Raw genomic sequence first — 127,166 nt, 5'->3', positions numbered from 1 at the left:
CTAAGTTCTAGGGGACTGATGACCACGGCAGTTAAGTCCCATAGTGCTCAGAGCCATTTGAACCACTTGAACTGAAATTGCACGTCAGGAAGTACAGCAAATAACTAAATTTTACTTACACAGAGGGGTAAAAATCGCAACACCAAGAAGGAGTTGTGCGACATAAACGAAAGTTGCTAGACGTGTTTCTACATCTGAAAGATGCTGTCTATTCAAAATTTCGCACCAGTCACATAAGAGTGGCCCGAGTAGCGCCATTATGAGAATGCAAATCAGCTTTGCTTTAAATATAAGCTGTAACGGTAATGAGCTTTAGTTACCTTTGAGACTGAACGTGGCGAGTTGATGTTATTCAAGAACGTCTTTAAGGCGTCAAAGACATCATTATCAACACCTCACTGACTTTTAATGGGATCGTGTAATATGGCTACAAGAAGCCGGAAGTTCCTTCTGTGATACTGCAGAAAGATTTGGCAGAAATGTAACCACTGTACTTGACTGCTGGTAGCCGTGGTCACGAGAATGTAGCCGTCGGAAGAAGACCGGATTCCTGACTGCCCCGTGGCACTGCGAAGAGGGAAGACCATAGTGTTCGGCCTATGGCTCTGGCGCATCGTATTGCATTTGCAGCAGCAATCTGAGCAGCAGTTGGCACCACAGTAACACAACGAACTGTTAGAAATCCGCTGCTTCAAGGACAGATCCGAGCCAGACGCCCTGTGGCATACATCCCACTGACACCAAACCACCGCTATTTGCGACCTCGGTGGTTCAGTCGAGGGCTCATTGGAGGGCAAGGTCGAGGTCTGTTGCGTTTTCTGATGAAAGCTGGCTCCACTCGGTGCCAATGTTGGTCGCTAGAAGGAGACCTTTGAGGGCCTGCAACCAATCTGTATCCATGCTAGACACACTGGACCTATACATCTACAAATGGGTTCAAATGGCTCTGAGCACTATGTGACTTAGCTTCTGAGGTCATCAGTCGCCTAGAACATAGAACTAATTAAACCTAACTAACCTAAGGACATCACACACAGCCATGCCCGAGGCAGGATTCGAACCTGCGACCGGAGCGGTCGCTCGGCTCCAGACTGTAGCGCCTAGAACCGCACCGCCACTCCGGCCGGCTATACATCTACATCTACATCTACATGGATACTCCGCAAGTCACATATAAGTGCCTGGCAGAGGGTTCATCGAACTACCTTCACAATTCTCTATTATTCCAATTTCGTATAGCGTACGGAAAGAATGAACACCTATATCTTTCCGTACGAGCTCTTATTTCCCTTATCTTATCGTGATGATCGTTCCTAGCTATGTAGGTCGGACTCAACAAAATATTTTCGCATTTGGAGGGGAAAGTTGGTGATTGGAATTTCGTGAGAAGGTTCCGTCGCAATGAAAAACGTCTTTCTCTTAACGATTTCCAGCCCACATTCTGTATCATTCCTGTGACACTCTCTCCCATATTTTGCGATAATACAAAAAGGGGTTCCTTGCTTTGAACTTCTTCGATATACTCCGTCAGTCCTATCTGGTAAGGATCCCACACCGCGCAGCAGTATTCTAAAAGAGGACGGACAAGCGTAGTGTAGGCAGTCTCCTTAGTAAGTCTGTTACATTTTCTTAGTGTCCTGCCAATAAAACGCAGTCTTTGGTTGGCCTTCCCCACAACATTTTCTATGCGTTCCTTCCAATTTAATTTGCTCGTAATTGTAATACCTAGGTATTTAGTTGAATTTACGGTTTTTAGATTTGACTGATTTATTGTGTGACCTAAGTTTAATGAGTTCCTTTTAGCACTCATGTGGATGACCTCACACTTTTCGTTATTCAGGGTCAACTGTCACCTTTTGCACCGTTCAGATATTTTTTCTAAATCGCTTTGCAGTTTGTTTTGATCTTCTGATGACTTTATTAGTCTATAAACGAGAGCGCCATCTGCAAACAACCGAAGACGACTGCTCAGATTGTTTCCCAAATCGTTTATATAGCTAATGAACAGCAAAGGGCCTGTAACACTACCTTGGGGAACGCCTGAAATCAGTTCTGTTTTACACGATGACTTTCCGTCAATCACTCCGAACTGTGACCTCTCTGACACGAAATCACAAATCCAATCACATAACTGAGACAATATTCTATAAGCACGCAATTTCAATACGAGCCTCTTGTGTGGTACAGTGTCAAAAGCTTGCCGGAATTCAGAAATACGGAATCGATCTGAAATCCCTTGCCAATAGCACTCAACACTTCATGTGAAGAAAGAGCTAGTTGTGTTTCACAAGAATGATGTTTTCTAAACCCACGTTGACTGTGTATCAATAGACAGTTTTCTTCGAGGTAATTCATAATGTTCGAACACAATATATGTTCCAAAATCTTGGAGTTATGATCTGGGGTGCGATTTTGTATAAGAACACGAGCACTCTCGTGGTTATCCCACGCACGCTGACTCCGCAATTGTACGTCAGTCTGGTGATTCGACCTGTTATGCTGCCATTCATGAACAGCATTCCAGGGGTGTCTTCCAACAGGATAATGCTCGCCCTCATACCGCAGTTGTTACCCAGCATGCTCTACATAGTGTCGGCTTGTCCCCTTGGCCTGCTCTATCAGAAGGAGAAGAGTAGTGTCTAGCGTCCCGTCGACAACAAGTTTATATAAGACAGAGCACAAGCTCGGATTAAAGAAGGGATCTGGAAGGAAACCGGACGAGCCCTTTGAAAGGAATCATCCCGGCATTTACGTGAAGCGATTTAGGGAAATCACGGAAAACCTGAATCAGGATGGTCGGACGTGGGTTTGAATTATCCTCTTCACGAATGCGAGTCTAATGTGATAACGACTGCCCCACCGCGCTCGGTGCTTGCTCGATCACCATATTTCTCCAATTGAGCACATGCGGGACGTAATCTAACGACAATTTCAGCGTCATCCACAAACAGCGTTAACCGTCACAATATTGACAGACTGAGTGCAACAGGTATAAAACTCCATTCCACAAACCGACATCTTGACTTGCACAACACATTACATGCACGTTTACGTGCTTGCATTCAATATTCTGAAAGCTCCACCGGTTATTAACGCACCAGAATTTCACATTTGCAATGGCTTATTCCGTGCTTCCACTAACCTGTGATCTTGCAATGTTAATCACTTAAATTATTATCCAGACAAATATATTCCCGAAATTTCTGTACTTTACATTAATTATTTTTTAGTGTTGAGATTTTTTTTTCGTCAGTGCACTATGTGTACACAGTGTAGTAGAAAGAACTGAATTTGATTCAGGGGTTATGCAGTATAAGAGGAGGAGCTGAATTTGTATGTGATTTGAGTGTTGTACTTGGTAGGAAATTTAGTATACAGAGCTTCCATCATCGGCAGCAACAGTGACTCATTGCGCGCTGAGCATCGACCCGAAATGGCCTTGAATGAGATTTTAACTCTGCAGCGGAATGTGCACTGAGATGAAACTACCTGGCAGATTAAAACTGTACCGGGCCGAGTATCGAACTCGAGACCTTTGTCTTTCGCAGGCAAGTGCTCTACCAACTGAGCTACCCAGGCACGACTCACGCCCCGTCCTCACAGCCTTACTTCTGCCAGTACCTCGTCTCCTACCTTCCAAACTTTACAGAAGCAAAGGCAAAGGTCCCGAGTTCGAGTCTCGGCCCGGCACACAGTTTTAATCTGCCATGAAGTTTCATATCAGCGCACACTCCGCTGCAGAGTGAAAATCTCATTCTGGAAACATCCCCCAGGCTGTGGCTAAGCCATGTCTCCGCAATATCCTTTCTTTCAGGAGCGCTATTTCTGCAAGGTTCGCAGGAGAGCTTCTGTAAAGTTTGGAAGGTAGGAGACGAGGTACTGGCAGAAGTAAGGCTGTGAGGACGGGGCGTCAGTCGTTCTTGGGTAGCTCAGTTGGTAGAGCACTCGGCCGCGTAAGGCAACGGTCCCGAGTTCGAGTCTCGACCCGGCACACAGTTTTAATCTACCTGGAAGTTTCGAAATGATCTTAGTTGACACATATGGGTACATCTTTCCATACTGCTTCAACTCTATGCCAGAAATCATCAATCGTAGAAGGTAACGAGAGGCAAAGTGCAAGTCTCTCGGTAACCTATCATCAGACTGGAAGTTCTTGCCCTTTTGATAAGAAAACCAACTTTTAGTAATATAGGGCGAACAAGTCCAATGTTCGTTTCTGTCACAAGATAGCGTGTAAAACCAAATTGTTCTGATGCAAAACGAACGAGTACAACGTTCGTTACTTTCACAAAATTGTACCTAAATTATCCTTGTAGTTGGCCAGTGTGCACAAGGACAACTCCAACACAGTGAAGTGCAACTACAGGTTATACACTTTTTAATGGATCTCCTAACCACAACAACTTGTAGGACTAGTCAAAGGATTTTGAAATGCAAGTCAATACTGAGATTAACTGTTATTTCTTTACTCTAATAACTGACGTTAATCTCAATGAAATTGACATAGAACAATGCAAATTAGAAAATGGCGACAACGCCCTGAGGAGGTACCAAAAAGTGTGGAAGATTGTAAGGTTTAAGCACAACAAGATCTGCTTACGTGGGCAGCTCCAGAAATCAGTCAACTCTAAAAGAAGAAGCCATAAATTATAATTACTTTAAGCAATACGAGCTCAAAGTACAGTGCGTAAGTAACGATCAAGGAATATGGATCACATTACGGCAGTTGAAGCACTTACAGTCCGCTAAACAGTTTTCATGCGCCAATCAACACCATATGGTGGCCCGAGATGAGTCTGTCTCTGCGATGGCCCAGACCAGAAACCGCAGAATCTACGTTCACAGCCCTCAATCCTCTATTTAAAAAAGAAAATACCAGTACATGGCGAGGACGACTCCACGCTGTTTCCAACGTCATAGTTGATAATTGTTGCTATATTCGTGAATAAGCGGGGAAAAGCACACGTAACTTAGTTCCTTTCACATACATATTGGTACTGAGACGATCAGTGTCTTCGTGATTGTTCAACCTTAAGCTCGAAGTACACTGTCCAGAGTGATGCAGTAATATTGGCTGAACCAAATTTTTGGAGTGAACACAAGTGACTCCCCTAAACTGTACGGAGGGTGCCGTGGCGTCTGGCTCTTTGACGTATACACAGAAGGGAAAAACATTCGTGCTCAATTATTCTCTAGGTGCTCTGCCAACAATAGAGGCGATAGAGACGTTTGGTGATACACAATCCCCGCTAGCGAAGGCTGTCTTTTTCAGTTAACTCGCCTAAGTCACTACGAAATAACCGCAGAAAATGAATTAGTACCTCACAGCAATTGAGATAGAACATCAGATTGTTAAGAGTTATGAGACAAGGTGTTTTCAGTGAGTGAGAGACCTGGAGAAAGCACTGGCCAGTGCAACTTAGAACACTGTGTATATCAAAGTAGTTCAGAATAGCACATGCAAAATGGAGTTTTGCGTTCTCTTGTTGAAAGACAACGTCAACGAGATCTCGAAGATAAAGTTCATTCATCAGCCTCAACATGTCCGAAATGTAACGTCTAATGTCCAAATGACAGCTAGGCGAACCAGAGTGTCGTGTTGTGTACCCAGTGGTGCCCCACACCACCAAGCCAGTCGCTGGCTCCTCATAACGATGACGAATGCAATCTAACAATGCTCGTTCTCCATACAGCCTTCACACTGAGATGCACTCGTCTGGAAGGACGGTGTTCAGTGCTGTCTTAGGGCGCGCAGATGTCAGTGGACCTCTCTCTGTGTGGCTGCCTCGAGGGAAACCTCAACACTACTCGCCATGCTGGCAGTCTACTGTTAGTCCTTTGGATAATTTAGGTTAAGCAGTGTGTAAGCTTAGGGACTGATGACCTTAGCAGTTAAGTCCCATAAGATTTCACACACATTTGAACATTTGGCAAATCGTATGATTATCGTGACAAATACAGGGATTAGCGACCACAAGGCAGTAGCTGCTAGGCTGAATACCGTACCTCCTACAACCATCAAAAAGAAAATAAAAGTATATCTATTTAAAAAAAAAGCTGATGAAAATTCTCTTAACGCCTGTTTAAGAGACAGTCTGCACTCCTTCCGATCTGGCCATGTAAGCGTAGAAAAGTTGTGTAATAGTTTCAGAGAGATAGTATCGACAGCACTTTAGAGATATTTACCACATAAATTAATAAGTGATGGTACTGATCCCCCATGGAACACAAAACGGGTCAGAGCGCTGCTGCAGAAGCAGCGAAGAAACGCATGCCAGATTTCAAAGAACGCAAAATCCCCAAGACTGGCAAAGTCATGCAGAATTTCGAAATATAGCGCGTATATCAATGCGAGATGCTTTCAATAATTTCCACAACGAAACTGTCTCGAAATCTGGCAGAAAACCCAAAGAGATTCTGGTCATACATAAAGCACACCAGTGGCAACAAGAAATCAATACCTTCACTGCGCGATAACAACGTTGAAGTCATTGATGACAGTACCACTAAAGCAGAGTTATTAAACACGATTTTCCGAAACTCCAGCCCCAAAGAAGACGAAGTAAATATTATTGAATTCCAATCAAGAACAACTGCCAAGATTAGAAACATAGAAGTAGATATCCTCGGTGTAGCAAAACTTAAATCACTTAATAAAAGCAAGGTTTCCGGTCCAGATTGTATACCAGTCAGGTTCCTCTCAGATTATGCTGATACAATAGCTCCATATTTAGCAATTATATACCACCGCTCACTCACAGAAAGATCCGCACCTAAAGTCGGGAAAATTGCTCAAGTCACGCCAATACCCAAAAAGGGAAGTAGGAGTGATCTGTTTAATTATAGGCCCATATCACTAATGTCGATTTGCAGTAGGGTTTTGGAACATACACTGTATTCGAACATTATGAGGTACCCGAAGAAAACGATTTATTGAGACGTAGTCAGCACGGATTCAGAAAATTTTGTTCTTGCGAAACACAACTAGCTCTTTATACTCATGAAGTAAAGAATTCTATCTACAGGGGATGTAAAATTGATTACATATTTTTAGATTTCCAGAAGCCTTTCGACACCGTTCTTCACAAGCGTCTTCTAACCAAACTGCGTGCCTATGGAATATCGCCTCAGTTGTGCGACTGGATTCGTGATTTCCTGTCAGAAAGGTCACAGTTCGACGTAATAGACGGAAAGTCATCGAGTAAAACAGAAATAATATCCGGCGTTTCCCAAGGAAGTGTTACAGGCCCACTATTGTTCCTGATCTACACTCCTGGAAATTGAAATAAGAACACCGTGAATTCGTTGTCCCAGGAAGGGGAAACTTTATTGACACATTCCTGGGGTCAGATACATCACATGATCACACTGACAGAACCACAGGCACATAGACACAGGCAACAGAGCATGCACAATGTCGGCACTAGTACAGTGTATATCCACCTTTCGCAGCAATGCACGCTGCTATTCTCCCATGGAGACGATCGTAGAGATGCTGGATGTAGCCCTGTGGAACGGCTTGCCATGCCATTTCCACCTGGCGCCTCAGTTGGACCAGCGTTCGTGCTGGACGTGCAGACTGCGTGAGACGACGCTTCATCCAGTCCCAAACATGCTCAATGGGGGACAGATCCGGAGATCTAGCTGGCCAGGGTAGTTGACTTACACCTTCTAGAGCACGTTGGGTGGCACGGGATACATGCGGACGTGCATTGTCCTGTTGGAACAGCAAGTTCCCTTGCCGGTCTAGGAATCGTAGAACGATGGGTTTGATGACGGTTTGGATGTACCGTGCACTATTCAGTGTCCCCTCGACGATCACCAGAGGTGTACGGCCAATGTAGGAGATCGCTCCCCACACCATGATGCCGGGTGTTGGCCCTGTGTGCCTCGGTCGTATGCAGTCCTGATTGTAGCGCTCATCTGCACGGCGCCAAACACGCATACGACCATCATTGGCACCAAGGCAGAAGCGACTCTCATCGCTGAAGACGACACGTCTCCATTCGTCCCTCCATTCACGCCTGTCACGACACCACTGGAGGCGGGCTGCACGATGTTGGGGCGTGAGTGGAAGACGGCCTAACGGTGTGCGGGACCGTAGCCCAGCTTCATGGAGACGGTTGCGAATGGTCCTCGCCGATACCTCAGGAGCAACAGTGTCCCCAATTTGTTGGGAAGTGGCGGTGCGGTCCCCTACGGCACTGCGTAGGATCCTACGGTCTTGGCGTGCATCCGTGCGTCGCTGCGGTCCGGTCCCAGGTCGACGGGCACGTGCACCTTCCGCCGACCACTGGCGACAACATCGATGTACTGTGGAGACCTCACGCCCCACGTGTTGAGCAATTCGGCGGTACGTCCACCCGGCCTCCCGCGTGCCCACTATACGCCCTCGCTCAAAGTTCGTCAACTGCACATACGGTTCACGTCCACGCTGTCGCGGCATGCTACCAGTGTTAAAGACTGCGATGGAGCTCCGTATGCCACGGCAAACTGGCTGACACTGACGGCGGCGGTGCACAAATGCTGCGCAGCTAGCGCCATTCGACGGCCAACACCGCGGTTCCTGGTGTGTCCGCTGTGCCGTGCGTGTGATCATTGCTTGTACAGCCCTCTCGCAGTGTCCGGAGCAAGTATGGTGGGTCTGACACACCGGTGTCAATGTGTTCTTTTTTCCATTTCCAGGAGTGTATATTAACGACATAGGAAACAATCTCAGTAGCCGTCTTAGATTGTTTGCAGATGATGCTGTCATTTAGCGTCTCGTAAAATCATTAGACGACCAAAACGGATTGCAAAATGATTTAGATAAGATATCTGTATCTAGCAAACAGTGGCAATTGACCCTGATTAAAGAAAAGTGTGAAGTTATTCACATCAGTACTAAAATAAATAAGCTAAATTTCGATTACGCTTTAAGTGACACAAACCTGAAGGCTCTAAATTCAACTAAATACTTAATGGTTACAATTACAAATACCCTAAATTGGAACAGTCACATAGATAATGTTGTGGGTAGAGCAAACCAACGACTGCGATTCATTGGCGGAACACTTAGAAGGTGCAACAGGTCTACTAAAGAGACTGCTTACACCACGCTTGTCCGCCCTATTCTGGAGTATTGCTGTGCGGTGTGGGATCCGCATCAGATGGGACTGACGGATGACATCGAAAAAGTACAAAGAAGGGCAGCTCGTTTTGTACGATCGCGAAGTAGGGGAGATAGTGCCACAGACATGATACGTGAATTGGAGTGACAGTTATTAAAACTCAGGCGTTTTTCGTTGCGACGGGATCTTCTCATGGAATTTCAGTCTCCAGTATTATCCTCCGAATGCTAAAACATTCTGTTGGCACCCACCTACATAGGGAGAAATGATCATCACGATAAAATAAGAGAAATCAGGGTTCGCCCAGAAAAATGTAAGTGCTCGCTTTTACCGTGCGCCGTTCGAGAGTGGAACAGTACAGACAGCTTGAAGGTGGTTCATTGAACCCTCTGCCAGGCACTTTATTGTAAACAGCAGAGCAATCACGTAGATGTAGATGTAGAACAAGTGCAATGATGGTAACACCATTATTTATTCAAATAAACAGCTGAAAATTAATTTAAACAAACACATGGAGAAAGTGCGCGGAATTGAAGTATGGAAGGGCGAACTAAATAGAGAACAATTCTCGAATGTACAGCCAAATATCGGCGTTCAATCCGCACAATGTTGGAAAATGACCACGTCACCTTCAACAACTGTGCAGATTACCCAATAGAGTTCGTCTCTTACAGAGTTTCACAGCGGCAACAGAGTGGCTAAGTCTGAGGATGCTAATCATGGCCGATAGAAAGCTCGCAAGATGATGAATTTGATTGAATAAATGAAGACTCTCTTGTTGTCTCTGCCAGTCCTTATAAGGCATCACGCTTTTGCTTCGTTGATAAGAATACCTCTCCGCAACAATGTCATGTGGCGTTACATTTCATGAACAATTACTACGCTATATATGAGGTCGTTGTCCCCGGGTGTAGTGACGGGTGGCTCCTCAACTGCCATGTTCCTCTAAAGCAAAATCTTCTGACTAATTACGTTGTATCGTATTCCTTTCCAAAACCTTCTTCGATGATCGAAGTTTCGACCCTTCTGTTAAGATTTTCTTCATGAGTCGTTTGGTGTTCCCATCAACATCAAGATCGTTAGTGAATGGAGGAAACTGGCCTAAACTTGTGCAGGTGGTTTCATACGGCTCGCAAGTATTTAACAAAAATCATATTCCAAAGCTGACAAAAGCTGCTTATAAACTAATTATTTATTGATTAGTGGTTTCAGTTATGTGAAGTATCTCCAGGTATAATAAAATAATCTGCGCAACATTTCGAATCTTTCCATGCAGACTGAAGGTAGTGGGAAGATAGAAACCAGTAGTAAATGAATAATTATTTTATCAGCTGCTCTTTGAAAGTTTGAATTTTGACATTTTTCAAATAATTGGAGTTTGTTGAAAGAACTACCCAGTATTTGGATGAAGTAACCTTGGAAAAATAAAGAAGCGTCAAACATGGATGTCACGGAAGTTTATAAGACCAGCGTATACGTGTTTGTCGAATATCTATACTGGGTGGAGGAAAAGGGCAAGTGCCGATTTTACTTCTCTTTTTCGATACGTTGGACAAGTATGGATTGGTAGCGATGGCTGAAAGCTGAATTTAGTTTCATTGGTAGTGAAAAGAAAGTTTCGCTCGGAAATGTATTACATTTAAGGTGAGTACAATTTTAGAGTCCTTTTAGCCAAAACCAGGCGAGCAGGTAGTTTGTCTGGGGAATCACAATTGGGTATATTTGAGAGGGATTTTCAGTTCGGAAACTTCCCATAAACGTTGCTCAGAGAATTTTTGATTTATCTGTGAGATATTATGAAGATCTATAACATGGTCAGGTATCTGTGCATGTATGTAACTCAGTGAAATAGATGACTCGTTCGACTTGTGACGTCCACCTACCATTCACTTCTGAGAGAGCAAAACAGACTCTGTTTCTTTCTTTAACTGCCATTTACATTCCCCTCTATAGGTGGCTCTTCGGCATTACGATTTCATATTTTTAAAATTTAAAAGAAAATAATAAAAAGGTATAAATGGTTTAAATGGCTCTGAGCACTATGGGACTCAACTGCTGTGGTCATTAGTCCCCTAGAACTTAGAGCTACTTAAACCTAACTAACCTAAGGACATAACACACATCCATGCCCGAGGCAGGATTCGAACCTGCGACCGTAGCAGTCGCACGGTTCCGGACAGCGCTCCTAGAACCGCGAGACCACCGCGTCCGGCGATAAAAAGGTTAAAGTAGGCGACAAGGTTCATGATAAGGGAAGGGATGTGCAATCTTTTCATTATGAGTATGAAATGGTAGAATCTGCTGGATGGAATTATGATGTAAAAGATAGTGGAGAGAATGATACGAAAAAGAATGGGGATTATGGCTGAAAGAAGCGGTAGGTGGGATGTATGTGTTAGGAGATAAGTGGGTCGACAACTGGGCAAGGAAACGGTGGATTGGAATCTTCATATTGGATGGATGGGGCAGGTTATGGGTGGAAGAATGGAGAATTCATGGTCTGGGAGGGAAAGATAATAGAAATTATGTTGAGCTCTTTTTTATGTAATCGTTATTTCATCCCCCTCGCCCCACATGGGCCGCGGGTGAACTATCAGCGGATACAATTTGCCACTCTTCAACCACATGAGAGTAAAAATTTTAAAATGATAGGATAAAAACTAGACACACCGGTTGGAAAAAAAATATATTTAGGACATAAAAAAGACTGATCGTCAGTTGCATAACTTGTAATAGAAAGGTTGATTTATTGATTAATTAAAATATAGACACAGATAAATGGAAAATGAGTGTTGCACACGAATATATAAATGCAGGTAGATAGGTGCATAAGATAAAACGTATAAGGTCACTGTGCTGACTGATTAAAATGGATGTAAACTATCAGTGATAAGGGACCTTATCATTCAAGGATAGTGCGTAGGAGTTTGTTTTTGAGTGGCTGGATGTCTGGAGTTGGATTTTTGAAAGGTTGGGGAGGGATGCGTTTCTGAACCAAGACTTAGGAGTCTGGTGGAGACGAGTGAGGGGAAGCGTCCCCTGATTAAGAGGAAGATGGAAGGGGTCTCCTAGATCTGGTATGATGGGTATACATCAAGCTGTATTTCAAGGTCGGGTAAGGTAAGGCGATTAAAGTTTCTTTGGGAGATGACATGGAGAGTGTGGAGGTGTAGTGTTGGGGGAATGTGATGGTCGAGGTGCAGCAGAATATCAGGATCAGTGAGCAGAGGGGACCTAGGGGATGAGTAGTATCGAGTTTATAGGTAATGTAGAATATTCAGAGATGTTCAAGATGGAAGAAGAGGGTGGAGAATTTTATAAGTTGGTAGAGGATATGGGTGAATGAGGGTAAGGAATCGAAAGGCTAGGTGGAGTGCATAATGTTAAAGGATTTGTAAGGTTTGACAAAAGGAGAGAGGAGAGGAAGTTCATGGCACATTTACATAGTAGGGGATGGGTCAGATTGGGGTATTGTAGGTGTGGAGGACTGTGGAAGGATACAATCCCCATGTTCATTCAGTTAATAGTTTTAGTAATTTTAGTCTATTGTGGGCTTTCTGTTGAATGTTAGTCAGCGATCAGGTGTTTTAGTGTGTTAGTTAACTGGATAGGACGGTCGTAGAAGAGAGAGGACAGAGCCTTGGGACACACCTGCTGTGGGATGGAAGATACAGGAATTAGTGTTGTCGATGGCGACATATGACTGACGGTTAGAGAGAAAGGATGCAGTGAAGCGGACATGTTCATGGGAAGTGCGTTGGTCTAGAGCTTCAAGAGAAGTTCGGAATGCCACACAGGCTCATATGCTTTCTCAAGGGGGAGAAAAATGGGGGATTTGTGGACGTTCATAGATGGACAGGAATGTTTGGTTCTGTTGTTGGCCTTTATGGATACGTCGGGATAGAATGGACACAAAAACATTGCTGCACACAGAGGAGAGGCTGATGGGACGCTAGAAAGGAGGTGTCAGGAGAGGTTTTTCACGGCTCAGGATAGAAATCGGTTGTTGTTGTTGTTGTGGTCTTCAGTCCTGAGACTGGTTTGATGCAGCTCTCCATGCTACTCTATCCTGTGCAAGCTTCTTCATCTCCCAGTACGTACTCAGCCTACATCCTTCTGAATCTGAAGAAGTGTGTTCATCTCTTGGTCTCCCTCTACGGTTTTACCCTCCACGTTGCCCTCAAATACTAAATTGAAGTAGTGTATTCATCTGTTGGTCTCCCTCTACGGTTTTACCCCCCACGTTGCCCTCAAATTCTAAATTGGTGATCCCTTGTTGCCTCAGAACATGTCCTACCAACCTTCCCTTCTTCTAGTCAAGTTGCGCCACAAACTTCTCCCCAATCCTATTCAATACCTCCTCATTAGTTATGTGATCTACCCATCTAATCTTCACCATTCTTCTGTAACACCACATTTCTAAAGCTTCTATTCTCTTCTTGTCCAAACTATTTATCGTCCATGTTTCACTTCCATACATGGCTACACTCCATACGAATGCTTTCAGAAACGACTTCCTGACACTTAAATCTATACTCGATGTTAACAAATTTCTCTTCTTCAGAAACGCTTTCCTTGCCATTGCCAGTCTACATATTATATCCTCTCTACTACGACCATCATCAGTTATTTTACTCCCCAAATAGCAAAACTCCTTTACTACTTTAAGTGTCTCATTTCCTAATCTAATTCCCTCAGCATCACCCGATTTAATTCGACTACATTCCATTATCCTCGTTTTGCTTTTGTTGATGTTCATCTTATATCCTCCCTTCAAGACACTATCCATTCCGTTCAACTGCTCTTCCAAGTCCTTTGCTGTCTCTGACAGAATTACAATGTCATCGACGAACCTCAATTTTTTTATTTCTTCTCTATGGATTTTAATACTTACTCCGAATTTTTCTTTTGTTTCCTTCACTGCTTTCTCAATATACAGATTGAATAACATCGGGGAGAGGCTACAACCCTGTCTCACTCCCTTCCCAACATCTGCTTCCCTTTCATGCCCCTCAACTCTTATAACTGCCATTTGGTTTCTATACAAATTGTAAATAGCCTTTCGCTCCCTATATTTTACCCCTGCCACCTTCAGAATTTGAAAGAGAGTATTCCAGTCAACATTGTCAAAAGCTTTCTGTAAGTCGACAAATGCTAGAAACGTAGCTTTGCCTTTCCTTAACCTAGCTTCTAAGATAAGCCGTAGGGTCAGTATTGCCTCACGTGTTCCTATATGTCTACGGAATCCAAACTGATCTTCCCTAAGGTCGGCTCCGCAAGTGCATCGCCCTTTGTATAGACTCTCTATATACTCCTTCCACCTTTCTGCTTTCCCTTCTTTGCTTAGAACTGGGTTTCTATCTGAGCTCTTGATATTCATACAAGTGGTTCTCTTTTCTCCAAAGGTCTCTTTGATTTTCCTGTAGACAGTATCTATCTTACCCCTAGTGAGATAGGCCGCTACATCCTTACATTTATCCTCTAGCCATCTCTGCTTAGCCATTTTGCAGATACTGTCGATCTCATTTTTGAGACGTTTGTATTCCTTTTTGCCTGCTTCATTTACTTCATTTTTACATCTTCTCTTTTCATCAATTAAATTCACTAATTCTTCTGTTACCCAACGATTTCTATTAGCCCTCGTCTTTTTACCTACTTGATCCTCTCCTGCCTTCACTACTTCATCCCTCAAAGCTACCCATTCTTCTTCTACTGTACTTCTTTCCCCCATTCCTGCCATTTGTTCCCTTACGCTCTCCCTGAATCTCTGTACAACCTCTGGTTTAGTCAGAGTATCCAGGTCCCATCTCCTTAAATTCCCACCTTTTTGCAGTTTCTTCAGTTTTAATCTACAGTTCATAACCAGTAGATTGTGGTCAGAGTCCTGATCTGCCCCTGGAAATGTCTTACAATTTAAAACCTGGTTCCTAAATCTCTGTCTTACCATTATATAATCTATCTGAAACCTGTCAGTATCTCCAGGCTTCTTCCATGTATACAGCCTTTTTTGTTATTCTTGAACCAATTGTTAGCTATGATTAAGTTGTGCTCTGTGCAAAATTCTACCAGGCGGCTTCCTCTTTCATTTCTTAGCCCCAATCCATATTCACCTACTACGTTTCCTTCTCTCTCTTTTCCTACTACCGAATTCCAGTCACCCATGACTATTAAATTTTCGTCTCCCTTCACTATCTGAATAATTTCTTTTATTTCATCATACATTTCTTCAATTTCTTCGTCATCTGCAGAGCTAGTTGCCATATAAACTTGTACTACTGTAGTAGGCGTGGGCTTCGTGTCTATCTTGGCCACAATAATGCGTTCACTATGCTGTTTGTAGTAGCTTACCCCGCATTCCTATTTTTTTATTCATTATTAAACCTACTCCTGCATTACCCCTATTTGACTTTGTATTTATAACCCTGTATTCGCCTGACCAAAAGTCTTATTCCTCCTGCCACCGAACTTCACTAATTCCTACTATATCTAACTTTAACCTATCCATTTCCCTTTTTAAATTTTCTAACCTAGCTGCCCGATTAAGCGATCTGACATTCCACGCTCCGATCCGTAGAACGCCAGTTTTCTTTCTCCTGATAACGACGTCCTCCTGAGTAGCCCCGCCCGGAGATTCGAATGGGGGACTAGTTTACCTCCGGAATATTTTACCCAAGAGGACGCCATCATCATTAACCATACAGTAAAGCTGCATGCCCTCGAGAAAACTATGGCTGTAGTTTCTCCTGCTTTCAACTGTTCGCAGTACCAGGACAGCAAGGCCGTTTTGGTTAGTGTTACAAGGCCAGATCCTGTCAATCATCCAGACTGTTGCCCCAGCAACTACTGAAAAGGCTGCTGCACCTCTTCAGGAACCACGCGTTTGTCTGGCCTCTCAACAGATACCCCTCCGTTGTTGTTGCACCTACGGTACGGGCAATCTGTATCGCTGAGGCACGCAAGCCTCCCCACCAACGGCAAGATCCATGGTTCATGGGGGGGGGGGGGGGGGGGGGGAGAGAGAAATCGGTATGAAGGATTGTATTATAAAAGGTGGCCAGGATTTCTAGGAAGGAAGGGTCATTCTTTCAGGTGTCTATAGGTCATGCAGTCGTGACTGGGAGCGGTGTTGCGTTTGTTATGGGCTTTCTGTTGAATGTCTTGTGTTGTTATTGGATTCAGTCTGTGGGTTGTTGCCGAGGTACTGGAAGCTAGGAGCCATGAGTGGAAGAGAGGTAGCGATAGTCCCGTGGACTATAGGGAATAAGGAGAATCTGGGATGATGAAGGTTTCAGGGAGATAGGATGCCAAGTGGTTGGTTTTGCTTAGGAAGTCGGGGACGAGGTGATTACCGTCCAGGAGGGGTAGGAGGAAGTAGGGGTATTGCCAGTGAGACGGTGAAATGCCTTACAGTAACTGGAAGACTTTATGGGTAGTGTATCTTTGCGGTTTGTGCATGTTTGGAGCCAAACGCGATGTTTCTCTGCGATCAGCAGATTTCGGATGTGTCGTTGTAGTTGTCAGTAGCTTGGAAGTGCGTCTCGATCGTGGGTGTGCAGGAAGGATCAGTAAAGGCGACGGATCCACGGAGGAGTAGAAGAGCACGTGGGGGGAGTATGGAACAGTGCGTATAGATGGGCTTCGTCGGAATGTGGTGAGTTTGTTGTATCAAGGTGGCAATATGTTGGATGTCATTGCAGTACTGGTAGGATAAAGGATGGCTCCCGACTTGGATAGCAACGAATTCCTTGTAGGCACCCCGATTGGTATGGGAGTAGCATGTGCTCTGGAGAGGCAGAGGGAGTCGGTGCACAGGTTGGATACGTGTTGCAGGGGATGATGAGTAGGACAGGGTGATGGTCGCTTCCAGTGGATGGAGTTTAGGAGAGGTGAGGATAACGTCAGGAGTGGAATTGCTTTCAGGGCGAGTATGCAGAGGGAGAGGGACTATATCATCGTAGAGGGCGCCAGTAAACCAACACTACGGATTTTATATGCATGTTAAGGTCAGCAGCAATAATATAGGTCGAAGAAGTATGGTCCATGTGGGCAAGGAAGTCATATGGAAAGGGATGTTGTGGTTGAATAAGGAGTTCAGTAGGAGTACTGTAGAAGAGTTGTGGCTGAAGAGATACGTTTTTGTGGTGGTCAATAGCGACTCTGCCTCAAGGCATGGGGATTGTTTTATCTGTCTGGTGGAGGATGTATGGCGAAATGTAGATAGTATGATGAGATTGAGGGAAAGTTTCATTCAGGAGGAAAGCATCAATAAGATGTTGGGATAGGGTTTGCGTGAAGGGGTGTTCGTTGGTTCAAAAGGAGCGGATATAGTGGAATAGATATTATACTTCTTTTACGCCTTGGTTTAGGGGAAGAAGGGATGGTGTGGATAGGTGGATGCGGTTGATTTAAACTAAGGCATAGAGATGGGTGAAAAGAAAGTGGATCTGGTTTTGACAATAGGTGGATTGTGTGTTGAAGTGGAAGACAGAGTGGGCAGGAAGGGAAATATGGTGTAAGGCGAGTGGCCTCTACAAAGGGTGGACGCTTTGAAGAACTATGGTCATAAAATGGATGATGTTTTCAACTGTGGGAGATGGGCGGCCGGAGTTGTTGGCGTAGGGAGTGTTGTTGATAACTACCAACACAGGTTTGGAAGGTGGAGGTTAATCCTCGCACTTACAACAATAGGTAGGGTTGGGCTGCTTAAGGCATTACGAGAGGTTGGGAAAGCGAGGTCAGGATATTGTTTGAGGAAAGGGTGGGATTTACAATTGGGGGCCGGTGGGAGAATTTTTGCAGTCACTGGTTTTGTGGTCGTTATACAGAGTGTCTGGGCCAAATATCTCACGATATAAGTCAAACGAAAAAACTACAAGGAACGAAACTTCTATAACTTGAAGTGGGAAACAAGATGGAGCTATGGTTGACCCTCTAGATGGTGCTGCCATAGGTCAAACGGATATCAACTGCGTTTTTTATAATAGGAACCCCCCTTTCTTATTACATATTCGTGTATTACGTAAAGAAATATGAATGTTTTAGTTGGACCACTTTTTTTGCTTTGTGACAGGTGGCGCTGTAATAGTCACAAACATATGGCTCACAATATTAGACGAACAGTTGGTAACAGGTAGGCTTTTTAAATTAAAATACAAAACGTAGGTACGTTTGAACATTTTATTTCGGTTGTTCCACTGTGATACATGTACCTTTGTGAACTTATCATTTCTGAGAACGCATGCTGTTACAGCGTGATTACCTGTAAATACCACATTAATGCAATAAATGCTCAAAATGATGTCCGTCAACGTCAATGCATTTGGCAGTACGTGTAACGACATTCCTCTCAACAGCGAGTAGTTCGCATCCCGTAATGTTCCCACATACATTGACAATGCGCTGACGCACGTTGTCAGGCATTGTCGGTGGATCACGATAGCAAATATCTTTCAACTTTCCCCACAGAAAGAAATCCGAGGACGTCAGATCCGGTGACAGTGCGGGCCATGGTATTGTGCTTCGACGACCAATCCACCTGTCATGAAATATGCTATTCAATACCGCTTCAACCGAACGCGAGCTATGTGCCGGACATCCATCATGTTGAAAGTACATCGCCATTCTGTCATGCAGTGAAACATCTTGTAGTACCATCGGTAGAACATTACGTAGGAAATCAGCAAATATTGCAGCATTTAGATTGCCTTCGATAAAATGGGGGCCAATTGTCCTTCTTCCCATAATGCCGCACCATACATTAACCTGTCAAGGTCGCTGATGTCCCACTTGTCGCAGCCATCGTGGATTTTCCGTTGCCCAGTAGTGGATATTATGCGTTACCGCTGTTGATGAATGACGCTTCGTCGCTAAATAGAACGCGTGCAAATAGTCTGTCATCGTCCCGTAATTTCTCTTGTACCCAGTGGCAGAACTGCACACGACGTTCAAAGACATCGCAATGCAATTCCTGGTGCATAGAAATATGGTACGGGTGCAATCGTTGTTGATGTAGCATTCTCAACACCGACGTTTTTGAGATTCCCGATTCTCGCGCAATTTGTGTGCTAATGAAGTGCGGATTAGCAGCGACAGCAGCTAAAACACGTACTTGGGCATCATCATTAGTTGCATGTCGTGGTTGACGTTTCAGATGTGGCTGAACACTTCTTGCTTCCTGAAATAACGTAACTGTCCGGCGAACGATCCTCACACTTGGATGATGTAGTTCGGTATACCGAGCGGCATATACAGCATTGGGCATTTTGATCACAATAGCCATACTTCAACACGATATCGACCTTTTCCGCAATTGGTAAACAGTCCATTTTAACACGGGTAGTGTATCACGAAGCAAATATCGTCCGCACTGGCTGAATGTCACGTGATACCACGTGCTTATACGTTTTTGACCATTACAGCGCCATCTATCACAAAGCGAAAAAGTGGTGCAACTAACACATTCGTATTTCTTTACGTACTACACGGATATGTTCAAATGGCTCTGAGCACTATGAGACTTAACTTCTGAGGTCATCATAAAAAATGGGGGTTCCTATTTTTAAAAATAACGCAGTTGATATCCGTTAGACCTATGGCAGCGCCATCTAGCGGGCCAACCATAGTGCCGTCTGGTTTCCCCCTTCAAGCTAGACGAGTTTCGTTCTTTGTAGTTTTTTCCTTTGATGCTTATTTCGTGAGATATTTGGCCCGGTCACTATCAATGGACCACTCTGTATATTAGGCATCTTTGGTAGTTGTTCGATTGATGGCAGGATTTGGTGGTTCAATGGTGTGTCGTCATTTGTTGGTCGGAGCTCCATTGTGGAGAAGGTAGTCGATTGTGGATGGAAAATGGTTCAAATGGCTGTAAGCACTATGGGACTTAACATCTGAGGTCATCAGTCCCCTAGACTTAGAACTACTTAAACGTAACTAACCTAAGGACATAACACACATCCATGCCCGAGGGAGGATTCGAACCTGTGACCGTAGCAGCCGCGTGGTTCCGGACTGAAGCGCCTAGAACGGCTCGGCCACAGAGGGCGGCTTTGTGGGTGGAGATTCAGTGAAGATGTACACCAAGGTTGAGCCAGAGTCGTCGATTGGACTGTAGGCTGACGCATTTTGTAGTGATAGGTGTAAGGATGTACAGCTGCTCCCAGATGTCCCTCCTCCTTACTCCGTCTACGAAGTGTAGCAGGAGTGATGTCATATACACGAACAGTCTTTTGCAAGCTGTTTGCGCGACAAGGCGACCGCTCCTGCGGCGAGTGTTGACAGGCGGCGCGCCCTCCTTTTTGCTGGCCCGGCGGCGCGTGCAGAGCGGCACAGCGACGGCTCCGCGCCGCAGGAGGTCGCCGCGGGGTGACGTCAGGCGCGTCGGCTGCAGCGGCCATAAAGAGCGCCGGGCAGGCGCGGGTCTGCACAGTGACCGGCAGACCGCGGCAGTCGTCACCACAACGTCCGCCCATGGGATAGGCCACCGCCGACCGCACCTCCGTGACCGACCCGGCTTCTGGCCGGTACCTGCCGCATGCTCTCCAGGTGAACGTCGCTCCAGGGCGCTGAATCTGCAGCAGCTGGACCTCACCGTTACTTGGCTGGCTCAAGTGGCGAACCTAGCGGTACCAGTATTCCGAGAGGCTGGAGACGGGACACGTGACTCTGACTGCGTTTGTTTACCGTTTATTCTTGCGTTGCTACACAAGTTATGTGGTGCTGACAGTGAATTCCGGACCCTTTTTAGCGAGCTTTTAGCATCTGTCTTGTCGCAGAGGGGTTACAGTGTCGCCCGAAACGCGGCAGCGGTTGGCGTTCGTCGTTCGTATAGCACTTTTTTTTCGACTTTTGAGCGGTAGCGGTCGTCAGCCCGCAGCGCAGGAAGAGAGAAGACGCCCGCGATGCGGCTGCTGAGATACTGTGCGCTGGCGTGCGCGCTGCACCTGGCCTCGACCGCGGCTGCCAACGAGACGGCGACGGGGGCGGTGCGCCAGCAGAAGGCGCTCCAGCTGCGCAAGCAGATGCGCCGGCTGCGGAAGCACGAGGGCGCCGTCAGGCTCGTCAACGGCGACGACGAGCACGAAGGTAATCTGCTGCTGCAAAGCGCGCGAGACGCTAAGACATGTTTTAAGCCTGAACATCTCTACGTTCCTGGAGGAGAAATCCAGATTCAGCAGACATCAGGCGTAAAGGTATGCGTTGCTCCTAGACCTCCGTTAGGCATACCACATTCTCCACTAAGGTCCGATCGCAGACAGTATATTCAACTAGGTAGGTTGAGGAGGGTGAAGGGTGCTATGGAATGGGAGCTGACATATGGCAAGAAGGCAGTGAGGGGGAGGAGGTATTCATACAGTTATACTTTGCGTACACACAACAATACTTTTTGACTAATAGAATCTATTATGTCCAATAGAAACAGAAAAGACAGTGTGTTTGTCACAAGGCACTGTAATAGGACCAAGGATCTATAGAGTGAATGGCACAGAGTGCAGCTGACCCTAATGTTCGCAAACCAAATTCGTATGGTGTTGTCCCAGACAAATGGATCCGTTCAGTAGGAGAGCTTCTTCGAAGTCTGGAAGGTAGGAAATGAGACACTGGAGAGAGTAAAGCTGTGAGAATGGGTCGTCAGTCGTAGTTGGGTAGCTCAGTCGATAGAGCACCTGCCCATGGAAGGAAAAGAATTCTAGTCCCAGCTTCGGTCCGGCAGACAATTTTAATCTCCCAGGAAGTCTCATATCAGCACCCACTTCGCTGCAGAGTGAAAATTTCGTTCTAGTTCGGCATAAGTTTTAAGAACGCCAAAATTTGTAATAAATATTGACTACTATCAAGTGCACCCAGGACCATTAGTTGTGCAATCTCAAAACTATTTCGTCATTCAGAATGAAAGTACAGTAGCCGCCCCCCCCCCCACCCCCCACCCTTGAGTAGGACAACAAATGCTCCCAGCATATACCAATAATTTATCAGGTAGCATCAGCCACACTATCAGAGTGTTCGTCGACAGCACTTTCATCATCTACTGGAGAAAATTTTTGCTTGGTTTAATGAAAAGAAACTCTCTTAAATATGGACAAATGGTAGATTATGCACATATCAAAGAGAAACGACCCGATATCACTCAGTTCCAAGATCAGGGGTAAAGGTTTCGAACCTGTCTCATTGTTTTAATACTTGGTGTAATTTTAAAAAGAGATAAAAAGTTTCGGCGTCTACATAAATACTCTCCAAATCAGAGTGAAGTGCAAGGCACTTTTGGAAACATTCGCTCGCTGTGTTTTTTAGAGTTTCCTCTGCGTTGAAGTCGTTTAGTAAATTTCGTGCTTTAGTTTTCAACTGAAGTTTCTTATTGTTTCTATTGAAATATTTCAGTAAAATTTTCATTCACTGTTTTAACTTCATTGAGTATTCCAGTCGCCGCTTGAATTTTTGGTTTTAGCTAATTATTTTGTGAAGTTTTCTTGGTATTGGTTTTAGTCGAGGTTTAGTAATATTAATAAAAGTTGTTGCCTTCTTAGTAGAGAGCGAAATTCGAGACCGCTATTGTTAGTGCTAGAAATAGTTCTACTGGTGTAACTGAACTTAGGTAGCGTAGACGTATAGTTCTTTTTCAGTAACTGTAAAATTTCACCATGAGTGAGAAGTGTGGGCTCTGCCGTAGGTTTGTGAGTAGTGGGTTGCAGTGTAGCATTTGTTCAAAGTATTTTCATTGAGGTTGAATGCAGTGGGGAAGCCAGTGGGCACTGTAGCGAGATCCTCTCCTGGGAATGCAGAATCTCTAGTACAAATAAGTTGATAGAGGAGCAGGAGCGTAAGATCTGTGCCCTTCAGGTGCACTTACAACACCCAAACGATTAAGTAGATAGGTTGTGGAGGGTGAAGGGTGCTGGGGAATGGGAACTGGCATTTGGCAAGAAGGCAGCGAGGAGGAGGAGATACTCAGACAGTTATACTTTGCGTACATACAACAGATTTGACCAACTGTCAGAGTTGGGTGGAGAGGAGCCTCTTGTAGCTGTAGGTGTAGAAAACCTGCAGCAGTCCTCAGCAGTTAGGAGGCCTAGGTCCCTTGCAAAGTCTAACAGAAAGAAGAAGGTTCTGGTGCTAGGTAGTTCGCACGGTAGAGGTGTGCGCCAGCAGTTGCCGGAAGGAATGTGAAGCCTAGTGCAGGGTTGGCTCAGGTGACTGACAGCCTAAAAGAGTTATATATGAATTTTACGAAGGAGGGTCAGGTAGTGATAGTGGGTGGAGCAGGGAGCAGTCTTGATAAGGACAGGGAATATGAGGTAGGTGGTGACCTGGTGAAAATAGCTACTCAAACTGGTGGCACTAATGTGCATTTCATGCAACTGCTTCAACGTCATGATCGGCTTCATCTTAAAGCTTCTGTTAGGCGCGTTAACATAGTGTTGGAGAAGGTGCTGATGGCACAGGTCATGGGTCACATTGCAGTGCTGCCAGTTGAGTCTATCAGTAGATAGGCTTTCACTAGGCATGGCCTGCACCTCAATAGTATGGGAAGAGGAGGCTGGCAAAGTTTATAGGTGGCAGCGTAGCGGGTGGTGGTAGAATCACCCATGGAAAAATTCCTGTAGCAGTTGGTGTTAGAGTTGCACCTTTTTTTTTTAGATAAAGTCAGCTGATAGGTATGCCTGCTTAAAGTAAGTCCCCCTGACTGAGAGCTCACCTTCAGAGGACGTCATGTTTCCAAGTAGAGAATGAATTAGTATATTTCATCAAAATATAAGAGGTATTAGAGATAAAGTTAGCGAACTGCTTATAGATGTTGACTCTGAAATTATTGGTATATTGGAACACGACTTAAATAATTTGACAATTCAGAGGCTTCCTTTACCTGGATACAGATTAGCTTGCCGTTTCTCAAGGAGTTCCTTGCGCGGTGGGCGAGTGGCCATGTACGTAAAAAAAAAAAAAAAAAAAAAAAAAAAAAAAAAAAAAAAAAAAAATTCATTTGAGTCCATAGACATCACAGCAATGCGCTGGACAGATATTTGAATGTTGTGCAGGGGCATTTGAATTGTGAAACTAAACTTCTAATTTTTGTTGTTTATAGGTCCCCTAACTCTGACTTTAGAGCATTTCTGCTCAAGCTAGAGAGGGTTTTTGATTCGCTTTATAGGAAGTACCAGAAATTAGTTATATGTGGCGATTTCAATATTAATTTTGTATATGATGGTGCAGGAAAAAGGATGTTGGTAGATCTCCTAAATTCATGTGATATGATGCAGACTGTGTATTTTCCAACTAGGGAGCAGGGGAACAGTAGCACACCCACAGACAATATTTTTATTCATTTTTTATTATTAGATGGGCATTCTGTTAGTAAAAGTATGATTGGCCTTTCAGACCATGATGCACAAATTTTAACACTAAGAGGCTTTTGTGCTCAAATAAAAATCACATATAATTACAAACTATGTAGGAAAAATTAATCCAACAGCAATAGAGAGTTTTTTAAACCTTGTCATTAGCACACGAGTGGCAGTATGTTTACAGTGCCAATAACAGAGATGATAAATATAATGCTTTCCTTAATGCATTTCTCATGCTCTTTGAGAGTTTCTTTCCATTAGAACGTTCCAAATGGGGTACTAGCAGTAAAAGGCAGCCTGTGTGGCTGACTAGTGGGATAAGGATACCATGTAGAACAAAGCAGGAATTATATCAAAATGTTAGAAGTAGTCACAATCAAGCTACAGTAACCCATTACAAACAGTACTCTAAAGTGCTTAAAAATTTTATTAGGAAGGTAAAAATTATGTGTTACGCAAATAGAATAGCTTATTCACAGGATAAAGTTAAAACCATATGATCAGTTGTGAAGCAAGTCTCTGGTCAGCAGCACAAGGTCGACGACTTTAAGTCAGTTCGTAGTAAAAATATTTTTGTTACTGATAAATCATACATATGTACAGTATTTAACAATCATTTTCTGAGCATTTCCGGTGAATAAAATAAAAATTTAGTTTCAACAGAGAATCATGTAATTCTCTTGGCAAATGCTGTTCCGAGATTGATGTCCGAAATACTCCTCTGTGATACAGACAAGGGGGAGAATAAGTCAATAATTAAATCACTGAAGACTAAGGACTCTCATGAATATGATGGAGTGTCTAGCAGATATTAAAGTACTGTGCTTCACATGTTACCCTGTATTTAGCCATATTTGTAATTTTTCCTTTATGAATGGTCAGTTTCGTGAACGATTAAAGTACTCAATAGTATAGCCGCTTTAAAAAGAGGGAGAGAGGGATAACGTAGACAATTTTAGACCTATCTCCATGCCATCAATATTTGCTAAAGTTATTGAAAAGGCTGTGTATGTAAGGACAATTGATCATTCTATACCACACGATTTGCCTTCAATTGTAAAATTCGGCTTTAGAAGTCTTTTAACACTTGAAAATGCTTTATTCTCTTTTCTCTGTGATGCAATGGATGGGTTAAACAAAAGGTTTCGAACACAAGGCATAGTTTTGATTTAACTAAGGCATTTGATTGTGTTAATGACAAAATATTGCTCCATAAGTTGGACCATTACAGTATACAGGTACTAGCTTACAATTGTTTCACCTTATACTTTAGCAACAAATAGCAAAAAGTCGTTATTCACAGTTTTGTGAATGGCTGTGATGCGGGCTCTGAGTAGAGACAGTCAAATGTGGGGTGCCCCAGGGATCAGTGATGGGGCCACTCCTGGTGCTTATTTATATAAATGATATGCCATCTAGTATTACAGGCAATTATAAAATATTTCTGCTTGCTGATGACGCTAGCTTGGTAGTAAAGGATGTTGTGTGCAACATTGGCTCGGTTTCAAATAGTGCAGCTCATGACATAAGTTCATAGCTTGTAGAAAATTAACTAACGCTAAATCGTAGTAGGACTCAGCTTTTACAGTTTCTAACACACAATTCAACAAAACCTGACGTTTTAATTTCACAGAATGGGTATATGACTAGTTATACTGAACAGTTCAAATGTCTGGGTGTTCAGGTAGATAGTAAACTGTCGTGGAAAGCCCTTGTTCAGGATTTTGTTCAAAGGCTTAATGCTGCTATTTTTACTATTCGAACGGTATTTTACTATTCCACACGAAAATCAATCTACTTTGCTTATTTTCATTCTGTTATGTCGTATGGTATTATATTTTGGGGTAACTCTTCCCATTCTAAAAGGATATTGTTGGCTCAGAAACGGGCGGTTCGGGCAATAAGTGGTGTAAGTTCACGAACCTCTTGTCGACCACTGTTCATGAGTCAGGGTATTTTGACGTTGGCCTCTCAATATATATATTCGTTGCTGTCATTTCTTTTAACAATGTCAGCTTATTCCCAAGAATAAGCAGGTTTCACTCAGTTAATACCCAGCAGAAATCAAACCTGCATTTGGATCGGACTTCCTTAACTCTTGTGCAGAAAGGTGTACAATATACTGCTACATCCATTTTCAATAAGCTACCACAAGAATTCAAAAAACTTAGCAGTAATTCACGCGCTTTCAAATCGAAACTGAAGAGTTTCCTCATGGAGTTCCTTGAAAAATTAAGCTGATTCCTGTTGTATTGTTGATTGCGTTTACTTAAATTTGTAGCTTGACATTTTCGGGTTCACAAACATTTTATTTTTATTTGATATTACTTTTATGTTGTAATTTCATGTACTGACACGTTCCATGACCTTCGAGATTTGCTCCTCAGTTTGGTCCTATGGAACTTGACGTGTAAATAAATAAACAAATAAACAGAGTACTTAGCATAGCATCACATGTGGTGCTTTCTTTTCGTTCCAGTCGCGTATGGGGCGTGGGAAGAATGACTACTGCCCACATGCGTCATGCCTACTGTAATAGTCTAACCCTGTCTTCACGGTTGCTGTGGGAAAGCTGATGAATATCTCTGGAGTCTTCACTTAATGCTGGTTCCTGATTTTTTTGCGTGAGCTTTCGAGGGATAACTGGCATCTACATTCAATGGTCTGCCAAGTCATCTGTTTTGACATCTCCGTGACTCACTCTCGTGAGTCAGACAAACCAGTATGAACTAGAGCTGGCCTTCAGTTATGCCTTCATTATGCTCTTTTGGTCCTATTTACCGTGGGTTACCCACAAATGATCAATAATTCTCCTTTGTGGACTACTATATTTTCCCAATATACTGCCAATGAACCAAAATCTACCGTTTGCTTCATCTACGACCGAGCGTATGTGAAGTTTCTGTTTCTTATTCATACAAGTTGTTAGACACAGATATTTTTAAGAGTTGAATGATTCCAGCTGCAGCTCAATGACGTTATGTTCATAGAACAGTAACTGTCCGCGTTTTGTGAAGCGTACGGTTGAACTCTTATCAATATTTAAGCAAGTGCCAAACTTTGCATGATTTTGAAATCTTACCAATATGTAATTCGAAACTTGTAAAGGTTTTGTCAGACAGTACTTCACTGAAAGTCATGGCATCATCTGCAAAATGTCTGAGGTTGGTATTAATTTTGTTTGTTATGTTATTAATGCATAAGAATAACAAGAATAACGTATTTACTTTATCAGTGAATAATGTGAAGTAACAAGTTCGCAGGAACGTCTGTGTAGGGTGATGCCTGCATTTTTAACTTCAGTTTTTCACAATACGCATGACGCCGTTGTGTATGCCTCCTATTTTATTAAGAATAGGACAACACTTTCGCATCTACAAATCATAAATCGCAAGATCATCTTAACATTGTGTGTTTCATTACACCCTCCCGTGTCATAAAGATGTCTTTAATATTGAACGACGTATTGTAGGTATTAAACTGGCTCTGAAAACTATGGGACTTAACATCTGTGGTCATCAGTCCCCTAGAACTTAGAACTACTTAAACCTAACTAACCTAAGGACATCACACACACCCATGCCCGAGGCAGGATTCGAACCTGCGACCGTAGCGGTCGCGCGGTTTCGGACTGAGCGCCTAGAACCGCTAGACCACCGCGGTCGGCATATTAAACTGGTTCCTTGTTGCCTTGAAGATCGCTAAAACAGCAGTGCACACTTTCATTTCTACTAGTTAGTCGTGTTTCATCTCCGAATTTTCAAACGACCATCTCATTAGACATTCTTTCGCAGTTCTGGCGTATCTGTCAGTTTCTATTGAAGAACAGCCGCACACAGCTTGCAGAGAATGGTCGCAGTTCGCTCGCAAATGCAAACGTCCTACTCAACAGCCTCCTAAATGTTGCAAATAAGATTGTACGTGGGAACAGCGCAACCGAACTACGGAACATAATCGTACATCGTTCAACGACATCAGCGCGAGACTGTTCAAGAACGACAGAACGGTGCATTAACTTTCCGAACCTTCAAGTGTTCATTAAGACTTTTTCAGGAAAATTAAGAGTTCTGCATTATCTGCCAGTATTTCCATGCATAGATGATGCTTGTAGTACCGGTGATCCTGTTTAGGACCTCATAATCGTTCTCTTTAGGCGCCACTACCAACCCGAACAACACGAAGGAATCACAACGCCCTGTAGTCTGCCATTAGCATGTAACGTGAGGTAGTCTGCGTCCTCAGATCAGGTTGTCGCGCTTGTTGCGTTCCATGATTTCTGAAACCAATGGCGGCGATTCCACACCCGTGTTAATGTTTGACAATGTACGGTACTCACGTATGACGATGATTTCTTTCACCCATAACAGAGAAACGGTTGTGAATGTTAGGATGGTCCACCTGTTAACCAGCACTGATCGGCAAAGTGATATCATGCTCTGTGATCCGCCTATCCGCTGTTGCAAGCCACGGCTTGCTGCCTTTCCTGGCAACTGGGTAGCGTCTTCTCAACCTGGAACCTCACTGATCGAAGTGCAGTCGTCTTCAGTGACGAATACCGTTCGAATTGAGCCCCGATGAGCAGTGAAGATGTGTCTGAAGACACCGTGGGGTACAAACCTGACTAATGTCCGGGATACAGCCAGACAAGGGGCGATGGTCTGGCATCCCACTCCTTTTCATAACAAGACCCCTTTGATTGTCGTTCGCGACATGCTAATAAGACAGTGGTACGTCAACTATATTCTACGCCTCGTCTTGCTGCCCGTCATGGCACGCCATCCTGGGCTTATGTTTCATCAAGATAACCCCGTCCGCACATGAGAGTATCCACTTCTTCTCTTCGTACTTGCCAAACCCTACCTTGGCTAGCAATATCGCCGGATGTCTCCCCAATTAAGAACGTTTGTTGCATTGTAGGCAGGACGGTCGAACTATCTCGGGATTTTGACGATCTAACGCGCCAATTGGTCAGAATTTGGCACGCCATCCCCCAGCACATTTAGAGACTCTGTTAATCAGTGGCAAGCCGAATAACTGCTTGCATAAGGCCAGAGGTGGACCAACGTGTTATTGACTTGGGCAATTAATGAAGCTCTTTCTCTTGAATAAATCGTCCATTTTTTTCTGAAATTGTAATCATTTGTTTGTCTGTACATGTACATCTAATCTACCGATTTCCGTCCCATTCGGATAATTCTTTCGTGCTGAGTCATTTTTTTCTTAGAGTGCACGTTCAGTTCCTTAAAAGACGTGACGAAGACTTCCAAAAGAACTAATTACCTACTAGAGTGATTAGCTTACCAAGAGCTGGGAACAAAAAAAATTAATAACTGACGGCCACTCTGTTCTCTAAACTTTGATAACCACGTAGTGCTGTTATAGTTAGTGTCATGGCAGGCGTGCAATCACTGATGCCTAGTGTGGTGACACTATGTTTAAGGCAGTTCGCAATCGTGAGGAGAGCGGTCGAGATCCTCATGAATTTTAGTGTTCACAGTATTTAAGAGATAACTAAAGCGAATTCCTGTATCTTTCTTGTAAACCTGCAGACTTCTTTTTTACATGAACGCTGAATTGTATCTCATTCACGTAGCAGGCAGTGCTCTATGCTATGGGTACTCTGTTTCTGAATTTCATTCCATTTGGAACGTGGAAGTGCTCATCGATTGTGCTTACTTCAGTTGGTGAAAGAAGGTGCAACAGTTAGCCGCAATTTGTGTTTACTCTAGCAGATGTACAGTAGATTTCGCTCACTGAATGACTATCATCAGTGCAGCATATAAAGTTGACACATTTCCGTCGTTACTTGGCTTAGTCCCTCTTGGACAATAAATGTCAAGAGTTCGAATTGTACTCAACAATTCAAACTGCAATTGCATTTCCAACTCTTGATGTACATAGTTCAAGAGGTACTATGCCCAATAACGACTGAAGTTTTTAACTTTATCTGCGGCACTGAAGATGGTCAATCAATGACTGAAATCTAGGTTTGCTACAGTAAACACAAGTCGCAACTAATTGCCATATCTTATTCCCCAAATTGGCTGCATGTTTCTAAAAAATCATTTGAACATTCTTTTTCCCGTTCTCTAGTAAGCATACCATATAAATGAAAACAGAGACATCGTTCTTTAACAAATATGGCGGCATAAACATAAGAACTTTGTTTAGCTTTCTGTGAACTTGACGTTAATTTATTAGAAGTGAGGACAAATGCGAAAATAATGTAAGTTCATAAATAAACATCGTTCTCAAAAAGCAGGTATCTACATACCCATGCTGAGTAGATAGGTACACACTGTTTGTAGCTCTTTTCTCCCAATAAAGAGTCGTTAGTGTGATTCGGTGGCTTACTGCCTTACTATGGAACCAAATCATGGGGGTTCAATACACGGTCAATTCAACAATTTTTGTCTGTCACTTATCAGTTCTTTCACTTCGGGCAATGTCTGTCATCGTGATAAATGCTGAGTGGCACCTTGCTTCAGAGTTTCCCTGGAGCTGGCTTGGTAAGTCATTTCGGAAGTCGGAGAAAGGCAATAGGAGCTGCAATAGGGCCATGTTGTATAAAGCACTGTGGCTTTCCAACCACCCTTCGAGTTGATGACAGCTTTGCTTTTAGGAATCATTATGATGAGATTATGTGGAGTAGAATCATAAAGAAGTAGATTATCAGTACTAAAATCCATGTCCAAATCTGCGTGATGTAAGGTTTGGATTTAATTTGTTGTTAAGCTGTCGATTGTATTTTACCGTCCATTGGAATAATACGCCGCTCACACTGCCTTGCTCCTCCTGCTTAACCATCCCATTAATGTGCATGTTTCATCTGATTATGTATAAACTGTCTAAGAACCGGCGGTAGACAGATTTATATAACGACTCAAATTTTGACATTTATCAAGCAAAATCTGGTGTCGCCACGAAACTATGCCGAACTTGCTTGCTTACGATTATCGCCGTTCTGTGGCCTGCCAGAGTGGAATATCACGAGTCTACATTCATGGACAGTTATCGGCCCTCCGCGGAATAGTGCCGAAAGGTCAAGTTAGTGTCCTAGAAAATGAACATCCTGCCCTACTTGCTTAATCTTTCTACGCGCTGTGACGGTTTTCAACATGTCAAGGATACACACAGTTGTCACATCACTATGGCCGCCTCCTGAATGATACGTCCAATAATTTCATGTGTGAAGCGCCGACTAAATATGTACATAAAGTTAGCGGCAGGCTGTCCTCACGTACTTGTATTTCGCGCGGAGAATGCAATTTCTCAGACTGAAAACAGGAATTATAGGTTTTTGGGTCAAGGACAGCAAAATTTCTGTAACTGTGAACTTCATGAAGACTTCTTGTGCCTTTATGTTGAAAATGTGTAGCGAATGGACTAACGGTATTACCTTGGAAATTGCAGAATTCCGTGTATCAGTGAGGTCCAGACTGAGCGTAAAATATGAATGCTCGGGAGGTCTGCACGACATGGTACTGAGTAATACGTCCCAATATAAATTAGCAAATAATGACACTAGTATATATCACCCACATCAATCCAGCTCATATATCACTGTGTATGAGTCTCCAAAGCGTCCGGAATTATAATTTCTGCACCCCATGTCAAAGACAGTTAACTGATTCGCTAAATGCAGATTTCCCAGACAAGTCACGATCCCTGTATTATAAAACTTCGACATGTCTGGTGACAAACAGAGGATAAGTAACACTCCAAACGTTGCTGGGAGAGTAAGATGGAGTGAGAACAGCTGAGGAATGTTCTCGTGAAACTCCAAGCAACAATTAAATCATGTAGAACGCAGCGTTGGCCGACCTGGCTGTAAATCCATGACGTCCGCTACACATGATAACTGTCGTTTTGGACAGGATAGGGCCTTTGAATGCTGAAGTGGCTACAAGTATCCAGATATGGCTGGAAGAGCTTGACGAGCACTTCAGAGTGATTTACTAGCCCCTAAATTTCTCTTTTCTTCATCTACACTGTCGGAAATGGCGAATATTACACTACGCTAGACTAATATTTATCGAACTTTGTGGGCATGTTCATCACATACCGGGTATTAAATTATTAAACTTCCATTCCATTCAGAGTTATGCTCCATCATCGACAGCAGCGTAAAGTATGACCACCAAAGACACAGGTGCAAGAAAGCAGAGAGCCACTGAAACGCATTTTGAGGAATTTCTTGCCACGCCTGAAACATATACTATGTCAGTTCACGAAGACTACTGGTTGGAGGCTGGTATGAGAGTCTAAGTCTTCCGATCTCATCGCATACAAACTCTGTGGGCGGCAAATCTGAGCATCGGGCAGGCCAGTTAAGGATCTGTATATTCCTAAAGGCGTCTGTGGTGTGAACCTGAGAGCAGGGTTTTATATTGGCCTGCTGGAATATGCTACTTGGTACCCCGATCATGAAGGATATGGCAACAAGGTTTAGCATGCTTGGTGCATATTGGTGGGCACTCAGCCTTCCTTCAACAACCACCGAATCAATCCTTTTATCACCATCGACAGCTATCCACACCATGATTCCAGGAGTTGGAAGGGAATGTGACTCAAAAATCGTTGTTTCCAGTGATCTTTCACCAGGTTGTCTATTGACAGTTTGGGCTTCAATCTAACCACCACAAACCGAATCGTGACTCTGTAAACACCACATAATGCCATTTAATGTTCCAGAAAACTCTAGCCGGCCGTTGTGACCGAGCGGTTCTAGGGGCTTCAATTCGGAACCGCGCTGCTGCTACGGCCGCAGGTTCGAATCCTGCCTCGGGCATGGATGTGTGTGATGTCCTTAGGTTAGTGAGGTTTAAGTAGTTCTAGGTCTAGGGGACTGATGACCTCAGATGTTAAGTCCCATAGTGCTCAGAGCCATTTGAACCATTTGAGAAAACTCTGGCTCTAGTGGTATGGTGTCAGCACTAAACGATGAGTGGCAACCCGTAAACCTTGGGCGGATACCAGCTATTGACATTGGTCTATCTGTCACAGTCGTACAATCTTCTGGTAGTGCAGTCCCTATGAAAGGATGCAGGCTACTCTTTTTGCCACACAACTGCCTTGAGTTCATCTCACCACTACTCGTTCTGCTCACTGCACTGCAGCCAACTGCCAGTACGATCGGTCGGTGGAATGCCCTCAAGTTCCTCATATCTAAAACAATTCGATCTTTGTCAAAGATTTTGACGAGCTTCACATGAAACCCGCCAGTCCAGAAAGCCTGGAGACTGGAGTAATAAAAAATAGTGGTTTTAACCTTTCAGGTGTCCTACATAATCCCCCCCCCCCCCCCCCCACCAGTTGAATACTCGTACAGAAGTTCATACAACCACGCGAAACTGTCAGAAAGGTCCTTCTTTTGAATGTTGTTCCGTTCGCGCCTCATGTTGGCTTGAATGTTTCCTGTGTCATCAAAGCCTTGACCCTTCAGGTGAATTTCTGGACTATGACATTTTTGTGGTAGGTTCGTATTCGTTGAGAATAAGTCCTTGCAGCCAAGATGGTTCATTCCAGAAAGAAATGTCCACGTTTTTCATTTCAGTCAGTTCAGGGCAGACGTCCACGTGTTGCTGTTTCTGTTCGGGAGTCGAAGTGTATGGGAAAAATTTTGCACAAATTTTTCTGTTTTTCATTTTTCTTGGGAATGCCTACAACACTTGATTTAAAAATGTTGTTCGACACATCAGCGTTGAAACACTACGGCCGCACGTCCACTACTTAACACGTCTGCTCGCAACTGACTGGTCGAATGCACATCTGTTGTTTACAGGAGTTAGTTCAAGCTGCCACCGTAGTTACTGCGCTGGCGTCGCTCGTACTCCAGGAATAAAATCAGTCTCGAAACGTTTTGGACAGACAGTGCAAGTCCTCTGGCCACACTGCGTTGCGCCTCCATCTAAGAAGTTCCAGTAACGTTATACATACCCAGTAGACATATAATGTAATCATATCATTTTTCATTTGTAGGAATAGATTTTCTGTTCTGAAAATTTTTAAAACAAGTTAGCATGATGATGAAATTAAAAGAGGTGTGCTGTTTTGTGAAACTCGGTATTCGTATGCATTGTCAAGTAAAAGCGGTCCCTACTCTCAAGAAAAAATCTTTACATCGGAGGAGGGGACGCTAAGAATGGGGGCATGGTTCTGTAACTACGTAACGTAAGTTGGTGTAGTTCTTCACAACACCTCTTTCGCGATATGACATGGTTTTTTGCTTAATCATTGCGATTTCTAACATAATCGTCGCTCACTTTGTGTGCAATGCCTACAGAACGTGGTTAGTTTATAGATTGGACCCTGGTGAAATTATTGACACAAAGAGTTTGGCGTGAAAATGAGTGTGAAAACTTATGGGACTTAACTGCTATGGTCATCAGTCCCTAAACTTATACACTACTTAACCTAAATTATCCTAAAGACAAACACACACACCCATGCCCGAGGGAGGATTTCAACCTCCACCGGGACCAGCCGTTTAATCCATGACTGCAGCGCCTTGGCTAATCCCGCGCGGCGTTTGACGTGAAACGGATAAACTCTCTTATCTCTGTACAACTACACAGTGGAGGTCGTTTCTTGGCGCATTTATAATTCGTAAGTGAACTCAGTACTGTTTAGAAATTGGCCTGCCAGAAAAGCTTTTGGGGATTATTCAGCACTAAGTAATGAGAGTGCGCAGACTATAAATGAAAGCAGAATGCATGAGGGAATTAGATTAACTGATATGGTAAAGGTGGATATTTATTACAATTAAATTCCACAACCACACACGACACAGTGAATATATCCTGAACAACTATAGATTTTACACGGTCGCTCATACAACTATAAAAGACATTTCCACGCCTTACCAATCTGATGAACAGCAGAGTCCTCTTGGGAAGTAATTAGGATACGACGCATGGAAATCGTTGAACAATGACTAATTCCTAATGGCACCTATCAATCAATCATACAGAGGAGAAAGCAAATGTAACGACTGCATGCTACACCATTACATTGAGAGTCTCCTTCTTACAACGCATCAGATACGCCTGGCACACGCATCCATTACTCCCGATAAAATAAAGAAAGCAAATGTAACGACTGCATGCTACACCATTACAAGGAGAGTCTCCTTCTTACAACGCATCAGATACGCCTGGCACACGCATCCATTACTCCTGATAAAATAAAAATAATCTGCTAAACTCGACATGTGGAAATATTACCAAACATAGAGAGGTTCATCCACTCCGTAACGTCAACATCATGCAATTGAAGAAAGTGATTAGGGACAAACAACAGGATCAGAACCAAAACGCAAATTTACAATAATTTCGATAAAATTTAGCAATTTAAACTGTTAACAACTGTATAGGAGTTTGTTTTAAGTAGTGAACTGAGGATCTCTTTTTAACAGTAAAACTTCTTAAACGCAAATCACCGATTAGCAAAGTATTACACAATGATCAAGTTAGACGTAACGAATATGTGGTATTAGGAACATAGTAAATCGATGCAAATCCGATTGGATGAATATGGAGAGATCACTGAGGGTGATTAAATGATGGAGTGATTGGTAAAATATAGGTTACTGGGAATTGACACATGGGTCTGTCACTCACGAATTCTAAGATCCGTTACACCTGATCAAACTGACTTAATTAAACTGCACACTGAAATGATCGAGTACTCCACAAGCCGCATGCATCAGTTAATGAGGCCTGGGGAAACTGTATTAAACCAAAGCGACCGTGCCGATGGCACGTGGTCTCACTTTAAGGACAAAGCACAATCACCGTTTCACTCAGAACACGGAAATTTAACCGTAAACAAAACACTATTTCACCAAAGGACCAATGATTACTGATGTTGAATGTAAACACGTTGGTTGTTAGGTATCTGCCTGTAATCTAGCACACACAACGCAGACTGAACATTCAACAGATTGCGTTCCGAACGACGACAAACATACGCACAAGTCGACGACACCCGCAAGAATGTCTTAAAAAAGAAGCCTCCAGATGGCCGTTGGAGCCTCTGTTTTTAATGGACAGAGAGAATGTAGTTAAGCGGACTTATCCAATAGGGCAGGCCGAAAAAATGAGAAAAGTTCTGAATTAGCAGCATGCTATGTCGCTGGACATCTATGGCATGGATCCAGGGAAACTGGTGTTGCTAGACTCTGAGGGGAAGAACTTTTGTACCTCCACCACCACGTTTAGAAAAATTTACCCTCGCCTGTACCCTATACAGAAATTGTTCAGAGCTTGGCAACTGGAAGGTAAAGGTTGCTGATCTTAAAAGAAATACGGCAGTAGCACTCTGTCGCATACTTTTCCCAAGGACCGATAAATGCTCGACGGGAAAGCCACGACAAACTTTCTTAAGACACTAGTAAAGCTTGAAAAAGAAGGAACATGAAAGGGGGCAAAAAACATACCCCTATCCAATTTTTAAGAAATATATCCCACAGGCATGGCGAGACTGCAGTTCGGTAGCTTTCGATAAAGGTGTTGGTATGATACTTTCTATTTTTGTCAGTGTATTTCACAGTCTGTTCGCCCATGGTGTTGGCTGCGTTAACCCTCCGATATGGATCCTTCAAGAGCTGCGAGAAACACTGCAGATAGTATATTTTAAATCCACCTGTAAGTATACACACTGAGGTGACAGAAGTAATGTGATAACGATATGCACATATACAGAGGACGGTAGTACGACGTACACAAGGCATAAAAGGAAAGTGCATTGTGGAGCTGTCATTACTACTCAAGTGATTCATGTGAAACGGTTCCCAGTACGAGTATGGCCTCACGACGGGAATTAACACTCTGCACGCGGAATGGTAATTGGAGCTAGACGCATGGCACATTCCATTTCACAAAGCGTTAGGGAATTCAATATTCCGAGATCCAATGTGTCATTAGTGTGCTCAGTATACCAAATTTCAGGCATTACTTCTCACCACGGACAACGAAGAGCCCGACAGCCCTCACTTAACGACCAAGGGCAGCAGCGTTCATGTGGAGTAATCAGTGATAACAGACAAGCAACGCTTAATGAAACAACTGCATAAATAAACGTAGGGGGTACGACGAACGTATCCATTAGGACAGTGTGGCGAAATTTAGAGTTAATGAGTTATGACAGCAGACGACCTGCACGAGTGCCTTTGATAACAGCACATTACTTGCACCGCAACTCCTGGGCTCATGACTCTAGAACACTGGAAAACCGTGGCTTGGTCAGGTGAGTCCGATTTCAGTCGGTAAGAGCTGATGGTAGGGTTCGAGTGTGGTGTAGACTTCACCGAGCCCTGAACTCAAGTTGTCAACAAGACACTGTGCAAGCTGGTGGTGGCTCCAAAATAGTTTGGGCTGTAGATGCAGCATGACTCAGTATTTTTACAGGGAACTTCCGACTTGTTGAGTCCATGCATCTTCGAGTTGCTGCACTACGTCGGAAAAATGGAAGTCCGACACGATATTAGGAGGCATCCCATGACTTTTGTCACTTCAGTGCATTTCCTGAAATACACTGTTGTATCTATTTTTCGGCAATGAATTAAAAATAGCTCAAATGGCTATGAGCACTATGGACTTAACATCTGAGGTCATCAGTCCCCTAGAACTTAGAACCACTTAAACCTAAGGACATCACACACATCCATGCCCGAGGCAGGATTCGAACCTGCGACCATAGCAATCGCACTGTTCCGGACTGAAGCGCCTAGAACGGCTCGGCCACCGCGGCCAGTAATAAATTAAACTAAAAGCTAAAGGCTTCTGGTTATAGTTACATTAACGTACATCGAGCCACAAGGAAATAGTAACCAACAGCACTCCTCCTACACAACGCATGTCTTTTTGATTTTCATCCGACGGAAAGCTAGTCAGGCGTACATATACAAGCTAGCACACTGTGTTTCGCCAAGTTTTAACACTCCCACTAGCGGACATGAGTGACAGCGGATACGAGGCACTACAGTTAGACTCAGTCAGGTGCCACCAGAGGCGCGACCGCCGAGACAGTTCACAAGGCCTCGGCCGATAGCAGCTCTGTGTTGGGCAAGTTGCCTTGGTCCAGTATAGTATAATGCCTCACATGAGCTCACTTCAATCCTATTCGGATTTCGACCCTGCTTTGGACCTTGACTTTCTGGCTCATTGGTGATTATGCAGTGCTCCATTCACAAAAACCTTGGATTTGCTCAAAGATCACTCGTCACAGTTTACCTGTCATATGATGTTTGACTTCTTTATTAGCCTGTGAAATTTTGGTATCCACTTGACTCCTGTAATGTGACGTACGGTAGATAAAGTACAGCCCTTCTTCCTTTGCAATACTCCATTATGTAACCAAATAGTGAAGGTTCCGATGTCGCTGGTAAAGAATGGAAAAGTTCGGTGGCCTCTAAGATGCTGTTGAAAGGACTTAGGCCATGAGCGTAGAATTTAATCCTGCTCTCGTATCTCATCGTCATGAAGAAAACAAACACGAGACGCAGCCGTCACAATGGCTGAACTAAACAGTTAAATGGCACACGCTTAATTGAGGGAAGTATTAATGCACACGAAAAAATAAACCCTTTTTAATTAGGTGGCTGAAGCAGTCCTTTTGGGTGTAACATAGACTGTTTCCTAGAGCTTTACTTTCTAATTGCGCTATTATCATCCCACAATATACTTGAATGTAATAACAATAATAATAACTATAATGATCACAATAAATACAATTCATAGGACTCACAGGGTCTAAATAATAATAAATATACTACTTGTTGCGGTCTTCAGTCCAGAGACTGGTTTGATGCAGCTCTCTATGCTACTCTATCCTGTGCAAGCCTAATCATCTCTGAATAACTGCTGCAACCTACATCCATCTGAATCTGCTTAGCGTATTCATCTCTTGGTCTCCCTCTACGATTTTTACCCTCCACACTTCCGTCTAGTGCTGAATTGGTGATCCCTTAAGGCCTCAGAACGTGTCCTACCAACCGATCCCTTCTTCTAGTCAAGTTGTGCCACAAATTCCTCTTCTCCCCAATTCCATTCAGTACCTCCTCACTAGTTACGTGATCTGCCCATCTAATCTTCAGCATTCTTCTGGAGCATCACATTTCGAAAGCTTCTATTTTCTTCTTGACTAAACTGTTTATCGTCCATGTTTCACTTCCATGCATGAGTACACTTCATGCAAATACTTTCAGAAAAGACTTCTTGATACTTAAGTCTATACTCCCTGTCAACAAATTTCTCTCCTCCAGAAACGCTTTCCTGCCATCGCCAGACTACATTTTATATCCTCTCTACTTCGACCACCATCAGTTATTTTGCTCCCCAAATAGTAAAACCCATTTACTAATTTAAGTGTCTCATTTCCTAATTTAATACCCTCAGCATCATCCGATTTAATTCGGCTACATACCATTATCCTCGTTCTGCTTTTGTTGATGCTCATTTTACATCCTCCTTTCATGACACTATCCATTCCGTTCATCTGCTCTTCAATGTCCTTTGCTGTCTCTGACAGAATTACAATGTCGTCGGTCAACCTCAAAGTTTTTATTTCTTATCCATGGATTTTAGTGCCTACTCCAGATTTTTCTTTTGTTTCCTTTACTGCTAACTCAATGTACAGATTGAATAACATCGGGGATAGGTTATAACCCTGTCTCACTCCCTTCTCAACCACTGCTTCCCTTTCATGCCCCTCGACTCGATAACTGCCACCTGATTTCTGTACAATTTGTAAATAGCTTTTCGCTCCTTGTATTTTACCTCTGCCATCTTCAGAATTTCAAAGAGAGTAGTCCAGTCAAGATTGCCAAAAGCTTTTCTGACTGTACAAATGCTAGACACGCAGGTTTGCCTTTCCATAATCTAACTTCTAAGATAAGTCGTGTTCCAACATTTCTACGGAATCCAAACTGGTCTTCCCCGAGGTCGGCTTCTACCAGTTTTTCCATTCGTCTGTAAAGAATTCGTGTTAGTATTTTGCAACCGTAACTTATTAAACTGGTAGTTCGGTAAATTTCACAGCTGTCAACAACTGCATTCTTTGGGGCTGGAAGTATTATACTCTTCTTGAAGTCTGAAGGTATTTCGCCTGTCTCATGCATCTTGCCCACCAGACGGAAGAATTTTGCCACAGCTGACACCCCCAAGGCCGTCAGTAGTTCCAATGGAATGTTGTCTACTCCGGGGGCCTTGTTTCGTCTTAGGTCTTTCAATGTTCTGTCAAATTCTTCAGTCAGTATCATATCTCCAATTTGATCTTCATCTGTGTCCTCTTCCATTTCTATAATATTGTCCTTATTGTCCTCAAAACATCGTCCTTGTATAGACCCTCTGTATTGTCCTTCCACCTTTCTGCTTTCCTTTCTTTGCTTAGGACCGGATTTCCATCTGAGCTCTTGACATTCATATAGATTGTTCTCTTTTCTCCATAGGTCTCATCAATTTTCATGTAGACAGTATCTATCTTACCCCTAGTGAAACATGCTTCTACATCCTTAAATTTGTCCTCTATCCATCCCTGCTTATTTTGTACTTCCTGTCGATCTCATTTTTGAAACGTTTGTATTCCATTTCGACTGCTTTATTTATTGCATTTTATATTTTTTTTTCCTTTCATCAGTTAAAATCAGGATCTCTTCTGTTACCCAAGGATTTCTACTAGCCCTTGTCATTCTATCTACTTGATCATTTGCTGCCTTCACTATTTCATCTCTCAAAGCTACCCATTCTCCTTCTTTTGTATTTCTTTCCTTTGTTCTTGTCAATCGTGCCCTAAAACTCTTCCTGAAACTCTCTACAGGCTATAGTTCTTTCAGTTTATTCAGGTCCCATGTCCTTAAATTCCTACCTTTTTGTAGTTTCTTCAGTTTCAATCTACAGTTGATAGCCAATAAATTGTGGTCAGAGTCCACATCTGCCCCTGGAAATGTCTTACAATTTAAAACCTGGTTCATAATCTCTGTCTTACCACTATACACTCCTGGAAATTGAAATAAGAACACCGTGAATTCATTGTCCCAGGAAGGGGAAACTTTATTGACACATTCCTGGGGTCAGATACATCACATGATCAAACTGACAGAACCACAGGCACATCGACACAGGCAACAGAGCATGCACAATGTCGGCACTAGTACAGTGTATATGCACCTTTCGCAGCAATGTAGGCTGCTATTCTCCCATGGAGACGATCGTAGAGATGCTGGATGTAGTCCTGTGGAACGGCTTGCCATGCCATTTCCACCTGGCGCCTCAGTTGGACCAGCGTTCGTGCTGGACGTGCAGACCGCGTGAGACGACGCTTCATCCAGTCCCAAACATGCTCAATGGGGGAGAGATCCGGAGATCTTGCTCGCCAGAGTAATTGACAAACACCTTCTAGAGCACGTTGGGTGGCACGGGATACATGCGGACGTGCATTGTCCTGTTGGAACAGCAAGTTCCCTTGCCGGTCTAGGAATGGTAGAACGATGGGTTCGATGACGGTTTGGATGTACCGTGCACTATTCAGTGTCCCCTCGACGATCACCAGAGGTGTACGGCCAGTGTAGGAGATCGCTCCCCACACCATGATGCCGGGTGTTGGCCCTGTGTGCCTCGGTCGTATGCAGTCCTGATTGTGGCGCTCACCTGCACGGCGCCAAACACGCATACGACCATCATTGGCACCAAGGCAGAAGCGACTCTCATCGCTGAAGACGACACGTCTCCATTCGTACCTCCATTCACGCCTGTCGCGACACCACTGGAGGCGGGCTGCACGATGTTGGGGCGTGAGCGGAAGACGGCCTAACGGTGTGCGGGACCGTAGCCCAGCTTCATGGAGACGGTTGCGAATGGTCATCGCCGATACCCCAGGAGCAACAGTGTCCCTAATTTGCTGGGAAGTGGCGGTGCGGTCCCCTACGGCACTGCGTAGGATCCTACGGTCTTGGCGTGCATCCGTGCGTCGCTGCGGTCCGGTCCCAGGTCGACGGGCACGTGCACCTTCCGCCGACCACTGGCGACAACATCGATGTACTGTGGAGTCCTCACGCCCCACGTGTTGAGCAATTCGGCGGTACGTCCACCCGGCCTCCCGCATGCCCACTATACGCCCTCGCTCAAAGTCCGTCAGCTGCACATACGGTTCACGTCCTCGCTGTCGCGGCATGCTACCAGTGTTAAAGACTGCGATGGAGCTCCGTATGCCACGGCAAACTGGCTGACACTGACGGCGGCGGTGCACAAATGCTGCGCAGCTAGCGCCATTCGGCGGCCAACACCGCGGTTCCTGGAGTGTCCACTGTACCGTGTGTGTGATCATTGCTTGTACAGCCCTCTCGCAGTGTCCGGAGCAAGTATGGTGGGTCTGACACACCGGTGTCAATGTGTTCTTTTTCCATTTCCAGGAGTGTATAATCTATCTTAAACCCTCCAGTGTCTCCAGGCCTCCTCCATGCATACACATTGCCTCATGATTCTTAAACCAAGTATTAGCTATGATAAAATTATGGTCTGTGGAAAATTCTACCAGGCGGCTTCCCCTTTCATTCCTTAAACCCCAGTCCATTTTCACCTACTACTTTTCCTTCGCGAATTGCGTGCTATGTCAGAATACTAGAAGAATATCAGTGCTTGTTAACTGAGATAGTTACTATGGGATGTATTTCAGGTCCCTTCGTGCAGAATCTCCTTGGTTCGAAGGCTCTACTGCTAGTGCAACCGATTTGCTATAGACGGTTGGTGAACTGTAGACATACTCACCCTGCATAAATCAGAGCCATGTGCTCCACAAAAAGCAATAAATAGGTATCACATGACTACAATGTCAGTATCAAGTTGAAATCAGTCGCTAATGTACATCATCTGGGTGTAAATATTTATGATTTGTAAGGATATGAAATAGAATCATCATACAAGCTCTGTCATAGGTAAAGTAGGTGATAGAAGTTCGTTGGTAGGATACTGGAAAAATGCTCTACTTATGAGACTGCATACAAAACACTCGTGCGGTCCATCCTAGACTATTGCTCAATGTATGGAACATGAATCAAATAATGTGCAGAATTATTTTTAAATTGAAGGCCGACTAGATAGTTCAGCAATAACAACAAACAACAGGATTAGCGTTGCCACAACTTATAAAATAGCCTCTGGTTCCCTAATGTTACATCACTGCCCGTTCCCAACTGGCCATAATTGATTGGCTAATGGAGATGGGTGCCTTCTATAACTGGTTACACAGCATTACTAATTTACGTAATTCATTAGTAATAGTTCACCAAAAACAACAAGTCTTAAAACACTTCATAAAAGACTGATTTAATAACTGTTCCTTTGGGTAATAAATTCTCAACTAATAACAGTAGCAAACAACATCACTTCCAAATATAAACTTAAAGAATCGTAATGGTAGAAAGGTACCTTTCATATTTCAAAATTAACTTTTATGTAACACTCAGATATAGAAACATATACAAAACTCACAGTTAGCAGATATGGTAAATTCCAGTATTTATAAACCGCTGAACTACAGCGCAGAACTGAATTTTAAGTCTATCCAATGAGTAATCCTGATAATATTATGTTCACAAATAAGAAATATAATAACTTTATGACATCGCCCATCCGGCATTGGCCACACTTCTACACACTCGTCAATTCCTTTGAAAAGTGACAGTTACTGCTCAATCTCCACACAGTTAAGCAAACTAACACCGCAGAAGTCACTGAAGGTCAATACACGTACCGTTTTCCACTACGTTCTTCTCCCAACATCATGACATCCTTATCGTGGGCGAACATGCTACAGCACTGCGTGTTCAGGTTGGGCCCACGCTGTCTTGTTTATCTGCCGTGGTCGAACACCCACAAACGACATCGGTCACAGCTCGCCGTAGTTGCGTCCATACAATTGCAGAGCCCACGGCTTATCGTTCTACAGCCGCGTTGAATTCCCAAGCTCTCGGTTTCACCATCAGTCCACAACCACAGAGAGCCAAAATTATTAAATGCACAATTCGGACCATCCGGACCCCAACACTCTGCCGTTCTGTCCTTCTCGCTGGGTACTGTCTAATCCTCCACTCCTCGTCGCCAGAGGACCACTGGCCGCCAACTCGGCGCCCCAGTATTTCTGGCGAGGCCAATATCGACCTTAACACTCGCGGCCAGAACACAATGGTGCCCAAAATCGGCTCGATAGGTCTAACAGGGAATGCTGAACGTGTACAAAGAAGTGCAGCACAAATGGTCACAGATTTCAGTCAAAAAAATTCTTACGGCTATTTGCAACAGTGACCGAAACGTAGGAGAATTTTACACATTGAAAATGCGGTCACGTACCCAGAAGAATAACTGATAGCAACAACGACCGTGGAAGCCTACACTTACACGGTCACCGGTTTGTTTGACCGTGAGGAGAGCGTCACGGAGATGCTGGAAAACTCGCACTACTCGAGAGCCTGCTTTCAGTGTTTCAATAACCAGTGTTGCCTGATGAGTCTAGGGATATGCTGGAATCGCCTACGTGTCGATACTGCAGGAACTGAGAAATTAAATGAGGCTAATTACAAATGGTACAGAAGCTTTCAAACAATCATTCTTCCCGCTCTCAATGCGCTAGTGCAACGAGAAGAATCCCTAGTATATGCCGGACGCGGTGGCCAAGCGGTTCTAGGCGCGGCAGTCCGGAACCGCGCGACTGCTACGGTCGCAGGTTCGAATCCTACCTCGGGCACGGATGTGAGTGATGTCCTTGGGGTATTTAGGTTTAAGTAGTTCTAAGTTATAGGGGACTGATGACCTTAGATGTTAAGTCCCATGGTTCTCAGAGCCATTTGAACCATTTAAACCCTAGTATATGGCACAGAAGGAAGTACCCTCCGTCATGATCTTCGCAATGGTTTGCAGAGTATAGAAGTAGGAAAAGTCAGTTCGGCACTTCGAAAACGTTAGGACTCTGTAAGCAGATTTTTCGAATATGCAGTAGAAGCAGCGACACCAAGCAGCCTCGAGGGCAGCGCCGGCGCTGGCGGCCTCGGGTTCAGTGACCTGTGGCGGGGGCGCCACTGGCTTATCGGGCGGCCGACGCCTGCCATCCCGCCGCGGCCAGCCTGCACCACGTCACTGCTCGCTGCACCACTGGGACGCTGGCCGCTGACATCAGCCTCCATCCACTCTTATCGTGTTGGTTTGGCAGTTATGTAATGTCCACGTCGGCTCTGCAAAGTGCTTAACGTTAGCTCGGGTCAATGGTTACGCACGACAGATGTCTGCTCCTGACACGTTTCCCTGTCCTTCTCATCGAATAGAATTTCAGCTGATAAACCCATTGCTTCCGCTTTACATAACACACATTAATGGCAGTAACTGTGTGTAACTTCGTTTCACGGCTTGGTCACGGTTAATAAAAGAAAACTTGGCCCATAGTATGCTGTAATGCAAACGAACTTCATTTAAATCATGCGATTATCTAATTTAGATGAATTTTACGTATGACATATACATGCTATATTTTTCACTACACGTGAAACGTAGGAATTACAAGATGTAGTACATAATATTTTATAAATGCTTGAAAGTGACCAGTCGTCGAAATTGACTTATCGCACGATGTAAGTATAGGCCGTACACCTCACAGCCTACTATGGATTATGTTTTCTCTTATTAGACATTTAGAGGCTGCGCAACCTCTCAAAAGAAAAAGTTTAGTCCCGATTGTTGATTCTCTGTTGTATTAAGATGACTTTTATTTCCTGACAAAATCATATTCATCATTATTATTATTATCCTCGTTTAGACCCTACTGGTACCACTTGTCGTACAACAAAAAGAACTTCAGGCTTTTCTTTTAGCCGTCCTTCACGTTCTTATCAGTATCATTCTCTCGGAATGATCTCTTTTTCCTATTCTAAGACGAAGTGGTTCTAGTATTCTTTGTCACAGCAGTGACTTTTCTGCCTTCATACGATAAAAGGGTCAAATGGTTCAAATGGCTCTGAGCACTATGGGACTCAACTGCTGTGGTCATTAGTCCTCTAGAACTTAGAACTACTTAAACCTAACTAACCTAAGGACATCACACACATCCATGCCCGAGGCAGGATTCGAACCTGCGACCGTAGCAGTCGCACGGTTCCGGACTGCGCGCCTAGAACCGCGAGACCACCGCGGCCGGCGATAAAAGGGTCGTTCTCTGTATTAATGTCAGGCAAAATGAAGGGATTGTACTAATACCTTTATATTTACCACAAGAAAACTTACACAGAGTAACACAAACAAGCCCACCCGGTTAGCCGTGAGGTTCTAACGTACTGCTTGCCGGGCGGGAATGGTTCCCTGTCACCGGCACAAATCCGCCCGGTGGATCAGTGCGAGGTCCGGTGCGCCGGTCATCCTGTGGACGGCTTTTAAAGCGGTTTTCCATCTACCTCGGCCAATGCAGGCTGGTTCCGCTTTTTCCGCCTCAGTTACACTGTGTCGGCGATTGCTGCGCAAACACTTTCTCCACGTACGCGTACTCCATAATTACCCTACCACGCAAACATTTGCGGTTACACTCGTGTGGTGTGAGACTGGGGGCCGAACCGCACAATAACCCCGAGTTCAGTGTGCGGTGTAGGGCGGCGGTGGGGTGAGTGGACTGCTGTAGCCTGTTGTGGGGTTGTGAACCACTGCGGGCTACGGCGGGGACGAAGCCCCTCCGTCGTCTCTAGCACCCCAGTTCCATACAATACAATACAATACAAACAAATAATTCAGTAGCTACAACTTGACGGAATAACTGAATTCCCAATATAGGTAACCCGAAAATTTTGTGTTCACTCCAAATTAAGAAAGACGATAAACAGTCAGGACTAGTGGGCACGAAAAATTTCTTCCGTTTCGTCCGTCGCGTCTGCGGCAAGAATCCACGCACTTTTAGCGATGTGCGACGTGCCGGGCAAATTACTCCTACTCCACGCATTGCTCCGCAAATGTGCTCATAAATGGTATTAGTGAACCGGAATTAATCCTGTGCTCTGCGACACTCCTAAAGTAGTCTAAATAAGGGACGCTAGCCCCTCTCTGGGCCGCAGTAAAAGGTCAAAACTGTCTTTACTTCTATGCCACTAATAAATGTCCTGTATTTATCCAGTTACCGTCAGCAAGACTTCCGCATCCGACCACCACAAAGGAAAACGTACCCTGTCACTGCACTGTCTCTCCAGCTGGTTTCCCCCCAACTTACACCGAGAACCTCCTACAAAAACCAAACAGGATTAAGTTCAAAGTCAAAACGATATCATAAAAATAAAAACGTTACTATTTCTGTAGTAAATGCGCTAACAAATGGCATTTACTGTAGTTTATTAAGCCTCACCAAGATTGTCTCTTTTGTTAAACAGCTCCTCCACCTAGCCAGTGACTCCACGCTCCACTAGTAGCCAGGTCCTACCACGACGTCCTCACTCACTAAACTGCATCATTCACATAGAAAACCAGCAGATTATGCTTTATTCCAAGCCAGCACTCGGGAATGCAGAAGCAAACAGTAAGAATAATATGTGGTGTTCATCTGCGGTCGTCATGTTGGTATGTCTTCAAAGGAATACTCATTTCAACTGTACCATCACGTTACCTACAAGGTGCTCACAAACAATCTGGAAAGTTTGTGAGGATAATGCAGGGTGAGTTGCGCTGAGAACTAATTGATAAGAAAAAAATTCGATACTCTTCACCGTATCCGCATTAACTAGCAGTGAATGTAGCTAATGAGGCCTCTGCGTGTCCCCATTTCAAACAGCCCCCATACACAATTAGCGTCAATTGTTCTCACAGCGTAGATGATAGCACGCTAGACTGCTCAGGGTTTGGTTTGGGTTCGATCCTTACTGCTGCTCCTGGTTCAAGTTTTGAATCAGGAAACCAAACGAAGAACACGTTGGGTGACGACACCATCTCTGGCGGGGCGTTTGAAATTGCGCGCGCAACGGCCTGATTGGCTAACTTCAACATTATCTAACTCGGGAACAGCACAACTTATCGAATTTTTTGCTTAACAATTATTTCTCGACCCAAGCTACCCTGCAACGCCCTTACAAGCTTTCCAGACTGTCTGTGACCACCTTGTATATTTACTAATGAAACTCAAAATTACTTAGACAAAATGTCTATTTGGTGTGATGAACGGCAGATTGCTCTAAATCTAGAAAAATGCCATGTAATTTAGATGAGTAGGAATGCCGAATACGGCATTAGCTTGACACAATCACGTCGATCAAACATCTAGGCGTAACCTCGTAAACTGATATGAAATGGAACGAGCATGTAAGGATTATACTAGGGAAGGCGCATTGTCGACTTCGGTTAACTGGGAAAATTTAGGAAATTGTGGTTAATCTGTAAAAGAGATCGCACATAGTACATCAGTGCGTCCTATTCTTGGTTACTGCACTAGATTTTGGAACCCCCACCAGGTTGGATTAAAGGAAAACATCCAAGTAGTTCAGAGGCGGGCTGCTAGATTTGTTATCGGTATGTTCGAACAACACACAGCTATTATGGAGTCATTTTGGGGAGCCAAAGGGACTGCGTGGAGAGACGGCGACGTTCTTTTCGAGGAACGCTGTTGAGAAATTTAGAGATCCGGCATTTGAAGCTGACTGCAGAGCATTTCCCCTGCCGCCAACGTTTATCTCATGTAAGGACCACAAAGATAAAATAAATTAGGGCTCGTACAGTGGCCTATAGATAGTGATTTGTGCCTCGCTCTGTCTGCGAGTAAAACAGAAAACAAAACGACTAGTAGTGTTTCAGTGTGCCCTTCGCCACGCATCGTGCAGTAGTATGTGTGTAGATGTTCACTACTGGCCATTAAAATTGCTACACCTCAAAGATGACATGCTACAGACGCGAAATTTAACCGACGGGAAGAAGATGCTGCGATATGCAAATGATTGGCTTTTCAGAGCATTCTCATAAGGTTGACGCCGGTGCCGACACCTAAAAAGTGCTGACACGAGGAAAGTTTCCAGCCGATTTCTCGTACACAAACAGCAGTTGACCGGCGTTTCCTGCCGAAACGCTGTTGTGATGCCTCGTGTAAGGAGGACAAATGAGTACCATCACGTTTCCGACTTTGATAAAGGTCGGATTATAGCCCATCGCGATTGCTGTTTATCGTATCGCGACATTACTGCTCCCGTTAGCCGAGATCCAATGACTGTTAGCACAATATGGAATCGGTGGGTTCAGGAGGGTAATACGGAACGCCATGCTGGATCCCAACGGCCTCGTATCACTAGCAGTCCAGATGACAGGCATCTTATCCGCATGGCTGTAAGGGATCGTGCAGCCACGTCTCGATCCCTGAGTCAACAGATGAGGACGTTTGCAAGACAACAACCACCTGCACGAACAGTTTGACGACGTTTGCAGCCGCATGTACTATCAGCTCGGAGACCATGGCTGCGGTTACCCCTGACGCTGCATCACAGACAGTAGCGCCTGCGATGGTGTACTCAACGAAGAACCTGGAAGCACGAATGGCAAAACGTCATTTTTTCGGATGAATCCAGGTCCTGTTTACAGCATAATGATGGTCACATCTGTGTTTGGCGACATCGCGACGAACGCACATTGGAAGCGTGTATTCGTCATTACCGTACTGGCGTATCACAAAGTGTAATGGTATGGGGTGCCATTGGTTACACGTCTTGGTCACCTCTTGTTTGCTCTGATGGTAATTTGAACAGTGGACGTTACATTTCAGATGTGTTATGACCCGTGGCTCTACCCTTCATTCGACGCCTGCGAAACCCTACATTTCAGCAGGATAATGCAAGACCGCACGTTGCAGGTCCTGTACGGGCCTGTTCGACTGCTGCCCTGGCCAGCACATTCTCCAGATCTCTCACCAACTGAAAACGTCTATTCAATAGTGGCCGAGCAACTGGCTCATCACAATACGCCAGTCACTACTCTTGATGAACTGTGGTATCGTGTTGAAGCTGCACGGGCAGCTGTACCTGTACACGCCATGCAAGCTCTTTTTGAATCAATGCCCAGGCGTATCAAGGCCGTTAATATGGCTAGAGGTGGTTGTTCTGGGTACTGATTTCTCAGGATCTATGCACCCAACTTGCGTGAAACTGTAATCGCATGTCAGTTCTAGTATAATATATATTTCCAATGAATACCCGTTTATCAAATGCATTTCTTCTTGGTGTAGCAATTTTATTGGACAGTAGTGTAGTTGTAAACTGTGCGGCAATCACTTTCCGCTCGTGTGTATGCACAACGAAAATGATGCAGTATTCTGGTTTGAGATTCATCAGTGAAGAACACATTCCACTTTCGATGTCACTGAAATCACGCTCCCGTCAGTTGGATCGGACACCACCTGGGGTCTGGCTAGCAGAAGGGCACCTCTGAGCATCCGACACACAGTGTCGATGAACTGCGAAACCAAAGGCAGCTGTAGGCTGTTTACCAAAAGGCTGCCCTCCCACCACATCAAAAAAGCAAACACGAGTAAGATATCATGGGCCTAATACATTGCTTCTTATTTTCTTTTTACCATGCATCTAGTCGAAGCATGGAGCACACTTCTCATACACAGATGGTCTGACCTTCCCGTTCGTCTGTCTACAAGACAATAGCTGAACAGGAGGGAAAAATTATGGGCTATAAGTAGCGTAATGACTAATGAGCATATGGGGGAGGGAGGTTGAGTGTTTATGTGTAATATGTAAGCTAAGGATAAATATCAAAAATCAGTTAAAAATTACGAATATCGCTGCACGTCAGAGATGCAATAGTTAAAGAATTGGGACATATATCATCGTTGAGACAAACTACAACGTAACGAGGCTGAAGTTACCTTATATTACGTTCCTTAGCGTCCTGCGGTGGGTTAGCTCTACGGCAAAAGACCACCAGCCGTTGTGGCCGAGTGGTTCTAGCCGCTTCAATCCGGAATCGCGCTGCTGCTGCAGTCGCAGGTTCGAATCCTGCCTCGGGAATGGATGTGTGTGATGTTCTTAGGTTAGTTAGGTATAAGTAGTTCCAAGTGTGGGGGACTGATGACCTCAGATGTTAATTCCCATAGTGCTTATAGCCATTTGAACCATTTGAACACTTTTAAGCACCAATTCGAGAACTTCATGTAAGTCCTCAATATTAGTGGAGATAACCTAGTACATACCACTGACTTGTGATTTTTGTTAGTAACGTACGATCTTTCGAAAGGAATCATTCGTTCAATGAAGTAAAAAAGATAATAATCTACAGATCTTTAACCGTACAAGAGGTGTTTCACAGAAACATGTCTGATGCTCTGCAGGTTCAGTTTTCAATAGACTTACAACATAAATTAAACATTTTAGTGAGAAAATTCATATGATTTGTGAGGTTTACTTTCCTGGCAAACTGCCTCTGTTCTGTCCAGCATCTCCTCTCAGTATAATAGTATTTGCATGTATAAACTGCGATAAATCCTGTTGTTCTTTATCAGTATGATACGACGTGCCAGACAGTAGTGCCTCTCGTAATCCTCACTAAAATCCTGTGAAAAATAATGTGTTGCCACTTATGTGTCTGGTTTAGATCACACAAAACTCTACTTTTATTAGGTGAGGTATAAGTGTGACTCATTTTAAGACCACATAGCTTTACCCCAGACGATCCCGTGGAACCAGTGTAAATAAACTGATTAATTTAAAAGACTTTATCTGCACATCAGTCATTTGACATCCAGGGTCGCATAAACGATTTCTGAAGAATAATCCGTTCGTTACGACATTCAGTTACACGTATTTTCATAATCTGACCTACTCATCTTCCATTAAGTCGTCTTATTAGGCTTTTGTTATCTGTTGGAACAAAGTAAAGACGTTCCTTTGCATTTACCATTCATTTCATTTTCATTATAATCACAATTACGTCTTTCACTCCAGTCTTTTCGCTGATCCATTTAATCCGAAAATTCTTTTTAGTTTACCCAAAGCACTACAGGCTAATTTTTGGTCTTCTGTTCTTTATTTTGCTGTTGATCCAGGCATTGTTTCTGTCTTATCTACGGAGAAGAGCAGTCACAGGGTACTGGTACATAATATTTAACTAACAAACATGGACCCCGGAAACTAGGAGCTTTTTTTAAGTCTTGTACACATATTAAATGAAATATCGTAATTACACTGAAGATTATTGCTATAATAGTCGGAAATTTATTTTCTTCCTTTTTTCACCGTGTGTGTGTGTGTGTGTGTGTGTGTGTGTATGTGTGTGTGTGTGTGTGTGTAATATTAGAGCTTTTGACGTTAATAGAATACATATTTACACTTAGCGAATCAAAAGTTGGTCTTCGGAAATCAGAACCAGATGTAAAGCCCTATGCAGCGCTAACACGAATCAAATGCAAGATGCCCATTTTTCTAACTATAATGGGAACACGCGAAACATCGTGTCAGTATTCTACACATAATCCAAAAAGATACAAATACACTACTGGAAATTGAAATAAGAACACCATGAATTCATTGTCCCAGGAAGGGGAAACTTTATTGACACATTCCTGGGGTCAGATACATCACATGATCACACTGACAGAACCACAGGCACATAGACACAGGCAACAGGGCATGCACAATGTCGGCACTAGTACAGTGTATATCCACCTTTCGCAGCAATGTAGGCTGCTATTCTCCCATGGAGACGGTCGTAGAGATGCTGGATGTAGTCCTGTGGAACGGCTTGCCATGCCATTTCCACCTGGCGCCTCAGTTGGACCAGCGTTCGTGTTGGACGTGCAGACCGCGTGAGACGACGCTTCATCCAGTCCCAAACATGCTCAATGGGGGAGAGATCCGGAGATCTTGCTCGCCAGAGTAGTTGACATACACCTTCTAGAGCACGTTGGGTGGCACGGGATACATGCGGACGTGCATTGTCCTGTTGGAACAGCAAGTTCCCTTGCCGGTCTAGGAATGGTAGAACGATGGGTTCGATGACGGTTTGGATGTACCCTGCACTATTCAGTGTCCCCTCAACGATCACCAGAGGTGTACGGCCAGTGTAGGAGATCGCTCCCCACTCCATGATGCCGGGTGTTTGCCCTGTGTGCCTCGGTCGTATGCAGTCCTGATTGTGGCGCTCACCTGCACGGCGCCAAACACGCATACGACCATCATTGGCACCAAGGCAGAAGCGACTCTCATCGCTGAAGACGACACGTCTCCATTCGTCCCTCCATTCACGCATGTCGCGACACCACTGGAGGCGGGCTGCACGATGTTGGGGCGTGAGCGGAAGACGGCCTAACGGTGTGCGAGACCGTAGCCCAGCTTCATGGAGACGGTTGCGAATGGTCTTCGCCGATACCCCAGGAGCAACAGTGTCCCTAATTTGCTGGGAAGTGGCGGTGCGGTCCCCTACGGCACTGCGTAGGATCCTACGGTCTTGGCGTGCATCCGTACGTCGCTGCGGTCCGGTCCCAGGTCGACGGGCACGTGCACCTTCCGCCGACCACTGGCGACAACATCGATGTACTGTGGAGACCTCACGCCCCACGTGTTGAGCAATTCGGCGGTACGTCCACCCGGCCTCCCGCATGCCCACTATACGCCCTCGCTCAAAGTCCGTCAACTGCACAAACGGTTCACGTCCACGCTGTCGCGGCATGCTACCAGTGTTAAAGACTGCGATGGAGCTCCGTATGCCTCGGCAAACTGGCTGACACTGACGGCGGCGGTGCACAAATGCTGCGCAGCTTGCGCCATTCGACGGCCAACACCGTGGTTCCTGTTGTGTCCGCTGCGCCGTGCGTGTGATCATTGCTTGTACAGCCCTCTCGCAGTGTCCAGAGCAAGTATGGGGGGTCTGACACACCGGTGTCAATGTGTTCTTTTTTCCATTTCCAGGAGTGTACTTTTCACCAAATCTGAATGCTTATATTATCTATAGTTACAACACATTGTAACAGGAAATGTTCCATCGTTGACCTTTGTGCGTACAACGTGCTCACAGTGCATTTCTGTGAGGAGCTGACATGCACCAGCCTTGCCGATTCCATCCGGCGACTGTTCTCAAATCCCCGACACCAATGAACGTCGCTTCTTGTGTCGGGACCAGATCTTCATTTGGAACTCTACACGAAAAAAATCTGATCATCATCACCAGGACAGCACTTCACGCAGGTCACGACATCGCATTCGTTACAGATGAAAGAGAAACTACAAAAAATGAAATAAAAGATTGCCACGCACGTTAGCATACTCGCCCCAGGTGGTATTTGAAGGAGTTGCGGGTTGCATAAAACCAACCGGCAAGGTCAACTCAGTCACTCCGAATAATAATACAGTGAACGAAATTTTTGACGAGTTCAGTTACTCCATAAAGTGTCAAATTTTTGAACGTCGTGGACAATTAAGCTAATATCTGTGTGTCAATATAAAATTCGATTGCTACGCGTCGAGGCGGCTGGTGGAGACTTGCGGCACGTTCGCGCTTGGTTGCAGGCAACGTGGAGGTGTTCCACTTCGGGCGGTGGGGCAGCGTCTGCGACGACGAGTGGGACGAGCGCGACGCGGCCGTCGTCTGCCGGCAGCTGGGCGCGGCGGGCGCGGCGCGCGCCACGCACAACTCGCACTTCGGACAGGCCAGGCGTGAGTAACAGTGTCACAATGTCTGCGCTGTAACAGCTGCTCCCCGACCACATTTGAGCAACCTACAAGCCCACAGAGGTAAGTGCAGCTTCTGTGTCAAGGGGCTGACTGCGTTACTGAATGAGGCTGTGTGAGTGTCATCTGTTGAGGTCTCAAGGGACATAAGCCGAGAGTCGAGCAGGTGCTGAGATCTAGTGGCAGATATAACAACTAGATCCGAGCAGGTTTCCAGGTAGCCCGTTTTTGGCGGGAATATCCAAATTTATGTTAGAAACCCGACTCTCGATTAAATGTTTCGGAATTATCACAAATTCTAATCACACCAAAGTAGCCAATATTTCACACAACATAGTCTGTTTATTAAACTAGTGTTTAAACTAACAAGGGAACCTCCCCATCGTACCCCCCTCAGATTTAGTACAAGTTGGCACAGTGGATAGGCCTTGAAAAACTGAACACAGATCAATCGAGAAAACAGGAAGAAGTTCTGTGGAACTATGAACAATTAAGCAAAATATACAAACTGAGTAGTCCATGCGGAAATATGCAACATCAAGGATAGTGTGAGCTCAGGAGCGCCGTGGTCCCGTGGTTAGCGTGAGCAGCTGATGAACTAGAGATCCTTGGTTCACGTCTTCCCTCGAATGAGAAGTGTGCCTTCTTTATTTTCGCAAAGTTATGATCTCTCCGTTCGTTCATTGACGTCTCTGTTCACTGTGATAAGTTTAGTGTCTGTGTTTTGCTACCGCATCGCAAAACCGTGCGATTAGTAGACGAAAGGACGTGCCTCTCCAATGGGAACCGAAAACATTTGACCGCAAGGTCATAAGTCAACCGATTCCTCCACAGGAAAACGCATCTGATATATTCTATACGACACTGGTGACGGCATGTGCATCACATGACAGGAATATGTTGTCGACCCACCTAACTTGTACACTTGGCGAATGGGTAAAAAGAGTGTTCTACCATGCCCGATTTAGGTTTTCTTGTGGGCATGATAATCATTCCCAAAAAAGTGATGAAAACATAAGAGTTTGTCACATAATCTAAAAATAAAAAATTAATCTTTTCACTCGAGGGAAGACTTGAACTTGGACCTCTCGTTTCGCAGCTGCTCACGCTAACCACGGGACCATTGCGCTCCTCAGCTCATAATATCCTTGATGTTGCCTGTCTTGTTCATGGACTACTCAGTTTGTATATTTTGCTTATATTTTCATAGTTCCACACAACGTCTTCCTGTTTTCTCGATTGATCTGTGTTCAGTTTTTCAAAGCTTATCCACTGTGCCAACTTATAACTAAATCTGACTGGGATGTGATGGGGAGGTTCCCTTGTAAGTAAGTCGCTATTTTGTAAATGTAATTGAAATTAAAAATTAATCTTTTAGTCGAAGACAGATATATTGGCAAAACTGCATTCAACGGCTATTACGGCAAACTTACTCGCATTCAGCAGCGAGGCAGAAGTCACTGTGCGTTTTACACTTAGCGAAACATTCTTTGCAAATGGACTAGTCGTCAGATAGAGAAAGTAATGAAACGCCAGTGCCGACAACACATCAAAAGTTGAGACTGAAAATCAAATTTGATAATGAATGGTGTAAAGTTTGCAGGTGACCTAACAATGGTAAAGATTATTGTAATGTCCGTTGTACTATCGGCCCCCTATATTTCGGTACATCTCACTCAGGCGTTAAAACATCATTTAAAAAAATGGCGACTTTGTTAGTATTAGAAGTGACAGATTCGTTAAAAAAAATCCTGATTTCTTTTATAAAAAACAACCCTGATTTCAAATGTACGCTCCGATACAAAAAAGATGCACCACGAAGAAATTATCCGAATGGGACCGAAATCTGTAGATGTTGTTGTTGTTGTTGTCTTCAGTCCTGAGACTGGTTTGATGCAGCTCTCCATGCTACTCTATCCTGTGCAAGCTTCTTCATCTCCCAGTACCTACTGCAATCTACATCCTTCTGAATCTGCTTAGTGTACTCATCTCTCGGTCTCCCTCTACGATTTTTACCCTCCACGCTGCCCTCCAACGCTAAATTTGTGATCCCTTGATGCCTCAAAACATGTCCTACCAACCGATCCCTTCTTCTAGTCAAGTTGTGCCACAAACTTCTCTTCTCCCCAATCCTATTCAATACCTCCTCATTAGTTACGTGATCTATCCACCTTATCTTCAGTATTCTTCTGTAGCACCACATTTCGAAAGCTTCTATTCTCTTCTTGTCCAAACTAGTTATCGTCCATGTTTCACTTCCATACATGGCTACACTCCAAACAAATACTTTCAGAAACGACTTCCTGATACATAAATCTATATTCGATGTTAACAAATTTCTCTTCTTCAGAAACGCTTTCCTTGCCATTGCCAGTCTACATTTTATATCCTCTCTACTTCGACCATCATCAGTTATTTTACTTCCTAAATAGCAAAACTCCTTTACTACTTGAAGTGTCTCATTTCCTAATCTAATTCCCTCAGCATCACCCGATTTAATTTGACTACATTCCATTATCCTCGTTTTGCTTTTGTTGATGTTCATCTTATATCCTCCTTTCAAGACACTGTCCATTCCGTTCAACTGCTCTTCCAAGTCCTTTGCCGTCTCTGACAGAATTACAATGTCATCGGAGAACCTCAAAGTGTTTACTTCGTCTCCATGAGTTTTAATACCTACTCCAAATTTTTCTTTTGTTTCCTTTAATGCTTGCTCAATATACAGATTGAATAACATCGGGGAGAGGCTACAACCCTGTCTCACTCCTTTCCCAACCACTGCTTCCCTTTCATGCCCCTCGACTTTTATGACTGCCATCTGGTTTCTGTACAAATTGCAAATAGCCTTTCGCTCCCTGTATTTTACCCCTGCCACCTTTAGAATTTGAAAAAGAGTATTCCAGTCAACATTGTCAAAAGCTTTCTCTAAGTCTACAAATGCTAGAAACGTAGGTTTGCCTTTCCTTAATCTTTCTTCTAAGAGAAGTCGTAAGGTCAGTATTGCCTCACGTGTTCCAACATTTCGACGGAATCCAAACTGATCCTCCCCGAGGTCCGCATCTACCAGTTTTTCCATTCGTCTGTAAAGAATTCGCGTTAGTATTTTGCAGCTGTGACTTATTAAACTGATAGTTCGGTAATTTTCACATCTGTCAGCACCTGCTTTCTTTGGGATTGGAATTATTATATTCTTCTTGAAGTCTGAGGGTATTTCGAATGTCTCATACATCTTGCTCACCAGCTGGTAGAGTTTTGTCATGACTGGCTCTCCCAAGGCTGTCAGTAGTTCTAATGGAATGTTGTCTACTCCTGGGGCCTTGTTTCGACTCAGGTCTTTCAGTGCTCAGTCAAACTATTCACGCAGTATCGTATCTCCCATTTCGTCTTCATCTACATCCTCTTCCATTTCCATAATATTGTCCTCAAGTACATCACCCTAGTATAAACCTTCTATATACTCCTTCCACCTTTCTGCCTTCCCTTCTTTGCTTAGAACTGGGTTGCCATCTGAGCTCTTGATATTCATACACGTGGTTCTCTTCTCTCCGAAGGTCTCTTTAATTTTTCTGTAGGCAGTATCTATCTTACCCCTAGTGAGATAAGCTGCTACATCCTTACATTTGTCCTCTAGCCATCCCTGTTTAGCCATTTTGCACTTCCTGTCGATCTCATTTTTGAGACGTCTGTATTCCTTTTTGCCTGCTTCATTTACTGCATTTTTATATTTTCTCCTTTCATCAATTAAATTCAATATTTCTTCTGTTACCCAAGGATTTCTAGCAGCCCTCGTCTTTTTACCTACTTTATCCTCTGCTGCCTTCACTACTTCATCCCTCAGAGCTACCCATTCTTCTTCTACTGTATTTCTTTCCCCTATTCCTGTCAATTGTCCCCTTATGCTCTCCCTGAAACTCTGTACAACCTCTGGTTCTTTCAGTTTATCCAGGTCCCATCTCCTTAATTTCCCACATTTTTGCAGTTTCTTCAGTTTTAATCTACAGGTCATAACCAATAGATTGTGGTCAGAGTCCACATCTGCCCCTGGAAATGTCTTACAACTTAAAACCTGGTTCCTAAATCTCTGTCTTACCATTATATAATCTATTTGATACCTTTTAGTATCTCCAGGGTTCTTCCATGTATACAACCTTCTTTCATGATTCTTAAACCAAGTGTTAGCTATGATTAAGTTGTGCTCTGTGCAAAATTCTACTAGGCGGCTTCCTCTTTCATTTCTTAGCCCCAATCCATATTCACCTACTATGTTTCCTTCTCTCCCTTTTCCTACACTCGAATTCCAGTCACCCATTATTATTAAATTTTCGTCTCCCTTCACTATCTGAACAATTTCTTTTATTTCATCGTACATTTCTTCAATTTCTTCTTCATCTGCAGAGCTAGTTGGCATATAAACTTGTACTACTGTAGTAGCTGTGGGCTTCGTATCTATCTTGGCCACAATAATGCGTTCACTATGCTGTTTGTAGTAGCTTACCCGCATTCCTATTTTCGTATTCATTATTAAACCTACTCCTGCATTACCCCTATTTGATTTTGTGTTTATAACCCTGTAGTCACCTGACCAGAAGTCTTGTTGCTCCTGCCACCGACCTTCACTAATTCCCACTATATCTAACTTTAACCTATCCATTTCCCTTTTTAAATTTTCTAACCTACCTGCCCGATTAAGGGATCTGACATTCCACGCTCCGATCCGTAGAACGCCAGTTTTCTTCCTCCTGATAACGACATCCTCCTGAGTAGTCCCCGCCCGGAGATCCGAATGGGGGACTATTTTACCTCCGGAATATTTTACCCAAGAGGATGCCATCATCATTTAATCATACAGTAAAGCTGCATGTCCTCGGGAAAAATTACGGCTGTAGTTTGCCCTTGCTTTCAGCCGTTCGCAGTACCAGCACAGCAAGGCCGTTTTGGTTAATGTTGCAAGGCCAGATCAGTCAATCATCCAGACTGTTGCCCCTGCAACTACTGAAAAGGCTGCTGCCCCTCTTCAGGAACCACACGTTTGTCTGGCCTCTCAACAGATACCCCTCCGTTGTGGTTGCACCTACGGTACGGCCATCTGTATCGCTGAGGCACGCAAGCCTCCCCACCAACGGCAAGGTCCATGGTTCATGGGGGGGGGGGGGGGGAGGGGGGGAATCTGTAGATGTGGTGGTCAGATTCAGACAAACAAATGGTAACAATTTTAGAATCTTTGGATGATTTATTCAAGAGAAAGAGGTCACAAACTTCGCAAGTCAATAACTCTGGCTCTTATGCAAGCAGTATTGGCATTGATTGATAGAGTTGTTGGATATCTTCCTGAGGGATATGGTGCCGGATTCTGTCCAATTGGCGCGTTTCATCGTCAGAAACCCGAGCTGGATGAAGGGGCCTGCCTATAATACTCCAGATGTTCTCAGTTGGGGACAAATCGGAAACCTCGCTGGCCGAGGCAGAGTTTGGCCAACACGAAGAAAGCGTCAGAAACTGTCGCCGTTTTAGGACGCGCATTATCTTGACGAAATGTAACCCCAGGATAGCTTGCCATGAATAGCAACAAAACTGGGCGTATAATGTCATCGACGAACTGCTGTGATGTAAGATTGTCGCAGGTGGCAACCAAAGGCGTCGTGCTATCAACAGAAATGGCACCCAAGACCATCATTCCTGGTTATCGAGCAGTATGGCAAGCGATATTAAGGTCGTTATCCCTCCTCTGTCCGGGACTTCTCCAGAGACGTCTTCACTGCTCCTCGGGCCTCATGTCGAAGTGGAACTCATCACTAAACACAATTCTACTCCAGCCAATGAGATTCCAGACCAAAAACGAATCTGGAGACGTCCCGGACAGAGGTGCGATACCAACCTACATTCGCCCGCCATACACCCTGATAATCTGCAATTATGATCCGGGTGCCACCTCTTTTCATAGCAGGACCAATTTGGTTGTCATCCGCGGTACCCTTATTGCAAATAAAAAATATTCGCCGCCCTCTGCCAACGCATCCGCCGTCTTTCCGCGCTCCTTTTTTGCTTCTTTTCCCCCCACTTTCTGCCCCACAACCACAACCACCTGACGGTGCGCCCATTGGCGTTCTAGTCCTTACACGTTCCACCAAACAGCGTTCGCCTCTCTGCCCACCCGTACACTACTACCTCTTCCCCGTCCCCTGCCAGATTGGTGCTTGCATCGCACGTGATAGTTGCATTCCGGCCCAAGATGTTCGAGCTGGACGTCGTGTGTGCCGGAGTTGTGCTTGCTTGTGGGTATAAATGGTGTGTGTGTCTCTTTTACTGATGAAGGCTGTGGCCGAAAGCTTCATGTAAGTGTCTTTTAATTGTGCCTGTCTGGAACTTAATGTGTTTTCTTTGCGGTAAGTAGCAATTTGTCTTTTCCTACATTATTAAATAGTACCTCTCACGCAAAATTATTCCAAATGCTACTTTTCTCCGTAGTAATTTCATTAATAAATCATTCTTTGCAGCAAAATTTCTTCAAACGTATACTCCGTTTGTGGTTCATGGTTAACATTCCAAATATTATCTTCCTACATTTTCTAGACGTGATCTCGGCTCTTGTGCTCTCTTCCTCTCCGACTGTTACGGAATTCCCAGACCTGTAAACCGCAAACTGACATTTGTTAAGGATATTACTAGCGCAAAAATCACTATTTTTTTAATAATTTTCCGTGATATGTACTATTCTGTACGATAAAACCGAAAAAAAAAGTACATGGGCAGGATTTGAACCCCTACCGTCAATATGGTAGTTGTGGACCTTAGCCACTGACTGCACTACGTTCGCTTAGTCAAATCACTACCTGTGTTACAGGTATAGAAGATATGTATAAAACTTCAACATCGCTTTTCTCGGCAACTATGGGCCGTCACAGGGAAAGCTACTAGCCAAGTACTCGATATGAACCCCTCTACAAAACACCTAAGACTCATCAAAATGAGTGATAACAGTTCTCATAGTCCCCTTTCAGACAGTTCTGTTTGTTTGATTCAGAGGTGATGAATACGGATGCTGATAGGGACTCTAAAGTTGAAAACGTGTTAGGAGGTAAGATTTTCAAGTATAATTTAGTGAGGAAATCACAGACAAATTGGTTCAGGCAACGGGGATTAAGAGCATGAATCACCTTTATGAAGTTGCCAAGTGATACATTATACACTCCTGGAAATTGAAATAAGAACACCGTGAATTCATTGTCCCAGGAAGGGGAAACTTTATTGAAACATTCCTCGGGTCAGATATATCACATGATCACACTGACAGAACCACAGGCACATAGACACAGCCAAAAGAGCATGCACAATGTCGGGACTAGTACAGTGTATATCCACCTGCTATTCTCCCATGGAGACGATCGTAGAGATGCTGGATGTAGTCCTGTGGAACGGCTTGCCATGCCATTTCCACCTGGCGCCTCAGTTGGACCAGCGTTCGTGCTGGACGTGCAGACCGCGTGAGACGACGCTTCATCCAGTCCCAAACATGCTCAATGGGGGACAGATCCGGAGATCTTGCTGGCCAGGGTAGTTGACTTACACCTTCTAGAGCACGTTGGGTGGCACGGGATACATGCGGACGTGCATTGTCCTGTTGGAACAGCAAGTTCCCTTGCCGGTCTAGGAATGGTAGAACGATGGGTTCGATGATGGTTTGGATGTACCGTGCACTATTCAGTGCCCCTCGACGATCACCAGAGGTGTACGGCCAGTGTAGGAGATCCCTCCCCACACCATGATGCCGGGTGTTGGCCCTGTGTGCCTTGCTCGTATGCAGTCCTGATTGTGGCGCTCACCTGCACGGCGCCAAACACGCATACGACCATCATTGGCACCAAGGCAGAAGCGACTCTCAACGCTGAAGACGACACGTCTCCATTCGTCCCTCCATTCACGCCTGTCGCGACTCCACTGGAGGCGGGCTGCACAATGTTGGGGCGTGAGCGGAAGACGGCCTAACGGTGTGCGGGACCGTAGCCCAGCTTCATGGAGACGGTTGCGAATGGTCCTCGCCGATACCCCAGGAGCAACAGTGTCCCTAATTTGCTGGGAAGTGGCGGTGCGGTCCCCTACGGCACTGCGTAGGATCCTACGGTCTTGGCGTGCATCCGTGCGTCGCTGCGGTCCGGTCCCAGGTCGACGGGCACGTGCACCTTCCGCCAACCACTGACGACGACATCGATGTACTGTGGAGACCTCACGCCCCACGTGTTGAGCAATTCGGCGGTACGTCCACCCGGCCTCCCGCATGCCCACTATACGCCCTCGCTCAAAGTCCGTCAACTGCACATACGGTTCACGTCCACGCTGTCGCGGCATGCTACCAGTGTTAAAGACTGCGATGGAGCTCCGTATGCCAGGGCAAACTGGCTGACACTGACGGCGGCGGTGCACAAATGCTGAGCAGCTAGCGCCATTCGACGGCCAACACCGCGGTTCCTGGTGTGTCCGCTGTGCCGTGCGTGTGATCATTGCTTGTACAGCCCTCTCGCAGTGTCCGGAGCAAGTATGGTGGGTCTGACACACCGGTGTCAATGTGATCATTTTTCCATTTACAGGAGTGTAGCTTACTGAAGTTCCTGTGAGCATAACCTCCTGGTGTGAGGCACGTTGATGCCTTTGGTGACAACCATGATGAACAATACTGTGGATGAAACAGTTACTCATGCATTTAACAATTGAACCCTGAAAATGGTACACGAAGAACACAGCGGAAGGTATACACAGCGGCCTTTCAGGAAAGGGTAACTAACAAAACTATTTTATAAGCAGTCAATGAACGATTTTCAGAAAGTAGATTTTTGTTCATACGTACTGTGGTAAATAAGCTCTAATCGCAAAGCAACCCGCTCGAAGTCCAGCTTAGAATAAAACACCTACAAACTTGCATTAATGCATGGTCTCGCCGCGATATGAATTTATAAAATCTTCTCGGGCTTTCAGCCGCGTCGGGTGGTTAGAATCTCTCCAGCTCTCGACTGAGCTCTCCTCTGCCATTGTCAAATGGTGACTGACTGCCGAGTCGCCGTGGGCTAACCGTTATATAGCCGCGCTAATGTGTGACACCACTGGTGCTCTCTTCCTCGCGTCCTGGCGCCCGGTTCAGCCTCGCGATGGCCGCGTTCCAGGCAGTGGTGAGCTGCAAACCGGCGTCCTTACGACGAAAGTGGATCGTTATGTCCATCAGATCAAGGATATCGACGATTTTAAAAACGTAATTAAACATCTACGTCTTAGGAAAGGTGAAGTTGTAGGATTGTTTAAGCACATGCTGATATTATCGTATTCATTATATAACGGCTAGTATTTCGACCAGTTGGACGAGCCGGCCGGAGTGGCTGAGCGGTTCTAGGCGCTACAGTCAGGAACCGCGCGACCCCTGCGGTCGCAGGTTCGAATGCTGCCTCGGTCATGGATGTGTATGATGTCCTTAGGTTACTTAGGTTTAAGTAGTTCTCAGTTCTAGGGGACTGATGACCTCAAAAGTTAAGTCCCATAGTGCTCAGAGCCATTTGAACCAACTAGTTGGACGGAGTGGCGATGGGAAGTCCTTTAGCTCAAGCCACAGCAAAACTTTTTTATGGAGAAATCTGAAGATGTCGCTTTGGACACGGATCCAGATAAGCCAAGTTGCTTTTATTGATCCGTCGACGACGAATATGGCTCTGAGCACTATGGGACTTAACATCTGAGGTCATCAGTCCCCTAGAACTTAGAGCTACTTAAACCTAACTAACCTAAGGACATCACACACACCCATGCCCGAGGCAGGATTCGAACCTGCGACCGTAGCGGTCGCGCGGTTCCTGACTGAAGCGCCTAGAACCGCTCGGCCTCAACGGCCGTTCCGTCGACGACGCTTTTATCATCTGGCCCTACCGACGTGAAAAACTGGGAGAATCCTAAACACACGGAGCGGTATCTGCACGCTCTTAGACACCACCATCAAGCACAAAAATGTGGCGTTCTGAACACCCTCGTCCATCGTGCTAAAGTCATCTGAGGCGCTGAAAATCGCCGCTAGAACAAAGCCACTTCCGGAACATCTTCCACGGAAACGGCTACAATCACTGCCAGGTATCGCAAGCTATTTCTGGTGAGTCACGCAGGAGAAACACCAGCGAAGAAGAGAACAAGACACTTGCGTTTTTGCCTTTCCGTGGCACAAGGCTTAAAGCGCCTAGAGCGTACAAAAAAATGCTATGACAGTGTGATAGCTACTACGTCAGCTAAACAGTACGCCGGACGGAACACGAGAAGTGCTTATGCCCACAAAACCCTGAAAAATCAGCTATGGCAGAACACGCTTTAAAAACTCGACACCGAATTCTATTCGACGAAACATCTATCATTATGAGGACGAAGAGCTTTTGTAATAGCGTCGTAAAAGAAGCGGTAGAAATAAAAATATTTGAAAACACTATCGTCAAGGACGGCGATTTGCAGCTCAGCACAGCCTGGGACTCGGCCATCGCGAAGTCGAAGCGGGCGCGACAGACGAGGGACGAAACCATTGCCACAGTTGGTGAGGAAGAGAACACGAGGCCAGGCTGCGGCCTGTCTTTCTCGTGGGCCTCGAGAGAGCACCAGTGACGTCACAGCCAGCAGCGGCTACATAACGACGAGGCTACGGAGACACGGCAGTCAATCATCACTTCACAATGGCCGAGGAGAGCTCGGTCGAAAGCTGGTGGGATTTTAACCACGTGACGCAGTTGCAAGTCCATAAACTTGCTTCTTGTTGTGCTACATCCCATTAGTGTAGCATCCAATTTCAGTAAATCTGCTTGAAGAAGAGGAGAACCGAAACGCTAATCACAGACGACTGCAGTGCTAGCAAGCGGAACCAGATGGACAGTCGTGTATGGCTTTTGAGACTGACTCTGTACCTACTTACTTCATTTTCATTGCCCAGTTATCACTACGAATACAGAAATCAAAATTGATAAGTGCAACATCGTATTTTAGCGGTTTCCTGAACATCGGCAGAGTGAGTCGCTGGTATGAATAGGAAATGTACAGGTGAACTGGAAACTGCATTACCCATCAGTTTAAATATAACAAAGAGACTGTCACTAGCTCAACTTTGTGCTTTATATTCTCAAAAAGCGCTAAAGAGCAGTTTTGGGAGCCTCGTATGTAAGCAATGTGTAGCATGAAGGAGAAAAAGTGAATCTGTAAAGGATGTGCGGTCTATTGTTAGGACTCAACCGAACTTATTTGCAATTTTTTGAATCAAGAGATGGATGATATTGTGCAATAAGATATTTATGAATTTCCGATGTTTATAAAATGCTTATTCTGAGCACTTTGTGTTGAGCCTGAAGATCAGTTCATGTGTTATCAGTTTTGTGGCTACTGCCACAAGTGGAGGGACTTTGCCAGAAACATTGTGTGATTGCAGATATAGCTGAAATGTAATCGACATGATATACATTGCTAACGAATACATAGACATCCAGAGAAGAGGATCGTTGCCTTTAAATGGCCTTCATAACGCTAGTTAAAACAACTGATTCCGTTAAAACAGAGTTGTTTTGGAGGATATTAGATTTAGTAAGATGCGTCTGATAATACATCCAGATTATCCGTCTGCTATGCAGTACTGTTCCGTCAAAAAACGGGCATGAGTAAAACTATTCAAAAACGGGGGTGAAAATGGAGTCTAACTCCTACCATTTTGTTCAGATATTTGCTAGACCTATACCACTCTCTGCGGCATCAACAGCCCGACACTACACACGCTGACGACTAAACGTTAATGTACGAGGGGCGTTGCAACATATTCTTTGCTGGAAGCAGGTTACTTTTATTCGGGATTCCAATACACCATATTATCCCCCTTTCTTTTGGCTCGAAACCCTGTTTTTCAACATTGCTTCCGTTCAGAGCTGCGGCCTTACTAAACGTTACTGGGAGTGCCTGTATGCCCACGTGATATCAATCGACTGGTCAACGTAGGAGACAACATGTTGCTGCATCAGTAAGCTCCCCATCATCCACCTAGTTGTTCCCGCAAAGTGCATACTTCATTGGGCCAAACAGATGGAAGTCGAAAGGTGCGAGATCCGAGATTTACGGTGGATGAGAAATAACAGTCTAATGAAGTCTTGTGAGGTCCTCTCGGGTGTGCAGACTCGTGTGTGGTCTTGTCATAATGAAGGAGAAGTTCGTTTGCTTTTTTGTGGCGAGAAACACGCTGTAGTCGTTTTCTTCAATTTCCTAAGGGTAGCACAATACACTTCAGAATTGATCGGCGCATCGTGAGGGAGGACATCAAACAGAATAAGTCCTTCAGAGTCCCAGAAGACCGTCTTCATGAATTTATCAGCTGAGGGTGTGGCTCTGAAATTTTCCTTTGGAGGAGAGGTGGAGTGTCGCCACACCATGGATTCCCGTTTTGTTTCCGGTTCGAAGTGGTGAACCCATGTTTCTTCACCTGTGACGATATTCGACAAAAATTACCAGCATCAGCCTCGTAACACGAAAGCAGTTCCTCACATTTGGTTCTTCGTTGTTCTCTATGGCGTTCAGTTAACAAGCGAGAAACCCAGCGGGCACACCCATTTGAGCGCCCCAACTGGTGGACGAGTGTCTCAGCATTAGCAACGGGGACGTCCAACTGAGCAGCGAGGTGTTTGATTGTGATCCGTCGATCACCTCCAATGAGAATGTCCACACGTTCCAACACTGTTGGAGTCACAACTACGTCAGGCCAGCCGGCACACGGGAGCGGTGTACTGTAGGTCTCTAGAAGAGCGTAGCGTTCCAAAAGAATGGAAAAGGGCCCAGCTCATCCCCGTTTTCAAGAAGGGACGTCGAACAGATGTGCAGAACTAGAGACCTATATCTCTGACGTCGACCAGTTGTAGAATTTTGGAACACGTATTATGTTGGACTACAATGACTTTTCTGGAAACTAGAAATCTAGCCTGTAGGAATCAGCATGGATTTCGAAAAAGACTGTCGTATGAAACCCAGCTCGCGCTATTCGTCCACGAGACTCAGAGGGCCATAGACACGGGTTCACAGATAGATGCCGAGTTTCTTGACTTCCGCAAGGCGTTCGATACAGTTCCCCACAGTCGTTTAATGAACAAAGTAAGAGCATATGGACTATCAGATCAATTGTGCGATTGGATTGAAGAGTTCCAGATAACAGAACGCAGCATGTCATTCTCAATGGAGAGAAGTCTTCCGACGTAAGAGTGATTTCAGGTGTGCCGCAGGGGAATGTCGTAGGACCGTTTCTATTCACAATATACATAAATGACCTTGTGGATGACATCGGAAGTTCACTGAGGCTTTTTGTGGATGATGCTGTGGTATATCGAGAGGTTGTAACAATGGAAAATTGTACTGAAATGCAAGAGGATCTGTAGCGAACTGACGCATGGTGCAGGGAATGGCAATTGAATCTCAATGTAGACAAGTGTAATGTGCTGCGAATACGTAGAAAGATAGAACCCTTATCATTTAGCTACAAAATAGCAGGTCAGCAACTGGAAGCAGTTAATTCCATAAATTATCTGGGAGTACGCATTAGGAGTGATTTAAAATGGAATGATCATATAAAGTTGATCGTCGGTAAAGCAGATGCCAGACTGAGATTCATTGGAAGAATCCTAAGGAAATGCAATCCGAAAACAAAGCAAGTAGGTTACAGTACGCTTGTTCGCCCACTGTTTGAATACTGCTCAGCAGTGTGGGATCCGTACCAGATAGGGTTGATAGAAGAGATAGAGACGATCCTACGGGGAGCAGCGCGCTTCATTTAGTAATCGCGAAAGCGCTACGGAGATGACAGATAAACTCCAGTGGAAGACTTTGCAAGAGAGACGCTGAGTAGCTCGGTACGGGCTTTTGTTGAAGATTCGAGAGAATACCTTGTCCGAGGAGTCAAGCAGTATATTGCTCCCTCCTATGTATATCTCGCGAAGAGACCATGAGGATAAAATCATATTAGAGCCCACACAGAGGCATGCCGACAATCCTTCTTTCCACGAACAATACGAGACTGGAATAGAAGGGGGAACCGATCGAGATACTCAAAGTACCCTCCGCCACACACCGTCAGGTGGCTTGCGGAGTATGGATGTAGATGTAGATGTAGATCGGACAGATTTGCGCGACATTGTTGCGATGATGACAGACGCCTCGCCTAACGACTCACCGTACTTTCGTTCACTGCCGGGTGTCTGCAAGAGCCTACGAATATCTGCGATGCCCTGATTCCCCGCTGAAACAAACTCAATGACGGCTCTCTTCTTGGAACGCACCTCCGTTGCAGGCGCCATATTGAAGGCTATGTGCAGCGCCGTCACCTATGGGAACCTCGTGAAACAGTAGGGGCTCAAACGAGAACATTCCACGAAGTCCTACAACAATTTCCACTTCTTTTTTTTTAAATTAAATTGGCCGAGAAAAAAAAACAGTGCTGCGTTAGTTCTTGAAGCCGCTCATACAAAGCGCCTTCGCAGCCAATAATTTACATCTGTACGTTACACGCAGAGGAGCGCTTCTGGATGGACAACCTGTACTGCACGGGGGAGGAGAGCCTGCTGTCGCAGTGCCGCTTCGACGGCTGGGGCAGCAGCGACTGCACCGTCGCGGAGTCGGCCGGCGTCGTCTGCCTCGGCGGCGCCGCCAGCTCCACCACCAACACCACCAGCAGCAGCGCCGCGGCCGCCACGCCGCCGCCCGCAGACTCGCCGCGCCTCAAGATAAAGGTCAGTCTCCGGCGCACTCTCTGTGCCGGCGCTGCGGGATACTATTTGATGCAGGATGTTATCTGCGTGGACGTGGTGGCTTTGAGGCTCTAATCGACATACGCTTACGAACTTAAATCGACATACCGGTCACCTTGGAGCGCTGTAGATCTGACCCCCACCGCAAGTGGTGACGATGTGACAATCAGTTGTACGGAAACAGTGCAGTAGTATGAGTCGATGTGCAGACGTGACATAATAGCAGATAGGAGTTATCGTCAAAATACAAAGGAATTAAAGGCACTAGCAAGCTAAAAATTTGTGCCAGACCGGGATTCAAACCCAGGTCTCCAGCTTACTAGGCAGTCGCGCTGACCACTACGCCATCCGGACACAGTGGGCATCACGACCACACGGACTATCCTATCACACCTACCGTCAGATCCAAAGTATACAGTATACTTATATGGATATGGTGTCTGTTCCTTCGGACACCATTGATGACCAGCAACGGTCTAGAACGAAATTAGAATTATATTAATACCTTCAGCTGCTAACGGGCGTTGATATATGTCAACGGGGACAGGTGAAAATGTGTGCCCCGACCGGGACTCCTGCTTACATGGCAGACGCTCTATCCATCTGAGCCATCGAAGGCACAGAGGATAGAGCGAGTCCAGGAACTATCTCGCGCATGCCTCCCGTGAGACCCACATTCTCACCTAATATACACACATATTACCCGAACTCTTGCGGGACTTGGTAAGAATGTCTTCCACGCGTAATGAGTGTTTTGGGGTGGGACACTACGAATGTAGTGTGTGGACATAACATGCGCGAGATAGTCCCTGCGGTCGCGCTATCCTCTCTGCCCTCGGTGGCTCAGATGTATAGAACATCTGGCATGTAAGCAGGAGATCCCGGGTTCGAGTCCCGGTCGGGGCACACATTTTCACCTGTCCCCGTACATATATACCAACGCCCGTAACCCGCTGAAGGTATGAATATAATTCTAATTTTGAATTATACAGGGTGAACATTGGTAAAACCGTCAAACTGCAAGGACGGAATTCCGACTGCAAGTGGGGAAAAAAGATCCTATTAACTTATGTCAGCCGACCGCTGTGGTCGAGCGGTTCTAAGCGCTTGATTCCGGAACCGCGCTGCTGCTACGGTCGCACGTTCGAATCCTGCCTCGGGCATGGATGTGTGTGATGTCCTTAGGTTAGTTAGGTTTGAGTAGTTCTAACTCTAGGCAACTGATGACCTCAGATGTGAAGTCCCATAGTGCTTAGAGCCATTTTTGAACATATGTCAGGAAATGCCACTTTACCATGGTAGATGGCGCTGACGAATGACAATTCCTCTGACCACGTGCCGTGTGTTCCTTGTGTGTTGCAGGCTGTGTGACTGACGCAAGGTACTGTAAGCAGCAGCATGGTCCGGTAACCATCTCAGGGACACGTCGAGATAGTGTTTGTGTACGGCCAAGGAGGTGGAAAGGTCGGGAGGCAGCACGGCTATAACAAACTAGGTACCTTTACAGCCACCAAATACATCACACAACATTTCAAGCCCTTTTTGAGGGTTTGTGTCTTTTCATACAGACGAACGTGTTGGCGGGCCACTTACCTGGAGCTCGTACTAGGGTTCGTCTCAGTGTCCTGCAGCACCCGTTTATCCGAATCTGGCGTACGTTCAGTCCGCCGCCTCCGTGCAAAGGCAGACATTCGGAAAAAGTACGGCCATCTTCAGCAAAAAAACCAGTGCAGCTCATTGACAGCCGTTCGAACAGCATCACTGCTGCTTAATTTGAGCTTCTCACACTCTAAAACTTGCAGACATCGGTAGATTCTAGCAGGATAAATAACAACTTGAAACACGTAAGGCACATGTCCTTAGAAATAAGCTACTTGACATATATTATAGATCGAAAAAACAATAGGAACTGTCAGTATATAGTGGACAGGTTAAAATCACACGAAAACCGAAAGAAGCTGGAAGTAAAATAACCCAACAACAACTGGTAAACAATATGTAAAAATGTAAATAATAAAATACTAACAACAGATGTGCCAGTGGCATGGTACACAGTCACAAATAATGTTGTTAGTAGCGATGAAATTTTTTTCTCAGTAGGATTCAGTGCAACAGTTGTATGTCCTAAATGCACTACCCTCAACTCATTAAATCACCGCTTCATTTGTGATGGATATAAAGAAAGGTCTACATGGAAGGAAGCTGCAGTGCACGTTACTTTCTTCATATAGAGTGGCGGAAAAGAAATAACACTGAACAATTTATTCAAAAAATGGTTCAAATGGCTCTGAGCACTATGGGACTCAACTGCTGTGGTCATTAGTCCCTTAGAACTTAGAACTACTTAAACCTAACTAATCTAAGGACATCACACACATCCATGCCCGATGCAGGATTCAAACCTGCGACCGTAGTAGTCGCACGGCTCCGGACTGCGCGCCTAGAACCGCGAGACCACCGCGGCCGGCGAAAAATTTAATCTTCCCGGAAGAAGTTTATTAACAACAACAAAATTTAATATTTTTTGTTTGTAAATTTCTTCAGTTATGTTATAAATAAAAACGGAAATGTTAATGAATAAGAAAATAGAAAATATTCGAAAGAAGTTTTTTGCAAAAAGTTTAGGAAATAAGACCAACAAAAACCATTACGTTTCACAACATATATATAAATGACCTAGTAGATAACGTCGGAAGTTCCATGAGGCTATTCGCGGGTGATGCTGTTGTACACAGAGAAGTTGAGACGCTAGAGACGCGCAGTAAAATGCAGGAAGAGCTGCAGACGATCGACAGATGGTGCAAGGAGCGCCAATTAATCTTCAACGTAAACAGATGTAAAGTACTGCGAATACATAAATTGAAGCATCCTCTATTTTATGATTAGATAACTGCGCAACAATCTCTGCATCAGTTACTTCCACAAGGTATGTAGGAGTATGCGTAATGAGTGTCTGAAGTGGCACTACAACATAAAATTAATCGTAAGTAATGCAGATACCAGACTGAGGTACACTGGAAATGTAGTACATCAACAAAGGAAGTAGCATACAAAAACTCATTGAACCCCTGATACCTCAATATTGCTCGCCAGTATGGGATCCCTACCGGACAGGAGTGAGAGAGAAATAGAGAAGATTTAAAGAAGGGACCACTTTTCGTTAAAAGTGCTCCGCCAACTCAATGGCAGACGCTGCAATAGAGGCATTTTGCATCACGTTATGGTATACTGTTGAAGTTTCCACAGCGTAGCCTCATGGAAGAGTCAACCAGTGTATTGTTCCTCCTACGTATATCTCTCGAAAAATCCATTAAGATAAAATTAGGGAGTCGAGTCCACATGTAGACTTACCAGCAGTCATTCTTCCAAAACCCATACGCCACTGGAGCAAAAAGAGGTGGAAATGACTCCCGGTACACAAAATGCCCTACGCCACAAACCGTAAGGTGGCATGCGGAGTACAGACCTCAGTTCGTCTGGCGTAGCGCAGGAACTCTACGTGGCATGGAAGTCCCCTGCAGAAATAAAGAGCCATGTTGCCTTTATAGCCGCCCATAACAGCGAAAGTGTAATGGGTCCAGCATTTTGTGCACGAAATGACCTCTCGATTATATCCCATAAATGTTCTGGGCGTCCATAACATTCACTCGAATGTCCAGAACGTTCTTCAAACCAACTGCGAACGATGGTGGCACAGTGACATTGCACATTGTCATATATAAACACTCCATCGTTGTTTTGGAACAAAAAGTCCATGAATGGTTGCCAATGGTCTCCAAGTAGACAAAGATACCCATTTCCAGTCAATTATCGGTTCAGTTGGACCAGAGGACCCAGTCCATTCCATATAAACACAGCCCACGCAAATTTAGCCTTACTGCCCTAGCAGGTACGTTCTACATTTATTCTTCAGTTATTTCACGCAGTATTGCTTGTCTGTTAGCACTGAAAGATCTACGCGAACGCTGCTGCTCTCGGTCGTTGAGTAATGCCTGAAATTTGATATTCTTGGCACAATCTCGACACTGCAGACCTCGGAATATTGAATTCTCTAACTATTTCCGAAATGGAATGTCCCATGCATCTAGCTCCAGTTACCAACGTCTGTTGATTCCCGTCGTACGGCCAGAGTCCCTTCGGAATCCTTTTCACATAGATCACTTGAGCACAAATCATAGCTCCGCCAATGCATCGCCCTTATATGCCTTGTTTACGCTATACTACCGATGTGAGTGCCAGGGCGTGAGTCGTGCTTCGGTAGCTCGGATGGTAGAGCACTTGCCCGCGAAGGTCAAAGCTCCCGAGTTCGAGTCTCGGTCGGGCACACAGTTTTAATCTGCCAGGAAGTTTCATTCTACCGCTATCCCATGGCTTTTGTCACATCAGTGCGCAAGCGGAGCAGAGGCGAATGGAGGTCACTGCTGCTGCTGCTGCTGCTGCTGCTGCACTTCTGTTTAGTATGTTCAACGATATTTTCAGAACCAAACGCTATCGGTTTGCGTGGAAACATGAAGAGATAGTGGCCATACCGATCACTAGCAAAGACCTGCGACAAGACTAAACTATAGTCTTAAGCCTTGTTAGCAGGCCTAGAGACGGTGTATATCAAGAGAAGACGGCGTCACGCCACTATCGAGAGGATTGTACCCGAGAAGCCTTTCGGGTTTTAGAAGGGTCGTTCAACAGAGCAGCATTCAGATTTTAGAAGGGTAGTTCGACCAAGAATCAGCTCCTGCTATTAGTGAGGGAGGGTTTTTATTCTCTGGACAGCCCCGGATACATCTGGGCGGTGCTCCTCGACGTTTCCAGGGCGTTACCGCCTCTGTCCACCCTACTTGAGCATGGGAGCCGATGTCACGAGGCCGCCTCATCCGCCCCCATCTCGACGATAGGACATCCCTTGCCTGAGATGAAGCTGGAATGTCATATCTGTGCTGGGCTCAGTCCTTGGGTCGATCCTGTGCAACTTCTACACTGGTGACGCATGTCAGACAGTCCAAGAATTTGTGTAGAGAAATTGCAGATTTTGGACTTAGTGTAGAATAGGTAAGGAAGGTTATAACTGCTAATCTGGGTAGATCTCAGGAGTGATTTCATGGTCTAGGACAGGAAGATGGTTTGCATGATCCCAGGAAAGGAGGCAGAGTGTGTGGAGATTTAAGGAATGTAGGACGAGATGGCAGAGGCACTGCAGCAGGCGCGGGTTCTTTTGGATGGGAAATATAGTACGGTATTTTGATTCGATTTTGCGGGTGTCAGGAATAGCGGAGGTACTCCAAGTCTTTCAGGAGCAGTGGGAACTTTAGAAACTGGAATAGCATACAACAAAGGAAGGGTAAACAGATAAGGAAAGTGAGGCGCAGTTCAAGGTCCTTAAGGGTTTCGAGGGCATGCTAATACTTTTAGTCTATTGTGGGCTTTCGTAAGGATAGCTAGTAGATGGGTGTTAGTATTACACTGAGTGCTAGTCTTAAGTGTTTTAGTGGTTAGTTTACGTGAATTTGAGGGCTTTGGGTTGTGAGAATGAGTTTTTGAGGACAGAAAACTCGTGTGGTTTCTTTCATAATTAATGCCGGATAGAGGGTGGTATGGTCAGCAAGGAAAATTGTTTCGTCAGCAAAGCCAAATAGTTACACAGAAAATAATGGTTATTATGTCTAGAAGATAAAGGAGAGGTGACAGGATTGATCCTTGGGGCATGCCTGCAGTTAGATGCGAAATGTGGGAGTGAGTGTTGTTTATTGTTACATTCGATGGATAGTTAGTGCGTTTAACAGTTGAGTTACAACAAGACGTCAAAATAACGTACACTGTTGTAGGTTCTTTCTTTGTCTAGGGATAGGAAGAAGGAAGGTCGGCGTTGGTTGTGTTTCGGTTTAGGAGGTGGAACAAGTGTAGGATGGATTCAAGGACCAAGATTGTAGTAAGGCTTATAGATCAATGGTAATATGTTCCACTAAGAGACTAGTTTGGATTTAGGAAAAGAAGAAATTTTGTGGTCTTCCACAGCTCATGATAGAAACCAATAAAGAGGACGGTGTTATGTGGGCTATAATAGATTTCTGGGACGGAGAAAGTACTTTCCTTAAGGTGGCGGTATGTGATGAATCCGTGTCGAGGCACTGTGTCGTGTTTCTTTGCAACAGAGGCTTGCACGATGTGCTGTGATCGTTGTGTTTCATTCTGTTCATAATGTGGAGAGTGATTGGTAAGTTGGAGCAAGGGGAACGGCAGCTGTATCAATGTCCTCGAGGATGTATGGGTCACGGTGAGGTCAAAACTGGATTTGTAAGAAATGGTGAAGGTGTCTTTAATACCAGTTAGTTGCGGTAGGCAATCATTTAAACTAGCACACAACCAACGGACTTGACTACGTGACGTGGTGCTGTGCGAAGCTGAAGTTCTCTATGCTGGAGCCTCCTATAGACTGTTTACTCTTACTAATTGTAAGACCGACCGGCGTCATCTCGAGCTTTTGGCGAGGATACAACATTGCATTTTTGTATTGAAGCTGCCGCTCGTTCTTTTGCTTATTTAATATTTGTTTATGGGAACCTTGACACGTTCTGTTACAAAACTTGGGTGACCTTTTTGTGAGCTTCAACACTTACTCTGGCTTTTGCATCCATAAGGAGTTGTTGTAGTAGTGCTGCCGTCCAGAGACAGTAAATGCCTGAACTTTGTGTTGCAGGACGCTACGAGGCACAAGATGAAGGTGAGGCTGGTTGGCGGACGAGTTCCTACGGAGGGTCGCGTCGAGGTCAAGCTCGGGGATTCTGGTGAGTCCAGCGGCCGTCTCGGCCTCCCATTGCTCATCAGGTTTCACTGTTGTTCATATGGAGAGCACTGTCACCTGTAATCACTATTCTTAATACAAATTTACAAATATTATTCTGATCAATCTAGAGACAAAAGTAGTCGCAGAGTATCTTACAAAGAGGTAACTGTCCAACTGTCGCAGATCGTGCTTCCAACCTGACATTCCAAGCCACAGTTTTGGTAATTTATTGCTGATCCAGGTCACATTCTTTTTTTTTCAAATCAGTCTGCTCGGTCAATAATTCCTTACTACCAGGTTCTTTATAATCCAGGCCCATGTCCAACTACGCAAACCGCTTGTCGATGCACGTCAGAGCGTATTTCGTATCGGGTTTAGTCTGTTTCTTTTCTGTCCCCTTGTGGATGTTTGAAATATCTAAATGAACCGCAAGAAAGGTGTAGTTACCTGATGAAACGTTCTTAGAAAAATTTGATGACCGTTTACGTGTAAGGTTCATATGAAGTTTTCTGCTTCAAATGCGCGTTCCTGCCATACTCTTGAGTGTTGAACATTCCTCCTAGGACATCCTGTATTGAGATTTAAACAGATGAAAAGAAATTTTCGAAACACTTCTGTTAGTTGATAACGCTGACGCGACGCGCGGTGATTCGTGTGGGTACCTGATCGGCTGTTCACGTGATTGCGTCAATTTTCTTCCACTCAAGAGAGACCACAATGCGTATTATGGTTTCCCTTAACGAAATGGTCATGTTTGTTCCACGTTCCTCTCCGACTGAAATTGGTAGATATTCACCCGCTCTCATCATTATTCTGCGAATACACAGCGATTTCGGTAAACAAGTGCAAAAACAAATACAAAACCAAATACAAACATCCAGGATTAATTATGTAGCATGCAAACGTCCACGTTTCTTGTGTCAGAAATTAAATGCCTCATGCCCTTCCACGAGTTTTATCACATATATTGAAACACTTTGTTGAGTTTATGTTGCAATGCTTCGACGACGTGTCTATGATAAACCACTGGGGCGAGATCACATCTCATGTCTTTCGTAAAGTGAACATGTACTATACTATTGCAGAGTTTTGTCAGCTGAAAATCTGTAAATCCGATGGAATATGAACGTGACAGCTCTAACATGAATCATTTGTGCCAATGGATCGTCTTCTTTATCGAGTCTACTGACTTGTAAGGCTTTACTAGATACACTGGAAAATTTTACGTATCCACAGTTGCCACGGGGAATCAATCGTTTTTCATCGGGGCAGTACCGCTCTACTCTAAAGTCAAGAACGTGCGTTGCATTCTTTAAGCCACCTTTCGTCACTGCTGGAAGGAGAAAATCGAATGTACAAAATGGCCGCCATGATCGCTGGATGTGGCCCATCAGATTTATTTCTGTGGTGACTTTTTAGTTAAAAAAAAGAAAGCACCCGTATTGTTGACGTCACATAGACAGTGCTTGATCAGTTCGTGTACTACCTTAACACTTTCACATCCATAATAAATATTTATTGGGCTTCCGAAGACACCACAAAACAACTTGTTTAATTAAAATTACTGGCGGCCTAAAAAATGCCATAGGCGAGAAACGACCATTTTACTGCTGCTTCATTTCAGCTACGAGTCTGATGGAGTTGATTGCGAAATTTCGCTATTATGAAAGTAATAACTGAATATCTGAGAGAGAGCACTCATGTGGTTGACATCTCACTGTGAATCAGATATCGACGAGTCGTCGGTGTAGTGGTGTAGTCATCGTGAAAAAATATGCTCCCAGAACTTCGTCAGGGTTAATCCATCTGCCGTTGCGTTTGCCCTTCAGTTACGTTCTGTATCTCATATGTTTTTCATAGGACGTCGAGTTGACACTCCCAAGGACATTGCTTCTCCAGTCTCAGGCATAAATGATGATCTTCGTTCTAAGAAATGCCAAAAATTGCGTCTGAAACTGATCAGTCGGCAGTCATCATCGGGACATTCATATCTCACCAGAAGTTGATCAGCGAACATTTTTGAAGAACATTTCTTCCCATTCTCCTTAAGGGTAACTTTCTACCTTAACAGAGAGGAGTTAAAGATCTTAGAAATGTCCTGAATAAGCATCTAAAAGCCACATGAACTGTCGTGTTATCCAAGAAATCATTCTCTTGATTATTTGCATTTCAAAAATTAAGAAGAATATTTTCCCTTTGAATAAGACTAAAATTAGCTCCGTCATTGGTGCTGACGAATCTTTACTAGTGTTACACAAGGGCTGGACAAAAACATGGGAACACCGCTTGATTTGCGCGCTTGAACATAAATGCAGACGATAGCCTCCGTTGCGCTGTTGTATTTGTCGGCGAATCGCAGCTGTGCACGACGTTGCTATGTCAGTCGCAGTTAGAACAAAGTTCTGTGTAGTTTTTGTGAGTGTATTACGTCGGAGCTAAGTGAATTCGTTTGTGGCTAATTGTTGTTGCTCGTGTGGTGGGTGTTTCCATAACCAAGTTAGCCGATGTATTTGGTGTTTCAAGAGGCGCTGTGTCGAAGATTTATACCGGACACAGGGAAAGCGGACGATACCTTGTGCTGAGTGGTCGTGACCGACGCTCACTGAAGAAAACTGAACAAAAATTATAGGATGACAATTGCAGAACTCACTTCAGAACTGAAAGTCGCACTCGCCAACCATGTCATCACACTAAAAAAAAAAAAAAAAAAAAAAAAAAAAAAAAAAAAAAAAAAAATATCTGTTTGTGTGAAATCACGTTGCATATCTGCTCGCATCCACTCAAACTGAGCATAAGAACTAACATGACCAAACGATCGAATGCTACATACATATCTTACGAAAGCATAAGTGGATAGCTGGAGTCACCTAGAGTTTCACCTGCTCGGACCATACTGAAATGTAGAGGAAATGGACAAAAATATGGAAACACCAAAGTACAACACATTACCACGGCCAGTACGGTGCAGAAAAACTTGCATATTCGACTGTTAGTCCTTGGGCTCAGTTTGCAGACACGAAATGTGGTTGTTGGTCGGTTTCCAAGTCAGTGGACTCGTCAGTATTACACCTCAGATAAAATTATGATATTCATTCCGTAATAGTAGTACAGGATATGACACATACCGCGCAACTCCTGACATGTGTCCTCCTCCCTCATCATTTCACCCATGCATCTGTGAAGCAAACTGCCAAATAACCTGCGTCTATATAAAGGTTGTTGCATTACAGAGAAAAGTAAAGCTTTTCGTTATCATTGGCTTAGTCTCCTTCTCAGTCTTCCTCCTGTCCGACAACGAACAACTCTCTGATTCATTGTCTTAGCTTTCCTCACTTCCCTTTCCATCTGATTTTATTTTCTTGTTTGTACCTCCACTGCTTTTTTACACCGTTGTATGTGAAACATTTACTAAATGTTAACGGCGCTAACATTACTGTAACATTATGTCAATTACTATAAAATAATAATTGTTATTGTGTATAACTCGTTTATAGTGCACAACGTAATACTGACTGTAAAAAGAAATCTCAAGAATGCGTAACTAAGTATAAGACAGCCTGAAAGCCCTAATCTTGTCAAGTAAAATAAATGCATAAATAGCTAATAATCTCGACACTTAGGTCCTTTGCTCTCACATTCTTTTCAGTTCCGTAAGTTTACTGGCAACACTGCAGTAGATGACAGTTAGTCAGACCTGTTTTACATTTGTTGATTCACTAAATATAAACGCCATAAAGACAACAGCATCAGAGATACGACTTCTTGCTTGTCATTATTTTCTTCCTATCCTCTGCACTTACAGGCTACGTGTTAACGAAGGCAAATATTGTAGCTGATTGTCAGGGAAACTTGAAAATTTCACTTCTGACATAGAAGACGAGAGCCAATCAGCGACGATCGCACTAAATCTGTCCGGTAAAGGAACGTGTTTGGTAATGTCTAGCGCTGCAGTTTTGTCCAAGAACGAGCGCCCGTCATTTCTTCGACGATGTCAGTTTCGTAGCAAGATTGGAGGCAGAAATTTCGAGAATTTTCTGTAAAAACGGTGACTTCAGAAAAAATTATTTAAGGCAATTTCTTAGAAATTACAAGCTGTAACACGTGAAGTTGCTGTATAATTTATTTTTAATTGTACGAAGGATTTCGGTCGGAGATCATTTTCCGGTATAAATTTTCATTAATAGCAGGTGTTGTGGGATGGGGAAGGCTATTAAAAAAATTGTACTGGAAAATTATCTCTGACCAAAACCGGTCGTAAAATTAAATCCTAGCTATACATCAGCTTCAATTGTTACAGTATGTCGTTTCTAATATTTATCAACAAAAACTATTTTGGAATTTAATTTCTATAGTTTTTGTCATCATTGTCTTAGTTCACACTTATGGAATTACTGTGCTTGTAAGAACAGAAGTTCATTGGTGCTCTCTGTACATTAGTATAAATTGAAACATTTGGCCTCTAGATTTCAACATCAATAACGTTGCGCCTTATAGTGCCACACAGCGACAATCCAACAGCAGTGATGTTTCTGCAATAGAGCTTATCATCTGAACAAATTAGTTTGGAGTAGTTGATTAATAGTCAAGCTTTACCCAGTCACGAAAATTAGTGTCTAACTTAACCAATCATAGACAGAAGCTTCAACTTTTTCTAGCATTGATCCTTCAACGGAAACCAGCAACTTTTGCTAATTTCATGAATAACTATTGTCTTTGTCATAATACATATTACCAGGGTGAGGGGAGTTAATTTAAAATGTGCACACTTCCGAGTGCTCGTCAACAATCCGCTTCGTTTTACTACTGCAATTCCATAACGGTTTATTTCCGACCTGTGGATACGTGGAAAATTTTGCCTCATTCGACGTCCTCTGCGCTGCTCTAACCTAATTATTGGTTTCTTTGTATCCACGCCGTACGTAAGACGTAGCCTCAATTACAAAACAGAGAAAAATGATCTTTCATCTGTACAATGGGAGTTGTTTTGGGAACGAGAAAATTGCAGGACATGGAACACGAACTGTTGAAACATCTACAGCATACATTGCGTTTGGCACTTCCTCCTATTCCCCACATCTAATGAAATCAGTGACTAGCAAACTTTTAAAACACGGCAAAGTGATGACAACAGTAGATGGACCGCTTCTCAGAGGAAAAAGCACTAAACTAAATGCATCAAACTGCAAACGGATTTTAACGAAAATTAAGTGTCTTTGTTAATTAAAGGCACTTTTTTTTTCAAGTGGTAGAGTGAGAACTTTTGACATCGCACTCGTAAATTCAGAATATAGAAATATAAAGGTGCGTACTGTATACACTTGCGACGCGAGTTTCTCGTGAGCCTCTCGTTAGGACGTTGCTCGCAATGGTGACTACGCTAGCGAGCGGCTTGTGGGCTGCTTAGCGAGGGCTGCCTGCTATTGGCATTCCCAACGCGCCCAGGGGTAGTTGGACGGCACTGTCGCGTGTTCGTACACAGATGAGCCTAAGAACTATGGCCGCTGCCCACTGCGAGATTGAATGACACCTGGCAGCGCTTTGGGCGCGTGGTGCGGTAAGGAAAGTGTGCAAGGGAAGCAGAGGTGAGTGTGGAATCATTATAGGGACGATATCGCCGGAAATGGGGAAGCAACTTTGACGAAGGTCAAAATGTCATCGCGCGGCACCAGAGAATGTGTAACTCGGAAATGGCTGAGCTCGTCAGCTGTTCGCATGCTGTTGTCGTGAGCTTCTATCGAAAGTAGTCAAAGGACGGTGAAAAGATTCGAAAAAAAAGCAATAGGCCAATAGGCGATAACTTATTAGACCTCTATGTCACGCCACACAGCGTGATTCGAGGCTAGCCAACTCTGTAGAGCAGGGCAGGCGGCGATCTGTGGCGGACTTGACGCCAGAGTATGAGCGGACTCCAAACATTAAGTTACGCATTATTATGGCAAGCAAAGTAAGTTTCATTGAATCCTTCATTACACTTCAAAGTGACACTAAAATAGGACACTATTTTCAGCACAATCACCAAATCTCTGTGTACAATGTCGATTGTACTACCTATCGTTCAGTTCCTCGACCACAGAAATCTACTCCTCGGTCACAGAGCCAGTCGAGAACTGCTGCGTGAACGTCCTACATTTGGTTAAATCTCAATCCCCTATTCATATGTTCTTTCAGTTTACCGAGTGGCTGGGCTCTGTCGTCTGCGGCCTTAACCACATGCAGAAGTTTCATGATAACTAGGTCCACAGCCTTCGTGAAATTTTTAAATTAGATCATTCCGCTTTTGGCAGTTCGAACAGCTACACACGACACTGCATTTGGACCCTACACCGCCAGAATTTAACAGTGAATCTATGTGCAGTTTACATGTTTTGCCCACAAGAAGTGTACTCTCCCACATAACTTCAACTTCGGCGTACGTCTGCAACTGCCACAAAATTCCATTCTTACATTGTGATACACCTGATATTCGTACCGCAGCAGAATTGTCTGGGGAAACTTGTAACATATAATCGCTTCTGACAATGCGCCCCACTGTTGTGGTGCAATGGTCTTAGTGTGGGATGACGTGTCTAGCTTACTTTTTGAAATACTTACGTACAGTGCTGGTCCAGGCACAAGCGTTGCACATCACATGATTCAGAGAGCGTATCTGAACATGCGGCTCCACACATGACGACGCCCACGTATTCCAGTTTTGACCGAACAACATCGTCAATTACGATTGAAGGGCGGGGGGGGGGGGGGGAGGTAGAGGGTCATGGTTGGACCGTGGGCCAATGGAAACATGTCACCTGGCCAGATTAACCACGTTTCTTGTCAGGTCAATGGTCGTGTCTGGGTACATCATCATCCAGGCAAGCAACTGCTCGAAACATGGGCTGCACAACAGTGCTGCAGGCTGCAGGCCAGTGGAGGCAGTATAGTGCTGTGGGGGACATTCACCTGGGCTTTCGTGGGACCTGTGGTAGTAATCGAAGGCACCGTGACAACTGTAGAGCACCTGAACGCTACTGTGACCCACCTACATCCCTTCATGCTTGATGTCTTCCCCCAAAGCAATGATAACTTGCAGCAGGCTAACTGTCCGCGTCAAAAGGCCAGAGTCGTGCTACAATGGTTGGAGGAGCATGATAGAGAACTCACGCTGATGTCTCGGGCAACAAATTCACTTGATCTGAACCTGATGGGACATATCTGGAAGGCTACAGGGTGCTATCTTCGCGTCCTTAATTTACAGTAATTACATGACATGTGTAGACATCTGGTACCACATATATTCAGAAACCTATTAAGGACGTGTTGAATACATTTGACGTACAATCACTACTACATTGTGTTCCAAAGGTAAGCCAAAAGGTTGTTAAGCAGTGTATCATAATGTTTGGCCCAAGTGTCTACGCACTAGCGAGAAATGTGGCTAACAGAACACTACGGGCTAGCTTCTTCCCTGAGTACTTGGTAAGAGATGCCCTGTGTGTTGTGTGGTCAGAGTGGGGGACGGTGTGCGGCGACGGGTGGGGCATGCTGGAGGCGGGCGTGGTGTGCCGGCAGCTGGGCCTGGGCTACGCGGCCGACGCGGCGCAGACGGACTTCTTCGGCGGCGCGGGCCGGCCCTCCTGGCTGGCGGGCGTCGCGTGCAGGGGCAACGAGGTGGCGCTGGACGAGTGCGTGCACGACGCCATGGCCACCGGCAGCGCCAAGGGCCACGTCGCCTGTCCGGGCAGGCCCGACAGCTTCGCCGCCGCCGTCTGCGTCGACGGTGAGTCGCAGCCGTGTCCGCTTCTGTTTTTGCTCCGCAACGGCGAAGGGAGGCTGCTTGCGCCGGCCATCGCTTACACATCCAACACCTGTCGATTCGCTACTTTACTCTACACACCTACCAACAGGATGCGACTGAGAGAAAACACCTTTCAAAAAGGTCAGACCTTCCAAGAAAGAGATTCTTTAGCCAACGGCCACCAGGTTCTGCAACCCACCAGCCAGAGTCCACGAGAAAGCAGGCACAGAATTGCTAGCTACCAAATAGAGAATGCATTGTCCCAGCTTCACTGTTGGATACCCGACTCCCGATTAAACCTGGCCAAGGTTTGTAAAAATCTCGATTACACAAAAATGGATAATTTGTAGCCTTGCGAAGAACTCCTAGAGGGCTGATGAAACCGTCCTATCTACCCATTTTAGAAGCTGAATTGCCCACCTGCTTAGCCGGGTGGTAATGTGCTTACCTTCCGTGCTAGCGGGCTCGGGTTCGATTCCCGGCCGGGTTGGAGATTTTCGCCGCTCGTGGACTGGGTGTTGTTTTGTCCTCATCACCATTTCATCCTCATCATCGGTGCGCAAGTCGCCCAATGTGGCGTCGAATGAAATAAGACCTGCACTCGGTGGCCGAACTTCTCCGAATAGGGGCCTCGCGGCGAACGAAGCCATACTTTCATTTCCAGAAGCTAAATTAATGGTCAAGATGAATTATTATTCATTTAGATGTCTGCAGTTTCATCATTTTGTCAACAGCAGTGAAAGGAAGGTTCTAACAATAACGTTTCAAAAGATAACAGAAATATCTATACGCTAAAATGCAGTACTTTGCTTCAACTCAAACTTGTTCACACTGTGTTACCTGCGTTGTAACACCTTACGCATTAAAAATAAAATTACCACGATTTGTAGAACATATATTTGAATTTTAGATTTGTATGAGTAAATTCTAGCTTTAGAGGTGTCAAAAAAATCTGACTGTTAGTCAGTTTTGAATGGTGACGTTCATTAAAAAAATCCTGCCTTGTTTACAAAAAACTTGGCCACCACGATGGTACCCAACTTTCAATAAACTACAGCATTTGTACAGTGATTTCAGCACACAGCGCATAACACAGTCTTATTTTATGCAGACTATTGGAAGTCACGGGCCCCAGTTGATCCACAAACTCATTGTCGAGGCGAGCTCCCCTGCCGAAAATGACGCCCATGCAGCTAAGAGGTCTGAAGCAAGTGCAGGGGAGCAAAGCAACTGAGATCTAGTACTCCATCAACTTCCCCAGAGCCTCCTGCTCACGAGAAGTTTATTCAGGCATTAACAGATACACTGTTTAACGGGTAGCCCACAAGGTGCAGACACGTTCACAATCTGCCATTTAAGACACACACCTCATGTAGGTAACGCATCCCCACATTCCGAGATAAACTAACCTGAGCCAGGACAGATGGGCTCTTCCAGGCCGCACTGTCGCACACTGGACTTGCACAGGAGTATCCAGGAGCACCCAAAGCTCTGGCCGTCAACACGGAGGATCAGTATTTAACTTTACGGTACAATAATGCCTAAGGAAGATAAACTTTGCATTGCAACCATTTATCATGCATCCCTCCATGGTATACAGAGTAGTGCCATGATTTCTCGGCTCAAGACTAACTTTTGGACATATTCAGTTTCGAATTGTGAAGTGATGAACATCGGTCATGGATTTAGCATGTAACACAGGCTAATAAGTAAGATGTACGGAGGTATACTCAGAGGGGGTGGGGAGGGCCGCGGCTGACGTGCCCCCCACCCCCCTCCAGCATAACGAAAATTTTACAAACCGCACTCCAGTACTGCCCTGCCACATAAGCATGCGGATCAAATCAGTTTCAAGAAGGGCGGAACAAGTAATGGACACTGAGTAGTAGCACGTGTACCCAGGAACATCTGTCGTGAAATCTCAAGCCTATTTCAACATTCACCATAAAACTAGTATCCACCCCCCCCCCCCCCCCCCCCCCCCCTCGCAGCATGGGCAGTGCTCATGAAGATGAGGTCTTGCAAGGTATCACAACTTGGGGAGAAACATATCGTAAGCTAATGTCACTTTCGTTCAGTAATGTCATTTGACACTTAGTCGAGCGTGTCGGCTTCTAGAACTAGTCTGGATTTTACAGCGTCTTTACCCAGGAAGCCCACAAATTTTATTATACTTCTGGGTACAGATAGTGCAGTGTGCATGGTCTTGACAGAAAGGATGTAATCCTTGCATCATTCTTTGCAAGGCATTTTCAGTTCCTTGTTTAAAAACCACACCGTTGAACCATGAAATGATTTAGGATTGTTCCAGAATTCGAGAATAGTAAGTTAACTTTTAAACTACCAACTTGTGTCCGAGACTCAAGTCGACTACAATTTTAAAATTTTCAATGTATATAACGTGTTAACATGACTGGGGGAAGAACTCGTATTTTTAGCTCGCTGGTTTGGTGGCGTGGCATCGGAAACTACCAGTGCTATTTCTAGTCAGTGTGAGAATAATGATTAATTAATAAATAGATAAATTTAGACCTACCTCCAAGCTGAGGAGCCTGATGGGTGGCGCTCGACTCAGAAGTAGCCAGTCCGAATTCTGGTAGTCGAAGAGATTCTCCAAGAGGTGGCGGTAGTGATATAACGTTCCTGATCAACAGACCTGCACTAATGTCCTGGATTTAATTCCAAACCTCTTTGCAGTGTCTCATTAAGTGACAGCATGTGACTCAGTTGATAGTGATGCGTCCGGCCGGGCACACACACACATACATACACACACACACACACACACACACACACCACACACACACACACACACACACACACACACACACACACACACACACACACACGTGAAAGAATGGATTGTTACTCCTATGTTTTTAGAACGTGAATATTTGTGAAGCAGGAGGAACGGTGGTTTTAAAGAAGTGGCTTACAGCAAGTATAGATAGCTGTCATGTACTCGGACACAAACCTGTTCTCTTAGTAATATGAAAGGAAACAGAATTACGCAGTGCTTGTTGTAATAACAATACACTCAGTTTCTGAATAAACTGCTTTGTTTTGACTAACTATCACCATTAGGTGACTTTACCCAATTAGTGATAAGCAGAGTCACATCGGCAACTCTGTGGTTCCAGTGATGGCGGACCTTGTGATTGACCACTTTGAGATAATGCGGACGGCGCACCTGGAGGACCGGCAGCTGTTCCTGCTGCAGTGCGCCATGGAGGAGAACTGCGTGGCGTCGGAGGCGTACCGCATCCAGCGCGACAACCCCTCTTGGCACCTGGAGACGCGCCGCCTGCTCAGGTTCACGGCGCGCATCCTCAACGCGGGCACCGCTGACTTCCGGCCCTTCATCCCCAAACACCTCTGGGAGTTCCACCTCTGCCACATGTCAGTATCCATACGCTCACTACAATACACCTAGCTGTAACCCACTCGGAATCGAAAAATCATAACTTCTGTAACGCCACGCCTACTTTAAGTGATAACAGAGCATTTCAGTGTGTCCTCCAGTCATCACCGCTACTCGTTGGAAGCTGAAAACGTATCCTGTAAGATACAAAAAAACCAGTGCCCCTCACATGCGTCAACTGAGAGTCCTGCCAAGCGGTGCTCGGTTTCGAGACAACGGTCATTAAACACTGGTGGATTAGCTGGAGAACGTAATGCTTCATACCTCCTCGGAGACTCGGACGAGTGATTTCAAAGGAGAAGTTGCGAACCAAGCATCCCATAAGCAGAACAAAGTCCTTCAACAGCGGATTATGACCTGTCCAAAGATAAATCCAATACAAAATCCTAGTACACAGCGATGTCGTCAACGGTGGGCTATTAAGGCATCTTTCCAACAGCGTCATTTAACATACTGATCACCTCTAGCACGTAGACTGGCATGTCAAAAGTTATGGAATAGCGATATTCACATATACAGATGGCAGTAGTATAGGGTACACAAGGTACGAAAGGGAAGTGCATTGGCGGAGCTGCCACTTGTGCTCAGGTCATTCGTGCAAACAGATTTCCGACCCGATTATGCAATTCCGACATTGCTGTTGATAACCGAAGCAAGACTGAAAAATCAAGACACGTTCGTTGGATTTGTCGACTTGAACAAAGCGTTCGACAATGTAAAATGTTGTAAGATGTTCGAAATTCTGGGAAACGTATGGAGTAAGCTGCTGGCACAGAAGGGTAATATGCAATACGTGCAAGAACCAAGAGGGAACAATAAAACTAGAAGACCAAGAACGAAGTGCTCAGATTAAAAAGGATGTAAGACAGGGATGTAGTCTTTCGCCCCTATTTTCAATCTGTGTATCGAAGAAGGAATGATGGAGATAAAAGAAAGGTTCAGGAGTGGAATTAAAACTCAAGGTGAAAGGATATTAATGACACCATTCACTGATGACATTGCTATCCTGAGTGAAAATGAAGAATTGCATTAGATTAGATTAGATTAGTACTTGTTCCATATATCATGAATACGACACTTCGTAATGATGTGGAACGTGTCAGGTCAATAAAAGGTGTTTATACAAGATATTACATTACACAAAATATTACATGACACTTAATTTTTTGTGGGGGTTGGGGAAACTACCCACTAACCATATCCAAAAAATCATCTAATGAGTAGAAGGAGTTGCCATTAAGAAATTCTTTTAATTTCCTTTTAAATGCTATTAGGTAAGTGACCGAAGACTTTTGTGGCAGCATAATTTACCCCTTTCTGAGCCAAAGTTAGATTTAACCTTGAGTAGTGAAGATCACTCTTTCTCCTAGTGTTGTAGCCATGTACACTGCTATTATTTTTGGATTCATTCAGTTTGTTAATAACAAATTTCATAAGTGAATATATGTATTGTGAGGCTACAGTGAAGATCTCTATCTCTTTAAAAAAGTGTTTGCAGGACGATCTTGGATGAGCTCCAGCAATTATTCTGATTACTCGCTTTTGTGCAAAGAACACTCTTTCACTCAGTGATGAGTTACCCCAGGATATGGTGCCATATGAAAGCAGAGAATGAAAATAGGCGTGGTAAGCTAATTTACTGAGATGTATATCGCCAATATTTGCAATGACCCTAATAGCGTAAGTAGCTGAACTCAAACGTATCAGCAGATCTTCAGTGTGTTTTTTCCAGTTCAACCCCTCATCAATGCATACACCTAAAATTTTTGAATATTCTACCTTACCTACCGATTTCTGATCGAAGTCTATATTTATTAATGGTGTCATTCCATTTACTGTGTGGAACTGCGTGTACTCTGTTTTGTCAAAGTTTAATGAGAGCCCATTTGCGGAAAACCTGTTAATGATTTTCTGAAAAACATCGTTTACAATTTCACCAGTTAATTCTTGTATGTTGGGTGTGATAGCCATACTTGTGTCATCGGCAAAAAGTACCAGGTTTGCATCTTCGTGAATATAGAACGGCAAGTCATTAATATATACTAATGAATTACATGATCTGCTGAATGGAATAAACAGTGTAATAAGTATAGAATATGGATTGAGAGTAAATTGAAGAAAGACTAAAGTAATTAGAAGTCGCAGAAATGATAATAGCGAGAAACTTAAGATCAGGATTGATGGACACGAAGTAAGTGAAGTTAAGGAATTCTAATACCTAGGCAGCAAAATAACCAATGACGTACGGAGTAAGGAGAACATCAAAAGCAGACTAGCATGGCAAAAGAGACATTCCTGGCCAAGAGAAATCTACTTGTATCAAACATAGGCCTTAATTTTAGGAAGTAATTTCTGAGAATGTACGTTTGGAGCACAGTGGAAAGCCGTAACAAAAACTGGAACGGAAGAGAATCGAAGTATTTGTGGTGTAGTGCTACAGGTGAATGTTGAAAATTATATAGTGCGTTTAAAACAAGTTGCGATTTTTGACAGTCCAGCATGGAGCAACTGGAGGGAAGCGTAATTGCCAGCATGTGTAGGGCGGGTCAACAGATGACTACGGCAAAATGTCAGTCCTACTAGGCGCGGAACTTGGCAGGGTCGCTTGAATGCATGAACAGCAAGCTGGCCGATCTGCGATCCTTCTGAAACGATTTTAAAGAAACGATTCTGTAATAAACTCTCATTCTCACGCATACTATAGTTTAAGTCGTCAGCTTCAGGACGAACCATCTATCATTTCGTTAATGGTCATAGTTACTGTGAATTTTCGGCAGTAGTCAATACTACACGAAATTCTTAGTTTGCGGCGAAAAATAGGTGTCGCTATGAATTTGTGTTTGATGCGTTTTAGGTTTCATTTTGCTGTGTATTAAATGTAGATAATATATTGAATTACTCTTGAATCTTGCCAGGATATCGCTGTCTGTTTCCAGTCTTGAGAAAATTGAATGTACATAAAGCGATCCGACACGAGCTCGTGCGTCAGTCAAAAAACTAACATGAAATATTCATAAATTCCTCGTATCTCATAAATGTTTTAAGGTATCGAAACAAAATTATGGCAAATGATAACTATTACGAGGATGTTTTGCCATATGATTAATATGCGGAATTCCCATATCTACAGCGATATTCAAGCGACCACAACTTTTTTTAATGAAATGTATTATTGAGGGCCATGGTGAAACAAGAACTGCTGTGGGTTTTGTAACAATATAAGTGAAGAAGTTATACGTTTATTTTTATACTGAGAATTTGCTGTTTCATATTCTATTGACCTGACTTGCAGTCTGTTGTTAGTTTAATAATACACTATGTCAGGACTCTGTCGCAATTTCAACTACATTACTGTTAGTAATGCTGTGTTTTAACAAGAGATGCAGATTGTAACGTGGCAACAGAAGAAGTTACGGTATTCCTCAAGACTCGCCAGTCCTTCATGAATCAATGTCTCCTCAGCTACCTGCTTGATAACATGGCTGACAACTCAAGACCAGTCCCGTCGTGTAACATTTGCAGTGGCTTCATTTATCAGCATTTCGATCTCAGTAAGCGTAAACCTCTTGTTGTCTTTTGCCACATTACTTTTCACCTAAGTCCATTGATTCTCTCGGATTTAGATGAGTATGATACTGATGAAGCCTGATTAAACTATGTCCTTTACCGTTAGCCAGTTCGTGGACACGGTAGGTTAGCCAGTTCGTGGACACGGTAGCGTCAAGTTTTGGCGTGAACAACACTAAAAGTTCCATTAACTTCGGCTTACACATGCTAGGTTAAACTTTATCTCATGGAACATTTCTTTGTACCCAGAGCAAAATATCCCTTTCATCCACTGTATAGTTGGAGCTGTATGCATCACAACAGAGTAGTTTGGAGTTTTGTCCATTACTATTGTCGAATTCTGAGGGATGTTTTGCAGCAGAACATTATCTTCCCAGCCGGTGAACGTGTTCCTGGACGACACTTTTATTGCAAATCTCGTATTCATATGTGCTGCACTGTTGTCATTAACGCAACGTCAACACAAAAGACTTTTCACAATACCTGACGACAACAAATCACTTCACGCCAAAAAATATGATGCTACTACGAGAGCTGACAAACGTTGACGCATCTAATGTGTGACACCACGTGGTACCGGCCTTTGTGGCCGAGCGGTTCTAGGCGCTTCAGTCTGTAACAGCGTTCCTGCCTCGAATCCTGCCTCGGGCATGGGTGTGTGTGATGTCCTTAGGTTAGTTAGATTTAATTACTTCTAAGTTCTAGTGGACTGATGACCTCAGAAGTTAAGTCCCATAGTGCTCAGAACCATTTGAACCATTTTGAACACCACGTGTTAGTGTTTACTCATTGTGTAGCAACTGGGGTGCTTTAACAGCCGAACCGCTAGTGGCATAGTAGGGAAAGCTGGCTCTCCATTAGTGTTACCTGGGCCAAACGCCAAAACTTGCAATTAATTTTAAATGCACTATAGGTCGACTGATAAGGTAAGGAACAAGGAGGTACTGCTCAGAATTGTAAAGGAATGTGTGGACAACACTGACAAGAAGAAGGGACAGGATGATAGGACAAAAAAAAGTTGTCAACAAGGTGCTATACTTATAAGGAATGGACTGGATTCTCTGGTCCAACTGAATCAATCACTGAGTGAAATGGTTTATGTTCGACTACTCGGAGACCAAACAATTATGGAATTTTTATGGATGACAATGCACCATGTCATTGGCCCACAATTATTCGCAATTGGTAACCAGATTGCCCGGCATGAATACCATTGAACATTTATGGGACATAATTGAGAGATCAGTTCGTGCACACAATTCTGCACTGGCAACACTTGGGAATTGTGGATGGCTAGGTAGCAGAGGTCAGTACTTCTGCAGGGGACTTCTGGTGACTTGTTGGGTCCGTGCCTCTTCAAGTTGTTGCACCATGACAGCCAAATGGATGTCTGACACGATATTAGAAGGTATCACACGACTTTTGTCAGCTCAGTGTATTGTGATGGGATTTATAGGCTGCTTGACGCCAGAACGTTTCCTCAGTGCAGTCAGTATCTGCAGAGGCTTCTAGCACTATACGCAGCCTCTATCGGACTCTTGACTCCCAGCTATATGATTATGCTTGTCGTACCCATATCTTCACCCGTGATAGATCAAATATCTCTGAGTCTTCATCACTGTCAAATAAGCTTACAATATCAATGTTTCAGAGTTTTAGCAAAAATTAAAACATACCAAACTTTAACTGTGTACAGGAAACCTCACAAAGATCATCAACTTCAAGTAAATAACTTAACGAAATATTTTGTAAATGAAAACCAGAGAAACATTTTATACTGAATTTTTCTCTTCCAACTTCAATAAACTTTTCACCTCTCTTGGATATGCAATAAATAACTCTCCTGAGGGCATCTTGTCATATTATTATTAAGATAAAACGCTGTCAAAATTTCAAGTGACTAATTTGTCCTATATACACTCCTGGAAATGGAAAAAAGAACACATTGACACCGGTGTGTCAGACCCACCATACTTGCTCCGGACACTGCGAGAGGGCTGTACAAGCAATGATCACACGCACGGCACAGCGGACACACCAGGAACCGCGGTGTTGGCCGTCAAATGGCGCTAGCTGCGCAGCATTTGTGCACCGCCACCGTCAGTGTCAGCCAGTTTGCCGTGGCATACTGAGCTCCATCGCAACACTGGTAGCATGCCGCGACAGCGTGGACGTGAACCGTATGTGCAGTTGACGGACTTTGAGCGAGGGCGTATAGTGGGCATGCGGGAGGCCGGGTGGACGTACCGCCGAATTGCTCAACACGTGGGGCGTGAGGTCTCCACAGTACATCGATGTTGTCGCCAGTGGTCGGCGGAAGGTGCACGTGCCCGTCGACCTGGGACCGGACCGCAGCGACGCACGGATGCACGCCAAGACCATAGGATCCTACGCAGTGCCGTAGGGGACCGCACCGCCACTTCCCAGCAAATTAGGGACACTGTTGCTCCAGGGGTATCGGCGAGGACCATTCGCAACCGTCTCCATGAAGCTGGGCTACGGTCCCGCACACCGTTAGGCCGTCTTCCGCTCACGCCCCAACATCGTGCAGCCCGCCTCCAGTGGTGTCACGACAGGCGTGAATGGAGGGACGAATGGAGACGTGTCGTCTTCAGCGATGAGAGTCGCTTCTGCCTTGGTGCCAATGATGGTCGTATGCGTGTTTGGCGCCGTGCAGGTGATCGCCACAATCATGACTGCATACGACCAAGGCACACAGGGCCAACACCCGGCATCATGGTGTGGGGAGCGACCTCCTACACTGGCCGTACACCTCTGGTGATCGTCGAGGGGACAGTGAATAGTGAACGGTACATCCAAACCGTCATCGAACCCATCGTTCTACCATTCCTAGACCGGCAAGGGAACTTGCTGTTCCAACAGGACAATGCACGTCCGCATGTATCCCGTGCCACCCAACGTGCTCTAGAAGGTGTAAGTCAACTACCCTGGCCAGCAAGATCTCCGGATCTGTCCCCCACTGAGCATGTTTGGGACTGGATGAAGCGTCGTCTCACGCGGTCTGCACGTCCAGCACGAACGCTGGTCCAACTGAGGCGCCAGGTGGAAATGGCATGGCATGGCAAGCCGTTCCACAGGACTACATCCAGCATCTCAACGATCGTCTCCATGGGAGAATAGCAGCCTGCATTGCTGCGAAAGGTGGATATACACTGTACTAGTGCCGACATTGTGCATGCTCTGTTGCCTGGGTCTATGTGCCTGTGGTTCTGTCAGTGTTATCATGTGATGTATCTGACCCCCGGAATGTGTCAATAAAGTTTCCGCTTCCTGGGACAATGAATTCACGTTGTTCTTATTTCAATTTCCAGGAGTGTATCTACTTTTTACACGAGACTATGAACTACATTTTTCATCAACTCCATCAAGCAAATATCTAGCATAGTAAGAGCTGGAAACCTTAGCAGCAGCTTATGTTACTAGTTCAGCTGACCCAATGGTTAGAGTATATTACATTATATGTTATCTAATAAACAGATAAATATGGATTCTGAAATTGTGAAAGAATATACCCATTCTTATAGCTGAGAATGATGTATCGAGTGACAATTGCAACTCCTTTAACTTGTATCTTCCATATGTAAGACCATAAGCTAGTTTAGTAAGACTATAAGCCTAAGTGAGAGATTTTAGATCTAATGTACAAAGATGTTGTTTTGAAAATGTGTCCCCATAATAATATATGGATTTATCACACCATTGATGTTTTTTTTTAGGACTTCTGTTGCTATCATCACACGTCAATGTAGCTTGGTCAGTGAAAAATATGACTGCATTAATCAGAGATGAAAGGGTAGCTTTGAGAGATGAAACATTTAAGGAAGCAGAGTATATATAAAAAGACAAGACCCAGCAGAAACTATCAGACAACAAATGAGATACTGAATTTAACTAGGAAAAAGAGGAGATATAAAAATGCAGTAAATGAAGTAGGCAAAAATGAATACAGATGGCTAAAAAATGAAATTAGCAAACGTGCAAAAGAAAGAAGCAGGAATGGCTACAAGAGAAATCAAAGCTGTGGAGCATGTATAAGTACTGGCAACTGAAAATTAAGGAAACCTTTGTAAAAAGCAAAGGAGCTTTATGACCATAAAGAACTCAGACAGAAAGCCAGTATCAATCAAAGAAGGGATGTAATCTACAGAAAGGATACAGGAAACAAACCTGATGGCAGTATTATATAAATGGAAAGGGATGTAGATGAAGATGAGATAGGATATGTGATTCTGTAAGAATAATTGGACAGAGCACTGTATGACCTGTCAGAACAAGATATCTTGTATAGACTACATTGCCTCCGTATAATCGAGATCTGTAGTATCCCCACCAGTGGACAGACACATGGACACAGATGAGCAGGTGTGGATCTTGTGGAAGAGTAATGCAAAAAGCTGTCAAGGACAGCACGCAATGAGCATAGTATGGGCGAACCGCAGACCCATATATTTACTTGCCGTTAGTGATAGGCTGGACCAGTCAGTTCTTATTCAATCAAAAATGATAATTGCATGCTTTTATAGACCACCTGCATCAGGAGCTGTAGTGATAGAGCACTTCAGAAAGAACCTGCAGAACTTCATGAACAAACTTCACGCCCATGCCATTGTAATACGGGGGTGTACCTCACCAGTTATAGAATGGGAGGGCAATGTGATTAAAGCTGGTAAAGAAACAGGGATTCATGCACCATTATTCTGAATGTCTTGTCCTAACCTGACTTTGAGCAGGCAGTTAGAGAACCAACTCATTAAGCTAACTTTGTAGACCTCCTAGTAACAAACAGACACAAACTTTTCAAATTAGCTAACATCAAGGAGGGTATCTGTGATCATAAGGCTGTGATGGCATCTTTGACTATGGGTATTACAAAAAATGTTTAGAAAAGTGGGAAAATATTTTTACTTAGCAAGGGTGAAACAATACAAATTACTGAGTATCAGAATAGTCAACATCAAATATTCATTGCTGAGCACCAAGACCTGGTGCACTTTCAGAAAAAATTCAAAAGCCTCATTCAATATGTCTTAGACAAGTATGTTCCAAGTAAGGTCTAAGGAATGGGAAATACCAAATGTTAGAAAACTGGTACATAATTAAAGAGAGCTTCATCACAGATTCCAATTACGAAATCTGCAGGTGGTTTTCCAATACCATACGGTGAACAGCCTTCATCACATGTTGGGAAAATGTAGTTTTTTTTTCCAAAGGTGCATTTTTTTGACATGTGCTTAGCAAAAATGGCCTTGTCCCTACAGCCAATGATGTCAAAGCCATCATTAACCTATCAGCATTCAAGAACTTGAGAGAGTCCCAGTCCTTCTTGGGCATGATTTCCCTTTATGCTAAGTTTATTGCCCATGGTGCAGATCTCCACCATCATCTTAACCACCTTCTGCAAAAGGCCATCAAAATTATGTGGCCTGTGGACTGTCAAGAAATGATGGCACTCCACTTACTCTGGCCATCAGACTATCCCTCACAAAGTCAACAGAAAATATTAAAGCATTGTCACTCATTTTTGCTGTTACGGCTCCCCCAGAGCCTCATAACCAATAATGGTTCACAATTAGTGTCATGTGAGTTGGAAAATTTTTGCATTAGCAGACTTATGCAGCATCTGACTACCATTTCATTTCTCCTGGACTCTTACTCAGAGAGGGAGCTTTCAAAATAGAAATGAAGAATGATTGAAGGAGAAGAAATGAATTATAATTTGTTCTTCAATCATTATCATAGATGAAGGAGAGACTCAAATATCTCAAGGAAAAATAATATTATGAAATGAAGAAGTCCATGTCTGGCTGGTTCCACAATAATGCAGTGTCTAGCTTTCATTCCATAATGTCATATGGGATTATTTTTTGGGGTAATTCAGCAAGCAAAGCTAAAGTTTTCCAGGCACAAAAATGTGCAGTAAGAGTTATATGTGATGTGAACTCAAGAACATCCTGAAGAAGCCTGATTAGGGAACTAGGGATACTAACTACTGCTTCCCAATATATTTATTCTTTAGTGAAATTTGTCATTAAAAATATATCACTTTTTCAAACCAACAGCTCAATTCATGGAATCAATACTAAAAATAAGAATAATCTTCACAAGGATTTAAAGTCACTTAGTCTTGTACAAAAAGGTGTGGATTATTCAGGAACACACATTTTCAATATCTCGCCAGCAGCCATAAAAGGCTTAACAACCAATGAAATTCAGTTTAAGAGAAGCCTAAAGGATTTATTGGTGGCCAACTCCTTCTACTCCATTGATGAATTTCTCATTAAAACCAACCAGTATAACTTTTGCACAATTTCACTGCAGTAATGTGTTCATTGTAAATATGTGTGTGTGTGTGTGTGTGTGTGTGTGTGTGTGTGTGTGTAAGTACAATCTAACTTCTGCACCACTTCTGTGCAGTAATGTGTTCATTGTATTATAGTAGTTGTATTACACGTTTATTACCTTATAAATAAATAAAAAACTTTTTTATTTTAAATTCAGTGCATTAGTATTTGTAAAATGACTCTTTCATATAGCGTTCATTAAAAAATGATGATCATTCCACTTGGGACCTATGGAATGGTACATTAGCTTATTTGTTTTAGTTGTAAATATTTGTCATGTATTGTTGTTTCTCTGACATGTTCTACATCCTGGAGGACCTCCTCACTATGGATCAATTGGAATGAAAGTAAATCTAATCTAATCTAATCTAATCTAATCTAACCACATACTGGTTGATGCCAGTTAATGGGTGCAGTCCAGTGGAATGTTTGCTTGAGGACCAGCCATGGGCCTCCTGGATTTTTTATAACCTGAGTCACATGCCCCAGACTACTGTGACCTGCCCTGTTTCCCTTGTCAGCCTGCCGTTCAGGCCCAGTCTTTTGGCCACCAACAGGGGTGGCTGCCACGTGTAGTAGTGGGGTACAAAGGTTGGTGTTTGTTTGTGGTGGATGTAGGTTCAAACCACCTGACCCATCATTCAGATCAGTTGCACATATGACTCCTTGGATCCATGACACTACTGTTTCCACACCAACTGGATGATGGGGTTAGTTGAGCATTTTCCCAGTAGCAATCCACATCCACTGCTGTCCCTGCCATGTCCTCTACTGTATTACTTTTGCTTGGAAATAGGGCCCAGTGGCAATTACTCCTGCAGCTCCTGCTGCTGAGCCCATAGACTTGGAACCTGCACCCTCCTTTCCCCATTCACCATGGATGAGTCCTCACCCCTGCTGATGAAGGTAGACCAACCAATATGCCAGCTTCCACAATCTGCTGCTACTCTGGCAGAATCAGCTGAGTTATCATTGCCTTTTCAGGAATAGACTCACTGCTAGGAAATCCCTTGCCCTCACCTGTTTTGCAATTGAGATTATGACAGAAACCGGGCCATTTTTAGCCCTACATGGCCTTTTCAGGGGGGAAGGAATTTAGTAACTCTGCCAGTGAATATACATGTGGATGCAGCATATGGGCTGGTGCAGGTTCATGGCAGAACAATGTCAAAAGCTATCACAGACAGTGTGTATGGTGTCTCATAAAAGCAACCAAGCCAGATGTTACTACTCTTGGTTCCAGGTGCTAGCTGTTTTGGTCATTCATACTGGTTGTGTTTCGTGCTTCCTTCCTTGCTATTCTCTACACAGTGTCTGGGCTCTCTGCTCCCCTGTAGACTGACCGGCATGTCAATTTTTTCCTGTTTTGGGGTCTGTCCCCCCAGTTTACAGGTCAAATAATCACTATCAGCTAGCATAGTGATGTTTGCACTGTCAGGATGGTTTTATAGTGTTGTCATGTATATGCAGAAACAATGTGATTCTGAGACAACTTACTATGATTAAAGTGTATCACCCAGTACGCAAAATTTGTGACAGGTGAAATACCTTCAGGTTTCAAGAAGAATGTAATAATCCCAGTCCCACAATAGGCAGGTGCTGACGGATGTGAACATTATCAAACTGTGTGTTTAAAATGCCATGATTGCAAAACATTAACACACATTATGAGCATAAGAATGGAAAGACTGATAGGAGCTAACCTTGGGGAAGATCACATTTCATTCCTTAGAAATGTAGAAACATACCAATAGGCAATACTGACACTAGAAGGTAATTTGAAACAAAACAATAAAAAAAATACATTTATAACATTTGTAGATTTAAAGGATGCCTCTGAAAATGTGGATTGGAATATAATATTTGACATTATAAAGGTAGAAAGCATAAAACACAAGGAGCAAAAATATATCTTTGACCTGTACAGGAACCAGACTGCAATTATAAGAGTCAAAGAACAGACAGGAGGCAATAACTGAGCCAAGAATGAGACAGGATTACAGTCAATCCCCAGTGTTGTTTAATCTCTACATTGACCAAGCAATACAGGAAACCAAAAAATAGGGAAATGGGATTAAAGTTCAATGAGGAGAAACTTTTAGGTTAGCCAATAATATTGTCCCTTATTTCAGTCAAGCAGCAAGAGGACTAGGAAGAGCAATTTAATAGACTGGGCAGTATCTCGAAAGTATGCTATAATACAATTATCATAAAAAAGTAAAAGAAATGTAATGGAATGTAATCAACTTAAATCAGGCGATGCTGAGAGAATTAGATTTGGAAATGGGATACTGACAGTATGAGTAGTAGATGTGTTTTGCTATTTAGAGAGCAAAATAAGTTACAATGGCCAAAGGAAAGAGAACAGAAAATGCAGACTCGCAATAGCAAGAAAAGCTTTTCTCAGAAAGAGAGGTATTTCATCACCTTATATAAATTTAAGTTTTAGGAACTCTTTTATTACAATATTTGTTTGGAACTTGCAAGGGGAACATGGATGATAAATAGTACAGACTAAAAGACAACAGAAGTCAGAAGGTTTTGGCCCTTGAGAGAACTGTTGCAGGGAGAGCAAGGGAAATAACAGTAAGCAGGTTCAGGAGGATGGAGGTTGCAATAGTTACAAAGGAGGAGGAGACTTTAACAGAATAAACCCTCCACCACACACTGTAAGGAGTATTGTGGAGTATTGATGTAGATGCAGCAGAGAGATGCATCAAATCAGTGTTTGGACTGAAGTCCACAACAACATTGTTTTAGTATTCATACCAGGGAGAAGCTCAGATGGTGCTCATGTATATCAGTAGTCTGATGTCTGAATGTTGTACCAATTTAAGGAGTAAATATCATTTCCATTCACTTGGACATACTTACAAGCAATTTTACAAGGCAAAAAGAGAGATTCTTTGTATATTTCACTAGGAAAAAAGTAAAAGAAACTGTTTAAAATATTGAATAAAGTGTCAGAAAGAAATATACAGGGTATGTAAGTGGCACAATCAGTAGTCCATAATGTGGCCTGTCTGCCAAGTGTTGAGTAGTAACTAATAATGTTTATCAATGCATATTTTCTGAGTTCATAAAAACCATTGATAATTATTTAAAAATAATTGCAAGGCTACCTATTTATTTATTTATCTATTCACATTTTATGTCCTTCATTGGACCACTCTAACCAACTTTATACCAGGAATTTTTCAGTTTCCTGTCAGCCCAGTACTTCTTCATTCTCTCAGCTCTCATCAGAAATCACCCTTCCTATTGTCTGTTTGTTGATTCTCATTTGCAGTTTGGTTTGTTTGTCTGTGAGTTTCCTGATTTTGTCAGTTTCGTTTCTTAGGTCTTCCAATGAAATCTGTAGCTCATCCATATCTTCCTTGATTTCTGTAATGTTGCACTTACTATTCCACAATTTTTCTCTTTTTCTCCTGATGATCCTGTTCTCTAGTGTTCTGACTAGATGTCCGAAAAATGAAATGTGTTTCTTCCTGATTGTACTCATTACCAGTTCTATTTCCTTGTAAGGCTACCTATTATGAATGAATTAATATTAGTTCCCATACTTGTAATTTCCTGTAGATCCAGAAGAAATTTCTTGCCATCATACTTTGGTGGCTGCCTTGCTAAGTGGTTCAAACCTGGGAGATACATCTGTGAGTTTTCCCATATCAGTCAGTAATAATGTTTTATTTATGAGTGCCACCAATTTGAACACAGAGATTAACATGACACTTCTCATATCTTGTCCACAATATAATATCCAAAGAAAGATGGATTGGCACTCCCTGCTACCAAGAATCCTATATTAATCAGAATTATGTCACCTAAATAAAAATCCAATCTTAATAACCAAGAAAATATGTTGAACATGAACACACTTCATATGCTGCAATCACAGTGTACACTCTTTTATCACTCCACAATGACCAGTTTCAACAGTCTTCTGCTGCCATCATCTGATCTAGGGGGAAACAAAGATAATATGGAGGGTGGAGGGAGACTACAATTCATGTGATGGACATATAAAAATATACAATATTCCATGCACCTTCTAGGACTCACTATAAAACTGCCATGTTACACTACACGAAGTCAAAGCATGAAAGGCACTCTCCACATATACATGCCTTGATAAAAATCCAGTTGATAAAATACACATGGTCAGTAAAATGCACACAAATGATAAAAACGCCAGCTAAAGTCCTTGTATCATCAATGCAGGATGGAGGCAAACATGATTCTTACAATATAATTCTCCGGGCTTTCCCGGCAAAACATTGTCATGTTAATTAATCAGATTTCTCCCCATTATTTGCATCTTTCCTGCATGATATTTCAACTGCATGACTCGTATTCTTCTTCAGGTGCTGGAAGACTGCAAGTCACACAGTTGAAATATTGTGCAGGAAAGACCTGAATAACTGGCAGAAACCCGATTAATCACCATGATTCTTACAAGCTTGCCACACAGCACCATGCTACCATCAGCGCTGACATAGAGGTGGCACTTAATGATGACAATGTTTGGCTTGTGGGGTGCTCAAATGCTCGGTCATCAGCACCAGTACAAAGTCCCAAGTTTTACTCAGCCCAATTTATTACACAGTCCAATCTAGCAATTGTCACAAATGATGATGATGATATGATGAGAACAACACAAACACCCAATCCCTGGGCAGAGAAAATCCTCAGCCCAGCCGAGAATCGAACCCAAGTCCCCGCGATCCAGAGGCAGCAAAGCTAGCCACTACACCACAAGTTGCAGACGAGGTAGCAGTTGCTACAAAGTTATCTATCTTGTTGCCGGATGGCATGTGTAGTACATGCTAAATGATCATGTACTGTGGTTACCAGCAATGAATAGTGATGCACCGAAAGAAAGTTTGATTTTTCAAAGTGCCTTATTGAACAATTAGGAATGCCACCTGGTGAAACATATAAAATTACTATGGGTGTAATGCCCATGTAAAATCTGTTGTAATTACATGCTGTGCCCTTATTGATAGTGTGAAAACAACAGTAACAACCAAAAACTTAAAAAATCAATAACTTTAATTTACAAATTAAGATGATGTGAAAAGAAGAAAACCACACTGGTGCAAGCATGAATCCAAAACTGGCCAGACCTAGATGGGTCCCACAAAGTACCCACATAGAAAAAAGGGGCGACACACCCAAAAGACATTTGGTGTTGAACTTTCTTCAAAACTCATCTAATCAAGAGGCATATGCAAACCTTACTGGGTGTCATGTGTCTGCTGCAGAATCAATTGAAATGACATATACCATAAAAAATTATATAGATGACTAAATAAAATTAAAAGTATGAACAGTTCATAATAGTGCTTGTGTGAGTATGTCACACAGCATGCAGAGGATGTCTGTAATCCATGCTGTGTGAAATATGCTCTACAAAGACTCATTCATGCTTTTAATTTGGTATGTACCATTTTAATTGATTCTGCAGAAAACAACTCACTCCCACTAAGGTTTGTGTCTGCCTTTGGATCAGATGACTTCTGAATGAAGTTCAGCACCTTGTGGCTTTTGCACACGTCCCCCCTCTCTTCTGTGGGGACACTTTGCGATTCCCATCTGTATATGGTCAGATTAGCATTTTCACTCACACCAGTGCAGTTTTCTTCTTTTTACATCATACTGCTTTGTAAATCAAAGATATTTTTTTTTTAAGTTTTTGATTATTGCTGTTGTTTTCACACTGTCAATAAGGCCACAGGATGTAATTACACCAGATTTTATATGGACATGGGCCCACAGTAATTTTATATGTTTTGCCAGGTAGCATCCCTAAATGTTCTGTTGAACACTTTGAAAAATCAAACATTTTTTGTAGTGCACCACCAATCATTGCTGGTAATCACTGTATGTGATCATTTAACACGTACTACATATGCCATCCAGCAGTGACATAGATAGCTTTGTAGCTGGTGCCATCTTTAATCAACACTCTGCTGGCAGCATAGTGCTGTATGGCAAGCTTGTAAGAATCATGTTTGCTTCCACATTGCATGGTTTATACAATGATTTTAGCTGTGTGTTTTTTATCATTTGTTTGCATTTTACCAACTGTGTGTATTTTGTCAGTGGGATTTTCATCAAGGCATGTACCCTTGTCGAAACTTGTCATCTTGGAGCAACAAAAGCATCTACAATGCAATTGTGGCATATGAAGTATGCTCATTTTCAACCATACAAATTACCCCACAATCATGTCTACCTTACAAAAACATCTGTGGATGACTTGTTTAGGGAGAGATACTTTTCTTTCCTTTTTATTTTACTTACTATCTGAGTACTTGGAATTCCCTGGGTATGTATTTGTTCCAATCCTCTACTAGTTTGTCTCATCATCGTATGGCGAAAAGCTCAAGGCTGTTATCTTAGGTGACAGCCAAGGACGCAATTTATCTAAACTTTTAAATGAAAACGCTCAGATTGAATGTTTAGGCTACGTTTACCCTCAAGCCAATGCAAGTTTCGTACTCAAAAACGTTAACCAAAACACCCCCAAATCTTGCCCTCTGACATTGTGGTAATTGCAACAGGAACAAACGATGTTGCTTGCAACAACAGCCATCATCTAATAAAAACTTTAAAAGCCAAATTACCGTGCATTGTATCGAAGAAAGTGTTTTTAGTGGATGTGCCTTTCAGACATGATCTTCCAAACTGGTCATGTGTAAACACAGAAGTAACCAGCGTAAACTCGCAGATCTACAAACTGTGCTCAAAATTCGCAAATATTACGATAATTAAAGCAAGCGAATTTCACAGAAAGTTTTATACACGAAACGGGTTTCACCAAAACAATCTTGGGAGGAGAGAAATCACAAATTTCATATTAGAGACTGTAAGGGAAGAAAAAGCACTAAGTGGGCCCATAATACCACTCAGTTATAGAGAACCAAACATCAGTGAGGAAAACATTGTACCCAAAGACAAATACAGCGTAAAACATACTGAAAATGCAAATGAGTGTAGCATGTTTAATTGCAAAAACTTTTTATGGCCAAACCACCTATCCCATTGTGTGGAACCGACATCATCATCAACTGAAACAGCATCATCATCTGAAATAGCAGTGCCTTCAGTACAAGAACTAGCAGCTGAACCACACACAGCGGAAGCAGCAGCTCGCCCTACACGAAACAGAAAGGTAACTCAGCATTTTTTATGTTGAGTGACACAAGAGAAAAACAGTCAAAATCATGTGAACCATCTCTCTCGTGTATTAAACATGGGACTCCAGTGCCACAAGCAGAACTAACTAGTCTACTGAGAAAAAATACCACAAACAAATATACAAATGTAAAGGTGAGCAAGTCTCAAACTTTGCCCGTATTTCATCAAAATATAAGAGGTCTGAAAAATAAAATAGACCAACTGCTAATTCACCTAAGTGATGAAGAGTGTGGAAGTGAACCTGATATATTGTGTTTCTCTGAACATCATATCACAGACGGAATCAATATGTTACAGATTGAAAACTTTTGTTTAGCTGCCTGCTATTGTAGATCTAGTATGGGAAAGGGTGGTGTCGCAATATTTATTAGGAATAATGTAGTGTATAAATCTCTAGATTTAAGCAAATATTGTGTGGAACAGCACTTTGAGGTGTGTGGTATTGAGATAACAACAGACAGTGCAACAGTTATTGTGCTGTCAATTTACAGGGCTCCTCCTGGATATCTGAACGTTTTTATGGGAAATATTGAATCACTCTTGTCCCGCCTGTCTAGAAAAAGTAAATCAGTCATTGCAATGGGTGACTTTAATGTGGAATTTTTAACAGAAAACAGGAATAGAACAGATCTTGAACACCTGATGTGCTCTTACAATTTAGTGTCAGTGGTAAACAGTCCAACTAGAGTAACAGCCAGTTCTAGTACATTAATAGATAATATATTTATAGATAAGGATGCATATAATAATTTAAGTGTAAAAAATGTTACAAATGGCCTATCTGATCATGATGGACAGTTCCTCACCATAAACCAAATAAATGTACAAAGGAGAGAAAATTTCATTTGGAAAAACATTAGTATTACAAACACACATAACATGGAAAACCTTAAACATAAACTACAACACATGGACTGGTCTTCTGTGTATGCTGCTATTGATGTAAACTCAAAATTTAATATATTTATCAACAAGATTACAAGTATTTTTGAAGAAACATTTCCTAAAAAGTTAATTAGAGAAAATCTGTATAAATCAGATCACAGGCCTTGGGTTACTAAGGGCATCAAAATTTCCTGTAGAACAAAACGGGAGCTTTATGCAGGAGCCAAGACATCAGATGATCCACATAAGATTAAGCATTACAAATTGTACAGTAAAATTCTTAACAAAACCATACAGGCATCAAACAACATGTTCTTAAAGGCAGAAATTGATAACTCGAACAATAAAGTAAAAACTATTTGGAATTTTGTAAAGAAGGAAATGGGGAAAAGTGCAGTTCACAGTGAAAATATTCAAATAAAAAATCAGGATCATATTGTTAGTGATCCAAAAACAGTTGCTGATATGTTCAACAAACATTTTTTAACAGTAACAGAACAAATTGAATCACAAGGCTCCATAAATCAAGCCATTAGTTTTCTGCAAGCCAGCGTACCTGGCAAGGTACCACAAATCAAAATAACAACAGTCACTATTCCAGAAATTGAAAGAATAATTAGATCCCTGAAAAGTAAAAACTCCACTGGAGTTGACAACATATCTAGCAAATTATTAAAATACTGTTGCGGCCACTTAAGTAGAATCCTTTGCCACATTTTTGATGCGTCACTTAAGCAAGGAATAGTGCCCGAAAGACTTAAGTATGCAGTTGTGAAACCTCTGTATAAAAAGGGAGATAAGGCAAATACTTCTAACTATCAGCCAATCTCACTACTGATGAGTTTTTCTAAGGTTTTAGAGAAACTAATGCATGCCAGGATTGTTAATCACCTCATTGAATATAAGATCATCAGTAAAAGTCAGTTTGGATTTCAGAAGGGGTTATCAACAGAAGATGCAATATTTGCATTTGCTGCCAATGTTTTGGAGTCCATCGACAAAAAGATGAAGATAGTTGGAATATTTTGTGACCTCTCAAAAGCGTTTGACTGCGTCAGTCACCAAATACTTTTGCATAAAGCTTCATATCTAGGCATAAGTGGGGCAGCAGGGAAGTGGCTCCATTCTTATCTTTCAAACAGAAAACAGAAAGTTGTACTGGATAGTCAAGAAGGTGCATCAGCATCATCGGAATGGGGAACAATCACCTGTGGAGTGCCTCAAGGCTCCATTCTGGGCCCCCAACTTTTTATTATTTTTATTAATGATCTTCCTCTATGTACAGATTTTTGTAAATTCACCATCTTTGCTGATGACACTACGCTACTGGTTGATAACTCAGTGGATGAACTTGAGGTGACAGCTAATAAGGTTTTTAGTGATATTGTGAACTGGTTTAATGTAAATGGTCTTTCTATTAATCACAGTAAAACAAACTATGTCCAGTTTCAGACAATCTCTAAAGAAGATGAACAAGAATTAAAACTAGGTGACATGCAGATAGCTAAGGTCGATAGTACAAAGTACCTTGGCTTACATATAGATAGCAAACTAAACTGATCAAACCACATCTTGGATCTCTGCAAAAGGCTGAATTCCGCAACTTATGCTTTACACATTATCTGCTCTTACAGAAATACGGAAACCAGTAAAACAGCTTATTATGGTTATTTTCATGCCATTATGGCATATGGAATCATATTCTGGGGAAATCAGCCACTTGCTAGGAAAGTGCTATCTGCACAGAAAAGAGCCATAAGAATCATGAGTGGAGCCCACCCTAGAGCCACATGCAGAAATCTTTTTAAAGAACTTCAAATCTTCACATCCATTGCACAATATATATTCTCCTTGATGTGTTTCATAAGGAAACAAAAGCCCCTCTTCAAACCTAATAGTGTTTATCATAATCATGATACTAGAAGAAAAGATGATATCCACTATGAGCATGCAAACCTGAGTAAGGTACAGAAGGGGGTCCACTTCAGTGGTTGTAAGATTTTTAATGCCATCCCTTCACAAATTAAGTGTTTATTAGATGATGAGTTCTCGTTTAAGAAAAGCTTAAGGCAGTTCCTATTGCAAGGGTCATTTTATACTATAGAAGAGTTCCTGAACCATGATGAATAGTACCCTAGTACCTGTACGGATAAGTCTCAGATACATTTCCCACTCTTCATTTGTGATCCTGTATATCTATTACTCGTAAACATCTTAAGTTTTCAGTAGTATATTTTCTGTATGTACGTGTATAGAGTCTGTAATACTTAACTTTGCAACATTTATTTTTTTGTGATTTTAATTTGTAATGTTAATCTAAGCCATATAATTTTAATATGAATAATAGCAATACTTACAAAATACCATAAAAAGTTTGTAAAACTGACACATTCCATATCCTGTGATGTATTCACAACATGGATCACCAGAACACGAAATAAATAAATAAATAATAAAACATCCCCCTCTCTGACCATCCCTACTCTCTCTGTGTCCACACACACCACATCTCACTTTCTTCCCATCTCCTCCCTTCCCTCTCTCTGTCTATTTGCTCCTCCACTCTCTCTCCACCCAACTGTCCATCCCCCCTCTCTCTGTCCATCTCCACCTGCCTGCTCCCTCTGTTCATCTACTCCTTCACCCTCTGTCCCTCTACTCCAAACCCTCTATCTTCTCCTCCCCCTCTGACTGTCCATCTTCTCCTCTTTCCTTTCTCTGCCCATCCCCTCCTTTCTCGTCTCTCTATCCATCTCCTCCTGTCCCCCCTCTCTCTCTATCAATCTCCTCCTCACCCTCTCTTCGTCTATCTCCTTCTCCTCCCCTCTATGTCAATTTCCTCCTCCATCTCTCTCTGTCCACTTCCTCCTCAACTTCTCTCTGTCTGTCCCTTCCTCTGCCCTCCCTTCATCCATTTCCTCCTCTTCCCTTTATCTGTCCATTTCCTCCTCTCTCTCCCACTGTCCATCTCCTCCTGTCCCCTCTTCTCAGTACATATCCTCTTCTTTCCCTCATATTACCATGTCTCCCTCTCTCCTATCTTTGTCCATCTCATTCTCTTCCCTTTCTGTTCACTTCCCCCTCCCTTCTCTCTGTTCATCACCACCTACTCAGTCCATCTCCTTCTTCCCCTCCCCCCCTCTCTCTCTGTCCATCTCTTCCTTTCTCCTCTCTGTCTATCCATCTCCTGCCCCCCTTCGCTCCCCATATTATCATGGCCACTGCAGTAGGGGGTTGCTGGTTCTTACCACCACTGTTTTTCTTCCCAGTAAGTAATGTGGGTACCAAGTTTTGTTGAAATCAATCCAGGGGTTTAGTAGCTGTATCTTACCCTTGGCTTTGCATGCATATGCACATATCACATACATTTCATGCATATTTAATATATTTCACACATATTTGCACCCATATTTCACATGTATCTCTAGCAAGTTTACCCAGCAGTTTCTTTTTCTTGCAGTTTATTGTTTACGTAGTGATACCCTCCGAATTATGTATCGTACAATGATATAGAGTCACAGGTATGTACAGTGATATATGTGGCTACTGTCTGTAAAATGTGTTGTGAATAGAGTCAGCAGTAAAGAAATTATAAATTAAAATATCATGCATGATGTAACATTTTTACATACATCTCTGTATTTATTGATGTATCTCTTGAACTACGTGATCTACAATTATAAATTTTTGAGAGTACATTCTATGGTACATATGATTACTTTCTGATAAATTTGTTGCAAACAGAGTTAGTAGCAAGGAAGTAATAAATTATGAAGTCATGTCTGATACGGCAGTTGTACTGCATGAAAAATGAAAATGTGATAAGCAATAAACTTCTTTCCTTTCAGCATTTTTGAAGTGGTAGGACCAGGAGGGGAGGGGGAGAGGAAGGGGGAGGGGACAGTGATAAAATGTTTGAAATTAAGTGTGAAGTTGGTTGCAAGTCAAAAAGTACACTCATTTTCAAAAACCAGATGGAAATAGTCTGGCTATTTGCATGTCATGATCTACCCTACATTTTGATCCCCACGATCACACCTTTGAGAGACAAATGCTTTAAGTTTTACTGTAATTCTTTCTCAATGGTAAGTGATACATGTACCAACTTTGGTTGAAATTGATCCAGTGGTTTAGGAGGACTTGTGGAACATACATATGTACATACATACATAGACTTTTATAACATGTATGGCTTAATAAATATACAGCCAGTATTAAGTTATAAATGGTAGATAAACTTGTCTGGACAAATAGAGGGATGGAATCAGCAATATTTTTTATGAGATCCATCTTTAATGTCACCCAAAACTATTTCAAGAAACCACAAAAAAATTAAAGTTCTTTGAACCTTGCTTGTCTCATGTATGAAAATGGATTTATAACTTGGATAAAAAAAACTACAGAAGCTTAATGCAAAACAAAACGTAATCTCAACATAATCTCTATAGAGCATTTTGTCCAATAAGATTCAATTTTTTAAATCTTTTCACTAAGGAAATATGTTTGAAACTTTGCTCTGCAGTCATTTTCTGGAAAGATAACCCCTTTAGCCCCCAAAATTATTTCCCTCCAAACCTTTTTAAAGTCACTTGGGACCTAAACTCAAAAATAGGATGAGTAGGGGATCTATTCTGAAGTCCAGCAAACACATATTTCCCATTAAATTGGGCACTTTCCCACAGGAAAGCAGGTGCATTGTCCTGATGCAAGAGTACTTTGCAAGTAGAGTTACTAGCAAAGAAATGATAAACTATGAAGTCATGTCTGATGCGACAGTTGCACTGCATTAAAAGTGAAAATGTAGTATGCAATAAACTTTTTTCCTTTCAACATTTTTGAAGTGACAGGGCCAGACATGCAAACTGCCGGACAGCCAGACTATTATCATCTGATTTCTGAGAATGAGAGTACTTCGTGACTTGCAACCAACTTTACACATAATTTCAAACTTTTTATCATTGACCCCTCCCCCACACCGCCCCTGCAAACACACACACACACACACACACACACACACACACACACTGGCCCTGTCACTTCAAAAATGTTGAAAGGAAAAACGTTAATTGCTTACTACATTTTCCCTTTTCATGCAGTACAACTGTGAGTAATAAGAGCCAGAAACATTTTTACTGCATCCATGAACATTACTGGTTGTTGTTGTTGTTGTTGTTGTTGTGGTCTTCAGTCCTGAGACTGGTTTGATGCAGCTCTCCATGCTACTCTATCCTGTGCAAGCTGCTTCATCTCCCAGTACCTACTGCAACCTACATCCTTCTGAATCTGCTTAGTGTATTCATCTCGTGGTCTCCCTCTACGAATCTTACCCTCCACGCTGCCCTCCAGTACTAAATTGGTGATCCCTTGATGCCTCAGAACATGTCCCACCAACCCTCCCTTCATCTAGTCAAGTTGTGCCACAAACTTCTCTTCTCCCCAATCCTATTCAATACTTCCTCACTAGTTATGTGATCTACCCATCTAATCTTCACCATTCTTCTGTAACACCACATTTCGAAAGCTTCTATTCTCTTCTTGTCCAAACTATTTATTGTCCATGTTTCACTTCCATACATGACTACACTCCATACAAATACTTTCAGAAATGACTTCCTGACACTTAAATCTATACTCGATGTTAACAAATTTCTCTTCTTCAGAAATGCTTCCCTTGCCATTGCCAGTCTACATTTTATATCCTCTCTACTTTGACCATCATCAGTTATTTTGCTCCCCAAATAGCAAAACTCCTTTACTACTTTAAGTGTCTCATTTCCTAATCTAATCCCCTCAGCATCACGCGACTTAATTCGACTACATTCCATTATCCTCGTTTTGCTTTTGTTGAGGTTCATGTTATATCCTCCTTTCAAGACGCTGCCCACTCCATTCAACTGCTCTTCCAAGTCCTTTGCTGTCTCTGACAGAATTACAATGTCATCAGCAAACCTCAAAGTTTTTATTTCTTCTCCATGGATTTTAATACCTACTCCAAATTTTTCTTTTGTTTCCTTTACAGCTTGCTCAATATACAGATTGAATAACATCGGGGAGAGGCTACAACCCTGTCTTACTCCCTTCCCAACCACTGCTTCTCTTTCATGTCCCTCGACTCTTATAACTGCCATCTGGTTTCTGTACAAATTGTAAATAGCTTTTCGCTCCCTGTATTTTACCCCTGTCACCTTTAGAATTTGAAAGAGAGTATTCCAGTCAACATTGTCAAAAGCTTTCTCTAAGTCTACAAATGCTAGGAACGTAGGTTTGCCTTTCCTTAATCTTTCCTCTAAGATAAGTCGTAAGGTCAGTATTGCCTCACGTGTTCCTATATATCTATGGAATCCAAACTGATCTTCCCTAAGGTCGGCTCCTCAAGTACATCGCCCTTTGTATAGACCCTCTATATACTCCTTCCACCTTTCTGCTTTCCCTTCTTTGCTTAGAACTGGGTTTCTATCTGAGCTCTTGATATTCATACAAATGGTTCTCTTTTCTCCAAAGGTCTCTTTGATTTTCCTGTAGGCAGTATCTATCTTACCCCTAGAGAGATAAGCCGCTACATCCTTACATTTATCCTCTAGCCATCCCTGCTTAGTCGTTTTGCACTTACTGTCGATCTCATTTTTGAGACGTTTGTATTCCTTTTTGCCTGCTTCATTTACTGCATCTTTACATCTTCTCTTTTCATCAATTAAATTCAATATTTCTTCTGTTACCCAAGGATTTCTACTAGCCCTCGTCTTTTTACCTACTTGATCCTCTGCTGCCTTCACTACTTCATCCCTCAGAGCTACCCATTCTTCTTCTACTGTATTTCTTTCCCCCATTCCTGTCAATTGTTCCCTTATGCTCTCCCTGAAACTCTGTACAACCACTGGTTCTTTCAGTTCGTCCATGTCCCATCTCCTTAAATTGCCAACTTTTTTGCAGTTTCTTCAATTTTAATCTACAGGTCATAACCAAGAGATTCTGGTCAGAGTCCACATCTGACATTACTGGTCTGAGTCAACAAACATAGACCCCCCACCCACTCAGAATCCATTTATTTATCCATATGCAAAAATGCTTATAATATATTATGTACCCATTTATATAACATGTCTACCATCTCAATAATCTCACAAATCATAATGTGATTGTCTCCTACCATGATGTTTTCATACCAAAAGATTTCCAGTGGGCATATCGGAAGTCTTTTAGTCCAAATACAGCTAGTTAATTTGTCTGTTTTTTTTTCTTTTTACTTCTTTTATGTATGATGCAAAGTCATCTATTAACTCCTCATATTTTGTTTTTACTAAATGTAAGTTCATATACTTGAGAGAAGAAGTCTACTGAATGATCATGTGAAATACAAAGTGTAAGTATAAAAATATTAGATATGAGGATGGAGGATTTATTTTCGTAGAGTTAGGGAAATAACAATTTCTTCTTTCAACACAATATCCTATTTAATTTTCACAATCATTGGTTACTGATATTTGGAAAAACAATAATTTATGTGCCACTAGTGTTGCTTGTCATCTCAGTCATTTAAGTGTAAGGGTGGGAGCTATAGCTTTGGTTTCTAAGATTAGGTGTCAAGCTGCTTTTGTTCTGCAATTTAATTTCACGACTTTCACTGTGAATAAAACAATAAGAGCCATTGCTTGGACACCACAAGAAACTAAACAGTCTACACGCAGAAACTGGTTACATACAGTCACCCACAGAAATGTAGTCCCCTATAACACTGATGACATAACACTTCACATACAAAAGAAAAGCAAGCAGACAGTTAAAACATTTATTTAACTAATTTTATGGTATAGTGCTAAAAGGTTTAAAAGAATATTCACTTCATTTCTTTTAGACATAAATTTTACAACAGTGCTGGAAGTCAACAGCATGCAATTTGAATAGCTAAATCAAGTTTATATGCTATTCCTACATCAGCTGTAATGTAGAATAGGCGTAAAGTGTGGCCTTAATGCAGTGTTGCATTAATTTGAATGCTTTTATTAAAATGTTCCATTCTAAACTCTCCATAAACACTTTTCTTTCAGGCATTACCACAGTATGGAAGTATTTGCAACTTTTGATATTTTGGATTCAAAAGGAGTGAAAGTGGCAGAAGGCCACAAGGCATCATTCTGTCTAGAGGACAACCAATGCATGCCTGGGGTGCGTCCCTTCTACGCCTGTGCCAATTTTGGAGATCAAGGAATTTCTGTAAACTGTTCTGATATTTATAGGCATAATATTGATTGCCAGTGGGTGGACATATCAGAACTGAGTCCTGGAATGTACACATTCAAGGTATGATTTCAGAAAGCACCTTAAAAATAATAAAATATTAGTTAGATAAGCAAATAACATTATTGGTGGAATAGAAATGCTTTAAATGTAAGAGATGAATTCCAAAATCTTATGATCAGATGTTACTTCTATGCATGATGCAAACGGAAAGGAAAGGTAATTTTTTGATTAACATATCTCAAGATGTACAAACACCAAACGGCTTTCTGTTGACAACAAAATTATAAGTATTAAGTACAGAAGTGTTGCTGCTTCATGGAGAATTTAGATGGTTTTAATAGCAAAATTATAAATAGAAATCAGTGTACATATATCATGCATTGTAAAGTAAAAGGATTAAATGTTGAATACTCTGGTAATAAAAGCTCTAAAATAGACAAGCTTGAAATTTTTTGTCTGAGTTTAAAAATGTTAAAGTAATTTGTTTAAATGAACACTGGCTTAGTGAAGGTACAATAAAAATCTTAAGTAAAACTGAAAACTTTAAGATAGCTGCCAGTTTTTGTAGGAAAAGTAAGTCACTTGGAGGTTCATGCATACTTATTCATTCAGATTTAGATTACCATGTAAAAAGTGACTTTAACTTTTTAAACGAAGAGTGTAGTTTTGAGGGGTGCTGTGTCAAACTAAGGAACCTAAGTGTTGATATAATCTTGATTTATACAGTCCCAGGGAAAGAGATAACTGAGCACTTCCTACATAAATTTCAGTTTTTTCTAGAACACCTTAGTAAAGAAAACAGAAGAAAATTGTAATTGCTGCTGATTTCAATATCAAAGTGTTGAGTGAAAATGATGAAGCATCAGAATTCACTGACTTAATAAAAAAAATATGATTTCAAATTAAATTTTTCAGAATCAACAAGGGAAAATGCTCAGTCAGCTATGTGTATTGACAATATTTTAACAAATTATTTTTTTTGAAGATGTATATAAATTTTGTTTAGATTTTGGTATTCTGTTAATTCAGCACTATTAATTGAGTTGCCCAGATCATGTGAGGAAGTTCTGTGTAAAAAGGTCTATGTAAAACAAAACTTTAATCAGGAAAACATGATTTCATTTCATGACAAGCTGAATGAGACAGAATGGCACTTTGACAAAAATATTTCTAGCATTGCAAATTTTGAAGCATTCTTAAGTAGTTTTTTAAATGTTTTCAATTAAATGTTTTCACCTGCAACTTATTTTAATAAAGTGACAAAAAAATTGAAATGCTAAGAAAAGGCAGTTACATAATGAACTAAGATATAATAAAAATGCTGATTTTGTTGAATGTGTTAGACAGTACAAAATTATGTTTAAGAAAGTCGTCAAGGCAGCACAGCAAATGGCAAATAATAGTTTAATTTTAAGACATGAGAATAAATCAGAGGCAGTGTGGTCAGTTGTGCAATCTGAATTAGGTGTTAATGTGTCTAGTCATGAACTTTGTAACGTCAAGCTTGAAGATAAGCTTATTGTGAATACAGCTCAAATTTCAGAATACTGCAATGAATTCTTCATAAATGTAGCAAAATCAGATATAAGTGTTGCAGATTATGACAACAAAGTATGTCCCTTCGGACTTGATCAAATGTTGAAATGCTTCACAAAATTTAAAGCAGTGTCAGTGACAGAAGTAGAAAACACAAAATAAAAATTCTTCAGGTTAGGGTGGGATACCCACAATAGTTCTCAAATTTGTGTGTAAAATAATAGGAAACCCACTATCTTTAATAATAAACCCGTCTTTTGAACTTGGATGCTTCCCAGAGATGCTAAAGTATGCTGTTCAATAAAAGGTCATTAGAGGATATTGGAAATTATTGTCCCATATCTCTTCTCCCAGCCCCGTAAAAACTGTTTAAAAAAGCTACTGCCAGCCAGATTCAAATATTTGAAAAATATGAGATTATTTTGAAAACTCAGTTTGGCTACCAATGCGGGTAAAGCGCTACAGACACAATACACAAGTTTGTGGATATGAGTAGCACGTCATTAGATAATAAAAATGAAGTCACAGGGATCTGTTGTAATCTCACAAAAGCTTTTGACTCAATAAATCACGCACTTCTTACCCACAAACTTGACATGTATAGAATTAGGGATAGTGGTTTACAGTGGCTTACTGCACACCTGTGCAACAGAAAACAAAGAGTGATTGTCTCTACAAATGCAGCAAACTACTTTTCCAAATGGAAGATAGTGACACAAGGTGCCCCTTGAGGTTCTATCCTTGGACCTATTTTGTTTCTATTCTACATTAAAGACCTATCCATCAACCAATATCAGTGCCCCATCAGTCTCATTTGCAGATGACACAACTGTATTAATTGAAGAACAGGAGCCAGAAACTATTCCTATCACCATCAGCAATACAATAGATCATTTAGAAACTTGGTTTCGTTTCAGTGGATTAACCCCAAACATCCCAAAAGTCCATGTGGTCCAGTTCAGAACAAAACAGTCAACATCCCAGTAAATTAAAATAAATCATATAAATCAAAATCTGGGAGAAGCAGATTCTGTGAAATTTTTAATATTAAACCTAAGCGAGTGGAATAAATATGTTGAATATCTATTAAACAAACTATGTAGCATTGCACTTGCAATGCAAAAATTAGCTAATGCCACTGATGTGGACACAAGGAAAACTGCATACCATAGCTACTTCCACTCAGTTATACAGTATGGTATTGGTTTTTGGGGAAATTCAAGCAACTTAATGCACATACTGAAATTACAGAAAGGAATTGTTAGAAACATGTGCACTGTACATCCAAGAAAATCATGTTGCCCAGTATTTAAAAATCATAAATTATTAACAGTGGTCTCCCTATGTATTTATGATATTATTTTTTAAATATCAATTTAGAATTATGCCAGGATAACTGCTTTGATCACACTCACAATACAAGAAATAAATAAAATTTTATGCTGCCTGCTTGTCGTTTAAAATTATATGTTCAAAGTCCGCAGTGTAACGGAATGAAAATTTACGACAAACCAAAAGCCAAGGACATTCAGAGTATGAAACTAGATTCACTGAAAATAAATCTGCATGATACCCTACTTCAGTGATGCTACTATTCAGTTGAGGAATTCATGAATAATGAACTGAATATTTGAGAAGGATGTAATATATCAATTGTCTTTTTATGTAAATGTGTGAATGTATCTTTCTACAAAAAGTTACATTAACGTTTCAGTCATAGATTTACACCAATGAAATTGTATAAACCATATTTTGATGTGTCTCCTTCACTCTAATCAAATGATTAGCTTTTGCATGTTATGAGACGAATAAATCCCAATTCACAATTCGCATAAGACAGCGCCAGATCCCTTAAGTCATGCTGCAAAGCATGTTTCTATAGCTAAAAATTGTCTGCGCACGCAATTTTGTTATGGTTTTCTCAGCACAGAAAGCTGTTGGGTTCTTTTAAACCAATCAGAAAACAACATTAGACATTTCAAATGAGCATCTGATATTTCTGTGATATCTTCATGGAAAACAATATCACATAATTATTTCATTCTGTTCATGCCATATTTTCAATAATTACTTCAGCTGAGACACCACAGATACTATTTGAGGGGAGAAACTTCAGTGTTATGGTATAGATGAAGGTATAGAGTAACAGATAGGAGCTACTCCTGTGTAATCTTTACATATTACCAGGCCAATTATAAAATTACTTAATGATGTTTTTTTTCCCTTTTGAATCTCTTTTCTGTCACCCAGAACTGTAACAAACATTTCAATAATAATTACTTTGAAATAATTTCAGAGTAGAGAAAAACTTGCGAATGTTATTATTAAAACTGACAGCATGAGCATTGACATCATTTTTATTTTATTTCCTAGCTTTACACATGACACTTAGGTCTCCCCATCTCTCTCTCCACCTTGTCCTCCCTCCTCCCTCAGACCATCTCCTGCATCACCCTGTTTTCACCCCTCCCCAATGGGAGGTGGTTCGTACCACCACAATACTTCTTTCCAGTCAATAAGTGGCATATATACCAAGTTTGGTTGAAATCTGTCCATTGGTTTAGGAGAAACTGCGAAAGAAACATTTTATAATATATACGTAGATATAGATGGAGAACCTCTCTTACACTGGACCAAGGTTTGACTTATACAGTATTTTCTACATCAAAATTTCTTAAAGTATAATGAAAATTTTAATATGCTGCATGGTAATAAAATGATAGTCATCATACTGATTTTAAAACAAGATACTGATGTATATAATGACACTTGAAATAACAATATTGAATAAAAAATAATAGCAATACTTTTAGTGATACTACTACTACTACTACTACTACTCCTGCTGCTAGTGATGGTACTACTGCTAATAATAATTATGACAACACTGACAACAGAAAATACAAAAGTAGAGGGTGTATATAAAGTCACTAGTTGTTTTCCACTTAACACCTTCCCTGTCAAGGAAAATTTGATATCTCACCTGTATTTTATACTAGCCCACTGGTGATCTGATGAAAACTCTGCTGAAGTATGGCTCTGGTCACCAGTGTGCCAAAACACCACTAGTGTAATAATATGTCTGTATGATGTCACTACATGAGTGCTTCCTGGGCTGTCTATAGCAAGCAGGACATATTGCTGCATAAACTGCTGCAGGAGTGGCCAGCTAGACCCTGCAGTGACCCTAAAACAATGTTTTTTTGTTGGTAATTTCCACCATACAGATTTATTTGGTAAATACATATCTTACAGGAAACAATAAAAAATAAAAATAAAGACGTTTTCACATGACCTTTGCACTCTTTAACAACTGTAGTCTTATAAATTCATTCTTGGTTTAATTGTATCTTGTTTTTTTATTATTATTATTCTTGAAGGAAATTTTACTCCTAATTTATTTGCAAAACACATAAACAACATCTACAAACAACACAAAAGATACTTATTAATGTAACCTTTGCACTGTTTAAACACTGCAATATTACATTGATTTCATTGAAACAACTGATGCACATTTTAGGTTGTTCTGGACAGTCATTGCAGAAGGTTGTAACTTTCTTGATTTTGTTTTCTGCTGCTTTTTTGCCTTCCTGAGCGAAAATCCTCTTGTAGCCCAATGTGAAGTGTCACTGAAATGTTCTTGCTAGTCCCTCAGTTTTTGGCAAAGTATGGGCTTTCTTTGTTGATGGAGGAGTGGCACAGGTCACATATTCTCATAAATGCAAGGCAACAGACTTTTTGAAAATCCAAAGTTCTTCTCCTCAAAGTGTTGTTTTTACGATGCAGAATCCCAGCATTTACTATAGAAGTCCCCAGTAAAAGTTCCATTACTACTTTTCTCCACCATTTCATCCCTTTCTCAATGGTAAATAATGTGAAGACGTCTGGTCCCTGAGATCAATGCTTTTCTTTATTTTGTACTCCAGCATAGCCTTTTCCTTTCCCTGATGGTCTCTAAACCATCAGTATGTTCAGGAATCACTGAAATCATTCTAACCCTCCTGTCGTCAATCCAGTTAAAAATTTTGAGACCATTATTGTTCTCTGCTCCACATATTTCCACCTTTTTAAGCTCCTTCTCCACAATAATCTTGAGCAGGCCTGCTCCATTTGGATTAATTGTTCCACTGAGAAGCATATTTACTTTCTAAAAACTTATGCACTAGAGAAATGCTTGTATAGAAATTGTCAGCATACAGAATGCAACCTTTTCAAAAAGAGGCTCACATATTTTGTAGTGATAGCCTCAACGTGACCTGCAAATTGCAGTTCATCATTTTTCCCTTGGTAGATACGCAGGGCAAAAGTGTAGCCTTCCTCTGTACAAATTTTGTACAGTTTTACACCATACTCACATAGTTTTCCTGTGTATAAATTTTGTACAGTTTTACATTTTACAGATGAGACTTGTTGGGGATATTCTGCCTAAAATCAGTTTTCCTCTCTAATGATTCATGCATTCATCAATTACCACATCTCTTACATTGGTCAGAGCATTTTGAAAGTTAGTCTGCAGATGTTCACTGAATAAGAGTACTTTGTAAGATTTGTCATTTATGTTTCTAGGGGTATCATTATCAATAAAATGCTAGCAAGATAATAATGCCAGAAATAGATCATGAGGCATAGTGGCTTTTATAACTTTATTTTTGTACAGTGAATTCTTTAAACAATAAAGTGAAATTTCTGGGACCTCATTAACCCCATAATTATCATTATGGCAATAAACTTGTCTATTTCTTCCTCAGAAGTGCCAACCCAGCTGGCTAGTTGGGATTTTTTTTTGCCTGTCATGTTGTACACTTTCTGTACTGCATATTTTTGTTTGTTTCCAACACCATTTTGTTAAATATGTCTTGTGTTACCAGTATTTTGAAAACACTGAAAGGGGTGTCCAAATTTGTGGATATATTAACTTCTGAACCCCAATTAAAAATTACTCTTGTTATATTTTGTCCAGTTGGTTTCAAAATTGGGATATAATTTTCATTACCATTATCAGAGTTACACATGGTATTGTGAGCCTCATCAGAACAGGAGTCATTATCACTTACATTTAAATCCAGAGAGGATCTTGAATCTTGGGGATTGTAAGCTGGCTCATTGTCAGATGCAGGAGAGACATCATAATAACTGGAGACACTTTTATTTATGTAGTAGTACAGATAGTAGCATAACTCTCCATCATCTGCTGGTGTAATACATCTCCGCTTCTTTGTTACTGGCAGCCCAGAAGCAGTTGGAACAATGAAACATCATTATAGCTTGTGGCCAACCATAAGTATTATAGAGCATAAATAATCATCTCATAACTGTCAAACATACCTTAAAGCAACTATTCTTGGCTACTAGCACTAATACAATTTAAAGCAGTTTTTCTTACCTGTAAACACTAACAAATTGCAGTTTTAATGTACAATAATATGTGACCTGTTTTCTGTAGCATTTGGTGCTAAAAAAGTGCAGCACAAACAATTGGAAGCAATAACACATTTGAATTATTTATCTCATTGTAAAACAAAATATATACCTTTGAGCCTTTTGCAGCTTAAAATTTGATGTAATAGTCACTTCCACAATTTCAGGAAGTCACTGAAATTTATGCCAATTGGATGGCAAGAACTGCATTGGGACACATGGTGCGCAGAGCCACAGGGAACATGTTAAACACTTTATTATAGACTATAAACATGAACATACACTTCTTAATGCAAATTCAGTGCATTTTATTGTGATGACCCTGCTAATGTAAGCACAAGTCCCATTGTTCCTGTGTAGCCCAAAACAAGCTCACTAACATATTTATTTGTTCCACAGCTACAAATATATGGCTTTCCAATTGTTGACAATTAGTGATTTTCACTTGATATTCTTCAGAATTGGTAAATTTCCAGAAGAAAAATCCAATGGGGTCAAATTGGGCAAGCTAGGAGCCCTAAGTCTCAGTGATGTATGGCCAATCTGTCACCCAGAGAAAGTGGCATGCATCTGTAGTCCTAGACAATTACAGAAAAATGTGGAGGTAGTCCATCTTTTTGTCAGATCATAGTATCTAGAATGTCATCCTGAATCAACTGAGGCTCCAAAAATTATTCCATTAGGTCAGGATAGGCGTGACCTATTGCTATTATCTCAGCAAATATGAACAGTCTGTACACTATTGATTTTGTGATATTCCACACATGTATCCTTTGGCAATTCCTATTCCTATAATGCATATGGCTGTTCGTTTGCCAAATCCTATAGTTATATCAGTTCACACACCAACAATGTGAAGTGTTGCCTCATCACTGACCTGAATGTGCTGCATTACATATGCATTTATAACAGCATCCAATTATCCATAGAGCATAATGCATAAGTTGAATATAATAGAAAGAAACATTCCACATGGGAAAAATATATTAAAAAAAAGATGCTGTGACTTACCAGACGAGAAAGCACTGGTAGATAGACACAGTAAGAAACGCACAAAAGCACACACACAAATTTCAAGCTTTTGCAACCCAAGGTTGCTTCATCAGGAAAGAGGGAAGGAGAGGGAAAGATGAAAGGATGTGGGTTTTAAGGGAGAGGATAAGGAGTCATTCCAAACCCGGGAGCGGAAAGACTAACCTTAGGGGAAAAAAGGGACAGGCATACACTTGCACACACGCAAATATCCATCCACACATATTCAGACACAAGCAGACATATGTAAAGGCAAAGAGTTTGGGCAAAGATGTTAGTCAAGGCAGAAGTACACAAGCAAAGATGTTGTTGAGTGACAAGTGATGTACGAGGGGCAGCAAATTGAAATTAGCAGAGGTTGAGGCCTGGTGGGTAACGGGAAGAGAGGAAATATTGTAGGGCAAAAAACTCCAGAGATGACAAAACTCCAGAGATGAGAATTTGCCCTTCAATATATCCTCTCTTCCTGTTACCCACCAGGCCTCAACCTCTGCTAATTTCAAGTTGCCGCCCCTTGTACATCACTTGTCACTCAACAACATCTTTGGCCCTATACTTCTGCCTCAACTGACATCTCTGTCCAAACTCATTGCCTTTACATATGTCTGCTTGTGTCTGTAAATGTGCGGATGGATATGTGTGTGTGTGCAAGTATGTACCTGTCCATTTTTCCCCTAAGGTAAGTCTTTCCACTCCCAGGATTGGAATGACTCCTTACCCTCTCCCTTAAAACCCACATCCTTTCATCTTTCCCTCTCCTTCCTTCTTTCCTGATGAAGCAACCTTGGGTTGCGAAAGTTTGAATTTTGTGTGTGTGTGTTTTTTATTGTGACTATCTACCTGTACTTTCTCTTCTGGTAAGTCACAGCATATTTATAAATATATAGTGCATAAGTTCATAGATAAGTGAGTGGCTCAAAAACTTCATAAATGATAGAATCCAGTATGTTGTTCTCAATGGAAAGTGTTCATCAGAGACAAGAGTATCATCAGGAGTGCACCAGGGAAGTGTGAAACGACTGCTGCTGTTCTGTATATACATAAATGAACAAGAATGTGAGAACTGTGGTAGCGAAGGGACTTCAGTTTATTGGGAAAATTATAGGAAAGAGCGGTTCAGCTATAGAGGAAATCACATATTGGATGCTTGTGGGACTTATTCTTGAGTACTGAGTGTTTGGGATCCATAGCAGGTCAGATTGAAGGAATATGTCAAAGCAATTCAGAGACGGGCTGCTAGATTGTTGCTGGTAGGTTCAAACAACATATAACTGTTACAGAGATGCTACAGGAACTCAAATTGAAATCCCTGCAGGAAAGGCAACTTTCTTTTTGAGAAACACTATTGATGAAATTTAGAGAACTGGCATTTGAAGCTGACTGTCAAACGATTCTACCACTCCCAATATACATTGCACAGGCCATGAAGGTAAGATACAAGAAATTAGGCCTCATATGGAGGCATATAGACATTCCTTTTTCCCTTGCTCTATTTGTGAGTGGACGAGGAAGGGAAATGACAAATAATGGTACCAAGTACCCTCCACCATGCACTACACAGTGGCATGTGGAGTATCAATGTGGATGTAGATGTAGATGTGGGTGTAGATGCAGATGTAGATAGCCTGTCTGGTGGCATAGTCCTCAAATCCAAGTTCATGGACAATTTGAATGTGGGAAGCACCATTTTTAAATGAGTCAGAGTTTTCCACATAAAGGTGTGTGCAATCCCAAGTTCCCTACTTAGCCTTTTGGTTGATGCTGAGGGGCTGGAAGTAATCACTTCCTAGATCATTCCACAGTTTCATCTGCTACCACTAGCCTTCCCAAATGCTGTTCATTAGTAACAAAATCAGTTTGCTTGAATTTTTTGACCATGTTCTTAGTAGCATTTCTGGTAGGACATGGTTTTTGAGATTTATGCATGAAATTATTCCATGCCTCCTCATACAACATTCCACGTAGTCAGTCAGTAGCAGCAACTGTTATTTCTTCTACTGTGTACATTCTTTTAAATTAGCTGCAAAAAAGTCAAAACTTAAACGTTAAAACAGAAATGGTTAGAGACTTTACAAACATACTATATTTATGGCTGTACAAAGAAGAGATTTTATGATATAGTGAGTTCTAAGGAAGAAGACTACAGCATCTACAAGTTTTGGGAAATAAGAAATATCTGATGGGAGAGACTTTTTTAAAATTATTACTAATGATAAATGTGCAATCAGACGATAGGAAAGATAGCTACTTAGCTTTAATGGAGTAAGATATGCATAGAGAGCAAAGGCAGGTATTATTGATGTTTTATGTGGTCCACTCACATTAATGTGACCACCACCTATTTTCAGCATCAGAGTGCAATAACCACTCACAGATGTCAGATGCCAGCACTAGCTGTGGATGATATATTATGCATTTAGGAGGAGGGGGATGAAATGGAAAACAGTGCAGTCATTGCTGTAACATGGAAATGGAGCAAAAAAAAGGGCATGGTCATTGGCTTTTGGGCCAAGGGTGAAAGCATTTCTGAAACCACTAATTTTGTAAACTGTTCATGAGATGCAGTGGTCAAAGTATAATACGCATGGTGAAATGGTGCTATCTAAAACCATCAGCAAGCAACTGTGGTGGATCACGAGCCATAAGTGAGGGGGTGAAAAACAGTGGCAGAGAGATGTGTGAGAGAACAGACTTGCAATGTTGAGCATCTGATGACCCAGATGAACCAAAGGGCTGCCAATTGTGTCTCCTCAATGATTGTTGAGAGAGTGTTGCTGCATATGTGCTCCACAGCAAGACCTGATTAATTCACCTATGCTGATTGCTATTCATTGGCAACAAGGGCTGAAATTTTCTTACCAATACCACAACAGGACATCTGCGAAGTGGTGACAGGTGGCTTTTTCAGATGAATCACATTTTATGCTCCATCGGACAGATTGCCATTGGTATGTATGGTGTGAAATCTCTGAAAACTAACACCCTGCAACAATCATTGGAAGACTCCAGGCTGGAGAAGGAAGCGTTACAGTCTGGGGAATGTTTTTATGGCATTCCTTGGCTGATCTCATCATTCTGGGAGGCACAAAGGATCAACAAATGTATGCATCTGTCCTTGGGGACCACGTCCATCCATACATGCAGTTCGTTTTTCCTCAGCATTCTGGCATCTACCAACAACATACAGCTTAAAGTGTAAGTGCATGGTTTGAAGCACATCAGAATGAGTTTGCCATACTTCCCTGGCCACCAAACTTGCTGCATTTAAACCCAATCAATAATCTGTGGAACCACCTCAATCAGGCAGTTCATGCCATGGATCCTCAACTGAGAAACATGGCACACCTGACTGTGGCACTGGATTGACATGACTCCACATCCCTGAGCCTTGTTGACTCTTTTCCTGCACATCTTTCATTGGTCCACACTGCAATAGGTGGTTATTCAGTCTTCATACAGGTGGTCACATAAATGTGATTGGACAGTTTGTGGGTATATTGTTAATTGTATTTTGAAGTTGGAAATGTTATTTGGTTTTCTATGTAATGAGGGAGATCATTCCAGAGGCTGCTTCCTGCTACTGAAAAAGACTTAGAGAAAGTGGCTGAGTAATGAGAATGAGTGTTTCTGCTTTGTTGTTCAGACTAGAGAGTGAAGGTGGAGAAGAGATATAAGTAACTGTATACAGATAAAAAGGTAAAGAAGACAGGGTGCATAGAAATTTCTATGTTTGTCTGTGTGTAGCCAGGATAGCAATGCATATTATGGTAAAATTATGATCAAAAAGTCAAATGTTGGATGTTATACTGGGGATACCTACACTTATGAAAGAAGTGAAGTGGGTGAAAAATATTATTACTAGGGTGAACTCTAATATTCTAATGTTCATACTTCACTGTTGTTGATCACTCATTTGAAATTATGTCATCAACTATTAGTTTAATAGCACACAGCATAAATAAAAACATTGAGTATTTTTTTCAATATATGAACTTTTATGATTAATGAAAATGTCAACATCAAAATTACTTCTTTGTTTCAGGTATCAATAAATCCAGAGTTCAAAGTTGCTGAGATGACATATGAGAATAATGCTGCTGTTTGTTCTTTGTATTACTCAGAATCATTTGCACATGTATTCAACTGCACAATACAACGGCCATGAGCATATGGAGGATAATAGAAGATGAAGATATATGGTGAAGAATGTTAAAAACACAAACTGTTTTCCTAACAAGAAGACAATTTTGTTCTTCAAGAACTGAGAGGTGTTGAACAATTGAGGACATGTTAACTTATAATGTAGCAAACTGCCTACGTAACTGCACATGCAACCATAAACTAAAAAGTGTGTATATATGTTGTTTTTTCTGTACATAGTGCACAAATATTTAAGAAGTTTGAACATTTTAAATATTTTTCAGTCTCAGTAATAAATTCATTTAACAATCAGTTTGTACAAAAGTATCAATAAATGTGCTTTTTACAAACTGATGGCTTGCACAAACAATTCAACTATCTTCTTTATGGACATTTCCTGTAATTATATTCACCTGACATGTCTATAAATCTACAGAAATACTGTATAGTGGATGATGGAGAGTATTTCTATTGTTCATTGTTTACTCTTTCTTTCTCATATCATTTGTGAATTCCTGTGAATTTTCGAATACTTATAAAAAGTGTACCACTCCTTTAGGGTTAAAATTATGTGAATGTAAGAAGGTCCTAAATTGAATAATTTTAGAAAGGAAACTAATGGTCAAAAAATAATGTTTAGTTTTCTTTGATTTGTTAACACAAATAGCTTACATAAAACAGTAATGAGCTAAACTCAACCACTCCTACTCAGAAAGACAGCCACCTGTCACTATATAAGACTTACCAAGAGGGAAAGCGCCGGTAGATAGGCACAATAAATAAAACACACAAACACACAACAGAATTTCGAGCTTTCGCAACTGGCGGCTGTTTCGTCAGGAAAGAGGGAAGGAAAAGGAAAGATGAAAGGATGTGGGTTTTAAGGGAGAGGGTAAGGAGTCATTCCAATCCCGGGAGCGGAAAGACTT

General features: G+C 42.6%; 1 protein-coding gene and 1 non-coding gene across 2 annotated transcripts; one reads left to right on the top strand and one right to left on the bottom strand.

Annotated features, from left to right (window-relative positions):
* Positions 1-20,334: 20,334 nt before the first annotated feature.
* On the top strand, positions 20,335-126,685 carry LOC126353777 (lysyl oxidase homolog 3). Its single transcript, XM_050002858.1, has 8 exons — positions 20,335-21,194; positions 54,948-55,094; positions 69,645-69,862; positions 76,572-76,659; positions 84,145-84,414; positions 87,573-87,831; positions 113,916-114,168; positions 126,140-126,685. Exons 1-8 carry the CDS (start codon positions 21,011-21,013, stop codon positions 126,260-126,262), a joined length of 1,542 nt encoding a protein of 513 aa, XP_049858815.1. The 5' UTR covers positions 20,335-21,010; the 3' UTR covers positions 126,263-126,685.
* On the bottom strand, positions 70,162-70,234 carry Trnat-agu (transfer RNA threonine (anticodon AGU)). The gene has a single exon. It is a non-coding gene; the product is annotated as a tRNA-Thr (tRNA).
* Positions 126,686-127,166: the final 481 nt, after the last annotated feature.

This window comes from Schistocerca gregaria, chromosome 3, assembly GCF_023897955.1.
Source record: "Schistocerca gregaria isolate iqSchGreg1 chromosome 3, iqSchGreg1.2, whole genome shotgun sequence".
Lineage (NCBI taxonomy): Eukaryota > Metazoa > Arthropoda > Insecta > Orthoptera > Acrididae > Schistocerca > Schistocerca gregaria.
The sequence above is the reverse complement of the archived record's forward strand: the minus strand, read 5'-3'. Positions and strand labels throughout refer to the sequence as shown.

Bases quoted from the DNA above. Each gene is read 5' to 3' on its own strand.
- LOC126353777 (XM_050002858.1), top strand. From the start codon at position 21,011: ATGCGGCTGCTGAGATACTGTGCGCTGGCGTGCGCGCTGCACCTGGCC. The intron at 21,195-54,947 runs GTAATCTGCTGC...GCTTGGTTGCAG, and splicing joins CGGCGACGACGAGCACGAAG to GCAACGTGGAGGTGTTCCAC. The intron at 87,832-113,915 runs GTCAGTATCCAT...CTTTTCTTTCAG, and splicing joins GAGTTCCACCTCTGCCACAT to GCATTACCACAGTATGGAAG.